At 42.5% G+C, this 138,530-nt stretch overlaps 1 protein-coding gene across 1 annotated transcript; it reads right to left on the reverse strand.

Moving 5' to 3' along the window:
• Positions 1-11,788: 11,788 nt before the first annotated feature.
• On the reverse strand, positions 11,789-115,179 carry Tbx15 (T-box transcription factor 15). The gene is made up of 8 exons (XM_027393781.2): positions 114,424-115,179; positions 56,731-56,944; positions 52,896-52,997; positions 51,009-51,180; positions 49,823-49,990; positions 40,250-40,314; positions 25,762-25,859; positions 11,789-14,216 (listed from the first exon to the last, which is right to left on the reverse strand). The coding sequence occupies exons 1-8, from the start codon at positions 114,626-114,628 to the stop codon at positions 13,432-13,434; spliced, it is 1,809 nt and encodes a 602-aa protein (XP_027249582.1). The 5' UTR covers positions 114,629-115,179; the 3' UTR covers positions 11,789-13,431.
• Between the last annotated feature and the right edge of the window lie 23,351 nt (positions 115,180-138,530).

The following is a 138,530-nucleotide window of genomic DNA, read 5'->3' on the forward strand; positions in this document are numbered from 1 at the left end:
TCAGACCCACACAGATAATCAAGAAGAGGCAAATACCAAACAGGTCTTCCTAACCCTAAAATGTAGATTCTTCTCTCTGAGTCACACCTACCACACGGTCACCCCTCCTGGATTTTTATTTTGTCTTAAATTATGTCTGTGCTACAATTTTCGGTATTAAGATAACTCCTTGGTGAAGAAAAGGAATAAGTCAAACACTAAGGTGCTTACTCCACCTCCATGCCTGTCAGAATTTATGAATATTCCCTGAGAGAGTCAGGATGTTCCAGCAAAAGTTTTCTTATTTCTCACTAGCTACAAGGTCTCCTATGTCTTCACTGAAACTTTACCCCCATCCACATTATTTAGCCTACAACTCCACTGGTCACACTGTGGGCCTCAGTTCTATTGGATGCTCAGGACCACACCTTGTACTTGATCTGAAGGGCATCTTTCTTCTGTCCATGTTGTTCTTTGAATTTATTTTTAATATGTAGGAATACTTTCACTTTTTGAAATTATAATTTAATGACAGAATTTCACCTTCCCTTCCTCTCTCCAACCAGATATTGTGAGATACAGTGATTTCAGACACAACTTCTGAGGAAAGAGCACCTAGAGCTCTACTACTACTTCTGTAGTTTGCTAAGGTTTGCCTCTCTGAGCCCGAGTTTATTAATCCGTATGGTGACAGTTCCAACTCTGCTAGGAAAAAAGCTGGTATTGGAATTTTTGTTGTTTTCTAGATGAAGAAGAAATGCTTGAGGGCTAAGAACTCTGAAGGTTGCCACAAAACACACACTCTGTTTGTGGTTGACTCTTCTGCTCAGCAACAAGCAGAGACAAGGTTTCTGAGTTGTCAGTTATCACATCTAAACCAGGAGTTATAAACTCACACATCAGTGACACAGACCAGATGAAGCCTGTCCAACTGGAAAGCCCACAACCTTCCTAAGGAGAGAAGACCCACTCAGCTTCTTATATAGTTGTGACTATGCCAAATCTGCTTTTGCAACAAGAGACACTAGAAATTCAAACTCTTTGGGAAGAAGAAACTATTTTTAACCAGTTATTTCCAAGTGTATCATATTGTATGTGTCTGCTACCATTGTACCATCAGTCTGCCTCTTCTGGCTAGAAGCTTGAAGGCTGAAGCTCTGCTCTCTAGTCATAGGACAGACTTGCACCCTGAGCATGGAGTGGCCAAGGCTACAGCTAATCTGAGATAGGTCAGGAAACTTTATCTTATTTATGGAGCAACTCTAGGCTGGGGAAACTGTGTGCCTACTCAGCTATGTGCTATGGTCACCACTTTTTGCCACATATATTGATTTACCACAAGACTACACTTGTCAGATCCCCTAGAATCTACAGGTCAAATTCCTGGCCCATCCCAAGATTCCAGCCACTCACCGGTGTTCTTAGATACGGTGTCAGTTACTAATGGTTCTGAGATTAAGAACTCAGTGGAACAGATGGCAGGAAAGCCACTGCTAAAATTGTCTATGTGTGTTAAGAGAAGGGGAGAAGCCTTCCCCTGCCCTGTGTGTCTGTAGAAGATAAAGGGAGGTTATTGGTGGCAGCATCCATCCAATCTGTTCATGGTCAAAAGTCTGCTGAAGTTTACATGATTACCCCTTTGGGGAAGGTGGAGCTGGTAGCAGCTGTTGGGTAAGCCTTGGTCATTTTAAGATTATGAGAGGGCTGGAGAAGCCTTGATAACTTGCTAAGAGCCATGTCTATCTATGGAATCCAAATAATTTTCCAGCAGCTTTCATCTATAAAGAGCCATAGCTGTAATGTCTACAAAGTAGTTACATATATATTTAAAAGTTTTAGCTTGGGAAATGTGGCACATGCCTATAATCCCAGAACTTTGAAGGTAGAGGCAGGATGATCATGAGGTTGACCTAGGCTATAGAATAAGACTCTGTCTCAAAGGATTCCCCCCAAAATTATGGTATATCTTTATTATAAAAAATATGCAATCATCTGTGGAATAAATAAAATTAATTTTAAAGGCTACTCATAGAATAATGAGTAGTGGTAGTGGCGTTTGCCTTTAATCCCAATACTCAGGAGACAGAGGCTCTTAGATCTCTGAATTAGAAGCCAGTATGGTCTGCAGAGGTCTGGGACAGCCAGGGACATAGAGAAACTCTATTTCAATAAATAAATAAATAAATAAATAAATAAATAAATAAATAAATAAAACCACAGGCATGCACTATTTCTTTTTCAAGTAAAGAACGGGTGAAAAGAAATGAAACCCTTACAGATGTATGATATCAGGCCTCCACACTTGTATGGCAGTCACTTCAGCTGCTGATCACACTCCCTAGCCTTCATGCCTCTTTTGAATCAATGCCTGCTGTCATGCTGTTACCTGCAACATGGAGATGGACAAAGGATGGGAGAAAGATGGACAAACTCAAGTTAGAAGCCCAACCTATCAAGTGTCTGTTGTGTCACCTAGCAGAGATGAGGACTTTTGTTGCATGTGAACATTACCCTTAGCAATTTGGGAGGCAGGTTATGACCCCCCCCCCCACACTATATTGTTGATAAAGGATTAAACCAAACACTCAAGCTCAGACCTTTTAAAAATAGTTGCAGGGCTTTTTCCCTTTGTACTCCTTTCCCTGATGTGTAAGAAAAAGCACTGGATTTTGTCCAAAGACTGCAGCTTCTTTGGAAAGGAAACATGCTAATAAAACCTCGGCTTCCATGGAGAAGTTGATGGAAATCAAACAAGAGTTCATTTCATTCTGTCATCTCCTGATGTGTAAAACTGAGACTACTAAAATCCTGGAGAGTCACTGCCCCGGGCCTGACAGGAGTCTGTTCATTTCTCATTGTTCCAAGTCTCTTTAAATCTGATCTTTGGGCCTGCTTCCTTGCTTCCAGTCACAGCAGCACTCCACCCCATGTTTAGACCGCCTACAGAAACAGCAGTCCTCTTTTGGAGTAAATGGAAAACCTCAGGCTTAAAATTTCTGCAAGCTTTGTGCTTTGGATTTCTTGCAGAGGGTATTTAGGAGAACTGAAGCAAATGATAGATGTTCATTTCTGGCTGAAGAAATGGCTGAGCAGTTAAGAAAATGCACTACTCTTCCTGGGGACCCAAGTTCAGCTCATAGCATCTACATGGTATAGTTCACACCCTTTGTAAATCTATCTCCAGTGGATGTGATGCCTCTGGCCTCAAAAGGCACCTATACTGATGTGTACGCATACATACATATAATTTTTAAAATAGTAAATAAACCATTAGATGCTCATTTAAGCCTAGGGGTTATTCTGCTAACTTCCTCTTAATTTTTAATTAACTTCTTTTAATTTTTACGTTTTTGCATAGTTGGGATTAACTGTTGAGCATGCTACAGTAGCCCACTATAACCATGCTGCAGCCACAGACCTCTTTTGAGGACTAGAGGAAGACGTGATCTGTTAAGTTGTCCAAGCTGGATTTGGCATCCCTCTGTAATCCAGATAGGCTTTGAACTTGTAGATCTCCTGCCTCAGTTTCTGTAGTAGCTGGGATGATAGGAATTTCATCACCAGACCTTGCCCCCATCTCCTTCTTAATATCACCCACTTCAGAACAGAGTCTTCATGTGGTGAAAGAAAAGGTATAGTGTTGCATTAGGAAGCCCTTTTCAAACTGCACACCTGTTGTATACACACCATTGGCCAAGAGATAACAGCTTTGATGCATTCATCCCCTAATATTGTGTCTTCTTTAGTTATTACTCTAAACAGAAAAGATTATGTCATTGGAAGCATAAAATTCACCTTAAAAATATTCTACAGCAAAGCTAATAGAATCAAGGTGTGACATCCCCAAGAACAGCCAAGTCACAAAAGAGCTAGTCATACTGAAAGCCAAGTTAAATAACTCATAATTTTGGATTGCTGGGTCCCACTAACAGCCTCAAGAGCAGGCCTATGAAATGCCTGACAGCCCCTATTGAATATTGTTTTACTTAGCCCTCACAGGAGTAGCTAGCTCTTCTGTGATTTGCCTTTCTCTGTGGATCTCACACCTTCACACAAGTGACCTTTGCACTCTGCTTGGATTGTTGTATCAAAGGTTAAGTGTCCACACACATTCACATTATCAGGATCCCTGTGTGAAGATGACCTGGTCATACATGAAATTGGTCTTCAGATAAAAAAAAAACCGAGATACAATTTCTCCTCAGGAGCCTGATATAATTATGCCTCTGAGAATACGACCAGAAGTTGATGGTACTACTTGCAGCCTATTGAGTTGCACATCATTGCTTATTGAGCTAACCCTGCACCTATCTTACAGTGCCCAGTTGCTCAGACTACTAACCTTAGACCATTGTTGTCATTCCCTAAACTTTAGGAGCTACTTTGTTAGATGTGGAACTCCCCAGTTCTGAAACAAGCAGCATGGTGCAACAGCAGACTGCAACACCTCTTTGGAGCATGACTAAAGATTACCCTACGTATAGCCATTGGCTTCCAGTTTATTCTGTGTCACTATGAAGCAGTCTTGTTTCAACTACTCACTATCATTTCCAGGTAGCCTTACCTAAACTGTGAATTGACCCACTTGCATCCATTGCTTACCAATATAGTTGATGTTTCCTGTGGCTACCCTATGTGATCTTCAGACTTTTATGGACTAGCTCCCACTTATCTATATTACCATCATTCAGCAGTTAATTCCTGTGTAAAATAGATGTTCAGTACATGTTAATGTACTATTATTGAAGGTTTTGGTTAATGGGTAAAAGTAAAAACTGTTTCCAGACCTGTGAATCAATTCTATTGCAGAAACTCTCAGTTGTCAGTATTCCTTGTCATGAAATAGTAGTATGGCTAGTGTTGACACTTAGATAAGACATACTTCCACACAGAATTGTCACTGTAGGAAGTCTGATTTATTTGTTCCTCAAAGGACAACTTTATGTAGCATTTTATGGGGAAAGAGAAACTGATACAAATACGCACATGTTTACCTTGTTGTAAGTAAAAATTTAGCATATGAGAGTGAGAAGGGAAGAAAAGGAAGGATGCAGAGGTCATGAGGAAGCAGAAATTTTAAGTCAGGTGTAGATTAGAAGAAAGGACATATGATAGGTAGGATTTTAGTTGGGGGTGGTAGAAGAGGAAGGGAGGGAGAAGGGAACTGGGATCGTCATGTAATTCAATCTTGTTTTTAATTCAAATAAATAAAAAAAATCTAAAAAAATTAGCATACACTAGATTGACCTTTAGTTTGGTCTGTAGCTCTGTATGCTCTAAAACATCTTCCTTAGACCCACACAGATGACTGTGTTGGGCTTCATGGACATTATAAAAAAAACCAACTTCCTGGTGTGAGAGATGGACCACTCAACCCTGAACCCCCAATTTCTAGTCACACTTCCTGTGGTGGTTTGAGTAAGATTATCTATCATATTCAGACATTTGAGTGCTTGGTTTCCAGTTTGTAGAACTCTTTGGGAAGGATTAGGAGGTGTGGGCTTATTGGAGAAGGTGTATCACTAGAGATGAACTTTGAGTTTCCAAAAGCTCACACCATTCTCTGTTCTCTCTCTAACTTGTGTTTATAGAGCAGATTGCACTCTCAGCTATTTCTCCAGTATCATACCTGTCTTCCTGCTGCCATGCTCCCTACCATGATGGTCATAAACTCTAACTCTTTGGAAGGAACTGTGAGCTCCATATTAAACACTTTTTTTCTAAGTTGCCTTGGTCATAGTGTGTGATTGTGGCAATATAAAAGTAACTAAGAGACTCCCTGACCTCCAAGAATGAGCCTGTCTTAGATGTAGGCAGACACTGAGACATCATCTTTGCTAGTCGTGGGAAAGGACAGCTCTGCTCAGTCAGTCACACAACCCAAGAAGTCTCTGAGAAGGGTTCCAGGAGAATACTGAATCCTTGTAGCTTCAGAAACTAGACCCTCTGTCCTTTCCCACGACCATTTTACCAAAACCTTAGTCTTCTGCAGAACCAAATGGTGAAGGAAGCCCTTCTCTCATCATGATTAAGGAGAATGAGTCCTTCGCTGGTGAGGTTAGGGGAACTTTCATTGGAAGACTTATGTAAGGCAACACCACCAAGATGAAAAAACAGAATTTAAGAAAGGGAACAACTGATGAGAAATGAAACTCTCCTCAGACAGCTCTCTATGGACATGGAAAATGAACTGTGGATTAGTTTACTTACCTGCTTCTGGGGTCAGTTCTGAAGGAAAAATGACACATTTTCCCCTGGAAGACTAATTGACTAATTTGTGAGACAATCTGAAACAATAGTTAGGTTTCTGACTCTTTGTGTTTCCTCTCTGAGGAACACCTGGGGCCAAAGGCTAGAACAATATCACAGAATTTGAGAAAACCCAATTCCAGCAACTCATTTCAGAAACCATTTAAGAATGTGACTGCCAAACAGATTGGATTGGGGGGCAATGGGGAGTACACTATATGGCCATCTTTCTACACTATTGCTTTGGGATATCAAGTGTCATCTAAAGACCTGCCAAAATGACACCCTATGTAGAGGGTGATCCTGACACTCCAGAGTTGATATCCACATGAATTTCATGATGAGGCTGTTTCTGAATGAAGTTGAATGAGAGGTGATTCCTGTTACACTCAAACTCAGGTAAAATTGACTGGGTGTCTCCTAAAGCCTCCCCAGTGTCTAACAGATATGTTTCTTTTCATCTAGACACTCATCTAAGCTATATTTCTTCCTTCCCTTTCAACTAAGAGTAGTCATTAGAGTCCCAACTATTGGAAGAGAGAACAGGTCATCTACCCAATTCTGGATCTGGCTTATAAATATAGCCCAGGCATGAACTTTCATTCATTCTCCATCTGTTAGATGAAATGGTGAGTTGCCATAGTGTGGAAGATACTGGAGCTATAAAATGCAAGGTGCCTGGTTTCCAGAATTAGTCTTCTATCCAGGAACCATGATCGAGTGTCAGAATGAGAAATCAGCACTGATAGGGCAAAACTTGAAGGTTCATCCATTTCAGCCAGTTCAAGACAGTTGTGGAAGGGTGCACAATGTGATTTCACAAGGTGAAATAATACAAAAAGGATTCAGCTGCCTTTGGTTTTCTGTGCCTGGGCGGAGCTTTCAGGCAAGTCTAATAAAAGGGAATGTGTGAGAAGGAACCATCTGAAGTGGGAAATGCCGCTAGGCTCCCCCATAAAAGATGAGTGCTGTGGGCAGTAAAGTGAGCTCAGAAGGAAAACATGATGAATGTTTTCTTGGCTTGAAGAAGCAAAGTCCCCTTTCACCATCCCACGTGGCTGGAGAGAGCAAGAGGCCCTGTGGAGAGCCTGACTCAGGGAATGTGGAGGCTGACCTCTCCCTGGAGCCCTGGCAAGGGGCATGGGTGGAGGTGTTAGAGACATAGCTTGACTTCTCCATCACCTCCCAGACACCACGAGTCTTTTTGAGGTTGAGGTTTCCACTCAGACATGGGATGAAATCCTGGACTTCCCAAGTTTCACAGCCAAGATACCTCCCATAGGAAAATGGAATCTAAAGTCGTGAAGCAGCAGGGAGGGCATGATAAAATTTGATCTGTGAAGGTGGACATCTTCTTCTCTCTCACCCAGAGCTCATCCACCTCAGAAGTATGTGTCTTCTCTGTGTTGCCTACCACCAGAAAAATTTCTTTTCTCTTCAATTTTAACATTCCCATTAATGTTTTCAAAGTAAAATTCAAGGTACCTTACCCATAAACCTATCTCTCTTTATTTTATTTTTTATAACACTTAGTTTGGGCCTCAGTTGGAATCCTGTCTTTGTTACTTGCCAATTCTGTCATTTTGTGTGAGTTTCAGTTTCCACAACTATAAAATAGAGACTGCAATACAAGTCCTACAGGGTGGTTACAAGGGTTATAGGATATTGCCTTGCATAAGGTATAACATGCAATAAACACTCAATAAAAATTAGCTTCCTCCTAAAAGTCAGCAGCATATATGCTCTTTACCACCAGTTTAACACATGTCTTGTTTGCCCTTTCATATGACATCTTAACTCCTCAGACAAACTGAACTCTTCTAAGGTAAAAGTTTTCTGCATCTGAAGACTACATTGAATAGTTCTGAGCATTGTTAACTGTCAAACCGTCTTCCTATAACTGTTTGTATTAATCTGAACAAACAAAAATGATGACTCTCATTCTCTACCACTGAAGTCATGAAACTACAGCTTTATCGAGGCCTTGCAGGTTATAGATCCAGATTTGAAAATTCCTGAAGATTTTTTCAAGTAAGAACACTAGAAAAGAAGTATAGGAACAAAAATGTCTGGCCTCTACTAAGCACACCTTCTAGTGAAGATGTCACTGCCCCCAGAAGGAATACAAGCAAACATATACATGATACCTGCATTTGTGTTACTGTCACATGCTTAGAGAGTCCTCCTGACAATTTCTGTGTTCACGAGCATCATCCTCATTATTCAGTCACTCCCTAACTTCCTGAAACCTTTACATCTACAAAAACTCTGACCATTCTCCTAAGTTCAATTAAGTCCAATTTTTTTAATGAAAGAACCCTGACCTGACCTTCTTATCCTATGCATTTTCCATGTTGTTTTTTATGTCATTTGCCACATATGAATGATTGACTAAAAAGGGAGCCCTTTCAAGAGAGAAATCATGGGGTCTAGAGAGGTGGCTCAGCTATACCATATTCCAGCACTTATATAACAAGCCAGTTGTGGTCCCTTGCTGACTTCCAGCCCAGTCAAAAACAAGAGGTCTATATTCAATCTTCACTATCCCTGAAGAAACAAATTTGGTTGACAAATTTGTCAATGAAAATGTTTATGTACTGAGCATCTATGATAGCCCAGAATCTGTCCTACCAGTTAAGAATTTACAAACAAACAAAATGGACTTTCTCTATGGAAAAATAACTGAGAGTGAACCATCTCAACCTATAAAAGAATAATCCTTTTAAGAAACACCCTTTTATAAAACCAGAGTACAGAATATAATATTGCATTATGATTTTATTAAAAACTGTAAGAATATTCTTTTTATTTTTTAGATAATTTTGCTATAACATTTATCCCTTTCCTCCCTCCAAATCCTTCCATATGCCCCTCCTTTGTCTCCTTCAAATTCATTGCCTCTTTAGTCACTCTTAATACATGTATATGTATACATACTTACATATATAGTCCTAAGTATAGCCTGCTAAGCTTGTCTAATGTTATTTGTATGTTTCCAGGTTTGACCATTTGACTCTGGACAACCAATTGGTATGCTCTTCCCCAGAGAAGACCACCTCTCCAGCTCCCAGATTTCTTCATTTGCCTATAGCTTTTTGTGTAGGGTTGAGGCCTCATGGACTTTTCTCTAACTAGCTTGGCATTAGAAAATAATCTTGACAAATTCTTTTTAATTATATTTTTATTCATTTTATGCATGCTTTGCCAATGTTTAAGTATGTGTATCACATTCATGTACAGTTCTGACAGACATCAGAAGAGGGTATCAGATCCCCTTCAACTATAGTTTCCAAATGATTGTGGTATATATAACATGTGGGTACTGCGAATCAAACCTGGACCTGTAGTGGCATCTTTTTCCACCAATAGACTTGAGGTGATAGCTGTAGGGTTCGGCTTCAGTGTTTGAACATGACCCTTTATAAGGAAGAGGAGGAGGGTCTCACTCAGGCTCTCTCGGGTTATGGTAATCTCAGCATCCTAGATTGCAGACCCTGTGCTTGCAGGGGCAGAAGACCACGGCAGTTATTTGCCATCATTGTGTGAGTGCTCCTTAAATAAATGTCTGTCACTCTTTATTCCGGTGTTCAGGGACTTCCTTTAATCCGCCTTCACTTTCCACACAACGTGGGGTAAGAACCCATGACCCTGAGATTAGGAGTTTTATGCTCTACCAACTGAGCTAGCAGGGCCATGGTGGTGAAAGCATTGCCTCATAGCCAGTAGACCACCAAGGATACACACAGATTCTGACTCAAAAATGTAAGAATTCTACCCTTAGTTGTAACCTCAGGAAATTCTAAGGGAAATAATATGCCATGAAATATGCAAAACAGAATTTCATGAACTATCTTCATGAAAAAGATCAATCATGGTAAAATAAATAGTGAACCCTGAACTTAACCATATGCAATGTATCTCAGAAAGGTAACACATAGGGACCCTCTGCAAGAGCAACAAGTGCTCTTATCTGCTGAGCCACCTCTCCAGCCCCATCTTAAAAAATTCTCTTCCAGATATGTGTTGCCCTTTCTCATCCTCACGTGCACATGGAACCCATGCCATAGTGTGAGCTTAAGTGGTTTAGGTTATCCAATAGAGCCAAAGTTATCGAAATTGTCTTATTTGGTGCTCTAAAATTTAGAGTAGAAACGATTGTTCAGATTATTCTTTCTAAATAAAAGCATGGAAATGTCTGTGCCCAAGCTTGTTGCGTGCTATATTACAGTTATTACCTAGGACTTCAGAGGGCACTAAACCAGTGAACAGTGCTTAGTCTACTAATACTCAGAAAGAAAGAACCAAGTGCTTCACATGTAACTACTTTTGTTCCATCATTCTGCAGAGAAGTAACTTAAGGTTTCCTAATAAGAGTGTCTTTCCTGTTTTGAGACAGATCGTGCCCACACAGCCTAAAATTTGTGGAGATCTTGAGTTGGCCGTTGTTTCAACTAGTTTTGGGAACAGCGTGAGATGGCTAATGGGATTAACTGACATGCACTTTTTGAGTTATTTATATGATCAAAGCAATGATTAAGATTTTGTTTCCTTGAACCCAGCTTCAATTCCAATGAAGGAGTGCAATGACCAGCATTCCAAGCTACCCACAAATAATACCAGTAAAATGTTTCCATGGGTAATCAGACTGTCCAATAGAACACAGTGCAGTGTGGAGATAAGAGTAGATTTTTTTTTATGTTTCTGTTATGCTGTTTTCTAATCCCATAAGCAGGCAGGAGATTCATAGTCCCATTTCTCATTTACAAAAAAAAAAAAAAACTTTCTCCCCTATTCACCCTTTATGGATATTGAGGACCTGCCTGATACAGTATGTGAAAGTACTTGGAAGTGGCATGGCCCTCAACACTTCATTAGTTTTTATAAGTTGCATTTATGCATGACAGATCAAAACCACTCCTCCCACGCTTCAGTGATGCATTCAAAAGGGAGTGTAAATTTATTATCAAACACATGAAGCAAAATCCAGTCTCAGAGGTGTTCTTGCCTCAATCTCTAAAAATATACCTTTATTTCTGATTCTCGAAATGGCACAGTGCTCTGGCATAGTGACATAGTGTTAATCACACAGACACTAGATTAGCTTTGCAGTTCTTTCACTTGCTAGCTAAGGACCTTGGCCAGGTATCTGACCATCTATAAAACTGCTTTCAAATCTACAAATATTATTATTATAATCACACCCATCCCACAGAACCATGGGAGGATGAGTCATTATAAAAGAAATAGTAGGGTACCTGGCACTCAGCAACCTCAAAGGTTGCTGTGAAACCGTATTTGTGAAGCTAATATGCAAGCGGACATCCCGCTAAATGGGAAAATCCAGTTCCAGGTATTAGCTCCCTCTCTGATGGCTTGTGTAATCCTGAATAATTCACCCAACTTTTGAGTAGCTCAGCTACAAGCCATAAAATAAGGATAATATTAACTTTATGATGTCTACATAAAACTCAAAGACAGCACGTGAAAGTATTTGATTGTAAGACAGAACATAAATGCACATGGCTGTTATTTAATTTTTCTATATGAACAAGCACACGGAAAACAATTGCAAAGATTTTATTTAGCGGCTTTCTGTGCTTGGCACTCAGAAACAGTTCCGTGCTTAAGGGCAAACTTTTATACACCTTTTCTTCATACATATTTTACATACCCTTTTATTGCCCCCTTTTTAATATTCATAATATTGAATACCCCACTAGGCATATAAATACATTTATCTACAACACCTCAAAACCAAAAAAAAAAAAATTCTTAATAATATCTGTATTCTCTTACTTGGTATCATTTGCGTTTCCACATCATTTAAAAATTTTAGCTTGCAGCAAGCTTCACTTGTTTTCTTATCATTAAAGGATTTGAAAGGAAGAGGAAAGAAAACATAATCCCCAAACTTCAGAATGCAATGAACTATTTGATCAAAATGGAGAGCTACAGGCAGGTAGAAAGGGGGTAAGAAGACCCATCCACAATTCTCTCTGGTGTGTTAGGGTTTCTCTTGCATAGGACCAGGGACATATTGTCCAGGTCAGTGCTTTGGATTTGAGGCCAAGCCTGTCTTCCACGACTGTTTTTGGTATCACGTGGGAGATAAAATCATTCTTCATTCTCCAGATCCGTTTCCCTCATCATGCTGGGGTGCATGCCATGGAGCAGCACTACTCTCTCCTGGGCCGTTACCGTCAGAGCTGTGGAATCAAGCATTTCTTGTCCTAGCCCTTTTCATTGGTACCCTTGACTATAAGCTGGGTCCCAAAGAGGCTTAATCTCCAATAACACATTCTTTCTATAACTTTAGGGGCTAAACAAACCCAAACAATTCTCCTTGGTGAATTAATTCTCCTCATTTGTTCACATCTTCTCAGTCTTGCTGTCCACTCTCTCCTGCTCTCAATTCTCTTTCTCTCTCCCAGCTTTTCTCACCCTGTCCTTCCACAGACACCATTAGAACATCAGTGATGGCATGCCGTATGAAGAGAGGCAAAAGTTTAACAGCAATCTTTCTCAGGAAGCCAAGTCCAGTTGTACCACTGATGTCTTTCCACCAGTGATGTGGAGAGGTTGTAGGGTACACTAGAACGGTTCATTCCAGAAACATGGTAAGCTGCAAGGGAGAAAGGCTAATGGCTAATGATGACCCAATCCATCTAGGGCAGACAAATTTTTGGTGAAAGCACCCACTCTGGGCCTCCTTTCATAGAGTTCACCCAGTTAAGAGTCAGTGTGTAGAATGTTTGTATTTGTATTACTTTGTGTAAGCATGTGTGATGTGTGTGCATGAATAAATTCATGTATGTATGTATGTATGTATGTATGTTTGTATGTCTGTTATGTATGTATGTGTAATTTTCTTGGCTGCTACATGTTAGCATCTCCTTCAACATTATTATAAAATGATTGTTCAGTCTCTTCAAGGCCACTCTGTCATACACAATGCTTTTATAAAACTAAGAGTTTTTGGAAGGCAGAAGAATGACCACTGAGTTATGGATGATGCACTCCAAGGATCCTTCAGTGGTATTTATGGGTGTTCTCTGTTTTCCTTATCCAGAAAAAACAAAAACAAAAACAAAAACAAATGCACAATTCCTATATTCCCAAGGCACAGGGTTCCCAGAGGAAGACCCACCCACAGAGATTCTGGAGTCTTGACTGCCATCACCTCCATGGAGTTTGGACTGCTCTTTAAACCATGTGTACTGACATCTGGGAGGAGGAGCCAGGGACTGCCCCATACTGCCGGCCATCACAGGTGTTGGTAGCCTGCTGATTATTAGCTGAAGGGCTGAGCATGTGCATGCCATGCTCCATTCCCGTGGGCAGGTACTGCCTCTCTCCAAAGGCCCCATTGGAGGGAGAAGAACAGAGTAAAGTGCTTTGAGATGCGCTCAGTTTTTCTGGGCTTGCAGCTAGCCTGGGGGAGGTGGGGAAATTGTATCCATACAGATTGTAGGGATTGTGAAGGGAGAAGGCATTGTAGGAGCTCTGCTGCATGTGGCTACCACCAAACATGTGTGGTGATGAGGAACTGGAGGCTGCATTGCCTGCCTGCATGACATACTGAAATTGGGAAGTGGGGAAGGACCCCAACTGGCCACCATAGGCTTCCATCTTGCTGTTGCTAGGCAACGAGGGAGGCGTTGGTATTCCTGAGATCAGAGATGGAGTCCTCTGAGGCATGAAGGTTTCGGAGGGCTGAGTGGCTGAAGCCGTGCCACTCTGGAGCCGGTTGTAGCCACTGTCACTCAGCCCTGGATAGCTCTGTAAGGCAGCCATGTTGCTTCGGGCACATGGTGGATAATCAGAGAGGTTTAGATTACACAGCTGGCTTTCTCGACAGCCCACGTTGAAAGTATTGGGGGCCAAATGAAAAGTTGGAGGAGAACAGGATGGAGATAAGAGATGAGAAGAAGCCGAAGGGGACGGTGTCCCAGTGCTGGAGGTGGTTGGGGAAGTACCTGTACTGCCCCCTGAAAAACAAAACATAAATTCCATTGATTAAGATTAGTCTGTCTAGGCAAAAAATCCTACATTTGAACAGATCAATTGCTTCTTTTTATATCAGAAGATGATGTCACATATTTGAGCACATATTACAAGAAGAGGACAAAGGATGACACAAGACTACTAGTCTTTGCATTTCTCCCTGTAATGGTCTTAGTCACACTTCAAATATTTAGAACAAGCCTCTGGTGTTCTTTTTTTTTATGTTCTCACCATCAAAGTCACTTCCGAATAAGACTTTCAGTGATCAGCAGTAGGAGCTACTAGTTCAGCTCTTCCCATGCTCAGAACAAAAGTGTAAGCTGTATACTTTCTACAGCAACTCTTTCCTATCTTGCAATCTTCAGTAGAATACCAAAGGAGTAGAACACCAACAGACTCCATCTGGTTTCTGGATCTGGGTATATGGGGCAGAGCTTGGGGAGGTACATTTCAGGTCCACAGGCTGCACTTTGCTATGGAAGACCTCCAAAATCCTATTTCCAAATGACCCTGAATCTGTCTTGCAAAGAGTTGATCATCAGCCATGTAGATGGCAGGGTGTATGAATGGTTGAGGCTCCAATGAACTAAGAACCAGTTCACGTCAACCTTCATCAAAGATGTTCTCTAAATGAGAAACCCAAAGAAGGCCTGTGCAAGACCCATCTTGCTCAAGGGCAGGAAGCATCTACTCTCTACCTCTTTCAATGGACTTCAAAGGCAGTAAGCACTTGGGGTAGCTGAACCTTCACTTAATCCTAGAAGATTCAGCTGCTTTGTCCTCTCTAGAATCCTTCTTGATGAATTACCTTCCATGCACTAATATGGTACTTCTCCTAATTGTTGAGAAGCATGGTCCTTCGTGGGACAACATGTCTTAAGTTACCGATAATTCTTGTTGAGGCTCCAAGAAACTAACCATCATTAGGAGGTAAGGAATTTTTTTCAGGTGAAAAGGAACAGGAATGAGTTTTGTTTCATTTCAGTCAATGAAGAAAACTAGGAGCGTTCCAGATGTAATGGGAAAATATCTAAAGTATTCTAGGAAGGGAAAAAGTGGGTAGAGGGAACAAATGCTTTTACCTAGATCCACAGGCAAAGTGGGAATATTGGTAATAGAAGTAAAGATTTGGCTTTGTTAGTATTTTTTCAGAGTTAAATTTTTGGTTTTTGCTCTTGTTTTTTCGAGACAGGGTTTCTCTGTATTGTTTTGGAGCCTGTCCTGGAACTCACTCTGTAGACCAGGCTGGCCTCGAACTCACAGAGATCCACCTGCCTCTGCCACCAGAGTGCTGGGATTAAAGGTGTGTGCCACCAACGCCTGGCTCAGAGTTAAATTTTTATAGCTCAGTTAACATCATCTCTTCCATAGTCAAAGGAATTTCCCTCAGTGAACTTTCAGATCCAATTGGAATTTGAAGACAACCCAATCAGCTCTAATTTTAGAGTCCTATCAGAAAAATCTCCTTTCATAACAAATTCCTATAAAAAGAACTGCAATAAGTCTGTAATAAGGCTAGCATTGTCAAAAACTGCAACATCTGGTCATGGTGGGAGGAGCTTCTCTTCAGTTTACAGCCACACACTATGAAGTCTACCTCGAGTTCTCCACAGATGTGGAACAAAGGGCTTGAACCAGTGAGCCTCACTTTCCATCCTTGTTATACTGTAGCTGCATCTAAGGATTAAAGGAAGTATGGACAGTCAACTCCAAGTGCTTTCCAAGGAATCACTTTAATATAATGAGGGAGTCCAAGAAGGGGAAGATTCTGGAAGCAGAAGCAGACCATCTCATGCTTCCTGCTTCAAGTAGCTGGATGGCCTCCTTTCCCTCAGTTGTCTAAGGACAGCTCAGAAGTTTATTTATTCCTCTTTGTGGCATCCTATACACATTTTCTGCTTCTCCAACCTAAATGCCATGAACGTTATTGCAGTAAGTGGCTGTGGCACAAATGGAGAAACTTGACTCCAGCTGTAAAGAGATTTGTGTTTTACGAGATATGAATATAGTCTCCTGTCTTTGAAAACTAGTCCTGCTCTCCCTGGTCTGGTGTTTACGTGGCCCCCGAGGAGACCACCTGTACAGCACGCTGTCCTATCCTGTTGTAGGTGAGCTCCATCAGGTCCTGGCCTCAGCCCTGCAGCCGGAAGTGCACGATGGAGCAGATGACGTTCTACAACTCTAAATGGCTTTCTCAGATGGCCCAAGATGGAATGAATGTTACTGATTTAAGGCCTCAATTGGTTTCACTACAAAAAAAAAAAAAAAAAAAAAAAAAAAGAAGAAGAAGGGAACTATTAACAAGTTACAGGGGTTTCTGCTGAGCAGATGAGAGGCACATGTTAAAAAGTTTGTAGTCAGCTTGCTTTGGCTTTTAAATGACATTCACTGGAAATGAGACTTGGTGGCCTGCTGAGCTTCAGGGGGGTGGCAGCCTCCATATGAGCTAGCGTTTGAAGGAAAGAGTAAGCCTGTCCAAAAGAGGGTCACGTTGCTTCCATCCACTTTGAAGAAACATCGTTATGCACTTAAAGTACTCAATACAGATAATAACTAGTTCTCAAAGTCCACATAGAGAGAAGGAACTGTGGTATTCATTTTGGAGAAAAGCAAACTGAGATACTGAGAAGTCTTTATTCTCTTATGATCTAATGGCTTGTCAAATGTTAAACAAGATTGGGAGTGCCAGACAAGTGCTAAATAAGCTTAAGGAGACAGCCCACCCTCCCGGTGCATTTCAACACTTGGCTAAGCAGGGATCTCTCATCACAAAAGAGCCAGGGCAATGTGGGAAGCCAGGCTGGGCTGATCAAGGCTGCCTCTCAGAGTAATGCTTGTCTCCCTGACCACTGTAGTGTTCCCTTCTTTCACCCAGTCTCTCCTCTGTCCCTGCCAGGACATGGGTTCTCTGAGCATCTTGATATAAATTTGCTTAATAGACAAATGTAGACTGTGGATGTGAATGAAGCCGATTCCGATCCCTGCTATCTTACAATGGGGCCTTGGTTAATCAGCCTCTCGGAGCTTTGGGCTCCATAGTTACTATATAAGTGGGTTTTCAAATAACTACCTTTCTGGGGATGTTTTGAGAAATTACAAAGTGACCATATTCTGGCATATAGACATTAAACGTGTGCTTTCACATGAGAAGGAGTAAAGGATGTAAAAAGAAACCTTGAAGAAAGTGCACTGCAATAGAGATGGCTCACAAGTATTGGCCTCTGTCCAGGGAGAACAGGGCATCTTGGTCTCTATACCCACTAATGAACATGATGTCACAAGATGTATGTGCCATATTATTTCAGGCTAAAAGAACCTCTATGGTGTGGATGATGCAAGACATCCAATTGACAGCTCTGGGCCCGTGAAGGAAATGAGCTGTTCCCTGGCTCTATTTCTTCTCAGATCAAGCAAAGCAGAACTCATTGGATACAAGGAAGTATAGTGGTGCCTTTCTCCATTGTCCTCAGAGATCCTAGCCCACGTCTGAGAGGGGATTGAAACATAATGCCTTTAATAACTTCATATTCTTAGATAATCCAAAATTAGTCTCCACCATTTCAACTCCCTACCTCCTGTTTTACTCAGGGACCAAAGTGAGGAGGCACATGTTAAAATGCATAACCAACATTAATTTGTGCCAATATTCAAGGCTAAGAGCCAAAGCAACCAAGAATGCATATTTAGTGGTGAGCCCATATGAGGACAATAACCTAGAATACACTTGTGTACCATGAAGACAAGTTAAATGTGTCCGTGAAAATCCTGAATACCAAACCTGCTGACTTTTGCATCTTTAAATTGATCACTTCCAGATTGTAACATGGGGGTTTTCACATGCAGCTTCCTTTGGAGTTTATTTTGTTGTGATACACACACACACACATACACACTCACACACACACACACACACACACACACACACACACACACACACACACACACACACACAAATCAGATAAAACCCCATCTGAAGAATAAATTTCCATGTAACTATTTGTTCTAGGGCTAGACACTTCCCTCCTTATAACTTGATAGTGTCTGTCCCTGCAGAGTGCTGGTTCCCAATGTATTCAGATATGTAAGAGGTAAAACAGCAGCAGCCCATGACCTTATCCCAGTGAAGAAACCCATAGGCCATAAAGTTTAATGAGCATGGGCAACTGAGAAATTATCCTCAGCTAAAATGAGAATTTTTCTCATGATACAAATGTGAACATTGTGGTCCTAATGGGAATTGTCTGGTTTCATAGAAAGATGAAAACCTCCTTCATCCTTTTCTATCAAATGTAAAGCTCTACATAGCTCCAAGTTTATTCTTGTTCAAACATCCTCATCCAATCATTCTGCTCTGTACCTGGCCCTATTTGGCCACATTCCCTAGATATAGCACCCTATTTCTTAGGCTCCTTCAGTTGCTTTCCTTGCTGGGCTTTCCTTATTGTCACATGCATCTGTTGTCATGTCATTTAATCTGCTTCTCTCAGGGGAACAATCCTTCCTTCCTTCCTTCCTTCCTTCCTTCCTTCCTTCCTTTCTTTCTTTCTTTCTTTCTTTCTTTCTTTCTTTCTTGGGGCCCAGATTTCCTCTACTTTCACACTTTACCTGCAAAAAATGCTTATGTATCTGGCCTAGAAAGCAAAGCATCATATTTCTCACACCATTACAGTAATTGATTCTGAGGGGACCCAATCAGAATCACAGAGATTTGGTGGGATTTTTCGGAAAGCCCTTGATCAGAGACACATGCCCTTTCTTCTTAGAGATAAAGCAAAAATACCTAGGGCAGAGGATACTTTCTAAGCTATCAAAGGGGACAACTAAGAATAAAGCCACCATGGAGGAAAGTAGAAGGTAAAGAAATGGGGCACATTCTAGCCAGAGTGATCTTGCTTAGGCCCCTAACTTAGGCTTTGCCCAAAGAAGTGACTTGAACCTTTCCTGTTTTACAAGCCTGTGAATTGCTTTTTTAATTTGCTATTTTGTTTTTTCTATTTACATAAAAGTTCTAATTGATATATGTCTCTGATTCTATGAGTTGTTTTACTATGAATCTGAAGGTCTAAGAATATTAGGGTAAACATGGATAAGAGAAGGACCTGGAAATGAGAGTGGAGGAATGGTCAATAGACCCTTTGTCAGGTGGAAAGTATGGATGGAGCCCTTGAACAGCAGTAACAAGGGATTTGAACTGTTTGGGTGCCTGACAGATACCTGACTCTGCTAAAAGAAGGTATAGTAAGCTACCAGACTTGGTTTCAAAACACACAATCTCTTACAAGGTGACACAAATCAGAGTTTCTGCTCTTCCCTAGTTCTCCTTAGTAAGATCAAATTAAACAACTGGGAAACAGGTGGTTTTCAAAGAGAAGACTTTTCATATGTGCACGCATACATCAAATAAGGAATGCAATGTAGAGAATAGAGAAACCGCCACTGTTTAAATAAAAAATGTCTGAGTTGGCAAGATGGCTCAACAGAGGAAGGGACTTGCCACTAAGCCTGATGACCTTGACCTGAGTTGGTTTACCAGGGTTCAAATGATGGTAAGAGAGGAGAATTCCAAAAGTTGTCTTCTGACCTTTATGTGCATGATGTGGCATTTGGACACACTCACAAGGTAAACATAAAAAAGGAATTTTGAAAATATTTCTAAGTCCATGGGGAAGATATATGTAAATGCATCAATAAAACAATGACAACAAGAAAGTGATTCTGAAAACCAAATGCTGACTCACAAATGATATGAAGTTAAAAGAGGACCAAATGCATGTCCAAATAGTTAAAAAAAATGTAAGGAAAGTTATACTTCAAAAGATAGAAATAAACAATGGCAGGGTCTTGACAGGGTGACATTGGAAGCCCAGGATAAAGTGAGGTTTGCAGATTCCCAAGATGGTGGTGACCATCTTCTCCTTTTGAGCCAATCTCCTGTAGACAAGTATGATCACTTCACTTTCCTATTCTTCATGTTCACCAATACGAACATTATGTTATGATTCATGTCTATATTACATAATCTTTAAATCATGATTATGACATATATTTCCTCAAACATTCATTTTGTTTGGTAGAGGTTTTTTGTCTTGTTAGTTTTTGTTTGTTTGTCTTGATTTTCCTTTGTCTTTTGAGGCTTTGTGGGAGGTTTGGTTTTTTTGTTTTTTTGGGTTTTTTTGAGAGAGAAAGAGAGAGCATGAACTTGGGTAGGAAATTAGATGGGAAGAATTGGGAGGATTAGGGGAGGGGAAAGGATACAATTAAAATATATAAATTTTTAAAATAACTAATTTTTTAAAAATTAATAATCCTATTTAGTGTTTGGTAATAATAGTACGTTAGCATCATCTGTAGTCTCCCTACACCAACTAATTGTTACTTGTTATTTCTGTTTTTCACTAATCACCCTTCCCTCCAAATCTGAGCATAAAGTTGTTGAATCCTTGGCAAGCACATTAACAATCTCCCCCTACTATAGCACCTAAGAGAGTTTGTGAACTCATTCTAGCCCTATGTGAGTTTCAAATGTGAATTAGATATCATGCCTGGTCCCAGGAATTTAATCATAAGGGGGAAAGTACTGAGAAAAACATCAGTGAAAGATATTAAACGAAGAATGAAACAAGTAGGGGGTGACCCTATAAGGCTTTAGCCTACTGCAAATGGCAGAGTAAATTCCCCAAGGAAATGCTACTTGAGCTAAGATTTCAAACAGGGATAGCACTAAGAAAGCAAGTGAGTAAAAATGAGCCTTCTAGTCAGGGAAACAGCATGTGACAGGAAAGAGCACAGCATGTCTGAAAAATGAAAGCAGAAACAATGACTCAGGAGTAGAGGGGAGGTGGGATAGGCTAAAGGATATAGGGAACATCCTTGAGTGCTTAGTAAAGCCTGGGTGCATTTGCAAATAGTTTGTCTTAAGGTACCAATTTATCTAATACTCATTGTTACTATCTCTAGTGATCTATGTTCAGGGAACAAAAATAAATTGTGGCTGCTGACGAATTTTAAGCAAGTTAGGGTATAGAGTTGCTATGAGCAGATGTCTGTTTTGAAACACTGAGGAGATCATGATGTGCAGATTATAGATGACATCATAATCAGCCAGATAAGAGATGATGATACATCAAAGGCAGGTAGTGGCAAGGGAAGTCAGAGATGTGAACAGATTCAAGGGAATTAACAATAGGCTACAAGGATGGCGCAGGGAGAAACACCCTTGATGACAAGTCAATGTGGGATCCTTCTCTCAAGAGAGGGTCTTAGGTCAGTTTTGAACACATTAACTTAAGTGAGTTTAGGGCAGTGGTTCTCAACCTATGGATTGCAACCCCTTTGGGGGCCAAATGACCTGTACACATGGGTTGCATATCAGATATTTATGTTATGATTCATTACAGTAGCAAAATTACACTTTTGAAGAAACAATGATAACTTTATTGTTGGGGTTCACCACAACATGAGGAACTGTTTCAAAGGGTTGCAAAATTAGGAAGGTTGAGAACCACTGCTTTAGGGAGTAAAAGTACAATATGTTATCAATTACAGGTTGAGTATCTTTGATCTGAATTTCTGGGGACCAGAATTATTCTGAATTTGAAGATTTTTCAAATTTTCAGAATATTTATATATATATATCCTCTGAGACATTCCAGGAATAAAACCCTAACCTCAAAACACAAAATCCATGTTTTGTTTCACATGTATCTATACACATTACCTAAAAGTAAATATATACCGTATGTTTTAATAATTTTGTGCAAAAGGATCTGCATTATTCCTCCTGCTCAGAGGTATCTGTATAAATTAGCCATCTTTGCATCATTGCAATGACTTCACAATTCAAAAACCAATGTCCACTGAGCTATTTTCTCAATATTTTAAAAGTATTTTATCTTTAACTATGTGTAGATGTAGGGTGAGGTATGTTCATGTGAGAGCAAGTGTTCTTGTAATCAGAGGCAGATTTCACAGAGCTGGAGTTATAGACAGTTGTGGGTAACAGAACATGGTGCTGGGAACCCAACTTGGGTCCTCTGCAAGAACAAGACATGTTCTTAGCTGATGAGCCTTCTCTCCAGCCCCTCAATATTTAACTAATATGATTTGTCAAGTATATAATCTCTTCCACTAGCCAGCTTCTAACTACTTCCAAACAAATAAATGAAAATCCAATCACCTCCATAATTTAATTATTCAACTAACACCAAAACATCCAGTGGTGTTGAAATCTACAGTAAAGTCTGCTAGCCCCTGAACAGAAGGGAGGCTTCTGAAATGGTAGGTAGGTCTCTGTGTTTCCACAGAGGGCGATAAAGCACTAACTGTGGTGCAACCAGAATCATTCCTTTCAGCACAACTGTCAAATCATTTGGATCACCACTCATAAAAGTTCTGTTTTAATCATACAAATATCTCTACTGCATAAATGGAGAAACCAAGGCACATATTGTATCTAAAATATCCATCAGACAATGGCAGGGTCACATTATATTTGGCTATAACAAACCTGGATTCTTAGTTTTCTGTCTATTTTGCCTTGGTCAACTTCTCCAAGTGTTATGGTCAGTTTTGGCTGTCAAATTGACTAGACTGAAACACACCCAGTGGTACACATTTCCAGTATCTGTGAGGTTGTTTTCAGGAACAATTAGGTCATGCTTTTCTTGACCAAGTCAGTTATTTAATCTGTGGATGGATTCAAAATCTGAATGGACAATTAGGACTTGGTAGAACCATGGAAGAATGAAAAGGAAATGCTGGTTTGCTTGCTCTAACTGAGCCCTGTCAATTCATAACCTAATCATGTTTCAAAATACTTAATCATCTGTAAAACAAGTTTCCACCCAGGTCATGTCAGACACCCTTGTACAAAGGGAGTGAAAATAAAGATGACAATGATGCGGACCATACAGGCATCATGACAACTGTTTACCATATAACTGAGAGTTAACTAGGATTTTAAATACATTGTCTCATTTAATATTTACAAGAATATATTACGTTCTTCAGTAGCATGCAGAAAGAAAAACTGAATGGCAAAAAGGCTGAGAAACCCAAAGAAAGTCCCAACACTAGGAAGAAATAATGGTAAGAAGTTATTCAAATTGTCTAACTTAAGTCATGTTTGTTGTTAGGCAGGATTATGGATTGAAGCTAAATCCTCAAGCACCCTATACAAATGCTCCACAACTTAATTGAGGCCCAAGTCCCCTTGTGTGTGTGAGGGGGTGCTGATTAATTTTTTGCCAACTTGACACAAACTCAAGTCACCTGGGAAGAGGGAAACCTCATCTGAGGAATTGACTTCATTAGATTAGCCTGTGGGCATCTTTGGGGGCATTTTCTTAATTAATGATTGATGTGGGCAGTGCCAGCCCTGGGCAGGTGGTCCTGAGTTATATAAAAAGGAGAACTAAGGATAAGCTTCTGTGTGAGCCAGTAAGTCATGTTGCTGTACTCTATCTTAGTTCCTGCCTCCAGGTTTATGCCTTGAGTTCTGCCGTGACTTTCCTCCCTGATGGACTATAACTTGTCAGCAAATATGCCCATAGTCAGCAAATATGCCCTTCCCTCCCCATGGTCTTGTTAGTTGGTGTTTTATCACAGCAACAAAAGCAAAATGGGACAGACAGGGTCTCACTAAGTTGTACAAGCTGGCCTTGAACTTGCTCGGTTACCCAGACAGGCTTTATGTTTGTGATCCTCCAGCCCCAGCGTTGCAAGCAATTGTACCAGGAGGCACCCTGTATGAGTCTATGCTTTAATTATATTCATCTTTAAAACTAAAAGTATTTCAGCAATGCTGGTCACAAACCAACACCAGTGTGCAAAGTATTAGCTGCTCTCTTGAGAAGGCCATGTGGTATCAGATGTTATAGAGTCCTGGAATGGCCTCCCAAGAAACTAGAAATTCAAAAATTAGGCTTCTGTCAATGATAAGTTTCCTGGAACAGAATGAACTCAATCTGAACATTATTCCCAGTGGAAGGGGAAGACTAGAGAAGGAAACATAAACCATCCTATGCTTTGGGAGATTTTGACTTAAGAACCCCAGTGGATGGGTATTCACAATTACAAAGTGGAGTCAGAGATAGGTTGATAAATGGTAGTTTATTGGGGCAAAGTACTCACACAAGGGAGCCAGTGACCAGGTTTGCAGCTGAGCAGGACAGACCCAGAATTGCTTCCTAGTCAACTCAGCCAGGCGAGAGACCCACATGCCTGCCTCTCTCCTTCTTAAACCCTTGTTATGCAACTCTGACCACGCCCAAGAGGGTGTGGTCATCAATACCTGTAATCAGGGTTTCTCCCTACAGATGGGCCTCAATATGGCTGGACTGACTAAAGGAATTGAAATCCTGTGAGCCTTCTATATACCTCACCAAAGTTTTCCAATCTCAGCTACAAGAGAAGGGAGATTAAGAATTTTATTTAAAAAAAAAATCACAAACAAGTGGAGCAAAGTCCACATACACACCAATGTGGCAGGGCTGTTGTTTCAGACAAAAAGGATAGCTTACACGTAGCAAAGTTCTGATGGGCTCTGAACAGCCCCTTCCCATGTGAGACCTCATTTCATTCAGTTGAGAACTAAAGCTTTTGTCAGAAAAAAAAAAAAAAAACTAGACTAAGGAAACTGATAAGGTTTCCATGTGGAGTAAATGAAGACATTATGATGGTTTCTTCAAATGGCAAGTCCTATGTGAGTGTTTAGCAGTAGTCACAATGATTCAATTGCAATCATTATCATAAATAACCATTGGGCAGCAGATGTATTTACAGCAGAGCACTTGCTTAGCATGCACAAGACCCTAGGTTATATTTCTAGTACCACAGCGAAGGAAGGGAGGGAGGGAGGGAGGGCGGGAGGAAGGGAGGAAATTAGGGAAGGAGGGATGGAGGGGAGAGGATTGAAGGATGGAAGGAAGGAAGGATGTGTGGTGGTTTAAATGAGAAATATTTCCTATAGCCTCATGTGTTTGAACAGATGCTTGCCAGTTTGTGACATTCTTTGGAGAGATTGTGGAACCTTCAAGAGGTACAGCTTTGGTAGAAGACATACATCACTGGAAGCAGGCTTTGAGGTTTATAGCCTTGTCTCTGCCTGCTCTGTACTTCTGCTTCCTGTGTGTGGTTGAGACCTGATCTCTCACTTCTTGATCTCACCCACATGCCAGGCCTTCTCTGCTATTAAGGACTATAGCCCCTGAAACCATAAGCCAAAAACAAACTCTATTCTTCCTGAAGTTGCTTTTGATCATGGTATGTATTATCAACAGCAAAAGAAGGGAAATATGGCAGAAATCTATGGTTTTAAGAAAAAATTATGAATACAAATGATATTCTGACTTTATCCATCTCATTTGCAGTACTGGTGTTGTCTTTGTTATTCATGGAGCTGTAAGTTTTCTTTATTTCCAGAGAGTCCATGTAACCCCTGTGTTGGCTTAGGGCCAGCTGTGCCATGCTCAGTTCAGCTCCCCCCATACCCTGTCATCTGCAGAGCAGAGGCCCTACCGGAAGCTTTACCTTGTTGCTTTTGCATGGTGGTGAAGTCCTCAAAAGTCAGTGTGCGTACAGGAGGTCTCCAGAATGCATATGTCTCCATGATGGCTTCAAGTCCAGTTCTAGAATGAGAATAGCCAGAAAATCAACTTGTAAGTAATCCCAAACATGCACTGACATTTGAAGATGCAAAATAAGTTGTCTGACAAGCGGCATAATACAGGCACTGAGAGACACATCACTAGGCTAAATCAGTCTGGGAATTACAAGATCCAGATGCTGCTACATTGCTGGAGGAAGAACAAAAGAAACTAATTCAGGTCATTCACAAGAAAGTCCTTAACCACAATGAAATTTAGCTCCAATTTTCCTTCCAAAGACGCTCAATGGCCATGATAATAAAGTGTATTTGAGGTCAAGGCTATCATGAGTACAGCTGAGCAAAGAGTAGCACTGACTGCTTCTCATGCCGCCACCATTACCTCATCATGGCTGACACATCCTGCCCCAGAGCCAACTCCACATCCAGAGTGTGTGAAGGCTCAATGAAGCTGTCAAGCTGATGTGACTTCAAAGGTCTCCTAAGTCAACAGAGAAGAGTAGGGCAACAGAAATAGGAGGAGAATAAACAAGTACACTCAAGTTTTTATTGCAGTGAGAAATATCCACCCAAAGGAAAAGAGAAAATATACAACAGGCAAAAGAAACGGTCCATGTCTCCAAATGTTTATCTTCATTTGTAAACTAGTAATCAAATGTCCATTGAGAGTCATAAACTGTCAGATTTTAGAAAATATCTAATATTTTTAAATTGAATTTATTTACATCTTCTGGTTTCCTCCTACCATACAGTCTGTAAGTTGGACTGTGTGCATATCTCTTTACCATTCAGCTATGTCCCTATTTGAAGTACTGAAATAGCCACCCAGGGAACTTCCAGTATGTTGCTGATGATATGCAGCATCCTCAAAACAGAATGTTGTTTGGAGCTCTGCTAAAAGCTTTGAGTAGAACTTCTGAGTAGTTACTACTTTAAAACTGTTTCCTTTGTGTCAGGAAATGGAGGCTTGGGGACTGTGGGGAGAAAGTAGAAGAATGGGGACTCACAACGGCATATGTCTCTCCATTGTCAAGTCATCATAACGGGCATGGAGTTCCTCTCAGCAAACAGCTCTTCCCTATTGAAGAAAGCATGCTCTCTGACCTTCTACCTAAGCAATTTACTTGGTCCGCTCTGTTACATGCTAAGAATAAAGTGAGGTTTTATTTTAAGTGAGAACAAATACCTTCTTGCTTTAACTGATGCTAATCCCCCTGGCGTTCTTCTCGGATGAGACACTGATATACTGATGGTCTCCTTGTGTTGGAAAATTTGCTTTGTGAATAGGCTTTCCTTGTACATTTCTCTTTCTAAAGGCTTCCCTGGATCATGGAGGCTTTAAATACACTAATGCTGGCAAACCAAACTCTGTATTTTAAGAAGAAGTTCACAGGAGAGAGCAGTGCATGGTGTTTATTAGCTGTTAATCTGTGAGAAGCAGGAATAGACGAGATCTCTACCATCAGTCTACATTGGTCCTGAATACAGTTCATGAAACTATTTGTGGATAGAAAGAGCTCAGGCAATTAAGGGAGTTCAGAATAATAAGGGGATAGGCAGATAAAGCCATGTTGAGCCTGGGTGGATAGAAGAAATAGATAGGCCCAGCTTAGATCTGACTGCTTTGTCCTGGAATGTTGGCAGCCCACCAGAACAGCCTAGGATTCCCTTTAATGGCACAGAAGGCTCACTGCAGATGGCAAGGGTTCATTATTCCACCTTCCAGTCCCTCTTTTCCAGGGACAAGTGTACAGCACGAGGACAAAAGCTAGCACAAGGACAAAAAGAACAAGCCCTTCTCATTTCATAATAAAGTGCTAGGAAACTGAAGTTTCTATAGTACTGTAGTATAATGCCAATATTGTATCTTTTTGGAAGTAGAAATGGATTTGGTTTCTTTTTCATAGTACTGTTTCAAAACACTATGGCACAGGATGAATTGTTTTAGTTCAACAGTCAATTTTATGCTATAATATAATGACTATGTGTCAGCAATCTAATTTCACTTAAAAAACAGTGATGGAATTAAAGATTTAAAACATAGGAAGATTCATTGATGTTGTGTATTCTGTCTCTTCCGGCATTTTCTTCAATGGTTATTCAGCCTCTGTTGATGTATTTCCTTGGGAAGATATTTTGAGATTTTGTTAGATCTGTTATTAAGCTGCTTCTGACATTTCTGATGTAAATTTCATCCTCTGGTGAAGTGATGAAAGTCTCCTATATCGCCCACAAACTTCTGTCTTCCACATCCTACTCAAGGATACCTTCCTTAGCCTAAGAATACAGCATGCCATACACACCCTCAGCAATATATAGATGCACTCTTGGCCATCCAGGAGTTCAGATAGCAAGGATTAGTCTCATGACAGTGAAGTAGAGATAGTATTTGTAACTCTCCCAAATTAGTGACAAAGGATATAACATTATTAGTCACACCTTACTATTGAACTATATCTTCCATGGATTTTTACTTTGAGGAAAAATGTAAATTAGTCTTTAATATATATTATCCTGTGTAGCATGACAGAAATTTCATGCATTTATAATACTTAGTCTGTTTTTGGATTCTGAATGTTTCCCTTTTTAGAAAAATTAATCCTGCTTATTTGCTATATAACTTATATTCTATTTGTCTCAAACTATATCAAGCTTCACTGATCTCTAATACATACTAGATCTATGTATTAGAAATCCCCAGTAATGTATCTCAGAATTTAGTATGGGGCCATGGCACAATTTAGTAATCCATCTCTCTTTACAGATAGCTAGTATGTACTTCAAGGGATTCAGATCCAATATTTTTCTTTACTCACGTGCCCAGCATAATGCTTGCTGTACAGTATGTCTCAATTTATAGGCATCCAATTAGTAAACAGGTATCATTATTTTATAATTTTAACAAGACCATGTTATCAACTGACACCTGTTGAATTAACTAAGTTGAGGAACTATTTCATAATTTTAACTAGTATTCATTCTTTTTTCTAAGCTTCGATTTTTAAAAACCAACTTGGTATAAAAATAATCTTTGAGAATAGAAAGAGTGTTCTAGTGCCAGAGATTGGGGCCTTTTACTCTCTGTCTGACTGGACTGTGCCTGTCTTGAACTAGATCTCAGGAAGGTTTCCATTTCCCTCTGGTTTCTTTTGTCCTAGACTTAGAATGTTTGACCTTCCATAGAATCTGAGTGCCCTAGCAGAGTTAAAGCACTTCTACCCTTCATCTTCTATAAGAATGTTTGTCAACTACTCATTAAGGTTTTCAGCTACCAGATGGCTACTCAGGGTGTATCTTGTACTATTGTTTATTTGTTCATTGTTATCTTGTCCTAATTTTGTGAATTCTTATCACCAAGATTTACAAAATGGATTTATTATTTCACAAATGTGAAAAAGCTGCTTTAGGTGTTGTCTTGCTAACACGTTCCAAATGATGGGCCTCTGTGGGCTGTGGCACAGCAGAGACCTGGCATCATCTCTGGAGCTACCAATCAGAAACAGTCAAATTGGCAATTGTTCCCTCTTGCTGACTTTTCCTCGTTAGTTCAGTGACAACGGAGGCCACATCTAAACCCCCTTTGTTCAGTCTTTTGGCTATAACCTACTCTCTGGTTTCCAAGCTGATTCTCTTTTGACCTGGCCAAGCCAAAACTATGCTGAGAGGAAAGAAGAAAAAGGAGGCCGAGCTAGCCAAAGCGCTCCTTCATAAACTAATGATGCCTCAAGATCAACTGATCTGGAATCCTAACCAGATTGGAAAGAAATACCGTTCCTATCCCATTTGGTGGGGGAGAGGGAGAAACAGAAGAGGAAGAGAGAGAGAGAGAGAGAGAGAGAGAGAGAGAGAGAGACAGAGACAGAGACAGAGACAGAGACAGAGACAGAGACAGAGAGACTTGTTTTGAAATCCAGCAAATACCAGACAATTATAATAATTATTGTAATATCTGTGATTCTATTTAGGTATCACTATGCAGTTTTCACGTTATCCTTGTTTTGAGACAGGAAACTGTATCATCATCATCGTCTGTTTATTTTCTCCTTATCTCTAACTTTTTTCTTACTTAAGTTTAACTTCTTCCTATACTCTGTGCTGAGAGTATTGTGAACAAAGAGAACATATGCAATAGGTTGATATGGCCACTGGCCTTCTCTCCACAGAAAGGAAGTCTGTAACTAAAAGTACCAGGGATTTTGAAAACATAGAGGAGTATTTAGACTATAAAAAGTCTTAAGTGATACAAAAGCAAAACAGACACATAGTTATTGCCCTTAAGTAATGTTTTGTTCAATATATATATATATATATATATATATATAGAGAGAGAGAGAGAGAGAGAGAGAGAACAATATGAAAAGGACTATTTTACAAAGTGTCTGATACACTGGAGATATGAAAACAGTGGTATGAAGATTTGAGCAAGATGTATTTAATACACCTGAGAAACTAAAGGGGGATTCCACAAAAGGTCATCTATTTAACCTAAATATTAAATGACACTCTCAGCAATCTTCCACTCAGAAGAAGAGGTAGATGTTGCAGCAGAGTCAACAGTATGTCAACAGAGGAAGGGAAGGTTGTTCTAGGGCACTTAACAGTAACCCCTTCCATAGAGTTACTGATGCTCTGTGTGTCCAGTGAAAGTGTATACAGTGAACATCCAGTCCAGGTCTAATTACCTTATCTCAACCTCCTTAATCTATCCTTTCTCCCTTGAGGAAAGGCCAAACCTTCCACATTGCCCTCTCTTTCACTGCTTTGTTGAATCAACTCTAACCTCCAGTTATTTCATACATTTCCTGTTTAGATGCTCTAAAGGACCTCAAATCATAAGCCCTCAATTTGTTTAAGGACAAACCCGTCATGTGAAATTCAGCTTCTCGGGGTAAAACAATTATATCTACACAATGAAGAAGCTGTCACCAATAAGCCTCCTTCACAGGTTTTAGAAGAATGAGTAATCAATGGAAATGTGTTTGGAATTGAATTAAAATTGCTCGTCACCTGGTGGTCCCCAAGTGTTCCTTTCCCACTATCCTTCTTAGAGTTTGGATAAGTTGTAATTTTGATTCCTGGGCATTTTTAGTGTCTCAGTAGTAATAAAAAAAAATTGTAACAATACTAAACAGAGTAACTAAAACATTAAGCTCCTTTGCATTTGACTGGACTAGTCTAGCTCTGGTATTATGAATGACACCTAAGGAACAGTTGAACATTCTAGTCAAGAGCATAGATTCTAAATATAGATTGCCAAGCTTCTAATTAAGGCACCTTTGGCCCAAGTATGTAACTTCTTCATGCTTAAGTCTCTCTAGTTTTAAGATAGGGAAATCTGTTTTATCATATAATAATTGTGACTTAATGAACAGAGCTTGATTGAAAACAAATTTATCAAGGCGAGTGCTCCAGTTCAAGCAAAAGGAAGCCAGTCATTCTGCTCAAGTTGCAGCTTGTTCTAGTAGACACAGTCCTACTTCCCCGGAAATCACAGCTCTGTCAGTCCTCTGGCTCCAGATAAAATGTAGAAGGAGCTTCATGTTACTAATTCCTAATTCCATTTCACATTTTCTCATCAGAAAACCAAAAGCATGTCTCTCAAGCCCCTGTAGGCCTCATTATCTTGCCGATATTTCAGACTCCAACATACTAGCCATTAAAAAGACGTCACTGTGTTCAATGACACCATCCTTGAGCAGGAGCCATAGATAATAAAACAATTGCCAACATTCCCTGGCAAATCCATATGGCCAAGAGGACAATGGTGGAAACAGTTCATGAAAACGGAGGAGAACAAATAATAAGACAGAGAAAAGTATCAAGTCCAGGCTAATAGGCTACGTCATGGGACATGACAAACAGCTAAGGCTGGGGTGAATAGGAGAAATACAACTGCCAATAGGAGGATGCTGCTGCCAAAATCTAATACAGGGCCAGCTACCTTGAATGACAAATGCAACAGTCCCTGAGAAGTCCAACACTGATTGCTTGCATAGACCTGCTGAATGGCAGAAGTCACCCATGCCAGGGATAACAAGAAAGTATGCAGAAATCTACAGGGGCTTGTAAGCCTGCCAGGAAAGAGCAGGATGAGGTTGGCGGGGAAACTGCAGCCAATGGCCCTTGAGGGGACAAATGAAAACACAGCAATTGAGCATGAGGGGGACACTTGGGATATACTGACAGTTGAGAAAAGGCAAGTGGTCAGCTCATTGGCTCTAAGCTTGCTACTTGAGACTCAGGAACAACAGGGAGCCAGAAGTGGTTGGAGGCATGGTTTCTGCTGCCCGGCCAGCTGTGCCTGCAGAGGACAGTGAAATCATTCTCTGCATGCTGTGACAGGCTGGATCTGCAAATTCTGAAGCCAGTAGTTCAAAATTCAGCTCGCCATCAGTGTAAAGGGAAGCACAGGGAAAGTACCTCAGCTCTGAGGTAAAAAATGGACAGTGTGGGTCTCAGTTAATATATGAAATAATCATTACTATTATTTGAGACTTATAATTTGATTAGCTAGAAATAACTACAAGATTGAATTATATGAAGTCACTATTAGTTTGTCTTTTTAACCTATAAACAGCCACTTCTTTTGTTCAGCTAAACAGATGGATAAAGTTGCAGGCAGGATTTATTAGTTGTCTCCGACAGAGCACTCTATTACCAGATGTCAGCTGGAGCATGTCTACTGGTCCCTTCCTCCTAACTCTCCAGGGAAAGTCATTTTAGTTCAGGGAAGATGAACCAGGCTGGGGTTAATGGAGAGCTGACTTCTCTGTGTCTCTCCATCCAGTTAACTCGGGAGTTCCTCACTTCGCACTCCTCTTCCTACTGAGCATTATGGACCTGTAACAGGGGAGGGGTCCTGTGGGAAACTGGGGAAAGTCATTCTTCACTCCATAGGCTTGGCCTTGGGACAGCAGATGCTGAGAGTGAGTTTTAGGAAAGTCTTTACTCTTGAATTTTTTTCTCTACCACCACTCAAGAATAATTTCTTAGGTGAAGTAATGATTGCACTGAACATCCTTTTCAACATGCAAGCTGCAATGCCTATAATCCCCTGAAATATCTATGTAGGAACACAACTACAAAAGGTGTCCACCAGCCACACTCACAGCAAACATATTGCTGACTCCAAACATTCAGAGAGCAGACACAGACCCAGAATTCCTCTTGCACCTCATGTCTTTCTAGAAGTCGTATAAGGGACAATCTGCTAAAGAAATTAATTTCATGTGTAAATCAGCCTCCACAACACATGACCCCTCTTCCACTACTCCTGAGTTTGGAATTAATGTGCCCTGACCCAAGCTTCCAATGGTGGACTCCACAGAGAAGAACATGTCCTCCTAAGATACTGCACACCTCCGAGGGCTAAGGAAGGGTCAGTCTACCTGGTACCTGACATGGGATCATCAGCAGTAGCTTCTAAAGTACATGTCAGCTAGACATGGATGCAAGAAATCATGGGGCTTGCAGTTGCCATAGATACAATGGACCTGGTAGTAAAGATCAAATCCAACCTCAAAGGCCTAATGAAGGGTTCGATGGGGAGAACTCAGTCTATCACTGTGTACTACTTCTAAGAAAACTTCATAGAAGAACCTCTCACTCCCCAGGCAGATCCTAATTGGAATCCTCTCTTTTTATGAATGTGTTTGTTTCTGAGGAAGTCTCTGGGAATTCCATAGAATTCCTCAAGCAGACTTTTGTCTTTTGCAAAGTCTTGGCAGCCACCTCTAAGAGGCAAGGATTTCGAATCAGATGGGGCTCGAGAGACCCAGAGTTCTCTTTTCCTCCATTTCCTTGGCTCCTCCTAACAGGCAGCGTCTGCACAATTGTCTTTCCCTCTAGCTGGGCAATGAGGGCTCTTGAGGGCACATGTGTCTCCCAAGACTACTTCTGGATAGTGAGACTCTGCCAATGTGCCTCTTCTCTTCAGCTTCACGGCCCTTTTCTTGCCTTTGGTTCATGCTACCCAGTATAGCATAATTCCCCAAGGCATAATTCCACTTCTCAGTTCACTACTAGGTGGCCTTGTTCAACCAAACTTCATTCTGCCTTAACTCTGTCTCTGGGAACTCCTCCTTGCCTAATACAGACACTGAAATTTTGTGATGCCCTTCTCCAGGGATCTAGGAAACACAGAATGCCTGAGTTCTGAAGCAGATCATATGGTCTGTGGATGTGTGTGTCTAAGCAACAATTTGGTCAAATCAGAGTCAAACAGAAGTAAATAGACTCAGAGATGCATTTGAATTACTCTTTAGTTTTTCTAACTAGTCACATACTCTTTAGTACCGCTCCTTGTGAATCAGAACCTAGCCTATGGCTTCTGGTCTCCTTGATTTATCACTGGTTGGGGTGAGGCTTTCTTAAGTTCCCCTTTTAACTTATCTCTCACTCATCAATACTGCTTGGTAGCCGGGTGTTGGTGTCGCACACCTTTAATCCCAGCACTCAGGAGGCAGAGGCAGGCAGATCTCTGTGAGTTCGAGACTAGCCTAGTCTACAAGAGCTAGTTCCAGGCCACAGAGAAACCCTGTCTCGAAAAACCAAAAAAAAAAAAAAAATACTGCTTGGTAACTGGTGAACAATTTTCATTTCATTCTGTATACTTGGAGGGAAGGGATACCTAAGAGAATAAGCTTGAAAAAGTATAGTTCTTGACTCAATTAAGAGAAAGACATAGGAATCTAACACAGTCAAAACCAAAATACCAATTTCATGGCTGATAAAACTGTCTGGGGATTGAGACACACACATGTAGGGCTGACTGAGAAGGTCAGGACTCCCCTGAAAGGTGGTGATTCCCAACTACAGCCCTCCCCTGCAAGGTTTACCACCCAACAGGAAGCCTGAGATATACACCATGTGTGCAAACAAGTCCCAGGGGTTAGGTGTCCTCCTTCCAGACCTGGCCATTAGATCAGGCACTGATTCCCACGACAAGCAGAAGAAAGGGACAGTTCTAGGAGCTAAGAGCTCTCCTTACTAGAGATCTCTTATTTTTTTAAGGCAAAGAACGGCAGCTAGAGTGTTCACCCGTTGCTCCATACTCATTTGTGTATTTCAGAAGAAGCCTGTCACCTGGGCCACACTCTGATGGGACTCAGTGTGAAAGCCTCACAGGCTGACAGACACTGCTGGAAGCATCAGTGGAGAGTGCAGAGGGTGGTTGCATTCTCCCCATCTTCCTCTCCTCCCATCCCAGCCTCTGGACTATGCTGGGATGGATTGAGATCGACAAACCTGAACATGTTTTGGTTTGAGGTTTGGCAAACTCTGTAACTCCAAAGTATTCCACAAATGTTTTGTGTTCTGCGAAACCAAAAAACATTGGCCAAGCACTTTCCCCTCTAATTTTTAAGCCCATGTGTTTTTAAAGGAAATGTAATCCGTATGCTTTAGTAACATTTATATGCAACTCATCAAGCCATGCTCCTCCGCATGAGTCATTTGATGTCTAGAATGCATGGCGAGAAGCAGGGGTTGAGAGGAACTGTGTTAGCACGAGAAAGGCCACAGTGAAATACTGGACAGAAGATGGGACATTGGTCCTGATGTTAGTTCAGAACCACTGGGTCCCAGATTTGCAAATGATACTCCATATTCTTACCCATGCATCTTTTCCATTTACATGACATTAAAAGTCCTTGCCTACATGAGATCCTGCAACCAGCTAGTGAGAATTAGATCACTAGACAGCTAATGATATAACTAGGTAATTTTGAATTTTTGAAAGGGGAAAAAAAACATTCAAAACTTTTATAATTGCCTTAAACAAGTCCACTGTAATGCAGTTTCGCAGAGTGCTGGAGGAAGAAGCCGAACATTCTTGCACCATGGTAAGACACCGAGAGGGCATCCATACTTCACCTAATAGAATGGTTCAGCTGGATTTTCCGTCCCCAGATAGGAGATCCTTGTTTAGGGGGTACAAAGTAGATGGGGAAGCTCTGATCAGTAGTCTACAAACACAGGCTGAGCGCACAGGAGGCTTTACTTGAGACCGAAACAGTTGTGGGTGGTTAGATAGTGTTTTCAGAGGGAGGATCCTGTTCTCAGTATCTGTTGAAAGTGGGTCACACCGAGGATAAGGTGCCAGTGTGACAGCATGGGAGATTCAGCTCTGGAGTCAGGCAGACACGGTTATCCAGCAGCACTTCAGCTTTGCTCTGGGATGGTGGGAAAGCTGCTTAACTCTAGCACGGCTCAAACTCTTTCAAGATGCAGGTTTTTCAAATTAGAGAAAAATGAAGAATAAGCACCCCCAAATGCTAAATGTTCATTTGCAGTTAACAGAAGCAGTTACGAATGGGCCTTAAAGTAACCTCGGGGGGGAGGGGGGGCAGCTAAGTTTTTTAATTGACCTGTAGTATAGAACTGTTTATGTGCTGCAGTAAGATAACTCAGCATGTGTGCACAATATGTAATAGTCAAATCAGGGTAACATTTCCTCCACCTTACACACTTCATTTCATCGGGTCAGGAAGTTTTGAACTCTGCTAAATCTTTATAAAATACATGATAGATAAACTGTGAGCTTCAGCTATCCTAAATTGCGGTGGCATATTAGAACTTACTCTCTTGAGTAACTACATTTTGATATTTGCCATCCTGCTCTCTCCTGTCCCTCCTTACTCTCTCCCTCTAACTTCCAACAGCAACTGTTCTACTTGTTAGCTCTACTTAAAATCAACTACTTAAGTTCTGTATATGTCATGTGCCACTTGGCTCTTTGTGGTAGTTTGTTTCACTTACTGTCCTTCAGTCCTGTTGATTCACACATGACAGGACTCCATTCTTTTTTTTAATCTGCTTTGCAGGCTTTGTATGACATTAAAAAAGAAGAAGAAGAAGAATTTTCACACTCCAAGAAATAAATGAAGCACTGGAATGAGCTAATGCCTGACTTCGGAGATGCATTGCACTGTTGTGCTAGTCGTCTGTCCTATTTACCCATAGTTCCACTTTCAAGGAGTCTTACAGATCAGGAACCCATCAAGCAGGACAGAAAAATAAGCATGTTCCTTAAGCAGCACAACATTTGCAGCCTCCCAGGGGATCTCCCCTCAGGACTTCAGCTAAGAGGTACTCAAAACATTCTGGCCAGTCTCAAGGAGAAAGTGGGCTTCAGCTCCTGGAGCATAGGGTCAATGTTTGTCAACACAAGCTATTTCATCATACCTAGGTACCTCCCATACCATGCTGCTGAGACATGGTTACAAACAGAGCCTCACTCCGTAGCCACAGGGCCTCCTCGATATTCAAACATAGCAAACATATTTATCTTTACATCCACTTTCTTCAACCCTCCCTTACACACACACCTGATTCATAACATTTATCATCAACACTAACCTCAATCACCCTATAGAAACAGTTTCGACTCCCACTCAACCTCCTGACTGGATTTTTTCTTGCCAAAAATTAACATACTTTTTCTTGCTTTCTATGTAAAATGGGTGTGAACATTCTGTATGGTAATTTCCAAGGGTGTATACCTTCTACTGTAGCTTCCAAGAGTAAGGAGCCTATGAACAGGAAGCTCTAGCTAAGGAATTAAAAGACTTTAGAGAAGTAATTTAAAAAAAACAAAAACAAAAAAGTAATTTAGCCAAATACTCCAGATTGCAAGGGCTCCAACGGAAGACAAGAGACGGAAAAGGAGAGCATTACACTAGGCATCTATAAGAAAATAAACAATTACTAAATACTACTAGAGACAATCCCCCCAAAAGAAAGTGTAGCTGAATAAATAACATGGACGAGTTTGGCCTGGGAGACATATATTTGGGTATAGAAGAGAAAGTCTTACTTTGGGATATAAGACCTTTCTAAAATTATAAAGAACACTACAGGCTTATTTTTTAAAAAACTGTACAGCTGCTCATGTATATAGTCACACTTACATATAGGAGCCCACAGAACCCTGAAAAGCCATCCATTGGCTCCAAGCTACAGGTTTTGCATACCCTTACCATACATGGCCTACCTATCATGAGTGTCCCAGGACTTTTTAACACATTATCACTAAGTAGGTCTTCAAGAAGCTCAGAGTGCAGAGTCTTCGAAATGAAGAAAGAAAGACGCTTTTGTGACCTGGACTATAAGTTAATGGTAGGGGACATCTGAGATAGAATGGATGTGTGTTTGTTTTTTATTGAGTAGGCTTTGAAGACAAAGGCTTTTGTGGAATAGAAAAACGTTTGTCCAAGAGTCATTCACTCACTGAGTTCTAGAGTGCTTTCCCATTAAACTGTCACCTAGAACACTTACTTAATGGTGCTATCTAAAAACTGCATGATTGACTGAATTTTCTATTACTCAATTGATATAACCTTATGGACTTTAAATAAATTTAGGAACATAAATGTATGCTGAACATAAAGCAAGAGTTTAGTGTTTTTAAAAGTGCTTTTATAAAGCATTTTGTGAAAGAAATGATCACCATAAGTGGTTTGAAACATATGTCTATGATATAATGAGGTATTTCTTGGTGAAGGCACAGTCTAAGGAATGTCATTTTGCAATTTATTCATTGTGTACACCTTATAGAAGGTCCCTACACATCTAGAGATAGGTCCACTAAACACCTTTACTCTAAGGTAGACACCATCACACATGGAGTCTGTTCATGCTAAAACACTGTTCTGTGGTGCTTGATTAGATAATGCATCACATATTTCATGGAATATTTCTAAATATAAATTGTTGGTTTATCCAAAAACTGCTGCAGAGAGAATACCAAAGATAATTCCTGGCAATCTGCTGTCCAGATGTAAAACCGTCCTTACAGATTATTAAAGAAGTCAACGGCATTGCAACGCCTGTGCTACACCAGACAGATGCATCACAGTCACTCAGGCTGTAGTGTCTGTATCTGATGAATTTGCCTAATTGGAGACTGTGGATATGTCTGGTCCCACTAGCCATCTCAGGTGTCTCCTAACTTGCCATAGACAACAGATTTTCATTTTTTGCAGGAAATCATTTAGGGAGAAGAAAATATTCTCAGCCTGAGAACCAGTACAGTTTCTAAGGCTTTTGACAACGGGACAAAATGATTCTGTGAACATCTGCAACACCTGGAACTGATGGCACAGGTCATAAAGAAAGGTGGCGTTCCCCTTCATCACTGAAACTTCCCTTTGCTGTAACAGATGGAGACTATTGCAGAAAACCACAACTGACCCAAAGCCAGAGTTGTGAAGCCAAGTCCCAGCTGCACATCTATAACCCAACTCCCACACCCAAGGCTCAGGGATCAGTTTGAAAAGGGTTTGGAAAGATTGTAAGAGCTAGAAGAACAGGCAGTTTGCTGTAAGATTGTGTCTCCTAGAGATATCAGAGAAGCTACACACATGAAGCCTCACCAACATAGCTCCCTAAACATGACACGGACAAGGATAATGCAAATAGGCACACTAATGTGGAAGAAGGAAAGCTCACAGCCCTAAATCAAGAACCACAGCCACTAAGGAGTGCTGAGAGCGGGAGATACAGTCTGCCTGCAGAGGAGAGCACACCAACTGGTTATCCAATAGCAAATGGTCAGCCATGAAAACATCCATACACATAGCATTATACAGACTGAGAAGGTTATATTTGTATGTTTAGGAATACAAAACACACACACACACACAAGCACCCACACGCGTGCTTGTGTGTGTGTGTGCGCGCGCGTGCGTGCACGAGAGAGAGAGAGAGAGAGAGAGAGAGAGAGAGAGAGAGAGAGAGCATACACACAACAATTAAAGAAAAGCGGCTATGAATTGTAAAGAGAGCAAGGGTAGAGTACATGAGAGGGTTTGGAGGATGGAAAAGAATGGGGGCAAAATGATGTAATTATATTATAATCTCAAAAACTAGAAAAAGTTATTTTTACAAAAGGAAAAAAGAAAGGTGACATTCTAGAAACACTCCCTTTCATAAAGTCAGAAGTGTATGTCTTGAGGGACTATTTCCTAGGAATAGAATGGTTACATTTGTTTTTGCCAAGATCAACTCATAAAGGTAGTAGTTTTCTGAAATCTTATCTTTCAGAAATGTAAAGTATATGAGACAGCACTGCAGCCAATACAGACACCTTCAGATAACAGAAAAATACACCAATGAATCATTAACAATAAGTGATCATGTGTCTTGCTTTACGTGGACTGAATCACACAGCATAAAGTAGGGGGTAAAAAAAAAAAGCATGAAGGATTTGTTACGGTAATTTAAGTTGTGTGAGAAAGAAGATGTGTCTTTTGTGGGAGGGAACTTGGGGATTCTTGAATAAGTCAGTTTCTCTTTCCCTGAGTCTATGTGGTTGCCGAGTATGCAAATATTCTCTAGGAATTGGGAGCCAAGGGCCACCAATAACTTCCAAAAGAAAAGAAGCCGGTGAGTCTGTTGCCCCAGGGTCCTTACCTGTTTCTTCCAGAATCTCTGAATCCTTTAGCAAAGGGGTTTCGGTCAATTTTCAATCTGGTGATCTGGAAATAAACAAATAAATATCAATTGTTTTCATATTAGCCAATTTCCTTTTGTGTTACTCTAGAAAATTAACAAAAACTCACTCTATTAATAACATCTGTTGTTTTTATTTCGTTTCCTTTTAGTTGGAGATTTAAATTTCAGCTTGACATAGGGCTTGGGCCTGGCACCCAGATGTGTGACTCATTTTTTTCTGACGACCAAAGTTTGCCCTGTGTGTGACTGTGATCTCACTTCTCCTCCCTGTCCTTGCCCCAAACTAGTGATAAATTTGGTGTGTAGATGGATACCGAAAAGGGAAATTGAATGACGGTGATGTCCATTGTTGATGCCATAGAGGAGGCACTTTCAGGACTGCTTGTTGAAAGAACACTGCGTGGGTGAATGGAGTGATGGATAGACGGTTACATTCATTGATTCCGTCCAGTAAACTACCAACAGACAATCAACTTCAGCCTGAGGGAAGCAAATAACTGGCTGCATTTCCCATGTAACATAATATGTGCCTTTCCTGCCACCAGAAATCTTTCATTTAATGGCCTGAAATGTTTGTAGAAATGGCACAAAAAGCAGCTCGGTTTTTACCCGAAGCGGGGAGCTTCCTCAAATATGAAACCGAATGGGACCACATGAAATGCATCTCATTCAGTCTCCCAGAGTCATCAGCAAATGAGAAGGAGCAACAGGAGGCCGTGCAGGCTGGGCAAAGCCAACACATACATTTGTGCCAACCACCCTCTTGGTCAGGTCCTCAGAGGCCATCCATTTTTTACATCCTCTCGGTACATCAGACCTCTCCACTTCCTCCTGTCTTAGTCCTAGTAAACCCTGACACGGTTGGATAGATCACCCTAATGCTTCTAGACTAGAAAAAGCCTGAACAACATATTCCATACGAGCCCTGGTGTTTCTGCTTCCAGGCTTGGTCACGGGAGGCATTTTGATACCTTTGTGTCTGAACCAGATGTAAATGGCATACTCTATGCAAGACACAGACACTCAGGCTTCCAGAAGCCAGAAAGCCTTGTGGCCCATTTAAAAGAATGAAACTATACACATCCTTCAAGATCTGACTCTCCTACTATCTCTAAGGTAAAGGCACAGATTCCTCTGAGTTTTCGGGCTAATTTGAAATTTTGAAATTTCAGGCTGATTTGAAAATGCTTCATGAAATTACTTTTTCCCATATCTCATTGGAACTCCTTGGTTCCTGACTCCCAGAGAGTGCTCGCCCCCATATTCTGAACCCATACTCTGCAATCATGTTGATTCATAGAAAAAGAAATGGGTAATTTAGTCAAGAGTCCCCAAGTCCTCCTGCCACAAAAGGGGCACCTTCCAAATTCTTTATTATACAACTTGAAGGCTGGGGAGTTCAAAAGAATGAAAGGGACTCTGAAAAGCCAATGTAGAAATATGGAAATCGTGCTGCTTAAGGGCAGACTGAGATCGCTGCTAACTGCAAAACATATTCCCACTAAGACAATGAAAGTTGGCTCCTCTGCTGCTGCTCTTCCCCAGTCCTCCTTCCTTCTCACCTCGTCAGAGTGGGATTTCCCAAAGCCACAGACTTTAAAATGTCTTTAAAGTGCAATGTGAGATTCTCACAAACAGACTCTGGTTTGAAAGCGCCATGCTGGCTTCAAGGTTATTTTGCTCCCTAAACATTCCTTGCCTCTAGAATGGCGCACTAATAATGTAGCAAAGGCAATTTTACATCTATTTTATAGACCAGAGCAGGAGCCTAAAGGTTTGGCCTTCTAAAGTCCAGTGTCTGCCATGTGAATACTGTATTGAATTTAAAGAGTGCCACTGCTTCTCTGTGTTTGACTTAAAATCGGCTCTTTCTTCCCCCATAACCCACCTCAATAAACCACACGCCATATTTTCTTTTCAAGTTGGGGTTATAATATTTTATTTTCTCTTTCAAGTTGGCTTATCCTGTCCAACTCATTTATGATAGTGGTTTCTGATATACAATTGCACTGCCGTGTTTGGGGTACCTCCACAGACCCCTGTAAATATAACGACATTCTAGTTCATGGCCTGGGAGAAATAGTTGAAAATCTGATTCCCACAGTTGAGTGTAGCCCAAGCCAAGGGATCTGTATGGAAATTTAATAGAAAGCGGCCAAAGATGTTGGGAAAATAGCACTCCTGTACTTGCTCCAACAATTTTAATGAGAGGTTTAGAGAGATTTATGAAGAGTGTGGTTTTGACGGTCGTTATTTATCAAATATCTTTTGTGTGCAAAAGGTGACAGGTGACACCGGTGACAGTTTGGTGAGTAGTCACCATATGGCTGTGTTGCCTCTTTGCTCTTGAGAAGCTTATAATCTAGAAGAACAAAGGGCAGACATGCACAGTAGTAACACATGAAACAGATCAGAATTAGACCCACAACAAAAGCAAATTAGCCTGAAAATTCTGAGGAATCAGCAAGTTGAAAGACTCCACGTCTTCACCTTACAGGTAGTAGAAGAGCCAAGGCCTTGAAGAACATGTACAATTTCATTTTTAAAACTGGCCATGAGGATTGCTGTCCTCTGGAGGACAAGGATGAGTAGAGGAAGAATGCTCTTCAAGTAGAAGTTGAGAACCCTTTCTCCTTCCCCGATAAAGGCAAAGGGTAAGTAAACAGTTGGATTGTCTGTGTCTGTTTTCCCATTCAGATTGAAACCTGGGGGAGGGGCAGTATGGTGGGGAGACTCAGAGAGGCTGACAAGGTGACACTACATGTATATATGTGGAGGTGGCTAACAATGACACAGACTTGCTACAGATGCTAAACAGAGGACTTGAATGAGTCCTGGTGGAAAGCTGGACAAGAAGGAGACCAAGAGGCAAGAAAATAGTGTCTCACTTCAGCATTTTTCTCATAATATATCAGCCAGGGACCCAGCAACAGACCCAGGGGCCAAGCAGCTGCTTCACAGCACTTTAATGAGCCCAGAGACAATATAGGAACCCACAAGCAGTCATGAGGACTTGTAAACCTCTCACTTTCACCCTGTTTGTGCACCATGCAACCGGAGGCCAGAAGTCTACTGCAGGAAGAGGAAACTTACATGGGCATCCAAATCAAATCAAGTTATACTAAGAGATATAAACTTAAAACAGAAATGTAGAAATGTAAAAGTTTGCATTCCCCTACCCTACTCCATTACAGGCAAGGACCTTTTAGGGAATACACATGTGTGTGTGTGTGTGTGTGTGTGTGTGTGTGTGTGTGTGTGTGTGTGTGTTATGCAGAGGGGGATGAGAGAATATTTCAATGATTTCCAACTCAGTGTCATATTATGTTTTACCAGTGAGATTCAAATACGTCTTCTTCTCACCTCCCTGCCACAGGCCAGCTATATTCTTAACTAAACTACTCTAAATGGTCTCAGACTGACCTCCTTCCTTCTACTTCCTATCCAGTCAAAACAGCAGCCTGACTGATCTGCATTTGCACATTCCTACAGCGTGCTGGTTTTCCCAATGACTACACCTGTACAGGATTCAGCCTCCTATCCAGACCCCTGAACATGGATGTCAATGAGGAGGCCTCTACACTCTAGGGGGCCCCTGGTAGTGGATTAGTATTTTTCCCTGGTGTAAGAAGGGGCTTTAAGAGCCCAACCCACGTGAAGGGATGCACTCTTGGCCTGGACACATGGGGGAGGGCCTAGGCCCAGCCCAGGATCATGTAGTGGACTTTGGGGAGCCACCATCAAGGGCCCTACCCTGCCTGGGGAGTGGAGGGTGGATGGGGTGGGGGCAGGTGGGGGTTGTGGGGGGAGGGTTGGGAGGAGGGGAGGGAAATGGAGAAGGGACTGACATGTGAAGCAAGCTTGTTCCTAATTTGAACTAATAAAAATTAAGAAAAAAAAAAAAGAATTCATCCTCCTTGACCAGCCTTGCATAGCCAGCAGGCTCTGGCTCCAGCCTATGCTCCAACACTAGCACATTCCTCTACCCTTGTCTACTGGCTCCAGCCAAACTGAACTGCAGTCCATGCTGCAATGTTCCAAGCCCTTCCCCTGAGAGGCCTTACACAGTGCTCTACTCCTTTACTCTACCTTACACAGAGCTGAATTTATGCTAAATATAACACTCTGGGCTCAGAAGACAACTCCGATGACCACCTCTGCTGGTCTCTTCAACTGTACAGTCTTCAATGCATCTTTCCACTTAATCCAACTGTTTGGATTAACCATATGTTTGCTGCTTATTTACATATTTACTGTCTCTTCCCCTGTGTGACAAATAAGGTCCATGCCCATTTTAACTACTGTCCTATTAAGTAGAGCCTAGAATGGCATGCATTTGGCACCCAATGGATTTTTGTTACTGAAGGATGAATGCATGGGTGGCTATGTAGGATGGTTCATCAAACCCAAAGCAATGTCAAAATTAAGTGATTCTTCACCAAGCCCTCCCTCAACTCCCAGTTCTGTGTTCACTTCCGCATCACAGACAAAGATCATAAGTATCTTTCCAGCTAGGATAAGGTCTATAGGTAGCTTCCCATGAAGTTGTGTTCAAAGTAAAACAACAAAAAAAAATCTGCATTAGTCTAATTGCAAAGTAGAGGGAAACTGGCTGGGCAGTGTAGGACATAAGAAGTGGCTTGGAATACTGCTGGATTTGCTCCCACAAATCTGGCAGTGGTTTCTGACATCCTCTCTGCTTCAAATAGCCAATTCTTACCCAGAATAAGACTGTTACCTAGGGAGAGCATGGCCATGTCTTTTTGGAATCTAGTTTCCTGCTTGGAAAAAAAAGATAAAAGTCCAGCAGTCTTTTTCCTCAGAGAAGACAAAGACCACAGTGTAAATTTCTTGCTAATTCCATAAGGACATGCTGACATGAATATATTCCCAGAAAATGGATAGAATATTGTATCACCTTTATTCCCAGTCTACCAACCTACTCTCCATGATGAGATTCTGGGCATAGTGTACCAATCTCTTTCACAAACCTGCCAAATTGGCATTCTGAGAGGAAATATTAGCAATAACTTCAGTGTGTTAGGAACTCTGAGGGTCTGATAGGCTGGGAAGACAAATGTGAGGAAGAAATGGAAAGGGGAGTGAAATGAATAAAATATTCCATGAAAATAAAAATATTAAATTCACATTTCACAGCCAAAGAAGCAAGCCTATGGATATATAAGGAAACCAATATCAAAGTCATGATGGCTAATTCTGTCAGGGATGTGGTCACTTGTAAAACACATGCCAAATGCCATGCCACCAAACAGATGTAAATATTTTAAAATTATGGAAGCATGCTTCATCTTAACTCATGGCTTCTAGACTTTAGAATTTTACAAGCTTGTCTAATCCCTTCTCCAACATTTGAGGAATCAACATTTATGTCCCAATTTTTATTCTATCAACTGAGAAAATTAGCACCTATCTAGTCTACATGTATCATTATTTCATAAAATAAATAACATTTTGTATCAAAAAGTAGACAGGCCAAAATAAAAGAACGTGGGTATTTGTAGTTGTATTTCTCAGTGTACTACAAAATGCTTCTCCACAAACACTGACCCAGATTCAGACTCAGCTATCAATTTGCAAAGTAGATCACTGCAGAACAGTGATTTCCAAAGCAGTGTGGTCCACTAGTGGCAGAGTCCAGAACTCATGCTTCTGAACTTCCAATAGGCATTTTCTACCATATCATAGGACAATGTTTAATTGTTCCCAAAAGAAAGCACCCTCAAGTTGGAGAAAGGTTAGATAGATAGACTATGGTTCTAATTTGATGAGTGTCGTGAAAGAGGTACAGTGGCCCAGGAAGACTATGAAGGAAGAGCTCATTTGCAACCAGGAAAGAAGGCTATAGGTAGATGTTAGTATTTTCACCTAACTTCAAAGGTAGAAGGAACACAGACAGAAAAGAAAGAAGGAGAGGGACAATGTTGGAAAACTACCTGTAATAGAAAGGCAGTACCAGTTCGTCAATAAAACTTCAGCTAGATCCCTGCACTCTTACAAGTATGTCATGGGAATCACAGGAAATGAGCCTAAAAATGAAGCCAGCGATTAAGACAGAAAGGGTTTTAATGGAGAGACTTGAGATCCTGAACGTTGTTGCTCAGGCCCTGAGGCATCAGTGGCAGACAAATGGTGAACATATAAATGTGTTTTGTCAAGATCCTTCTAGAGATGTTGTGAGACAATTGGGGAGATATTTGGATTGAGATCTAAGAAACGCAGTAACAAACTATCTTTCAGAGCCAAAGTGCAAGAAGGGCAGGGCAGAACAAGGGCAAAGCAATGAGATTAGAAAGAAGAAAATACATCCATAGACGAAATAGAGTCAAAAGGAAGATTTGCAAGGAGATTCTGATGTTGAGCTTGAGAGACTAAAATAAGTCACGAAGGACTTTGGTGAACTGAAGAACATAAAGGATTTTTGTTTTGTTTTTTGTCAACAGCAAAATGCAAAGTTCCTACTTCTCAAGAGTGGACCTGCTAAAAACATGATGTAGAATATTACAGGAATCTTTTAAAATGTTGTAAACATGGGAATGTTAGGTTGCCTTAGGTTGATGACAGGGCATTGCTCTCAATACTCATTGGTGTGGGGGGAATTATAATTACCCATCTATCAACCATCTTTGGAAAGCATAAGGCAACCCATTTTCTAGAAGAAACTGAAGTCCAGAGAGAGAAAGTTACTTTCTTGGAGTGATGCTCATGGAGATATAGGACTCTGACCCAGCCCACCAAATGTCTGGTCTGTTGCTGTCTGTGTGACAGGACAGAGCTCTTCACTAGAAAGACCTGCTGATACTTAAGCTGGGCTCCACTCCTTCTGCTGGGCTTCCTTTACTGTGTTGCTCCAGACATCTTCTTAAGAACACTGTAGACCTACCACTGGCTCACCCTACACAGGCCTCCTAACCATTTCCTTTAGAAGATAGACAATGAACAACTTCATCAGAAAATATTGATTGTTCTCATTCTGGAACATAGAGGCTAATAACAGCACAGTAATGAGAAAATGTATCTTACAAAAAACAATTTCTTCTCTCCAGAATCTTCAGAAGTCTGAAAATCACTGTTATGTTGCAAGTCCTGGGCTGTAGGATACAAACTTCATGATGCCCAATGGGAAAGACCTGAGGTTGCTGTGTTTTATTAGAAGGCACTGTATTATATTAAATCACATCTACACAGCCAAAGGGAGTATTAAACATTCATGCTGGTTGATTTATGCAGTGACTAGGGACTTGTTAAATAGGCAAAAGCTGTTGCCTTGATCTCAAAACAAGCAGAACCGAGTATGACCCATCTATTTTGTACATCATCACATCATGAATTCATCAACTTTTCATGAAGACAGAGATCAAGGTAGTAACTTATTTACCATAATCCCTTCATGAGCCAATGCACCTTGTTCAATTCCCAACCATCTACTTTTCCCTAATGAATAATTTATTCTTAAAACTTGCCTCTATCCCCTGCTTTTCTCTGTGTCTTTCTATCCCAGACATATGGCAGTATTGGCTGATTCATATATACCCTTTATCTACCCCACATAATTCCAGGATGTAGGCATATTTGTGGACATAGGAGGCACAAGTTGAAAGGAGTCAAGAAACCTATTCAAGGTCACACAATTTGTCAATGTTTCAGTCAGACTCAAACTTGCTATGGAATCTCACACTCTTAACCATGGCACTTGTCCCACCCCAACCAACCTACAAACAAAATATATATCTGAATGAAATGTACTCTGACAGTGGACACTTCTATGAGAGGAAATGAAGTAATGGAAAGAGACATCAGGTACCTGTGTTGAATCCCCCTTCATTATCAAAGTAAACTGAAGCTCTGGCTTCCAGGTGGGTTACAATAATGGCTCTTGTAGCCTGTAAAATCAACCTGGATGAAATAGTACTATGTTCATTTTGTGTTTTTCTACCATGCATGTCTTGAAGTTCAATGCTAATTACCACAGCACTGCCTTAAAAGAAAACTACTAATTAAAACAGTAGCTGGCCTCCTACTCCCTCTCTTCTCAAACAGTGAACCTCAGGTTCCAGTTGTTCAAAGGCCAGTTGTTCAAAGTGCTTATTGTTGCTATATCTTGTATCAAAATTTGAAAACTTTACTGAAGATTTCTGTACTGTCCCACTCAAACCTCTGCAACCTTACTATGAAGAAGCTTGGGAGGACTTAGTAACTTAAATATCACCCAAAATATATTCATGTTTTCTTCTACCTTAGATAAAACATGGCATCCATAAAGAAAATCTGAACTTAGAAGCACTTTATACATGCTGAAAGGCCTGACAATCATATGCTTAAATCTCCTCAGGAAATAAAGAACTTCTAAGGAATGTTACCCAAATAGACAGAGAGAGAGAGAGAGAGAGAGAGAGAGAGAGAGAGATTCTTTTCATGTGATATATAGATTATAAAAACCCACTACCATCACCTAGCTAGTAGAGAGAAAGTACTTGATGAGTGTCAAATGTTTCCTTCAATTGCTTTCAGCACAGAATAGAGCATCTGGTTCAAAATGCATCAAATGTAATAATATTATAAGTTCATTTTGCTTCCAGTCGATCCAAATGAAAGGGTGCTAATGTATGGGCTTAATGAACTGAAATCTCCTTGTTTTGACAAAGGAATCATTCACTGCAAGTATTCTACTAATTAGACAATATGACAAATAGAAGATAGAACATAAAATGGGTTTGATTACGTATTTTTAGGGAACCTCATAAAGTAAGATTACTTATAAATCCATCTAGCTACCCTCTTCAAAAAACCTGTAATGTTTAGACTATGACAGTAATGCCCTGCACTACCTTTCTCCTATTCACACAACTTCTAGGTTGAGTCTGGCTGGTTTCAATGCATGTGACTATCTCAGAAAATGAATCAGCACTTGCAGGAAAACATCCTTATTCAGCAAATCAAGAAATTCTCTAGCTCCATGTTTGTTGTTGAATTACATCACTGTGTTACCAGTATGCATTTACATGTTTTTCACTTAACTAAAGCTCTCAGTAAGGAGAACAGTCATTCTAATTACTCCACTAACCAGATCTATTTCTCTACAAAGACTAGAACCTAGTAACTTCTCAATACTCACTTAATAATGAACATGTATGCCAGAAACAAAATGCTACAGATCCCCTAATGGCTTTGGGGTCACACGGAAAAGAGATGCACACAGAAATCTTCAGAGACTCAATCCTGAACAGTGAGGTCTGCCAGGATGTGGCAAAGACCCTGAACACAGACATGAAGACAAATAGGAACATGGTGCTCATGATGAAGGAGCTGTTTCTGAGCTAAATGTAGACAATGCCAGATGTCACTGGGCATCACCACACTGGCATCATCAGTGTTTCAGGTATGTTGCAAGACTGCTGTCTCTTGTTTGAACTTTTCTGTGTCATTGAAAAGAACGAAGCATCCCTCACCAATAGCAAGACAAAGGTTCTTTGAAAGCTGAGAGGCAGCAGGCTCTCCACAGTGGCCTCTTACCTGCTGGTTCTGATAGGCTGTGACTGTGGTGAACACAGTCTCAGGAAAGTTGAATGTTTTCACCCCATCCCCTATGGGCACAGGTTTGGTGGGTGAAAGATCGCTGCTGAAGTCTTTGCGGATCACATGGACTCGAGGCTGGTATTTATGCATAGAGTGCAGAATGATCTGAAACAGGGAGAGAAAACTTTATGCTAGGTGTGACTTTGAGGTTCCTGAATCTTTTCAAACTCACATGCAAAATAAGTCACAAAATGGACGAATTGTGGGAGAAGGGCAGAATAAGGGATGCCCATGGTCCTAGAAATCAGTGCATTCACTCATGCTGAGAACTGAGCCTCTGGATAGCATTACCTGGACACATATAATGGGGTCTACTCTTCATGGATGGTAGATATGGTTGATTTGTTTAGCTGGAAAAAGGCTGGCCACCCATTCTTGTGTTAAGACAACACTCCACTAACACTTCTCAACCTGTGCTGTGTGTCACAGTTTTCCCTCCACCTTCATCTTTCAGCAAGTGTTCATGTTGCCTTTAAATTCTACACATAGTTATTTGCACTCACTGAATTTGTTCATGCTTTACTTGATGTCACAGAAGTTTAAGCCGCATATCTGTGACCTTACCACCTCAGAAAACTGCTGTTTCCTTGAAGAAAATAGCCATAGCAATCAGGAATGATATTGTCACTGACTGAAAATTCAGCACATCTTTTATTGCCAGAGATAAATTACTAACATCAGTTGTTCTGATTATACCAGCAAAGCTAAAAAATTCTTTTGTAAATTCACTACTTTCTCTACCAATTAGCCAAAATGCTCATTCATTTGTTTCTCTTAGGTACTTACTGTCTTGTGAGTTATTCTATTGAACATTATGGGTTCTTTTGTCAGTGTTTAATCTGCCCTGTGTTTCTGTCTTGCCTCTTTGAGTAGATTGTGAGTCCCTGGAGCAAAAAGGACTTTGTCTGATAAATACAAGCTGATGCGTAGCAGATGTTTGCTAAATGTTAGATTTGTGAAAAAATAAATAAATAAATAAATAAATAAATTTTAAGCAGAGAAAAAAGTTCATTCTTGGTTACTTAAAATTCTTGTTTTACCTCTTGAAAGGGCCTGGGGCCAATCAACTCTAAAGCAAAAGGGGAAAGAGGGAGGAGGGAGTAAATGGAGTTCTTTAACTCACATGTCCTTGATCATCCAGTTCGTTGTTGGTCAGCTTGAGTTTGTCGAAACTAACCACCTGCCTCATCCAGGTGTCTCCAGAAGCTAGGGAATCCGGGTGTATATAAACCCTTGGAGGCACAGGGGAGTCAGCATTGCCAGCCACCATCCACTTGGAGCTATGATACACATATCTGAGACACAGAAGGAGAGAGGAGAATTTAGAGACAGACGCAGGGAAGAATGGAGGCCCGAGAAACAAATAAAAGAACAAGAAAAGATGAAGCGATAACAAGAATGGAAAAATAATGGGAACGGCATGATATTCATAAATGAGACGACATGATATTCATTTGTGACTATCAATGGGATATTCATAAATGAGAAAAGCAGAAATGTGGATAATCAGGAAAAATGAAAATGAGATGGCAATGGACAATAAGATGGGATAGGGGATGACAGGGAACTGTTGTGGTTAATGATCAAAGCCACAGCTCTCAGGAGGAAAACATTCTCAGCATCCCTTTTCTTTCTCCTCCCTCTCTGCGCCATGCACCCCTGTGTGCACACAGACATCCTGAATCCATGTGTCTAGCTAAAGAGAAGGTATTTTACTGCAACCTTTCACCTTTCAAATGCAAACCATATAATCTTTAGCCACTTGTTCAGGATTTTGTTCCTTATTAAAAACATCTTCCATATTGTCGTATAAAAAGCAACCATGTGCAGAGACCCTCCAAGCTTCTGCTTATTAACCATTTACTTGCTAGCTGTCTGAATTCTGTGAGGTATTTCTGCCAGAATGGGGGGCTTCTTGCATTAGTGTAACCACTCCCAGAATCACCAGCAAATATCCCTAGTGTTTGCTTTCATGAACTTTGTTTGGAAATTTTTCATTGTTCACATCATTTTTCCATAATGCCTCTGTGCCTGAGATATTGATGGTAAGAAAGAAAGTCTATTTTCCTGAGCTCACCAATTTTCCTGTGATCCTCAAAACCCATCCCATATATATGGCACCTCCTTCTGTTTTGGTTCTAAAGGACTACATGGGCCCAGAACTCTGGCAAACAGAAGCACTCTGCCTGAATTATAGCTTGCAAGATTCTCTTTAACTTACTGGAAGCATTTTTCTCCTAACCCCTGCACTAAAGGCCATGCCTCTCTTGGCCATCTCTCTCTTCATGTTATTAGGGTCCTGGCTTCCTCATCCATATCTGACCTCCAAATTCAGAGGCTTAGAACCAAGTTCTAATACATTGGACATTTTAAAAATGCACCACTGATATTACTGTGATCTCAAAACACTAAGGAAGCCATGATTACCTTTATAGTAACTATATATATATATATATATATATATCATCAAAGAGATGTGGAGAATACATTGAGATAAGTCTAAGATAAAGTTATTTATCAAACAAACTCACATCCATATTAAGGATAGTTGTCTCCCTAATAAGACTCTCTCTTTGTCCATTCTTTCCAATTCTTCAATTTGTTCTTCTCCATACTTTCAAGTGTTGCATGTTAGATGTGCAATTGAATATATTTCACTTGTCTACTTCCTTCTCAAAAAAAAACCCCTAAATTCCAACTCATTTTGCATTCTCACAATATGTTCATCATTTTAACATTACCTCAGTTAATTTCAGATTCAAGAAAGAGCCACTTAATATTTGCTCCTGTAGGGAATGTTACAAAATCCTATTCTATCCAGAGACGTGGGGAGTATTTGAAAACATGCTTAGTAAGCTCTGGTTTCCTATCTTTAGTTATTGTTTCCTGACTGGCACTCCACCGCACAGACTGCTGGTATATCCTCTGTCCTTATCCACCTACCAAGTTTAAAGAACTGCCTTGGGATACTGAAGATGTCTACAACTCCAGATTCTACCAGAATCCTTACCTGTATCTTTTATTGTCCACTGGCACAATGTCCATTGCTATGTAGTATTGCTGGTGTGGATCTAGGCCAGTGATTTTCACTCTCATGGCAGGAAACATCCTCCTGTGAAGATGAACAGGAAGTTGTAAACTCAGAAAAGGAGGGAGATAAACTGGAATACAAGCTTAGAGTGTCTTCTCATTGGGTATTTTAGGCACATGAAAATCCAATATCCACTAATTCCCTGAGTTGGCTAATTACTATTTCACTGTAAATGATTACTACAAATGAAAATGAAGGTTAATATTTTTAAAACTGCATCTGTATTTAGCTTAAATTAAAATACCTCATGATTCCTACACTCAAACAGTCATACCTGACTCTGCCTTATATTTTAATTTATCTTTTAGTAGTATATATATATATATATATATATATATATATATATATATAAAATATTTTATGGAGTTTTTTGAAAATTAATTTCCCAAGAAAATAACAAAACAAAATGAATTGCTGCTAGTCTCCAAACAAAGAGCCACTAAAGTTTTTTTTCAGTGCATAAAACTGAACAAAAATTTCTGCAATTTCTCAGGCTGTCAACGTGTGTGTCAGAGGAAAGACCCTGTGGAATAAAGAGCAAATACCAAATGAGGTCTAGTGGCCTCTGGGCAATACCTTGCTTCCACCACAATGGCTTGTTAAATTTGCCAAAACAAGTGAGGTCGGGATGTGGCACTTTACAGCTTCTCTCATAACTGAAGGGAGGAGAGGGCACAGCTCAAAAGACATATTGGATTTCAACAAGTCTAGAATAAAGTTTGCCATTCTCCTCAAAAACTCCAAGAAGAAAGGAAAGACACCAAGCTAATTTGCATCAAACCAGACATTAAAAAGTGCTCAGCTCAAATATTTAGATTGCCCTGAGTGTGCTCTAGGGTACTTGTACACAAAATACTACATTAAGCTTAGCCATCTGGGGCTAGTTAATCGAGCTGAGCCGACCACAGTGCTAATGAGGTCAAGGTCACAAGCTTGATCCACATATGGCCTAATTGGCTTTGCTCCATTTCACGGCCATAGACCATGCCCTGACCTCAGACAGCCATATTGCAAATGTGTCCAAGGCTTTATATACAAGTCTCACATTCAATCCTCATCCAGGAAAAGTAACCCATAAAGCAAATGTCTTTCTGGCAGCAAGTCTGTGCCATGAGATTCGCATTTGGGAGGAATGAGATCTTTGATAAGGATGGTGGTGAATTCTGAAATACTTGTACCAAATGCATAGCCGTTCCTCCCTCACACCTGATTATCCTCCAGTCATTTCATATTTTTTCTTCCCATCCTCACCACTTTAATGAGGAGGCCTTGAATTTTAGTCTTACCAATAAAATGTGATGAGTGATTACACTCAATAACATTCACTATGAGCTACACACTTTGATCTACACTAGTTCTTTCAAACACCTGAGCATCTTGGTCTATACCTTTAAACACAGACCAGTAATTGCCTTCTTAACAGCAAGAATTATTATTCTTCTCTATGTTTTAATTACTAGGAGGCATCTGGTGAGAGACAGAAAGAAAGCTTACTAATGAAGGCTAGAAGATGTGCCTCTCCTTGGCCACCTACAAAGGCCGTGCTACACTGAAAGAAATAGATTTATTTTTGCCTTATGAACTTCAAAGAAAGAGCACTAGATATTTTTAATTTGATATTTTCTTTGAGACAGTTATATAATCCTAAGCATTCAAATTCTAGAATTGCTTTGGGTAAATCATCTCATTGCTATCATCTATCTATAAGACAAAGCAAAAGCAGTAGATTAGCACTGGACTGCCTACCTGCTTTAAAATTCTGCCTGAATTTTCTGAACTCTGCAGATACTACCTGTTCTCTGTGTTAGTATCTTAATACTTTATACCAAGATCAGTCATAACATAATTTTAAAAAGGAATTGTCTCTCATATCTCATAAAGTGAGTTGCGTTTGGTTTTAATGTTATGGTTAAATTTGGATCAATTCTCTGTCTTCTAAATCCATTAATCCCAACAAGCAACTCTGTCCATGGTGCTGATTGCACTGATTGGTTGGTGTTCCCCAAATTGAGGGCTCTGTACAAGAAATTATTACAAATCAACAGGAGGACAGTTTGTTCTGTAGGAAAATATGAATGGAGAGTAATATTTCCCTAGTTGTAATAAGACGTATAATCCTACCTACCTACCTACCTAAGAAAAACAGAACTTCAATATGACTAAGGAGGAAACTGCTAGGGAGTATGTTGGTATTGCCAAGAATCATGAGGTCTACATGAAAGCCTATGTGCAGAAGCCTGAAATTAAACACTGAGTGGCTGGAGGTTCCCCAATGAACTGAGCTCCAAAGTGGGTAGAGTGAGGGTGGCATCAGAAACAAGACTGCATGGCAAACATAGACCCAACAACAACAAATGTGAAAACACAAGCCAAATAAATATTCTAGACAAAAAGGAATTTTAATATTTTGCTCTTTATGTTCAACCTCCCTATCAAAGGAAAATTTCTTTGTTTTCCTCCCATTTTCAACACCATAAAAAGTAGAGGAGAACACTAAAATCCAAGTAATGAGGTGAGACTGAAGATAATTCTCCTTCAAAGTTGATCAATACAATAAGCCTTTCATCACTATTAAAGGTTACTGTGCAATAAGAGTACCAGGAGAAAAACAAAACAAGCAGGAATTCAGGTTCATTTAATTCATGGTTTTTAGATTTCTTATTGAATTTTTGGTTTCCCTACATCCATGGAGATAAACCAAACATGCGTATTTCCATGAAAAATAGTGTGCAAACAATGAGGTGGGTGGAGACTTTTCATTATCATTATGCACATATCTATGTAATATATAGATACAGACATGCTTTGAGAAAACCAAATAGTATACTCATGATTAATTTCAGTAGCTATTCCTATATACTTAAAGGCTTAATCTAAATTCAGTTTTATCTAAATCATTTTCATTTTGAGCCAGACAAGAACTACAACTATTAACGGGAATAATTAATAAATAATTATGATTATTATTTTAGAGCCACCCAGATGCATGAATTTTGAAGCTACTACTCAATAGCCCTTGCCTTCATCCAGCTGACTAGCCTTTTTCAGTCTTCCTTCCTTTGTGTCCACATGGAACAGTCATATCTTCCTTTGTAGAATTCTTGTGAAGTTCAAGTGTTATGTATTTGTTCAGTGTTCAGTACAAAATAGATACGTAGCTATGGAAAACTTCAGGGTACTAGTAAAGTCATAGTTTAACAAAAGGTGACGTTTTTAAGAAAAACTGTGGTTTGCCAAACTTTTATTATCTTGGGTAGCTACTTTCACAAAAGACTCTCCTAATCATCCTGAAGTTTATATAATAATTTCAAGCCAACAACAAAACACTATGAATCAATAAGCTTGGCTCAACAGGTACACCAAACCTCATTCTTACAAAGGCACATGATTACTTTAGTCTTCAAAGATGTAAACTGTTTTTAGGAAAGGTTTCTTGAAAATATTGCATGGGGGAGTAAGTACTTACTTTGGACCTAATTTTTTCTCTATTATGTATCAAAATTAGATGAAGAAGCATTTTGAAGATGGGAAATGTTGTTTGTGAGAGTAGAGGTGATGCTAGATTTGAATGCTTAAAGGAAAAGAGCAAAATAATAGCAGACACAGCAAGACCATATTAGCAAATCCAAGTGCAGAAAAGAAAGTGCAAGATGTTTGAGCTTTGCTGATTCTGCCATGGTTACGTGGGGATGGGAATAACGGGGCTCATTTCTGCAGTGCCTTTGAATTTGGTCACTCATTGAAACATCCTTACCTGCCTGCTTTGGTGATGATCATCTCCGTTCCAATATCATGGAACCTCTTCCAGAGATCAGCACATTGTAACTCTACCTGAATCTCCTCCATGGTAGACATGGCAGCAGGCACTGGGCCTGCACCACCAGAAGCCAGGTCAGTGTGAGTGCTGAAGGAGCAGGAGGTCCGCTCAGTGAGCACCTCGGAGTCCGACCCAGTGCTCTGCTCAGAATCTGAAAAGTGAAAAGTCAAGGCCTAAGTGAGAAGCTGCCCAGTTGCTGCCATGCCTAGCTGTAAAAGAAGGGGGTTGGGAAACATGTTGGGTTTGGGAGAGGAGTGAACAAAAGGAGACTTGAAGCTGGGAAGCTCCAGAGCACAGCACTCGGGGAATTTTATTATTTATTTTATGGTTTGTTTTTGTGATTTACGACCTTCTTTCAGGTTTCAGGTTTCCAATGTGACATCTGGCATTTTAGTAAGTTTTAGAAACAGCTGAAGAAAATTGGTCTGCAACAGGCAAAATAAAGAGTACCAATGTCACCATGTTGAAGGGAATGAGGCCAAATTAGAGTGACAAAATAAATGCACATTAAATAAAAATCACAAACACAGAATCCACCTCTAGGTCTTGACTGGACTTTTGTCACTGCCAGCATTGTGTCCTCTCAGTCCCTGGCACTCAGCATCACTGCCCATCACTCAGTTAGTTTTAAACATAGAAATATTCCCTCCACCCCCTCTATTCCCAGATCACCAACATAATGGAAAGAAGGGGTTTGGCATCTTTAGAAGCAGTATGTCACACATTTAAGTAAACAAGTTTTCCTAAGACCCGAATTGGGCCATCTTTGATAGATGAAAAACAAAACAAAACAAAAAACCTCTTTCGTGAGACAAAAATATAACCATATGGAAAAAGTTACTAGAGGAAGCAGTTGAAACAAAGAGAATAAATGTGGTCAGGAGACACTTTGATTGGTTTCTGAAGTATGGGTGAGGGGAGGAGTGATCAAAACAGGAAGGTGGGATTCAGAGCAACCAAATAAAAGCTGAATCTAATGACCTGGGCCACACAGGGTATTCTTGTGCCTTCTGTCCTCAGGAAGAGGAGGTGAGCAAAAGGACCGAGAGGTACTAAGGGGGGAGGGGAAGTCTGAAATTAGATTTTCTGAGATGTCTAAGCTTTTCTTCCAGTCACCTGATATCAAAGCTTCTAAATCCTTTGTCCACATTCAAGTCATCTTAATATACTCTTCTTAGGTCAAATGAAATCAAGGCTCAGGGACCTATTTATCTAACCCACCCCATAATACCAAAGATTCTGATTATTTCCCCTAGAAATAAATACATAAGTAGAGGTTATAGCAACAACATGATGCCTCAATAAATGACAGTTTAACTTTTCTTCCAAGAAGACCATTTATTTATTTAGGTCTTTCAACGCAGGATTTCTCTGTATAACAGCCCTAGCTGTCCTGGAACTCATGTTGTAGACCAGGCTGGCCTTGAACTCACAGAGATCCATTTGCCTCTGCCTTCGGAATGTCAGGACTAAAGGTGTGCATCACCACCATATGCATATATGCAACACGAAATGGACTTCAATGGCAATATTTATATATTTATTTGCACATATGTATCAATATGTATCAACAATAGAAAAACAGAGGTCGTGAATTTGAGAGGGAGTTGGAGGCATGGAATGCATGGGAGACAAGTAGAAGGGGAGAAATGATGTAACTACATTTTAATTAAGTAAGAAAAGAAAAATGAGAACACATTCTGGTAAGGAAGTGGGAGAAAAACAGCATTTATATACTACTGTTGGGAATGGGAATTTGCCTGCTCACTTTGGAAATCAGTATGAAGGTTCCTCCAAAAATCCAAAAATGGATATATACCATATGACCAAGCTGTATCCCTTCTGGGGATATACCCAAAGGGTTGTAAGCAAAAACACCACACAGACACTTGCAAATCCATGCCTATTGGAGCACCGTTTATCAACAAATGAATAAACAATGTGGCCTATATACACAATGGGATTTAATCAGTCACAATGAAGAGTGAAATCATCTTGTCTGCTGGAAAATGGATGCAATTGAAGGTAATCATCATATTAAGTAAAATAAACCAGGCTCAGAAAGACAAGCCTTGTGTATTTCTCCCATTTGTGGATCCTATATATGGATATTTATATGTATGTGCATATACATACATACATGCATACACACACACACACACACACACACACACACACACACACACACGGACAAGAAAGGGAGAAGCAAAGAAAAGAGAAGGTATGAGGGAATTCATATGGTCAAAATATGTGGTCTATAGCTGGGCAGTGGTGGTGCACACCTTTAATCCTGACACTCTGAAGGCAGAGGCAAATGGATCTCTGTGAGTTCAAGGCCAACCTGGTCTACAACATGAGTTCTAGGACAGCTAACTACCCATAGCTCTTCATCTAGGTGAAGGACTCTTTGCCTCTAATAGTTTCAGACTTTTGTGTCTTTGATACAGTTTAAATTGGTTTTGTACAAATTGAAAGGTATCAATCTAGTTTAATTGCTCTACATGTGTATATCTACTTTCTCTTCTGGCCTCTGAGGAAACTGCACACATGTGATACACATTCATCCAAACACACACACACACACACACACACACACACACACACAAAGAGAGAGAGAGAGAGAGAGAGAGAGAGAGAGAGAGAAATAATAAGAATGATTTTTAAATCTAGAACACCATAACTTATTGTTCCTATCTGAGTGTCGTAGCCATTGGTGGATTTTCCCATCCCTCCTTACCTCTGCTCTTAGGAGCTTAGGAAACCCACCATTCTACATTCAGTTTCTAAGACCCCCTATTTTCTTTAGATTCCACATATAAGTGCAATTATGCAGCACTTCTCTTTCTCTATCTGGATTCTTTTAGTGAAGCTAATGATCTCCAGATCTATTTGTGTTGCTGCAAATGGCAGGACTTCATTCTTCATAAAGTGATATAGTATTTTATTGTGTAAATGAACCACATTCTCTGTACTCATTTGTCAGTCAATGGGCAGTTAGGTTGTTTCCAATTCTTGGCTATTGTGACTAAGTGTAGATGTCTCTTTGACATGTTAACTTAACTTCTTTGGATCTATACCTAACAAGTTACTAGATCATATAGTAATTCCCCTATAAAAATTTTAAGATCTTCCATACCATTCTTCAAGGCTATACTAATTTACATTCTCACTATATGTATGCAAAAGTTTCCTTATCTCTGTGTCTTGGCTAAAACTTATTATCTCTTGTCTTTTTTAGAATAATCATTCTTGCTGGAATAGATATGTCACTACAGTTTTGATCTCTGATTACTAACGATGTTGAGCCTTTTTCACAAACTTTTTGGTCACCTTTGCCTCCTTTTGAGGATGTCTGTTTACATCTATTGACAAATAACTTTTCAATGCTGTCATGGGTCAGATCTTGGCACTAGTAAAATGGGAAAAGGATGAGACAGAAATCCCAACCATCTTGTTGCCATCCACAGTTGCCTATAACTGATTTCTAGACATGTGAACAATTCACCCTATTCTCTACACCCCAGATTTGGCCTCTTGCAAATCCAGACATCATCTCTAGCAACAGCCATGGCTTTGTCATAGGGTAAAAAATGCCCACAAGAATCAAATATATCCAACCTCCTCCCCAAGTCCTCATCCATCACTTTCAAACAGAACCAAGTGCTGAAGGATCAACCTACGTCTTACATAAAAGTTGTTTCTGACCAAAAATGTTCATTTGCCCATAATCTTTAGTCCAGTAACTATCCTCACTAAAAATCATTGAAAAATTTTATAGACTCCACATGTCTGAATATAGTTTTATGCCTTGGGCTAATCAGAGCTGTGTTTTATCTCCTTCCAGCACAGGTCCAAGATGAGAGCAGCTGCTGAGTGACAAATGTCCATTCTGACTTGATTGAGATGTCATTCACAAACAGAGCCATTGTAACACCACACACTCAATCACAGTCAGAGGTGTGTTTCCAAAGCCTATTTGTCTCTGTGATACTAAAAGCTCCTTATTTATCATGACTAGTGCAACATGTTCAAAAACTTCTCAAAACAAGATTTTTCAAATAGCTTTAACTTACATATGATCAAAGTGTTAAAATGTCTTCACCACTTAATGATATAATTATAAAATAAAATTGGGAGTAGACACTGAAAGTGGGGTCCAGCAGAAGTTTTAGACATGTGATTTCTTTCTTTCTTTCTTTCTTTTGTTTTTTTTTCTCTGTGTAGCTTTGGGGCCTATCCTGGCACTTGCTCTGGAGACCAGGCTGGCCTCGAACTCACAAAGATCCGCCTGCCTCTGCCTCCTGAGTGCTGGGATTAAAGGCGTGCGCCACCAATGCCCATCTTGAATATGTGATTTCATCACTGCATGTTCAGTAAAGGGAACAGGAGAAGGGGAGAAGCACCACTGTACTAAATTGGAACAATAGTCCAAGGTAATGGATTGAAATGAGGGCCATGGCTGGGAACTAGTAAATAGGAGACTCTGCCCTTAACACACTGTCAGGAACAAGACAAGGCCTTAAAATGTGATACTAAATGGATTAACACATATCAATAGCCAAGTCACTTGAGCACAAAGGATCTGTTTTTCCATTGTTCCCCAGAAAGGGCAAAACTGGAAACGTTCAGAATCTCTTCTGAATCTGATGACATTGAGAATGTAAGAGTCCTCTACAGTCCTTCCTGGATACCCAGGAAGGTTCTATTGGAAGCAAGTATGAAAGTGACTTGAACAAGCCAGGTTAAATGAAGAAAAAAAATGAAGGCCCAGATTTGCATTACAGAAATTAAAAGATTGACTAGGGATTTAGTGAGTAGCTACAGTTTCAACCAGGCTACTCAATTAGCACCTATGAGCATGTGGTTCCAGATTATACACCATGTAGATAATTAGAAACAGAATACGGACCACGAGACTTTTCCAGTTAGTGTTGATGTACTATGGGTTCATGGAGTGGTTACTGTATGCCTAACACTGTGCTAGATTTTGAAAAGTACCAAGGAGAAAAAAAGACTCTCTCCAATGTATTACAAAGCAGTTAGACATTGGAAGAATTAAGAAATATTCAGAGACCAGCACAGTAACTGCAACATTGTTTTCCATCCTATTACATAGAGTCTCTATGTCTGGTGAAAATTGAGAAGGTTTGAAAGGTTTGAGAGGGTTGAGAGAGAATGTGAGAACCCATTGCTACAAAAAAAGTTCAAGTTTATGGTAGGATAAGCAGTGTTTACCTATGAAGAGAATTTTCAGAAACAGCTATTTGTTTTACTAGAAATATTCTAAGCTCCCAGAGTCCCATGTTCATACAAAAAAAGAGCCCATGAGCTTTCTACAGATTGTAGGCTCCAGTCTATGAGTGAAATTATTTGTATGCACTCTTTAATGTTCAGTTCTCAGTTGTTTTGTAGCTATAATAATTTGAAAATAAAATTGATCTAGTATGTTCAACAGTTTAAAAACAATTATAGAGTAAAAGCCACCTGTGAGATCAGCTACCATACAAGAACCTTACAATAGTAATCTCGAAGTCAAGATCAAGATCAGCAGTCTGCAGAAAAGTGAAATTTAACCCTTTGTAAAAATATATTTCTAGATGCAGAGGGCCTAGGTCAGTCTCATGTCAGCTCCTGAGCTGTCAGTCCAGAGTCCATGAGCTTCCACAAGCTCAGGTCAGCTGCTTTGTGGGTTTCCCTGTAATGATCTTTACACCCCTTGTTCTTATGATCCCTCCTTCCTCTCTTCAACTGGACTCCCCAAGGCCCTCGGCTTCTGGGTGACAGTTGTGTGACTTGGTCTGTTTGTGGGGCCCCTAGCAGTGGGACCAGGACCTGTCCCTGATACATGAGTTGGCTCTTTGGAACCTACTCCCGTGGGGGCAAAACAATCAAGCACATAAAAATAAAGGAAAAAATTTAATGATTAATCCCTTAAAAATTAAAAATGCCTCTGGTTGTTTTATTTTGGTAGCTTTTGGCTTTCTTTCTTCAATAAATACATAAACAAACATTAAAAACTAATTTAAATGATCCAGAAAAAAATTCTTCTTGTGAATAATATTTCAACAAATGGTATTTCAGTAAACCATGAACATGAATGGTAAATTTACACTCAGGGATGGTAAAGAAGAAAACTTGGGAAACCTATATTGTGTTGGTTATATTGTATGGCTCATAGGGCAAAACCAAAATACATATGTAAATAACTGTTCCTTTCCAAAAGGCTACTTCAAAAAACTGTTCCTAGCAACACCTTACTCACTCTCTTTCTACATCTAACCAATTTTGCTTTAGTAACATGAATACCATAACACTAAATTCCCACAGAAAATTCAGTTAATTTATGAATCATAGCAATAAACATGTAGTTTTTGTTTCTAGTATATATATAGTGTTGGGGGGGTTAGAACACATACATAGTCTCCATTTTGTGGATCAGCAAATTAAAACCAAGAGAAATTTAAATCCAACAAAGCAGAACACAGATCTTCTGCCTCCTGATTCAGTGACCTGCTCTTCCAAGATCATACTAAGTTTGTCCCTGACCAAAGCAGCTGACATCTGTGTAATGTTTCTTAACTATCTTAACTATGCGTGACTGAAATGACTTCAACCAGTTGATCTTGGCTAAGACACATAGCCACTCTGGTGGTCAGTTTCCTTAATCTCCATAGCACAGCACATGCACATTCATTAGAGGGGCTACAAAGTCTTTTCTAACACTAATGTCTAATGCAAGAATTTGGAGTGCAGCTAAGAGAGCACTAAGACTAAGGACAGAAAAATTCCACAATAAGTTGAATTGGTTACACTAGATACAAAATGCCTCGACTGTTATACAGTTAGCCTTTAATGGCACTCAATATCAAAATTAAGCATTACTGAAATATTTTATAGTGAGTTGATTTTCTTCTACTCTAAACTTACAAAAGAAGCACACACACACACACACACACACACACACACACACACACACACACACTTACTTTTTGAGGCAAGTCCTGCCTTACCCTCCCAAGTACTGAGATTATAGACCTGAGCCTCTGCACCCAACATTAGTCAGAATTTTCTTCACTCATTCATTATACAGTGAACAAAGCATATTTACTCCTGTGGCTCCCCCATTCCCCTGTTGTGGGACTTTCAGAAATCTCTTTTGGCTAACTGGGTCTCAGTTACCTTAGCTTTATGATTAGGAGCTAAGGTTTTAAACCATGGTGCTACATTAAAATCATATTTATGTCTTGATAATAAAACTATATATTGATTCTGCTGATAACAATTCAGTCTTTAATTTGGGGCACTGAGGAGACCATGGGGTCATGAGAACTGTTCCAAAGCATTCAGACCTCCCCCTATGTGTCAGGCATTCTGCTAAGTCTTTATATATAAAGCACATCATTTGATACCAAAAGCTAAGACCAACCATCTCCATATACTATTAATTCTAAGTTCACGTGTCAGTTCTCTTACCAAGGATTTCAGGTACATGAGACTTTATTTAATTTCTTTTTATTTTTTCCAAATACTCTGCTTCATATAGACCAGATTATATGTTGATGGACAAAGACACATAAGCCACGATTCTGATCTTAAGCCACCAAGAATCTGGTAGGACAGACATACAAAATGTTAAAGACTGACTGTGCTAGGTGTTCCAACAAATGTAGGAAGAAAGTTTTAAGAGCATTGAACCAAAGATAAAACAAATGAATAGCAAAAGACTTCAGGAAATGACATTTGACTAGGATGAACTTAAAACATAGCTTCAATAGCATCAAACACATGATGCTATTTTTAGGTAGTAAAAAAAGCAAGAATAAAGATTTGGGTGTTATCAGAACACATACAACGGCCAGACTTTAGAGTATGCAAGGGCAGAGGGTGAGGAAAATAAAAGATGGAGGTCAAGTTCAACTAAACTAAACAGCTGTTTACTGAGCATTTACTATGTGCTGGCCATACATCTAAACTCTTGAAATGAGATAAGCAAACATGTGGCCATGTAGAGCTTAGAACTTGTAAAGACCATGGATAACAGAATGTAGACTACAGCCTTCATTAGCTACAAACTAAAACTTGATTTTATGTGAGCATGGAGGTTTTCTTTCACTTCCAGACTAAACCAAGTTGAATTCTTTGTCCTGTGTAAATGAAGGCTATATGATAATCTAGTTTCAGCTTGGAAGACTGGTGATAGAAGATAGCCACAGAAGTAGAATTTTCAGAGATTGGGTGCAAAAATATCACTTCCACAGGACTTCAGATGAGCTGTCATATCTCCCCTAAAGAAAACCAGTTTGGAGTGACTACAAGAGAAAGATGCAACCCAGACATTAATAAGCACTTACTGACCTTTTTCCTACAAATTACTAATCCATGACCACATTGAGTGCATTTCCCACCTAGTATTGATAAGGCAGCCACTCCTTATTTTTTTTCCTAAGTTCCAAACCTTCTAAAATCAAGAGCCCTTTGCTGTCTCAGAAGTCTCATTCCTACCAGAACAGATACCAGAATCTTATAACCCAGGTGGTGTCCTTTACATCAGGCACAAGAAAACTGTCCCAGAGTCCCTCTAGAGTGGAGGCTGGTCCTGGGCTGCCAAATTTCAACGTAGCTTAGAGAGAAAGCTGGTGATGAAATTTTTCATAGAGTAATTCTAAATATGGAAAAACCACAGTATTTGGCACTAACCTGAGTACGGACTGAGCCCAAATTTGATACTCCATCCTGAGCTTCAAGAGACTGACCTGCAACCCAGGTTGGATTAGACTAAAATCATGATGATAGCAAACACTCAAATGAGCCTGTTAGATGGCTTTGGTAATGGAATGGAGTCCCAGAGCTCTTCATGCCCTCCAAGTTCTATTTGGGAGAGAGGAAAAGGTAACCTGAAGCCTGTAATTCCTGTGCCAATAAGCCAATTAAGGAGACTAAGAGCTCTTATCTCTAACTGCCCAAAGCACTCTCCACCTAATAAGCAGCAGCTCTCCCCGTGACACATAGAACCACATTAAGGTGCAGTTTCCCCTAGGGTGCAAGACTTGTAAAGGAGCTTCTCACAGCAGCCACAGCAGTCACTATTTTTGATCTATTTCTTGTTGAGCAGGCAAAGACTCAATGCCATGGGAGGGTCAGCATTTCAGTCCTCTGGGTGCTTCAAAGGCAGAAATGCATCCGACACCATACTAGATGTGAACCTAAGTTGTTTCATTAATTTTCACAGGAACTCTATGAAGTAGGTTTTGGGGTTTTTGTTTTTTGTTTTGTTTTTGGTTTGGGTTTTTTTGTTTGTTTGTTTGTTTGTTTTGGGAGTTTTTGGCTAAGATGTTTTACAAGCAGAGATTGACACTTGTTTGTGAATAAAGGGCTTTCTTATATAGTATGACTGGTGTTAGAATGGGACATGGGTTAGTTTGTCATTTGACTTGGTGTTCTTTCCACCCCACACTGTTGCCTGTGTGAAGATCTGGAACCTTCTAAGCTATTCAGTCACAAGACATTTCCCCAGAAATAAAATTGTTGGCCAGTTCTTCCAGGAGAGGAGAAAAGTCAACCAAAGGCACATGGGAATTTTCCTCTTCCACCACCAACATAGCCATAATCAACAATATTTAACATCTCTCCATCTATCTAAATACTATTTTATCAGGAAGGATAAGTGTGAACAGCCTCTTGTTGTATTTCACTTCCTATCTCCAGTCCTACTGGTTGAAATATCAAAATAAGACAGTGAAGATCGCTGTCATTATCAGATGTCCTTTTTCTGATAAGAAAAGTAACAGAAGGCATGGTGGTTGGAAGGTGTTCGGATTTGGGGGGAAAAAAATCAATGACAACATTGAAAGACATGACAAGGAAGTGGAAACAGTGCTTACTTTGCAAATTCAGGTTTATTTAGATTTAATTCAGGACACATTTCAGGACCTGGAAGTTTCTCAGAGTCCTAAACTGTGCTTAAAAAGAATTTAGGTGGTGATAACAACTGCGAAAGTACTTCATAAAAAGATGTTTCAAGAGAGTATCCAAGAGTTCACCCATGCCAGGAAAACTGAAAAAAGACAAGAGATACAAATGGGTCTTGGATTTGTGTTTGTTTGTTTGTTTTGTTTGTTTGTTTGTTTGTTTTTCAAGACAGGGTTTCTCTCTGTAACCTGGCTACTCAGCTCTGTAGACCAGGCTGGCCTCAAACTCACAGACATCCACCTGCCTCTGCCTCCTGAGTGCTGGTATTAAAGGCATGGTCCACTATGCCCATCTTGGTCTTGAATTTTCTAAAACAATCTTAATTTTAGATTTGTTTTACTCACCCTATAAAAATAAGTTTTGGGAGATTTATTTTTAGTCCAGATAATATTCATGAAATATGATGCACAAATGAAATCATCAAAAAGAACCACAAGCCACGTGACAACATCTATGCTAAATACCTTATACCAAAAGTCCTTCACAAGTTGATTCTAACCAACTGGGTCATCTTCAAAACTTACCAGGGAATTTTAGGGTAGCTGCTGTCAACACGGGCCTCTTTCTGGGGCTCTTGGCATTTGTCCTGGCTAAAGTGATACATCAGTTCATACCCAAGCCAGTGCATCTTTGCTTTTTGCAACCATGACTTCCATCTATTCACCAATACCCTCAATGGCAGTCATTGCTATTGCATCACTTGCATCAGTCATCATGATGCTTTACTTCCTGTAAACTGAAAAAACGGGCTTTCCTCAAAAAGCCCCAGAAGCACCTGCCTTACAATTTCTTAGAATGTTCCCACTAGGCACAAATCAGCACACAAATATACTAATGTGCTAAAGGGGAAGAACTAAACACCCAATTTCCAAGCGGTAAGTGTAACTTAACTGTGACTTCTGAGGACAGTGTCCTTAGTGGTGCCAATTTCCAACACATAAGAGGATGGACATTTGAGCACACCTAGGGATATACAGAGTACCTCAAGTGACACCCAGGGGACCTCCAACTACACATTTATAACCCAACAACCTCACCATGTAAACACAATAACCTCTTCAGTACTCTAAGTCCATCCATTCATTCAATCAATCACATATTTGTCTATCAAATAATTATTGATTATATAGTCTGTACTAATGATATGTGGAAGGCACTGAGTTGGATTTTACAAAGTCATCCAGAGAGGGAGGGTAGATCCATAGATAATCTTTAAAAAGTAGAGTACTCCAAACCCAGCATGGCTATTAGGGCTTGGGATTCAAAGAACAACATTCTAGAATTCATCTCCTCTCCTTCCAACTGTCACCCTTAAGGAAGGACTTCATCTCAATTATTTTCATCATCTATAGAATGCTATATCATTAGTGACTACTTTGTTAAACTTTTTTCAACTGCTGGCAATATGTGTGTACATGTGCATTTCCATAATTACATTGTCAGTGTTTTTTAAAGGTCTGGATACAATACTACGTTTCACATGCTCTCAACTGAAAAACAAAAAGTACCAAAATTCCACGGGAATTTAGAGGCAAGAGCAACCTCTTAATCCAAGACATGTTTTCTAAGCAAAGACACAGTGACAAAAGAGAAGGAAGAAGTTCCAGAGTACAGGATTTAAAAGCAAAGATGTGACAGTAAACAGCCTGTGTCATCCAGAACCAGGCAAACCTTTGCTGTGTTAGTCCCTGGACCATTGTCTGGCACCACTATATTCTCAGCAAAATATTACTTGTTATTGAATGGATGGATAGATGACGTGCTATGTTTTAGCAGAACAAGATGAGGAACATAGGTAGAATAAAGGGTCAAAAGTGGTCTGGTACCAAATTAAAAGCCTTAATGTTATTTTTCTGATCTTCTTCCAGAAGACAAATATATCCCTAATGGTAAGGTGCCTTAATTGCATACTCCCAGGAAAGTCTCCATTAAATCCTAAGGTTGCCTGCCTCCTGACTTCACAGCCTGAACATTGCCGGTGAGCTGTGTTAAACATATTGGCAAGGTCTAACTTGAAACATTTCAGGGGCTTCAAATGAAGGCAGTGAGTCCAGCTGCTTCTGTGAAGTAGCAACCGTTGCCGTGCACCTAGAGAGCACTCAGATACTGACTCTCTTCCCCAAGAACCGGACAAGAAAACATCCCTTCAGTCATGCAGATAAAATGGATAGAGAATCAAGACCTACAAATATTAGACATAGTGGGGCTGACAGTGAAATATTCAAAGGCAGAGACAGCACCCTCCCTCGCTCGGGAAAGGAATGGCTCCTCCACAGCAGCTGAGCCCCTGGCTCTGCTGTGCAGCACTATGCCTGCTGTCTACAGCAAGATGGGTTTGTAGCAGTGCTGGGAGGTAAAGGAAAGAGCACCAGTCATGACTAGAGTCACACAGATTCAAATATATGACTGTGCAAGATACGGGTCTTCTCTGAGCAACGTTTCCTTAAGTAGAGATAATCTAGAGATATTGGTGACTCTCAGTACAGCCTCTGTCACAGAATAGGACCATGTCTTATTCTTTCCATCATTTGGACAGTTCTATGAGCTCTTTGAGTCATTTCCCTGTCCATCTCTGTAGGAGAGAAAGCCTGTGTTCTTACAAATGAAGAAAGACATATGCCAACAAAATGTATAAAATACAGAACAGAAAAGGATCACTGGTGAAGAAAATATTTCAGGAACATAAAAAAAAGATGGTGTTAGGATACATGGTAAATAGGCATGACCAAAGTAAAGATGCAACGCAACTGTTGACTGAAAAAAAGATCCTTTCAATAGGATGAGCTTAAGGTCTACTGCCCCAGCCACAGCTGGATCTGAAAGAAGAGAGAAGGAAGACTTCGGATAACTGACTCCCACTGGCTGGTCATAAAGAATGGGCCAGGAAAACTAACACTAGCTTTGAGCAGCAAAGAAAGAAACCTTTGCTGAAAAGGCAGATAAGGCTTCATCCGAAGAAACATGGAGAGAAATAAAAAAAGATGTGGGAGAACGAATGGAGCCCTGACTCCAGCTCAACAGCCACAGCAAGAGTACTCACACTCATCCCCTGACCCAAGATGAGGGACACACACACTGTGGGGGAAAGGAAGATCAGTGTGTAAGAGAGACTCCAATTGGAAGAAGTGGGAGGCCAGGAGTGGACATTTTATATCTTTAAAAGATGGACAAAGTAACATGCCTGGGCCCCCAACTCAGAAGTATTAAAAAGAAAAGAGTCTACGAAGTTCTTAATAAAAATATTAACTCATCTACCATCCCACGTGTAAACACCAGGAAGCCAGACAGACAGAGTAGTAGTGTGTACCTGTGACTCCAACACTGAGGAGTTGAGGCAGGAGGTTACAAGTTCTAGACAAACCTGAGATGAGATACATAGCAAGACACAGACAAAAGAGACAGAAAGAGAAAGATATAAAGAAAAGAGAGGGAGGAAGGAAAACAGGAGTGAGGGAAGGGGAAGAGGGAATAAAGAATAAAAGGAGAGGGAGAGAAGGAAAAAGGAGAGAGGGAGCTAAGATCAAATGTTCTGATACCAGAAAAAAGTTCCCTTTGTGGACACACAGCAAACTCTGGAGGCAAAAGTAGTGCCCTGGATTCATGCACAGTTTGTCTTTGTTTTTATAGCTTGATGACCGAGCTTAAGACACTTGCAAATCTTAAATTCTACCCTCAGACCTCATGTTCTTGAGCCTCCAGGGCAAGCTCAGCCCAGTGAGTCTTCCCTACCTTTCATTTCCCTCTTCCCAAAAGGGAATGTATCATCAAAGATCCCTAACACAAGGGTGGACGTTAGGTGATGGCCAAGAAGCAGCGGGTGGAGTGAGTTAGGAGCAGCTGATCTGTCCTCTGTGTAAAAGACTGCTGCGGGTCAATATCAGAGTCAATGTGCTGTTCCTAACCCTATCCCTGACTCCTTGAGTGATCTACACAAGGTCACTTGACTCCACCTGCTCCTCACCCAACATCTTGGCTGCAGCCCCCTCAGTCTTTCCCCAGACCTACCTACCTTGAAGGGTCAGAGTGACCTTTGAAGAGACAGTGTCCTCCAAGTATGTCAGCAATTCAGGAGCTGACAGCTTCTAAAATAGCTGGTGTGTTTGTGGGTGTCTGTTGCTCTCTGAAGGAGTGGCAGGGTGGCCGGCTGCTGTAGGGTTTCCATGCCAAAGTCACTCCTTCCCTTCTCCCCATAAGGCTCCACACTGCCTCTCACCTCCTGGCCTAGGAAGACTTGGAGCCCAGAGGCCATGGCATTTAAGCACTGTCAGAGTTCCCACTTCAATTCCCGTAATGGTGCCAATTCAACAACTGTCATGATGACCCAGCCTGAACTGTATTTAGAAGCTTCAGACATGGCACCATGTTCCAACCCATCTCAGAATGACAAGAGATTTCCTGAGCACCTGGGCTTGTGATTCAAGTGCCCCTCCTCCAGGGGAGTGGGGGTCAAAATGACTTTCTGCTGATGATATGTTTTCTCCTCAGGAAGGGAACCCCCTGTTAGAGTCTTGTCTCAGAGTTACTTTCTGTGGATGTTATTATATAATACTATTTTGAAAGTCAATGCTTTCTAAAGTTTGTAATCAATGTCAAAAGAAAGAGAGAATAGTGAGAAAATCACTCAGAAAATGAGTTTAGTGCTATACTCATGAACAATTAATGTAAAGATAAATTCCCTGAAACTAGAGTACTCAGGATCCAGATAAGGATACTAGCTGTGTTTGGACTTCATGGGGCCGTGGTAATAACTCACTTCATCTTTTTAGAAGCTTCTAAGACCTTCTAAAAGTATCCTAGTAGAGTCCCATAATAATTATAAGAAAATTCCTTTAGTGATAAAAGAAAGTCCTACACACTTATACTTTAATGTAGTGTCTTACATATTTACACTTTAATGTAGTCTTACACAGTTACACTTAATCTTACACACTTATACTTTAATATAGTGTCTTACATATTTGTGCTTTAATGTAGTGTCTTATACACTTGCACCTTAATATAGAGTCTTAGACACTTATACTTTAATGTAGAGTCTTACACACTTACACTTTAATGCAGTCTTACACATTTATACTTAGTCTTATACACTTACACTTTAATGTAGAGTCTTACACACTTACACTTCAACATAGAGTCTTACACATTTATACTTAGTCTTATACACTTACACTTTAATGTAGAGTCTTACAATGTATACTTTAATACAGTATATACCCAAAGAAGCAGGCTGATTACTCATACCTCTAACTGGGTGGGCTGTCAATTTGGGGGATTGCTGCACACAGAGTGGCTCTAGGCTCTCACTGCTGATAGATCACAAGAGAAAGGAAGATTGACCCCCAACTCTCCACCCACTGTCTCTGATCAGAGTCCCTTAGAGATACCCTGTCATTTAAAAGGCAATAGTGTTTGGCCTTTCCCCATTTCTGGGCAAGGAACCAATGCTCAGAGAATGCGGTTTTAGGATCCTGGCATCTAATCCATTAGAGGATTATCCCCCCAGTACCGTTCAGATGGGTGTTAGTCATCACCTCCCTTTGTTCTATAATAAATTCAACCCTGGATAATTCCAAGCCTCTATGCATCACTGGAGTTTAAAGATGGCATTTTGACAGGTCAGCTATTTAGAACCAATGGACCACCAACCACTCAAAAATTTTAAGACGTTTTAGGAACACGTGGAAATAATTTTCCCCAAGAATTCACAAGTCTGAAGGATGAGATCTTATTGATGGCATATGAGCAGTTGTGTATGTTAAAATTTTATTGTATGTACTATATTCTATATATAATCTAAGTTGACTTAACAATGAAGGTAGGTTTTCCTTATTACACGAAGTATTATCTAAGTGTTATCAAGTACAAATGCAGTGTAATGTAAAGCATGTTTATAAAAGAAATAAAGGACTAAAATAAGACTATAAATAAATGTACAATGATTACCTATTTAAAAATTCAAATGTCATGGGTAAGGTTATTTCACAGAGATCAGATATCCAACTACTTTTTTTATGACAGTATCTCATGTAGCCCACACTGACCTTGAATTCTTTATCTTCCTGACTCAATCTCCCAAAGAAATACCTGCTTCTCTACCTGTTTCTTCTTTCCCCCTTTATCTTCCTGATAATCACACATGCAAGTTGCATACACGTCAGGTCCTTCAGGGGAGACAGTGAGATGCACTCTGTATATGGGGGCTTTTTCCTCCAGACAATGTGACTACTCACACTTTCTTGTTCTCTTTCCCCGAGTCTCAGAAAAACATTAATGACACTGGAGCCCCAAGCTCACTAGGTTTTTTGTTGTTCTTGTTGTTGTTGTACTTATCTCCCAAAACCACATCAAGTTTGCTGTTGTGAGGTGAGCATTCCAGTGCTCTGGCCAGGGATATGTTCTATGTCATTGGCCTTAAGACCTTAGAAGAAGCCCCTTCCCTGTATTCCTTGATTCCTTGATGTTGGTTGTGTGTGTGTGTGTGTGTGTGTGTGTGAGAGAGAGAGAGAGAGAGAGAGAGAGAGAGAGACTCTGTGTGTGAGAGACTCAGTGTGTGTGAGAGTGAGTGTGTGCATGTGTGTGAGTGTGTGTGTGTGAGTGTGAGTGTGTGTGAGTATGTATGTGTGTGAGTGAGTGTGTGTGTGTGTGTGTGTGTGTGTGTGTGTGTGTGTGTGTGTGTCACTGGCACTAAGGAGCTGCAGCTCCCTGGGAAAAGCTGGGCACAGCAGGTGGTGAGGCTGCCCATGCCAAGGCTTTCCTAAAGGCTGTGGTGGCTGCGTCTGCCAGAGGAAAGAACACTGTGGTGAGCTCAGTTTGTTTGCTGCCGAGAACCTCCTTGCCCTGACAGATCAAGGTCTATTTTTACCACCCAGTGACACTGAAGACACTTTGCTGTCATCAAAGTGAATAATAAGTAGAGTCAACTCTGAATTATTCATCATGTTATTGTGAAAAGGGACCTTGGATTTTGAATCTGAAAGCAAAAATGTGAGTCTTCATTCTTTCTCTTCAGAAAGATGTCATCTGAAAGAAGTCACCTCCCATTGCCAGTGCTCTACTGACCCATCTGTGAGATGTAGACAAGGAATCCTACCACTTGTCTTCTGTGAGAAGTCATCAGAAGAGTACAATAATGCACACAAAAGCACTTCATAAACTATAAAGGACTTACAAATATACGTCATCAGCATCGCAACTAATCTTTTCACACACAGCAGTCTCTTGATGTACTTCAAACACTGCTAAATCTAAGTGCCATGCCCATTAGAGATGAGAAAAACTGAGACTTAGAAGCAATGTGGTTTAAGGAGAAGCCAGTTCTCTGGATCCTGTCTCCTCATTCATCCTCATGTCACTCATTCTCCCTCCTGTTCACACCTCCCTCGTGTGAGGCAGTTCATTTTCTATTGCTAGATAACGATTGCCAGGGTATTTGTAATGGGAATGAGAACTATTGCTTCTGTGAGGCAAATACCTAAACAAAATGATCTCCCCAGTGTCTTATTCCACAGCCTGTGATTTCTTAAGGTGTAAACCTGTCACAGGTTATCTTGGGGTAGACTGGAGACAAGAGTCCAGGTCTGTGGAGCAATGGACTTAGTTACATTTGTTTCATTGGCCTCTGAACCATCTCCCCAGTGGTGATCTGATAAGGGATGTCCTTCTGTGTATGTGTCTCTCTTATTGGTTGATGAATAAAACAGTTTGACCAATAGAGGCAGGAAGATAGGCAGACCCAGGAGATGAGGAGAATTCTCATCTGGAAAAGGTAGGCAGAGAGGCACGGAAAAAGAGACACCATGTAGCCACCAAAGGAGTAACAGGTCCGGGCATTTTCCGGTAAGGCAAGACCACATGGAAATACATAAATTAATAGAAATGGGTTAATAATTAAGACAGAGTTAGACAGTAAAAAGCCCTAGCCATCAGCCAACAGTTTTATAACTAATATAGTGTCTGTGTGTTTATTTGGGGCTGAAGCAGCTGTGGGACCAGATGGGAAAGAAAAACTCCAGCAACAGTGACCCAATGAAAAAACCATGGTGCAAAAAGGCTCTATTCTATCTCAAGTGCACGTTACTTTAATCTGACTTTCTATTTGTCCACATGCAAAGCAACCATTCACTGATAAGACAAGTAACCCATTACTCAATGGGAACAACCTGGTATCTCCTCTAAATGGGGGGGGGGCAATGTCTTCCAACACACAAGCCATCTGATCATTGATGGTGGCAGTTGGGAGCTCAGAATTGAGATCCAGAAAGCCAAATTAAATATCAGAGGGAGAGTACCAGATTGAACAGTCATGTCTGTCAAGAACAGAGAAGGACAGAACAGCAGCATTTGTGCCAGGGGTTCCCTATGGCAGTCTTCCTACGGTTCTACTGAAGGCCTGCCTAAGTAGTCACAATGTCCCCTTTACCTCATTTCAGAGAATAAAGTATAGGATGTCACTGTCCATATTGTACTCTGCTCTTTCCAAGTGGTCCAAGTTTCCCAGGGACCTCAGAGAGGCCACTAATCTTTCTCCTCTGATGATAAGGTCATCATGTTAACAAACTTCTGCTCTGACACAGCTGTGGTTTTAACGGAGAACTAATGTCTTCATCAGTATCTATGCTATTTCACACTTCATTTCCTCCCCAACTCTTGGATGAAAACCATCCGGTCCTGATGATTTACTTTGTGGGAGCTTCTTTCAAGTGAGTTTCCTTCTCTCGGGATGCCACGCAAGCACTCTCAGGGCTCCAGCTGGGGAGCACCCAGCCTTGAAACATCAGTTTGTGTTCGAGTCATTCAAGAAAGTCAAAGACCTTGGCAGTCAACTGGCTTTGAATCCCTTAGTGCAGGCCTTCAAAGTGTGAGCCTAACAGAAGCAACTGTCATGCCTTCTGCCCCTCTGTCAGTGCTGCATTGGTAGCTCAAGGTGATACAAAATGTCAGGCCTAAAAATGTAGGAGGAGATGGGGAGAAAATAGATGTTCTGAACTTGTGATCCATAATGCAGTCTCTACATCTCTCCATGAGTTTCAAAGTCTCAAAAATCTCATTGAGGCAAGCAAGAATGGTCTTCCAGTTCTTTCACTTGACACACAGCCCATCTATGATCCAGCCCAGATTCCCCAAGAACATTTTGATATCTATTTATCTGTGTTCAGGATACATCTGCACTCCATATATCTGTTAACAACTGGCTTGAAATGCCAGCCCTTATAATAAGTGCACAAGAAATACTTTGTTTTAGAAGGTCCCTAAGAGAGACATACATGGTTCCCCAGAGAAGGGTAAAAGGACAAGATCTCCTAAGCTAATGGGGAGCATGGGGGAGTGGAGGGGAAGTTAGAAGAAAAAGAAGGGGAAAAGAGGAAGGGAGAGGAGGACATGAGGGAACAGGAATATCTAGTCGGGGGAAGAATAGAGGAGAGCAAGAAAAGAGATACCATCATAGAGGGAGACATTATAGGTTTAAAGAGAATTCTGACACTAGGGAAATGTCCAGAGATCTACAAGGTTGACACCCAACTAACAATATAAGCAATAGTCAGGAGGCTCCCTTAAACTCCCTTCTCAGATAACGAGATTGATGACTACCTTCTTTGTCATCCTAGTGTCTTCATCCAGTAGCTAATGGAAGCAGACGCAGACACCCCAGCTAAACACTGAGCTGAACTCTGGAATCTAGTTGTAGAGAGGGAGGAGTAATGAGCAAAGGGGTCAAGACCAGATTGGAGAAACCCACAGAAACAGCTGACCTGAACAAGGGTGAGCTCATGAACCCCAGACTGATAGCTGGGGAACCAGCATAGGACTGTTCCAGACCCCCTGAAGCACAAAGTCAGTTTGGAGGTCTGGACAATCTATGGAGTCACTGGTAGTGGATCAGTATTTACCCCTAGTACACAAATGAACTTTGGGAGTCCTCTCCACATAGAGGGGTACTCTCTCAGCCTAGACACACTGGGGAGGGTTTAGGCCCTGCTCCAAATGATATGACAGACTTTGAAGATCTCCCATGGAAGGGATCACCATCCCTTGGGAGCAGAAAGGATTTGGGTAGGGGGTCGGTGGGAGGCAGGGGTGGAGGGGAGGGAGAGGGAACTGAGATAGACATGAAAAAGAAGCTTGTTTCTAATTTAAATTTAAAAATAAATACTTTGATTTTTACTTAATAAAATTCTAAATGCTAACACTTAGAGGATTGGGTTGGGAGGGATGAACAGAAAGTACTACAACACAGTTAGCACTAGGATGCTTTTTGAGGACCAAAGATACAGGGTCTAGGTATGCTGGTTTGTGAAAGGAAGATTCTTCTGATTACTTGAGACCTATGACTTTCTCAGTGAAAGCTCTCTACCGTGAAGGGGCAGAGTAAAGATTAGGAGGAAGGACTCAAGATGACACCAGCTAATGCACAATCAAGTCCCATAGGTATGAAGATGACCCATTCTTCAGGCAGCATGAAAGCAGAAGTTCTAACAATATGGTCTCAATTCGGTCTTCAACAAAGTGAAATGAGGACAAGAGATATGTTGGACCATTGAAGTATTTACCAAGAGCATCCAAACATGATTTATAAGAACCTTGTCACAGAGCAAGCTATAGATGCAAGCCCAAGGGGCAGTTTTCCCACAGAAGCCTCTGTGAAGGTGCTGGCTTGAGTACCCTGTGAGGTCATTTGGTTGTTGTTGTTGTCATTTTAAATGAGTATCTGAAATCCATTTCTTCATAAGAATGGGCCTGTCTTCATTCCTCAGAACACCAGATATAATTCAAAGACTTCTGAAGAAAAACAAGAGCCAAGCAGAATGGTGCCTATTACCCCAGTTCAGGAGGCTGGGACAAAAAGACTGAGTAAGTTCCAGGCCATCCTGGACTTTATAATGAGACTCTGTCTCAAAAAAAAAAAAAAGAAAGAAAGAAAGAAGCTGGGGATGTATCTCAATTGTATAGAGTGACACTTAGTGACACACCAGCTTACCATGCACAAAGCCCTGGGCTCAATGGCCAGCACCACATAAAATGGAAATGACAATGCACCCCTATAATCCTAGCACTGAAGAAGTAGAGACTGGAAGATAAGAAGTTCAAAGTCATCCTCAGCTATAAAGAGAGTCAGAGGACAATCTTCAATACATGAGATAGTCTCAAGAGAGGAAAAAATACAAGGTTGGCATATAGCTCAAGTAGCACAGCACTTGCCTGGCATGCATAAGACACTGAGTTTGAACCACAGCATTGCAAGAATGAAGAAATGAAACAAGTGGGAGAGAGGGAGAGAGAAAGAGAGAGAGAGAGAGAGAGAGAGAGAGAGAGAGAGAGAATGCTTTATTTTCTCCAAACTTGCTGGTACCCCAGCACCATACCTCAATATGTTTCCTATTTCTCACAAGAAGAGCAGCTGGGTCAGTCAATGTGTGATCTTGGTTCCTTGCCAATGAGACAGTGAGAATAGAAAATCCCAGCAGATCATGATGGCACCCTGAAAAGCACTGGCACCAGTTACCGACCCCCAATGCCACATGTGGCAACTTTCAGAGTGCAATAAATTTAAACTTGTTAGAACAGATAGAAACATGACTTAATTCAGGGGCCAAGTGGTTGCAAGCAAAAACAATAGCATACTCCCGAAAACAAATAACCAGAAATTACAAACTGGTTGCATCTGTAATGCCATAAGACACCTGGTTTGAAATAAATTTTCTCAGCAGGAAAAAAAAAAGATAGTTGCATGACCCAGTAATTTGAAATCAAACCCCAACTGTCAGGATAGCAAAATATTAAGAAAGACATTTATCTCTCCAACAATGTGAGATTCCTCCTCCAGTTGGCTAAATTCTTGAACTAGTCCTACATTCATTTCTGTAGAGTTCCATGCAAACACCAACTACTTGTGGATCCCCTCAACAGGAAGCAGGGACAAACAACCCTCTGCTGAGGAGTAAGAGCGACTTGTATGTACAACTTTCTCCCAGCTGGAGAAAGGCCACTGAGGCATTTGGGTAACAATAATAACAGCTGTTGGCTCCCTGCCCAGGGTAGATCTGTGGAATTCTGGGCCTTCGCCCTCCCCCTCCTGCTGGCACAGTCTCCTTACTCCCTTTGGCAGCCATTAAAGTTCACCTGCTCCAGCCACAGGTGCTATTTTCTGCTTTGCCTCATGGCCTGGTTTGTGCCACACTATGGTTCCTAAGGACAGGTAGGAAAACACACAAAGGTTATCATGACCCTGGGCTGAAACTGTGTTCTCACCCTTGACAAATCACACTGTCCAGCGAGCAAGGTTGCCCACTCTGTAGGTCAGTGGCCTCATCCCTAGAAGGTCCTCCATACCCATAGCCTTGACTAGGTTATGACTATTCCTTCATCCTTCCATACTGTGCTGCAGCATGAGAGCGCCCAGCGTCCCTACCAGTGTTACATATCTGAGTGAAGGACTTCAGTGGGAAGTGATGCAAGTATACTACTAGTCGACAATTTAAAAAAAAAAAATACTAATTTTCTGTTCTTAAAACCAAGCATGTCTTTAAGCTGAAATCAAGACTCAATTCTCAAATCTTTGGGTTGCAAGTTTTCATATTACCAAGAGCAACCACCTCCACCTACTCTTTTTATAGTGTCTTTTACATTCCTTAGCAGCAGGTGCCTCTGCCCTCTTTCTCCTGAGCCATCCCCCCGCGCCCCCCCCCGCCCACCATACTCCTGAGCACAGACACCACACCCTCATGCAGGATGGCTGACATAGGAACTCAACAGCACCTCTCTTTCACTCAGGAAGATAGGAAGCCAAGAACTGTTTCCTGGTACTAGGACCCTCAAAAGATAGAAATCAGGTGGTTGGTTGTTGTAGTTGCTGTTTTACTTGAAATTCTGCCCTCTGAGAGAAGGAGGTGAATAAAACCACAAGGAAAAGCTGTGGTGAACCAGAGGCCTCCAGCGCTTGAAAAGCCTGCACGTTTCCATATTTAGATCCTCCTTCAGCTCAGGACTCTTACTCAAGTGTATAAATAGGAAAAGCAGCACAGACATGAGCTAGAAGAAAGGGAGCCATTTCATTATTTGTTTCTAATAAATAACTCAGTGCTGGCATTTTTCCATCGTGCCAGGGACTGGTTTCTAGGGAAAACCTATGGCTGTAGCTAAGGGGCTTTCCATTGAAATCTGATTCCATCACTAAGGTCATCTTGGACATTGATATCTTTGCAGATCAGCAAATGTTAGCCTTACTCTCATAAGAGAATTGCTGGTCTAACGCCTTCTAAACGTTCCCCTTTGTCTTAACCCCCTGGTTCAGTCACCCAGCCAGATAGAAAATGATATAAATGTGCAACAGAGAATAGCAGCGAGGAGATATAGAACTGTGGCTGTAGCCTTGCTAGTAAGAGTGCTTGCCTAGTGTGTGAGAGGCCCTGTTCTGTCCACTGGACCACAGATAAACAAACAAAACAGAAAAGAGATACAAAGCAGAGCATGAGTAAATGCTAACTCCTACACAGCTCCGACTGAAATACGAAGTCTTCCCTCTTCTCATTTCTTCCCGAAGCCCCCACTCAGAGACATGGGACCCTCGGCACCTCGTTCCTACTAGAAAGAAAGGTAAAGATGGGAAGCTCAAAATTCTAATTAATATGTTTTTAAATAAAGTCTTACTATTTTATAGTCCACACAGCAAGACTTCAAATGAGACTGGAAGACATTGGAGAAAAGGCCATGTGCTGGGGCGAGTGAGATCACTCAGTGGTTAAGAGCATTTCTTTGTTGTTCTCCATTCCCAGTACCCACACAGTGACTCACAACTATCTGTAACTCCAATCCCGAGGGATTCAACCCCTTCTTATGAGCTCTGTGAACACAAGGCGTGCAAATGTGCATCTTCATACATGCAGGTAAAACACTTACACACATAAAATAATCATTTTTAAAAATTTTTATTATCATGTGTATGAATGGGTGTTTCCCCAACATGTTTATCTGTGCATCACATGCATGCATTGCCCATGGAGGCCAGTAGAGGGCATCAGATCCCCTGGGACTGGAGTTAGAGATGGTTGTGAGCCACCATGTTGGTATTGAACCTAATCACTGATTCATTTCTCCACCCCCCAAAATAAACAAATCTTTTTTTTAAATGAAGGCCATGTGCATATAATAAGTGTAATGTCACACATAGGGGAGCTATCTAAAACCCATCTCTTCCTAACCTAGAGCTCAGACTTTATACACAGGATTTGTTTCTAAATTGTTTGAGGTTAATTGACATTACTGGCATGATCACTGCAAGTTATCTACAGAAGACTTTGCCCACCCTTTAAAGTTCTTATAATCTGAAAGACCAGACAAGATCTAGATCCTAACTCTCAAAAACTGTCACTGGCCAAGTGGTGGCTGAGGTCACTATTATGTATATGGACACCTGGAAAAGCTTCAGCCTAATCAGACACCTTGCAGAGGTTTTTCTAAGCCCAAACCTGATATCAAGTCAAATGGTAGTGAGAAGACTAAATATCACAAAATAGCAAAGCCAGATGAACTCTGGAGACCAAGAAACACTAAAAGAGTTCCCCTACTTGGCTTGCCAAAGCAAGGATCAAAGGAAGCCTGAAGTAGGTGCAATATCACAGTCCTGGAACAGAGGTCAGGTATTTGGCCTTTTCCTGGCTTCCAATGATATTGAATACAACAGATTAAGACCAAGGCACAAGGCAGTTCTAAAAGCACTAGCTTGTCCCCAGGAGATCCCAGGGGTGGAGTTATCATGCACCATGAGCCACACTGTATCCTCATCTGAAAGAATGCCTGTTAACATGGTCACATAGGGTACAGTACATACAGCAGTGTCTATTCAAAAGCCCCAGAGTATGATCACAAAAGGGAACAAACTCTTTAAGAGCATCCACTTGGCCTAGCAAGACACTCTAATGCAGGCAGGACAACGTCAATGGAATTTGCTATGCCCTAGTTCTTGATTAAGCATATGTGTGCAGAGACAGTGATTACCTAAAATAGCAAGAGAGCTCATGTGCTTAAAGAAAAGTCTAACCCTTTCACTTAAGGCAAGCATGCCTACAAGCAAATCTCAAAGACAGAAAACATTCTGAGATTAATAACTCAAGCTGATATTCATTTCACCTTGGGGGAATGCCCTCATCCAACTGTTGGTTTCCACAGTTGAGTGACAGGAGAACCTCAGCTGGGTATTTCTGCATCATTTGATAGCTCTTTGCACTGCACAGTCCTCAAGTTGTTTCAGAACTTGCCCTCACCACAGTGAGGGAGATCCCAGCATCTCAAGATTTTGTTCTATAGACTTCATGAGGCCCAAGAGTAGGAACCAATGAAAGAAACAGGACATGTAAGGCATCTTTCCAGAGTGTGTTTTCACAAGACATAGACACCACTGAAGTCACTTGTGCATTCTTTCAGGACTAGGAGGAGGAGCTTCCTTGCCCTATGTTTGCCCAGCAGTCCACCAATGCAGATTATCTGGACCACAGCTTTATTTGCACCTGATATGAATTTTTGATGTTGTTGTTTTGTTTTGTTTTTATTTGTTTTGTTTTGTTTTGTTTTTTTGAGATAAGGTTTCACTCTGTAGGCCTGGCTGTCATGGAATTCAGTAAACCAGGCTGGCCTCAACCTCAGAGATATGTCTACCAAGTACTGAGATTAATGGTGTGTGCCACCACCACCCAGCTTGAACTTCTTACTATACAGAGCCTCTTCCTTTTAGATGGAATTTTTGCCTTTAAATAGAAGTTGTTTTTAAAGAGAGAGAGGGGTATTGATGAAAAGTGAACTTTGGAATTGCTTTAGTGATGTTTGACTCTCAAAGGTAAGTTCAGACCAATCCCAAAGAGTGTAAGTTAACACAACAAAGACTATATTTCCAGGTGTCAACAAATCTCATACATTCCAAAGCAACTGGAGCTGTTTCAGAGAAGTAATCAATGAATAATTACTGAATATATCAAATAGGGAATGCTAATAAATGTAATTCAGGTCTTTGTCCCCAAGGCAATTACAATATAGTGTAGACAGTGTGAAAATAAAAGACTATTAGGCCAAGAAAAAAACCTGATGTATCTTCTGCTGTCAGGGAAGAATAAGAGCCCCTGATCTACAGCCATCAAGAAAAAAAATAGAGAATTATGTAAGCCTAGTCTTTTCTGGCTTAAGTGTGTGTGTGACCCTACCTTAAAGAAATTTTGAGGCAATTTAGTGAACCCAGTTCTTATTCATAGCAACCCATACTTCTCACTAAGTGTGCCATGTAGAGATCTACAGTATAGATATAAAAACATCATTTGTAAAATAGTCTATCTTTCTAGGCAAAGTAAATGTGCTCAGATTTCCATTTAAAAAAATCAAAGAGGGGATGGAGAGATGGCTCAGAGGTTAAGAGCACTGACTGCTCTTCCAGAGAACCTGAGTTCAATTCCCAGCAACCACATGGTGGCTCACAACCATCTGTAATGAGATCTGATGCCCTCTTCTGGCATGCAGGCAGAAAATACACTGTACACAAAATAAATTTAAAAAAAAATCAAAGATCACCAACAAACTGACGGACCAACAGAAGTGTGTTGAGTGAACAGGAAGCTCTACTTCAATTCTTAACAAACATACCCAAATACATCAATTAAGTCAAAATGATAACCTAGTGCAGCCAGGAAAATCCCATCTAGACTTGCTATGCAAAACAGAAGGTCCCAAAAGGGCTTTCTAGGGCAAATATGGATACCATCTCGTAGCAAATGTGCATGGTGCAGTGAGCATGCCAAGTGGCCTTAAAACTTATCAGTTCCCCACATGGAATTCAAGCTCCATCTCCAATTAGAGTCAAAAGAAAGAAACTAATAAATAAAAGTAAAATCCTACTGCTCTTGGAACAGCCTGATGCACCCCAAGGGACAAAATTGATCAAAGAATGGATGGCATCACAAATGAGAACACAGTAGAAACTTTGGAAAGATTTCCCCAGACCAAATCAACACAATGTGTGACTCTGTATGTGTGTGTGTGTGTGTGTGTGTGTGTGTGTGTGTGTGTGTGTGTAGAGGGGGGAATGAAATGAAATAGGTGGCATTCATCCCACAGTAACTAAATAAATAAAGGAAAACTGTTCCTTGTAATGCTAGTTAAATTTGAAGTGGAGACAAAAATGACCAATGAATACTAAAAGAGGTAAGTGAAAATGTGATTAGGAACAATGAAAATGTCTCCCCAGATTTGCTTACCAGTTTCAGGGTGTAGTAAACTACTTTTGCACAGAGGAGAGACCCGGCTGATACCAGTTAGTCAAGTGATCAGAGTTAACATCACCAAAACTGGGATAAACCAACATCACCAGCTTCTTATAGAGGACACTTCACACTTATGATATTCCTTCACACAAGCCCTAGCCGACGAGCGGTCTGAAAAGCAGCTCATTCGTGCACTTCATAAGTTAACAAGGTCAATAAAGAAGGCAGTGTAAAGGTGACAGACTAAAGGAACTTTCTGCTGCAGGACCCTGCTAGGACACAGATGATAATGGGAGAGCAGGCCCGCATCTGATCCTGAGTCCATCGCTGCCTTGAAAAGAGACTTCCCAGCCTTCAGAACCATGAGAAAGACATCTCTGTCCATAAGACACTCTCTCCACAGCATTTTAGTTGGAGACTGAAGTAAATAAGGCAGTGATCCTGGATTAGGGTTTGGATGAGGAAAAATAATATCAGTAAGGAATGTTTGGACCAAGAGTGAATTTATAGAGGGTGGTGAGGTAAGCTGTGGCAATGCATGACGTCTGCATTTTACTAGCCATCTGCAGAATGCTTGAGGGTGAATATGTGCACAGAGTAACAAATGGAGGAGTCTGCAACTGACTCAGCAAAGTACAGGAGGAGGGAGTTCAGAGACAGTTTCCAAACTTCTGGAAATTTGAAATCACATCAAAATAATCACTGAAAAAAATAACTATTTCAGAGAACTCAGGGGCATTTGTGCTCTCTAAATATGCTGACAGTCCAAAATTTCAGGACTCACACTAAAAATTCATCTAACAAAGCTAAAGATTTGGAATGGGTTCTCCAGTTCCAAGATTATCCCATTCACAGGAGAAATCTGCGGAAGTAGACTTGGTTACGGATTGCTATTTTTAACTAATTATGTCGGTGTGAAGTAAAACTCAAACTACTTACAGAAAAACAAACGTGTGCTGAAAACACAATCATGCTCAAAGATAACAAAGGAAGAAAAATGATTGAAATATATGATCAGTATTGGGCCAATCCAGACCGCATACCTCCAACTCAGAGTAATGTCTTAGCTGCCACATCCCAAGCTTAGATCTTCCCTAGAAGGAAGTCTAGCATGTGGTGAGTAAGATCCTTGATAGAATGTAACATTCAATAGTTGAGATAAATAGTATTTCAATGCAACATTCCAAAAGAGTCAAAACTAATAAAGACTTATAAGCAAAGTTATCAAAGTATCAGATAAGATAAAAAATCTATATTAAGATAGTCTTCTCCCCCAGAAGACTCAATACCAATGGAGTAGGGTTAGATGAAATTACAAGGATGGAGCCCTAGTCTGATTGAATTAGTACCCTTACATAGACAGATACCAGAAAGTTTGTGTTCTCTCTTCTTACCAAAGGAGGACACAGGAAGAAGGTAATATTTAAGTATCAGGAAGAGAGGAAATCTCCATGATTACACTTTAATGGGTTAAGCAAGAGGAATTTGTGTTCTCAGTTTGGGATGCTAAGTCCCAGGTCAATGTGTGGTAGGGTTGGTGTCTGGTGAGAGCTCTCTGGCTTTACATATCCACTTTCTTGCTGTGTCTTCACAGAGCGTAAAGAGGGAACACAACCTCTCTGGTGTATTTTTGTATAAGGGCATTAATCCCACCAAGCTAATGCCCCATGATTTCCTAATGTTTTGACTTGTTAGGACTTATTGAGGTGCTAAACAACTCTACCTGGCTTTCCCTTCCTGGGAAAAGAAAACCTGGCAGTTGGAATAGTAATCAAAAGGAAAGATTGTCAAAGCCTTGGTGGAACACCATTTTTAGTGTCCCAATGTTATAAATACTAGTAGAAACTATAATTTCAAGAGTCAATATCTGAGCATTTATCAAATGGTTTAACAACTTCCATTAGATAGGTAATAGGTAAATCGTAGGTAGGTGAGTAATAGAGAAATTAAATACATCTTCTGGTCAATTTCCTTGTAGGAGAGGGAGAGAAGTATTTCATAAGAGAAAGGAAGGTAAAGAGCTTAGGACTCCTCTATGCCAGGATCTGTGCTAGCTGCTTCCTATACTACCATATCATCCCACTCCACAAGCTGGACTGTGCAGGATGTCTGCTCATATGCCAGAAAGCTTTCAGACAAATAAGGTCTGTATTTAGACATCTGCAGGAGACCATGCACGCTCCCTCAGAAGGCAGAAAGCTGATTCTGCAGGTGTCCAGGGCTTCTGCAGCTAAATGTGAAATGTACAAGCTGTCTTGGGCTGGTGCTGAAGAGATGATGTTCCTTGATGTTTCTAGTCCCTGCCCTCTGTCAACACTGTTGGGGCTCCAGCCCTTGGATATGGAAAAAAACACACCATCCTTGCCAATCTGGGCTGAACCCTCCCTGGGTTTACTGGTGGGCAGCACCTGTTTCATTACAATTGCCCTTACCCGTCTCCTAAAATCACCTTAGCACTGAATACCAGCAAAGCACATAGCTTTGTTTTCCGGAACAATGTCAGTTCCACTCCAGCCCCATAATTCATCATTATCAAATAGTGAATGGATTCAGCATTCAGCATAGTGAGAGCTCCGTACAGACTGAATAAGAAATTGATGGAATCTGAAGGAAAGGCCAGAAGAAGCACACATATCTGTAATAGAGTCAACACATCTAAAAAACACTCTGATTGAAGCTGGAGACAGGAGCCAGTTTCTCCTGCTTGTGCAGACACCTGAAAGATGTTGCTTCAGAGTGCAATAAAGAGGCATGTTTCCTGTAACTTTCCCAGAGTAGCCCTCAGTGGAGGCCAGCTTCTCTCACTCTCTCCTGTACTCCCGGAAAAGGTCCAGCAGCTTAAGGATTGGTAGGACAATTATAACCCTGTATGGTGGCTGAAGTGTCCCCTGAGTGAAAGAAACAAAGAGAAAGAGGAAAGGCCAAGAAAGGGAGAGTCTGGCAGGAGCAGTGAACTGGGAGAGGCAGGACAGGGGACCCCCAGCTATTTCTGCCTCTGCATTTGGCAGCCTCTCCATCTCGCCGTGTTTATGGCCCCAACGTGACTTTCTGCCCAAGTACACCCACTAGGCTTGCGCTGAGAAAACAACTTGCCACCTTCCACTCAGTTCAAGTTTCATCCGATTTGCACCCATCAAGCTCTGATTTCAAGAGCTCTGTGCATTTTTGCAGCTGAATGGAAACAACAGGATGCAAAGCACATGTAAAGAACACCTGCAGTACTTCATCCTTGACACCAGTTTCAGAGTGTGTGTGTGTGTGTGTGTGTGTGTGTGTGTGTGTGTGTGTGTGTGTGTGTGTGTGTTATGGGTATGTACATGTGGAGTGGCAGAGTGCATCTGTGCACGCACAAAGGTAGAGGCCACAGGTCAGTACTGGATGTCTCCTCTTCCTCTCCACACCTTCTCTTTGAATGGTCAGACTGGCTGGCCAGCAACCCCCACGGAGCCTCCCCTCTCCACATCCCAGCAGTGGAATTATACAGAGCTGCTTCTGGGGTGCTCAGGGTATGCAGGCAGGTCATTATGCTTTCACAGAAAACAATTCGCTCACTGAGCTACCTCCCCAAACTCCCCATCTCCTTTCTTTTGAAGTGACTGATTTGGGTGGCCAGACTTGGTGACCTACTTTCTCCAGGCTTTGAGGTTCACAACTGCCAGCTTCCTAGGACGCTAGAAAGGGAAACTAATCCCAGAAAGTTCAAAGTTTTCCCACCGTGCTATGGTGAGCAGGGGCCACTGTGGATAAAGAAGGGGAGGGCTTCTGAGAAGGCATGCCAAGTATAGAGCGCAGGTTGTAATTTATAGGAGATGACACAGCCTCCAGAGCAGGCTATTGAGTGAGCTGCATACTCTGAAGCTGAGAGGGTGTGAGGGAACAAGGACAAGTGGCCACTGGTTCAATCATCCCAAATGCTACTTGCTGCTTTGGAGGGAGAAGGGAGGGCAGAATCTGAGGTCTGGTCAGCATAGCAATGACCCGACGTGCAATTTAATCATCCTGGACTTCACCCAACCCATCCTGTTGGTGTGAGAGAGGAGCAATTTGTTACTTCTGCTGTCATCAGCGCTGAGAGGCCACAGCCGGAGATCTGCAAGCAGTCGTAGAAGAAATGGTTGGAGAGAAGAAAAGTGGGGATGTCCATTCCTCTGGGATGAAGGGACAGTAGGAGAGTAGTGACCTCTTGGGTCCCCCTTCATCACAAGCCAGACTGTAGGGAACCAAGTAGGAATTAGGAGATGAAAAAATACTTTCTGTCTTGCCTTTCCCAAACCAGGCCCATTTTAGCTTCTGTCCACAACCTGCCAGGATATTCATCAGCCTATATTTCATTTATCAGATTATGTTATGTCCTTAAGACAGGGACTGCACTTTTTCTCAACCTTATCCCTCCCAGCATCTAGTACTCTATCTGTTGAATGAGCAACAGAAACACTGCTATGATGAAACTCTGATTTGCTTTCTCTACTGAAACTGAAAGACATGCCAGGGCTACAGATCAGTCTCCCTGTCTACACAGCACTTGTTAGTTAGGATAAGATGTCTGTCTTCTTTAGGGCAAAAGATCTCTGTTTCAAGTGAATGGGGAAAGGCAAGGTATCAGAATAAACCCCTATTCCATCTTTAAAAACCAGGCTCTTAGTGCTTCTAATGGCTGATCTCTGAGAGAAGCATGCAAGGACAGGGAAGGCTCCATCCCTCTCCTCTATGAGTGTCTAGTCAAAGTGGCCAGAAGCAAGCACCAGTCTTCCTATGTATTCAAACAGCAATGGCTCTTTGTTACAAGGGCCTTGAAGTCTATATGGGCCGGAGAACTGTTGAGATTCCATGTCAGATATGAGAGTCAGGGACTCTCATGAAGAATAATGCCAAGTGCTAAACTAGACTTCATAGTCCTAGAAAATATGCCTTCTGAGCTTGTAAATCCCTTCCCTCTGTTTCTCTGCATGGTGGAGGCACAGTACCCATTGTTACATCAAAGAAAATCCGTGAGAGTGGTGCCAGAGATGATCTTCAGGGAGCCATAAACATGTGTGTGTGTTATCTTTGCAGATTTGGGAATGGTCATTACACAGTTAGGAGAAAAGTCCTCAGAAGCAGAGCTAGTTTTCATCAGTCCTTTGGTTCCATTAGTATGAAAACTTTCCAGAAAAGATGAGCCTAGTTAGCATTCAATTAAGGAAGTCTGAGCTAGCAACACAGAGAAACCACGTAGAGAACAGCAGGCATCACCCAACATTGAGATGAAAGACATATATCTGCTGCCACTCTGTCTCAGCCATGCTTTAGAGGCGCCCAGAGGAAGCTTGTGATACCTTGGAGCACAGGGAAAGCATCCTGCCACATCCTGGAAGCCTGGTCTACAGAATCATGAGCAGACAGAGTGGGTATTTTGAGTTGCTGGATGTTTTGATTCAGTAAGCACTAGAATTGGTAACTAGAACAATGAGCAGTAAATAAGGAGTCATATTTTGTCAGTGCTAAGAGGCCTAACTGTGACCTCCCCATCTCTTATCTGCCCCCAGCTTCATTCTATGCTTTGGCATCTTACTCACTAGTGTTGCATGAAGTTTTCTTAAGGAACCATGACCTCATGGTAAGAGTGATTTTAGATCACTGGCTTTGCTGACTTAATGTCTTTTTTTTTTTTTCTTTTGAGACACGGTCTCTCTACATAGCCCTGGCTGTCTTGGGACTCACTCTGTAGACCAATCTGACCTCCAACTCACAGCAATGTGCATCCTCCTGCCCCTGCCTCCCAGGTTCTGGAGTTAAAAGGTGTGTGTCACCACACCTAGTGACTTCCCAGAATTTATTGTTAGACTAAATAAGGACATTGAACTTAGGAGAAGTAAAAAACCTTCCCAGGTTTTGAGAACCTGTAAGGGACAGAGTCGCAGTTCAAGTCTTATGTTCTTAACACTATCTATGTTCTTAACACTATCATCAAAAACTTTTAGGAACTTCAAACAACTACTGAATTAACTTGACATCCAAACTTTTCAGTCTTTAAAGGAGACTGCTGCTTACTCAGTTACATGCAGTAAATGTCCAGAAAACACTTGTTGACTTTAAGTGAATGGACTGCTTGTCTCAGGCCTCTTATAAAATGAGTGGATGCATGTGTGCAGGGGTCAAAGGCAGCCTAAGCACTGGCTCAAACCCAGCATGGCTCATAACTTCTCACAGCCATTCTTTAGAGTGAGGTGGCCAGAGTCAGTTGCAGCCATTGTCTGGGTCCCCCTCCAGGCTTTCCAGCGGTTCCAATTCTTTCCTACTACAGGAAGGGATAAACACCCTTCATGTATTTCCTCTCACCCCCAACTGCAAGGAAAACAGTAACACTAATTAGTTGTAACAGGGTGTTCATTTCACACAGTTCTCAGCAGGTCGCCCTGCCGTTCTTTGAAATGGTCTGGAAACAGCCTTGATTTTAAACATCTGAAGATAATTGAACCAAAGTTGCACTCACTCAGAAACTCTGAGTGACATGCCTTTTATTCTCTCCATTGCTAATAAGAAATGGTTGGTGCCATTTCTTATTTACTCAACACCTTGACAGCCTCTGGCAATGAAGACTTGAACCCCAGGATCCTAAAAGAATATGTTAAAGTCATGATCGGTAATAAATAGAGGAGCAGGGAAGCCTGATTAACATTAAACAGTTTAAAGGGAAGATGGAATTGCCCTGGACATCTATAAACTTAAGCTCCATATCTAGAAAAACATAGGAAACTGGTGGGAGAATTGAAGGTTTGTTACCAAGAAAATTAATTTGCAAGCACTTTTGAAAGGCAAGAACATTACATAGCAAATATGTGACATTTTTAATACAATGTTGGCAGAGTAGGAAGATAGATGGCCATACACAATGGACAGAAGTATCAATTGACAGACCACGTGGAAAGTTATCTGGAATATCTATCAAAATGTTAAATGTTATCATTTCAACCACACAATTCATCTTCTAGAATGTATTCTACGAATGTTAACACAAGAGTATACAAAGGTAACCATGGAGCTTATCTTAAATACCCTAAAGGCTCATTAAAAAATAAGTTTGAAATGAGATATGGTAGATCCATAGGGCATAATGCCTTTGTGATTCAAATTACAGGGAAGAAGGGATCTGCAGGTGTGGTTCTTAACAATCTTCAATACAAGAGCACAAAAGTGGACCCATGAAACCCAAAGCAGCACCACCTATCTCATAGCACAATCTTGTTGTGTGAGGCTTGTGAATACATAGGTATGGGTATGTACATGGTCACTCACATGAGTCATTAATGTGATGACATGCAAATACTCCTGAAATGAAGAAAATGAAACTGGTAGTACTTATTCTGAGACAATAAGCTGAGACTTCGGGATGGGAGTTGGGTCTGTTGGAGTGTGTGTGTGTGTGTGTGTGTGTGTGTGTGTGTGTGTGTGTGTGTGTGTGCATGGGTGCGTAAAGTCTTGGATGTCAATCCTCACTTTCCACATTGGTTGAAGACAGGTCCTTCATTGTTCATCATTGTGTATGCCCCATATCCAGCCCTTGAGCTTCCAGGTATTTCTATCTCCACTTACAATCCTGCCCCAGGAGCACTTGGGATTATAGCTATGTGCTACTCTGCTCTGGTTTATGCGGGCTTTGAGTATCTGACCTCAGTCTTTGCATATTTATGAAGCGCTTTACCACCTTTCCTATCTCCTCGGACATAGTTTTTTAATATGTGTACAAATGATCTGAATTGTTAAATTTCTAATTAAAGCAGAGATAAGCAGCAATTATTAACATCACAGCCTGGTAGAAAGCAGAAACTTGGAGGCTATCTTGATGATCTGAGACACACAGTAGATCATTCAGAGGAACGGAAGAGAGGTCATCGTGTGATTTGAGGCTTTGACTCTATCTTTCAGTGACATTCCGTGAGTACTTTGCTACTCAGAAATTGGTTCAACAGATGTGGAGGTCAGCAGAGGCCCATCCCCAGGAGATATCTAACGACCATTGTCACCTCTCATGGATTTGGTAAAAGGTAAAATGCAGAACAGATGCTCCTCCAACCATTGGCAGCAGCAAGAGAAACACACAGGTAAATACCCCAGGCTCAGACACACTGGCTCCTTGAAAAGACTGGGGGTGAAGGCGCTCCCCTACAACAGTACCACACACAGCAGACCTGACCTTGGATCAGAGTCCGTATAACTAAGAGAAACTCACTGCACATTTAGATGGCCTCAGAGTAGAAAACAGTATTCTATCTGCTGGAGCACATCCATTAACCTCCCTCCCCCAGTGTCCAGAGTAAGAAAGCAAGATTGACAGCCTTAGCAGGAAAGCAATGTGTATGTGTCAGCCCATCCACCTGACAGTGACCTTGAACAAATTGTCCTCAGATGTTTTCACACATCTAAGATAAGATGACTTCATTTTTATGGCTTTAAATGTAATTTTAATGTGATTTTTCCATTCTGGGACAGACAGTACTTTGAGAAAACAAACTGCTACACAAACATGAAATATTAGCAGTATTACACAAGTGATCTCTTTGGTAGAAAACCAACAATTTGTCTTAATCTTCCAGGCAGTTGGATCAATCAGAGTAGTTGCTATGATAACCCAGCACAAACAAAACTCAAAGTATGATGGATCTATTTATTACCACACATATTTATTGAGCACTTCTTACAAGCCAAGTGTGATACGAAGACTAGAGATACACTGACCAAAAGGGAAAAAAAACAGACTACTGATATGTAGGAAAGACAAGGCTTAGAGAATGGGCTAGACATAAATCTTCATGTTCTAATACTGTCAGTGTGGTAGTCTATTAATAGTATAGACAAAGAGTCACTACAGAAAGGAGAGTTGACCATGTGATGCTTGCAGTTCTAACTTCACATCCAAACACACCAAATATCAAGGTGCAAGGGCTCACCATGCTGCACACTTAATTGTTGAGGAATCTGCAAGCTATTAGTACTAATTTTTTATAACTGGATACTAATCAACATGTTTGTTGGCATTGTTTTGAGTTAGTCAAGCGTCTAATTGAATAATTGCAAAACTGGAAGACTAAAATAACTCAATTAATTGGTGGTTATTTCAGATTTCACAGTGGTAGAAACACTGTGCAAAAAATTATAAATGTGACTTGCAAGTAGCAACATTATTAGACAATATTTCTGTGGAGATGTTTTTAAAAATGTGTTCCTCATCACTCACCTAAGATTCTGTTATCTGTGTGCCTAGTCAATGGAACTCTAGTCCATCAAAACAATTAGCTGGTCTATCGACTCAGTGAATCAAACCCATCAGTCAAAAGCCATGTCACAACAGTGAATGTCATGGAGACAAAAGAAAAGATGAATCAAGTGTTGCTCTTTTACGGAGTGTTCCACTTGGTGCCTCATTCAGACCTAAACAGCCTGAAAGTTATAGATACTGGGCAGAGCTTCCCAAGCTAACCTGCATAAAATTGAATTTAATTCTAATTGAATTTCACTTCCAGCATGGTATTCTGTTGTCAGTGTTAAAACCCTAAAGGAGTTTCTTTTTCTGTGACCGCTGTAAAATAGCAAGATGCATTTGCCACCAGCAGAAAAGCAATGTGCGCTTCATTTGCCAAGGGATCCCGTAATCAGATAGTGCTAACTATCCTATGTTAGTTCAATAACCACAAATCATTCCTATTAAAACAAAAAGTAATTTCCTGACCTTCCACAAGAATGCCTGTTCTCAGCTATGACATTTGTTTGGGTTGCTGGGAGAACTTCTGCCATGGCCCTAGAATTTCGGATTCCAGAATACTCTGACCAGGTGTGCACTTTCCAGCCTGTTCTCTCACAGGCATTCCTAAGAACTAGTTAGTGACTTTCAAGGCCAGCATCCAGCAAATTGAGATTCCCAACAAATTACCTAAGGACTGTCCAAAAATGCAGACTGCAGCCATTGCACTCCATTTAAACACCCTGAAAAGAGTATTCATGGGCGGGGTAGCACACCCTTCAGGCACATTAAGTATTGAACCTCACACAGATCCTTGTTTAGTGTAGTGAAGTGCTTCAAAAAAACAAAACAAAACAAAAAACAAAAAAAACTGTGTATGTAGACTGATCAGAGGAGAACTGTTGGGGTCGTAGAGAGTTTTGAAGTTTCTGAATAAATCAGTGTTATCTGACTATGAACTAACTAAAATGATATCAAGAAATTAGTCTAAATTGATTGTATGTGACGATGGTATTGTGTTTTGGTCAGAAAAGTACTTTTTAAAGGACTACTTGAGTGAAGTTTTAGTAGTGAAATGGCATGATACCTCAGGTTTATTTTCCAATGCTCCAAGAAATAAAAAGGAAGACAGTAAATATAAGTGGCATTAAAGGCAAATGATGAGTTCTGAAGAGTCTGTGGTAATTGCATGGTTAAAGCTTCATGGCAGCTTTTTTTAACTATCTAAAAGATGGCACTAAAAACTACAGCCTACTGATGCCATGTAAGGCCATTTGTTTTGTTGTTATATGTTTTGCCTTTTTGTTTGGTTGCTTTTGGTTGAGACAAGGTTTCCCTGTAAAGTACTAGCTGTCCTGGAACTCACTGTGTAGTACAGGATGGCCTTGGACTCAGAGATCCACCTAAGTCTATGCTATCCCCCCCCCACCTTGAGTGATGGGATTAAAGGCATGTGCCATCACTGCCCAGCCAAGTCATTCATTTTCTACTCCTCTGAAAGATAACTCATCATCATGCTGCATTCTCTCCATTAACAGGGACAAATGATGACTCAGATAAGGGAAGTGATTCATTTATATTGGCAGCTTTCTGCTCCCAGTAGATACCTAACACTTTTCTTCATGAAGTCCCTTTAATATTCTCTGAAAACAGAGTTGGAGTTTTTCCTTAATCGTGATTTATAGACTGCTGTAGAAGATGACTTCAATAAACTATTTTAATGTTTTAAAAGAAATCTCCTGACTTTAATCCCAGAACTTGGGAGGCAGAGGCAGAGGCAGAGGCAGAGGCAGAGGCAGAGGCAGAGGCAGAGGCAGAGGCAGAGGCAGAGGCAGAGGCAGATGGATCTCTGTGTTCAAGACTAACCTGATCTACTGAGCAAGTTCCAGGACAGCCAAGAATACACAGTTCTGTCTCAAAAGAAAAGAAAGGAAGGAAGGAAGGAAGGAAGGAAGGAAGGAAGGAAGGAAGGAAGGAAGGAAGGAAAGAAGGAAGGAAAGTCTCCTGAAATGAGGTATTTTAAATTTCAAGAAGAAATACACAGAATCTGAGGGCTAAGCGAATGGGGAGGTAAAAGTGAAATCAAGTGTACATGGCTTTCCAACCTGTCCTAAAACTCATTGTAGGAAGATGTAACTTGTAACAAATTTGACATGTGAGAATCCAGGTATGTATTTGTCCTCCCTTTGTCACTGAAAATGTCTGTCATCGTGTCTCTCTAGAACACTACACCTAAAAGCAACAAATGTTCCTTTTGCAATGAAAATTAATTTGTCACCCCCAAAATTTATTAATACACATTTGATGAAAAGTCACATACTTCCCAAACTGAGCTCTGATAATATGCAACTATAAATCCTATCACTGAAAATTAAATACATGGAGACTGCTCAGAATAGCTGAAGAATGGTGTAAATACGTTTTGCACTTATAATTGAAAACAGATGAATTGCTGAATGAAGTACAGACTTGGGAGCTCTCTACACCAGAACTAGTCTGAAGTCTGATTTGGGTTTTCAAAACCTGTTGTTAATGCCACGTTCACATGGTATGGATGTAGGATTCTGGCGCATGCTGACCACAACCCCAGATCCAGGCAGAGGAAGTTTGTCTCTTTACTCAGACTCCTTTGAGACATCAAACTCTACTTTGGTCATCAAGCACTTTAAGCTTTGCTTGAAAATCATAAATGCTACTGGGACCAAGGAGTCAGTCCTTGGGTTTCCTAGGATAGAATGGTTATGATGGATTGTCAGTACATGACATCTAGCATAAGTTAAAGAGATGCCCTCCTGAAAGCTACAAAAGGCAACTGGCATAGCAGGCAGAGACTTTCTCCTGAATATGTATTCCAAGATCCTTAGCAACCTGGACAAATTACTCATTTCCTATATTTCCCTAAGTCCTATGGCTGCAAGTTGTCCCATCTTCCTTACCCAACAGACAGCACAGTCTGTGTGCTGACCTCAAAACATGGGGCTTCTGGAGTTACACTCTGTGGATATTTATCCTCACCTTCTGGCCTCTGAATACCTGAAGGAAAGCCCATAATATAACTGTGAATCGGGCTGCTACACAACGAGTGGGAACTTCCAAATCTTTATGGATAATGTGTACTCCTCACAATGAACCTTGATACCTACAGGGCTTCACATCTAGATTCTCACAAATGGAATTTTTGATGATTTAAAAGTAGATATTAGCGAGCTATCATGTGCCTCCCTCCTAAGGGGGCCACAGTCACTCTCTAAAGAGGATAATGAAAAGCACCGTGTTCAAGTTGTATGCTCCCCCAAGCTACTAAGACATATTACTGTACGTGGAGTCTGCAGGGCATTACTCATGAGTGGCCCACATATGCATCTTGAAGAAGTATCATCATGATTCAGGATTAAATATCTCTAGTCAGCTAGAGAAAGACTCAAAAAAAAAAGAAAAGAAAAAAGGAAAGAGAAAAGACAAAAGCAAGGACTTGGCCATCCTGTTGTTGTAGGAACCGTGCACAGAACTCCTGAGCTCAAGACAAGAGCTGCCCCCAGCTCTGTGGGGGTGCCTTGGAAGTTTCACACTCAGGTTCCTACCTGCTGTTTCCACTCTTCACTGTTTCAAATATATGGCAATGGCCAAAAGTCACCATTTCCACTGAATCTGTAGTGCTAGTGGGTGAGCCATAGCAATGCACCATCTATGTGGGCATAGTGGCAGAGTACAAACAGAACACATGTGGAAGTCTTTTTATCCTCCAGCAAGCCCCAGTGACAAACAATAGGAAGGAAGGTTTTGTCCAGACACATTGGACAAAAGCAAAGTGATGCTGTTTGCCTCCTTGTTATCTAAGTCAGGCCCAGGTTAGCCCTAAGGGGTGTGTGTGTGTGTGTGTGTGTGTGTGTGTGTGTGTGTGTGTGTGTGTGTGTGTGTATGCATATATGGGCCAAATATCACCTGGCACATGTGTACCTTCATCCCTGACTGTTTATGACAGATGACTGAACTATGTTTGGAAACCAGTGCCTTGTATTGCTCAGCTCTCCAGCTTGCTCAGAGACTTATGTTTCTGGACAGTTCCCCTCTCCTCTGCTAACCACCTGCCTTCTGCCCCATCATGAGGCTAGGACCTCCTGTCAGATCACTTGCATATTCCTCACAATTCATGGGAAGTAAAAACCAGAAAAATTACTATTGCTCTGCTTGAGCTCAACCCATTCCCATTTTCTCAAGCATACATCATCTGTCTTTCATTGGCAGATAAATTTTTTGCACTTCTGCTAAATGCTGGGGCGTTTTGCTTCCTTTTATTCCATTTCTTTATCTCCTTTGGTGGACAGAAACACAGACTGCTGTAGACACAAAGCCTGAAACCTATAAAGAATAGTAGGTCAAAGAGACTCCATCAAACTAATTATGCCTCTAAATATTAGCATCTCTTCAGGTAAAACAAAATCCATAGCAAATTTCTCCAGGCAGAAGGCACACAGCAGTTTGGGGCTACAGAAATGCCTTGTTGATAGTACAAAAATGCTTTTTCCTCCTTACTGAAGCCCAGTGTTCTCATCCCCATTAGAGATGGAGACTCCAGAGTACAGAAAGGTTCGTTGACTTGTCTAAAGTCAAACCTAGAAGTGACTGGCAGATACCTCATGCTATGGCATCTTGAAGCCAAGCCATGCTTACAATGGCTGTATTGGTTACAAAACACATCACCAAAGTGGGACAAGTGCCAATTCTGTTTTGGAAATTTTGTTCATAAGAATCCAAAATTGAATAAGACAGTGTTCTCCAGTTAAAGTGGGCTCACAAAATACTAATTTTGATATTTTGGGGGGAGTGTTTGATTGATTCATTGATTTTTTTGGGGGGGGAGGTCACTATATAGCCCAGACTGACTTTGAACTCATAATCCTCCTGCTTCAGTCTCCTACTTTACTTGTTCTCCTGTCTGACCAGTTCCACATTGTGAGTTAAAGAACAAGGAAAAGTGCTATATAGGTGTGCATATGTGTTTATATATGTTCCAAAATGTCCATAGGGCAGAGAGACTACGAAAACCATCTCCTCGGGTCCATGCATCAATTGCTCAAGGGTCTGAGGTTAATACAATTTAAGAGGGTAAAAGAATACTCTGTGTGTGTGGTGTGTGTGTGTGTGTGTGTGTGTGTGTGTGTGTGTGTGTGTGTGTGTGTGTGTGTGGTGTGTGTGTATGTGTGTCTGTGTGTCTGTGTGTGTCTGTGTCTGTGTGCATGTGGGGGGTGGGGTGGGCGTGGGTATGTGTATGTGTGTGTGTGTCTGTGTGGGCGTGTGTGTGTGCGTGTGGGTGTGGTTGGCAGTGTGCAGCCTGAAATAATCTGTGAAGACAAATGTAGGGTAGGAGCTTGCTCAGGAATGGTTTCCTCAGATTACTGGATGAAGATCTCCCGGGAAGAGCAGCTTTCTAACAGAGATAGCCAAAAGCAGGCATCCACCTTCATATGGTCTTAGTTACCCCTGGGAGACCTACAGATATTTTTCTGGGGTCTCTTGTCACCACTTAGTCACAGACTGGCATCAGGCTGGGAGGAAATCATGCAAGTGCCCCTAAAAGAGATACTGTCTATAGCAGACACCAAGTAAAGATGAGTTGGTGGCATCCATCCAAGTACTCCTCCCTCTTTGGTAAGGCCCACAAGTGTGAGCTCTGCACTGGCTTATGTAATTGCTTTGAATCTGTCACAGGTCTGAGTTGGGTGGACATCATGTCCACTAACGTCTATCGTCAGTTTCCCTTTTCCAACTTGAGATATCCCTGCATCTTGGGAGTTTAAGATGAGACTCGAGAGTAGGATGAACTTCCTTCCGGAAGAACTCAGAAGAGAAATGCACTCTAGACAGAAACTAGAGCAGGAGCACTACCACAAAGAGAGAGAAACAGCCTATGAAGGAGGAAGGCCTGTGGGGGGTGCAAAGGGGATGGGAAGGTGGGGAGTTGGGAGCCTCCGGTGCCCAACACTCTCTAAACACTTTCTCAAAAACGGCTGAAGACTTTCCAAGTTTGCTCCTTCACCAAAAGTAAAATTTGGAGCGACACATGATTTTTTTTGAACACTTCCTATGGTACTAGGCACTATACCAAGCTCTTGAAAGCTATCTCATTTAACTATCAAACCAGACTTACATCAGGTATTACTGTTCTCATTTTACATGCATGTAACTGAGACACAAAGTAACAAGTCACCTGCTCAGGGCTACAGAGACAGAACTGGGTTCAAGTCAGAACCTTCTCATGCCCAAACCCCCAATTCTAAGTTGTGTGGTGCTATCTGCTTACCTTCTGTGTGGGTCAGCTTTCTGTCACTATGACAAAAGGTTTGAGAAAATTAACTTGAAGGACAAAAAGTTATTTTGACTCAGCTTCAGAAGTCTCAGTGCTGTGTCATTGTTTCTGAGTCCATGATGAAGAAGAACATCACCCAAGGGAGGGCAGGGTGTGACATACGAAAGATGTTTACCTCATGACAAGGAGGAAGCAGGGAGACAGGAAGGAATCAAGGCCCTTTAAGACCGTGTCTCCAAGGACCCAACTTCCTCCAGTTAGGTCTCACCTACTGTGTTCTACCTCTCAAGCAGCATAAGCTAGCACCCAAGCCTTTACCACATGGTCTCTAGACCCAATCTGTAGCAGACTTCATGTTATGTATTGGTTTCCCACGCCATCCAGTGTCTTCTGCTTGTAGAGTATGAAATCTTGTTTGCTTTCCAGAATATTCCATACCCATCTCCCAGATGAGGCTCCAAAGTACTACAGAGTTAACAGGATATACAAAAAAGTCCTCAAAATCCAGAAAAGAATCCAGGTGAAAAGTCAAACTTCTTTAACTATGCACATCCCCCAAACTTACCTTTGTGATAAAATATAACTTTCTTTCTCAATACTCACTAGCAGGGTTGGAGATTTGGTTCGATGGTAGAGAGCCTGCCTAAGCAAGCACAAGGCCATGGGTTTGGGCCTCACCCAATGCCATGGAAAAAAATCTCAATATTCACTAGCAATGAGCCACACAGCTGTAGAGGCCCAACAATGTGGGCAGGAAAACAGACAGGCAAAGAAAAAGAAGAATGTAGTCAAGCTCCAAGGAAAAAATGTTAACATCCGGAACCAATTCACCCACACAGGCTAAGGAGCATTACACCCAGATCTCCATAACACCCCTCATCACTCCAGTCCTACACACACACACACACACACACACACACACACACACACACACACACACACACACACACACGCATGGACCAAAGCTTCATGTACTATCTGCTCAGATTGGCCTTGCATAAAAGAAACTGCTTCAGCAGTACCTACCACCCAGTCAGAATATCACAGAGCCTTAAATCTCTGTGATGTCACAGTCTAATCTGGGTAATAGAAAGATGTACCAGATGGCATTTAATGTTCCTTGGATTTAAACCATTTCTGCACCTAGTGCTCTGAATGCTGGAGAAGAGATGAAAAGTTGAAATGGCCAAGGTCAGACTAGCAACACATTTTGCAGAATCTCTATTTCTGCTTAGACAGATTTCAAGAATGAGATCCAGAAAAGCAGCAAGACTGAAATATTCATCTCATCATCCGAACCTCGGGAATGTATGCATTCCTTGGGAAAGGAAATAGACCCGGAACTTTGTATGCCAAACTAACAATCAAATCCCATAAGTTGCCTGCATGGAGTAGGGCTGGCAGTGGGAGAAAGTAAAGCTGTAAAACAAAGACGGACTTCACATAGTACCCATTTCAGCTTGAAACATCCATTTTTCTGTCCTCAGGCACAGCAGGCAGGAAGATAGCAGACAGTACAATTAAACAGCCAAGAAATGCATTAATGGTAAAAATCTATACATGGAAACCAGGGAGGTAAGTGGGTGTAGATTTTCTTCAAATCCCTGTTGGAGACAACTGACTCTTTAAGAGAGGAAAGTTACATAGAGTGGGAGGGAAACTGATGGGGAGACAGTGAACAGGTGGACCGAAAAAAAAAGGGGGGGGAGGAAGAAAGGAAAGAAACTCCCCAATAAGTTCTTTGCTGGCACCCCATCCAGTTACAGCAGGAAAGAAGAAACAGAGTGTGAATGTAAGTGTTTATCAGGATGGCAGGAGTAACAGACCTCATAGCAAACAAGGCTGCTCCAAATAGAGCTGTTACAAACAAATGAATCAGAGCAGTCACTGAGAGGTTAAAGTTAAAGCCATGACTGGAAGAGTGAGTGTACTTGCAGTGGGTCCTCAAGGCAGTTTCCTAATCCTCAGGCTTTAAAAAGAAGCCACTGTGGAAATCAGAATCTCTTCCTTTGTAAATTCAATCCATGGCAAAGGGATTTCAGCTGTGATTGCTGAGTTTGAGAAAATCAACAGTACTTAGGATCTCGGGAATTGCCTGTCGCTGCAACTGATACCTTCCTAAGCTGTTCCATTTTGAATCAATTACCAATAAGACTCCATCCACCCTGTTGTGAGTGGAGAAGGGGAATGGGTAAAACAGAGCAGTTAGTTGTCCCTGAATCACTGCAGGAGGGGATTTAGGACCAAGAGGCTTTAGGTCGGATTCAATGGGTAGCCGCTACCCTTCAGACTTAAGATTTCAGTCCCTTACAGTCAAAATAGATAGATAGATAGATAGATAGATAGATAGATAGATAGATAGATAGTTAGATAGATAGATAGAACACAGTGGGAAGGCTGTCACTGGAGCCCTCTACAGTGGGTACGATTATAGCCACCTGAAGACAGGAAGGACTAACACAAAACAAAAGGGTAGAGATCTAAAAATGTAAAAAAAAAAAAAAAAGTTCTTACTCTGATTAATGATCTGTTTGCAGCATTGCAGGCAGCCAGCTCAGGATACTCTCCCTAAGGCAGTTAAGAATCATCTCCAGATCGTGGGTAAGAATGCTGGCAGCAGGCACAGCTAGGTTCAGAGTCTAGCCAGACGGGTTACAGTAAACTGGAGTTGTATGGTTGTAGGTATGAAGTTTAATCTTTTGAGCCTTGATGCCCTGGTCTCCACAATGGAGAAACAATTTTTTCTCTGAGGACTAGCTGGGAAGTGCAATAAGAGAGTGATTAAGGCATGGACGGGTGGCTGAGTGGTTAGGAGTACTTGCTGCTCTTGCAGAGGACCTGAGTTCCATTCACAGCACACATGTGGGGCTACTCCCAACCCCTTGTAACTCTAGCTCAAGGGAATTTGATACTGTCTTCTGGCCTCTGAGGGCACCTGCACACACACACACACACACACACACACACACACACACACACACACACACACCACATAATTTTTAAAAATCTAAAGAGGCAGCAGGGAAGGGGGAAAATGAACAAAATACCTGACTTGAAAAGGCTTTCAAAGACCTGACTTGTTACAGGAAGAGAGACTGAGAGCTTGTCATGAAAGGTCCTGGACTGCCTGGAAGAAGCTCAGAAAGGCTTCACGTCTCTGTCCCTCTTCCTCAGAGGAGCTACCTTCTACCACTGCTGCTGGGGAACGACAGGAAAAAGGTTTAGAATCAGCACCATTAAAAAACAAAAAGAACAAACAATGAGCTTCTAAAATCTGGAAACAAGAAGAATGGGCAAATGGAGCAGTCAGATGTGGGTTCAAGTCCAGTCTGGACCCCCACTGCTTCTCTTATGAAAGATTCCCAAGGTCTTTTCCCCTCACCTACAGGTTTTCCTCTAAGCTAATCTCTTGGTACTGAAGAAGTGGCTCAGCATTTAAAAGCACTGGCTGCCCTCCCAGAGGCCTAGAGTTCATATCCCAGTGCCCACAAATTGGTTCACAACTGTCTGTATGTCCAGTTCTAGGTGATCCAGTGATCTCTTCTGGCCTCCATTGGCATTGCACATATGTGGTGCACAGATATACAGGCATGCAAAACACACATAGACATAAATTACAAGTAAATAAATCTTTAAGTTATCCCTTAAAATTACCCCTAACTCCTTCCCCACCACCTGTTCCCTTTTTTGCCTTCTCTCTCTCTCTCTCTCTCTCTCTCTCTCTCTCTCTCTCTCTCTCTCTCTTAGGTTTTCAAGACAAGGTTTCTCTGTGTAATAGCATTGGCTGTTCTGGAACTTGCTCTGTAAAGCAGGCTGGCCTCGAACTGACAGAGATCCACTTGCCTCTGCCTGAGTACTGGGATCAAAGGCATGTGTGCCACCACCACCCCACTGCACTCTCTCTTTATCTCTTTCTTTCTTTCTTTCTTTCTTTCTTTCTTTCTTTCTTTCTTTCTTTCTTTCTTTTTTCTTTCGTTCTTTCTTTCTCTCCGATTCCCTGTCTCTTGTCTCTTCTTTCTTCTTTTCTCCCCCCACTTTTTCTAGCTCTAATTTCTTTACTTGATCAAATAGCACAGTAATCTGAAATTACTGTACTCTCAACTAATTATTGCAACCCTGGGGTTCCATCAGAATCTGTTTTCACAAGAAAACAGTCAATCTTCCTATTTCCTATCAGGCAAGAGCTAACCTTCCAACGACTCTGGGCTGCAGGTAGACACCACCCAAAGAACCCTGGTGTTGATCTACCTCCCTGCTTTTAGACACCCTGCTTTGTCCCCTGGAGCTGAGTTCTTAGGGGAGTTGATGAATTTGAGTGGTGCAGCCATAACTTCCACCTTCCCACCATTCCCTCCTACTGCATGGCAGCCATGGATCTCTGTCCTTGAATACCTCCTCTTTCTCCCTTTGAACTCATCAGGTTCTGGCTTTTTGTCTCAGTGGAATACTGAGTAGTTCGGTTCTAGATAAGTTTATTTACCATATGTACTCAGACTCTGTACTACTTCGAAACATAGACAATAAATAGGGTGGAGAACCAATTCTTACAGAAAAATGGAGAAATTTACAGTGTCTGCTTATAGATTACAACTTTCAGTCGTTGCTTATTCATGCTAATCACTAAGGTCCAATCATGTTGACTCCTGCAGAAAGAATGACAGACATTGAGCTACATCTTTTCTTCCTGTATGTATACTCCTTCAGCAGATCCTAGCAACAGCCATTGGATGAACACATTTATTGCTGCTATTCCACAGATGCGACACTTATGTTAAAGGACATTAAGGTGTCCAAGGTCAAACATTTGGGAAGCATTAGGACCAGAGCTCGAAAACAAGCAATGTGACCCCAAGAATCTGAGCTTAGAACCTGTGTAACTGATACATTCATTGCACCAAACAGAAATAATAACACAGGGCTGGAGAGATGGCTCAGTGGTTAAGAGCACTGGCTGCTCTTCCAGAGGTCCTGAGTTCAACTCCCAGCAACCACATGGTGGCTCACAACCATTTGTAGTGAGACCTGATACCTTCTCTGGCATGCAGGGATACAAGCAGAGTACTCATATACATAAGTAAATACATCTCTTAAAGAAAAAGAAATAATAGCACAATAAGAGTAACTCTCTGTTTTCATATACGTACTTTCTGCATGTGAATAATTAGAAAGTGTGTCTGCAAATGTGCATATATATGTATACTTTAAATATCAACACGATGGCTGGCACAGTTACACATCCAAAACATGTTGCTATTTGTTATCATTTGTATTGGGCTATGATTATTTTTTGTTTTCATTTTTTATTTATTCAATGCTAAGCTCCCAGGAAACAAAGGCAATGAATTCCATCAGCAATTTCTATAGTAGTAATGGGTCAAGGAGAAGTAATAAAATGTACATTTCCCAAGATTTTAAGAGTCCAAATAGGGTCTATTGAAAATGAAGTCATAGATGAGGGTGGGAAGGCAGCCTGGGGTGCAGACATCTGTAAAGAAGCAGGATCTCACAAGACAGAAACACTGTTAGGTGTGTACCGGGCCCAGTTCTTGCCTCTGACCCTGCCCTCAAGTTCAGCGGCTATGAATAGAGGTCTTGAATGCTAAGCTGTCTTCTGATCTATCTTGTTGACAAGCATTTTGCCTGTTACTAAGTCATCCTTTTAGCATTCTCACATCCCTGCCAGATCAAGAGCTCAGCTTAGCAGGCTAGACATGGAAAATAGTTCCTAGGGCTTTCCATCAGGCCCAAGCAGGGATAGAGGGCAAGCAGTTTTTGCCCCAATTAAATTCACCAGTGGTACATTACTTTTCTCAATCTTTGTTTTTCAGATACTTAGTTTTTCTGATTATTTCTGGGAAGTGAATGGAACACGGTCAAAGTATGACTAGTTTACATTTCCTTTCAATTCAAAAGTGCCCTAAAGCCCTTGTTGGCCTTTTTCATTTAGGCATCAAACATGCACAACTGGAAATCACCGATCTCTGATTTCTAAACATGTGATATTAATATAATATAATTTCAAGAGCTCCATGAAAGTACCTAATTTTAGCTCTAATTTTTTTTTTTGACCTTAGGTTGGTACTATTGCAACGTTCCACAAGTGCAGTAAAATTTTGCTCATTCCGATGGTGTAAAGGGTGGGTCAAGTATTGGCCAAGGTGCATTAGGGGGAAGTGTTAATATTTTCAAAACAAAAGCTAAGGGGCAGTGGAATCTTGTAGCTAAATGGGCTTCATGTTTCATTTGAAACTGGCTCTCTCATCTCACAAGGCAGAAATCAAGGCCTCACTAGCCACTATGAAACAATTTTAAAACTTTCTTTCAACATTAATATGTCTGCTTTTATATCCCTATTTCAACATTAATACCAAAGCCAGTGCTGAAATTTAAGCCTCCTGCTTTAAGTGAGTCTCACTCTCTTCCCACCATAATATCGGGGCATCGAATAGAATATGGAGACGTGTGTAAGGCCTTTGAGAAGAATCACAGACAACTCCTTACTTTGGTTTATGAACCCTCTGGCGCTTTTGTCTTGGAGCCGTATTACTCTGCCATTTTCTCTATACCCCTAAATTTCAAACTAAACTCTCTCTCTCTCTCTCTCTCTCTCTCTCTCTCTCTTCTCTCCTCCTCCCTCCTCTCCTCCCTCCCTCCCTCCCTCCCTCCCTCTCTCTCTCTCTCTCTCTCTCTCTCTCTCTCTCTCTCTCTGTTCTATAGATACAGCCCTTCTGAGCTGTACTATTAAGAACAGCATTAACAACCAATCAAACTACTGACGAAGCTTCTGAGTTGAAAACTGTGAATTCGGGGAAAGCATTGCTGTGTACACAGTCATCAGCCAAAAATGCTTTGCCCCTTCCCGCTGAGAAGACCAGTTATGTTTTAGGACACACCCAAGCTACCTAACTCCAGGGTTAGGTCCAAGGTCCAGGCCATGCGGGTCTGACTTCCCTTTACCCACTAAGGCTGGCCTCACCAGAGAGAGAGTCCTCCCTGCTGATTTGATTTCTAGTGGTCTCTTCCCAGCCTGCTTTGTAAAGTTGAGTAGATTCCCTTTTATGAAAGTCACTACTTCTGTGTGCAGTCTTCCCAGGAACAGCTGAAGGACAGTCAATTTCGGCCCCTCTGTCCGCAGGGGGCGATGCTAGGGTTCTAAAGGACTCTACCGTAGTCAACATAACCAACAGTATGATTTTCTTCCTTTTTAACAGACTGGCTACAATATTTACTGACCTTAGAATCACCCATTTGGAAATGGTTAAGGATTAAAAGTTCTTCAGGCCGAGGGACTTTTGGTTTCTAATTGCTAATGTTTGAAGTCAGTTTGATTCCTCGGAAATTTGTTCAGCTTGATGAAAGCAAAATTCAAATTCCCCTCAGGGCGCGAGGTGTAAGATCTTTGGGTTCCGTTGTTTTTCTTTCGTTGTTTGGGGGGAGTCTGATTGTTTTGAGGGATGGCTTCTCCCAAGCCTTCCCGGGTTACTCAAGAGTCCTTTCATTTCTCCCGTATGTAATTAGAGAGACAACACCTAAGGTCCATCATTCAGAATTCTGGACTCCACAGTTTCAGGGACTCAGAGCTGTCCCCACCCTTACTCCACCCTCCACCCCCATCCCTGGCGCCTGCAGCCCCGGCCAGCAGGCCAGGATCGGAGCTCAACTGAGGTGGGCTCACTGCTGCAGAGTGCACCCGGCCCAGAGCTGTACAGGACACACAAGGATCTCCAACTCTTCTGCACTGCTGTATGATCACTGGCCCAGTGTGACCTACGCGCCATTGCACTTGTGAAGGTCACCCAAACTGCCTTAGATATGGGTTCACAGGGAAGGATCTGGATTAGATCCTGGTGAAATGCCAGCTGAAATGTCCTGAGAGGCTGGAAAAACTGCGGTTTCCCCTGTGATGGGGAGACTGGAGAAGCAGAGATCAAGGTTAACTGTCCCCATCCTCTAGGTGAGGCTTTTTCCTCATGCCAGAGGGACAGGGAACAGCAGAGAAAGCCGAAATAGCTACAGGATTCAGGAAATCTGTCGTCTAGTTAGAAGTACGCAGACACTCCCAGGCTCCCACTAGTATAAGGACCTCTGAGGATAAGGACCTCTGGGGACCAGTTTATTTTCAGGTTTTTGTTTCTTTGTTTTGTTTTGTTGAGACAATGTCTCACTAGGCAGCCCTGGATGGCCGGGAACTCACATAGGTCAGACTGTCTCTGCCTCCTGATTACTGGGGTGAAAGGCGAACATCCCGGTACTGATATATCCAGGAGTTTGTTCGCTTGCTTGTTTTCTTAAGGTCTCATCCTATAAAGTGTATGGCAGTTTTCTGCACCCATCTCATCTAAGCCTTAAAAACTATGTGGGAATAAAAAAAGAAAGGAATGAAGAGGAGGAGGGAGAGAGGGAGAGAAAGAGAGAAGAAAAAGAAAGAAAAGACAGAACACAACTAGGGGGTACATTTCTACGTGTGTTTCATTTGTTCCTAAAGTAATTTCCCCAATCTGCAATGCCTATCTAAACTCTATAAAGTATAATTATTATCCAGACTTCTCCTATTCCACTTACTTCCTACTTGGGTAGGGAGGTGGAATTACTCTTTAGAATTGAAAGTAACATTCTGTCAATTCAAACTAAAAATGGCATTACTCACAAAATTAAGTGACTGAGAGAGAAAACTTCCTGCCAGTGCCTGGTGTTGTTTTTAATCACATTTAAACAATTTCATTTTCTGATATTTCTCTTCGAAGTTGTTCAAAATCACTGGATGGGGTCTAAGAAATGAATAAAAAAACGGTATCTAGAAATTTCAAACCTCAAATTCTCTAGAACTTAAAGTATAGACAAAATTGATAGACCTTTACTTGCCCAATCTGTTAAACTGGCAATAGCCTACACACACACACACACACACACACACACACACACACACACACACACACACAGGGTGGGAGGAGAAGCTTCTTTCCCTGACATATTATCCATATCCCACCCTTCAGGGATTATTCTGAGGTTTGCTGTGGTCTTCACATGCATAAACTTGTACTTTTTAAAACACCTTTATAAAGGTGAAACTGGATAGTAGTTTGTTTGTTTGTTTTAAATGCAGAATCCATGTAGAGATTGCCTGTTTTCACTTCTGATATCAAAAGCACCTTAGCAGTTTGTACTCAACAAAACACCCAGCCTCTAAGAGAGGCCATTAATGGTGCTGAATAAATGTTGATTAGTCCTCTCCAGTTGCTTAAATTCCCCACCTCTTCCATTTCACAGCAGGTCCTCCCCACTAAGTCTCATTTTCCACCCGGATGCTTGGAGCAAGGGCCTCACTTAAATTAACTAATGATTATCTTTCCCCCAAAGAAGTGTAAACAGACCTAATTTACAAATTTGCTAATTGCTGTTCCCAGTGCAGACCCAGGGAGTATCTAAATTGTGTGCATATAAAATGCCAGGCTTACTACGAACCAGAAAACACGGAGTCAAAATAAAGCCTGTGCATGAGAGAGGCCAATGAGATTCCACGGTCAACAGTTTTCTGTTTTGCCCTTCTTTTGCAAAAAGTCAAAATTTAAGCATTAGATGGGTGAGTGATCCAATAATATCCATTGAACTGGTTTGGCTTGTGAAAGTAAGAAAGAACCAGCTATACTTCCAGGCTACTCTCTGCAAAGATGGAGAAAGGAAAGTAACACACTTAGAGACACATTTTTAAAGTAACTCCATTTGTTCTAAGTACAAGAACAGAATTCTACCGGGGTCTGTGATTAAAATCACCAAAGAATTGTCTCTCATATTAGTATGGTAATCTTTTTGCTAATAGTCTTGCTGTGATGGGTCTGGAATAGTCTGCATTTTAATGAAAACAATGAATGCCATAGGGTAGGACTGAACAAACAGCAGTTTGGGCTGCACTTGTTTTGTCTTTCTCTCTGCATTTGTCTAGTTTGATAGGTGTGATTAAAGATGAGGGATACATGTTGGGTTTGTGGCCACATGCAAAGAAACTGTGCAGAGGAACAGGGAACACATCTCTCTAATGTTCTGAGTTTTGTTAAGTTGACCCTCAGATTGGGCACTTCAGAGCATTCTTCACTCGCCCCACGCAGGCTGTATTTATTAAAGATAGTTTACGTCAACAATTTTCTTTCATATTTAAAATTTACAGCTTTTGGGATTGGTGATTTAAGGATGCATGAGGTGTAAGAAAAATGTCGTGGGGTCTATATCAGTTTAATTTCTGCCTGAATTCCATTCCCAGAAATTTAATTCCTCCTCCTTGCATAAACGTCACCCTATTGAATATTTTTTCTGGGAATTTCATCTACAAAATCAGTGAACCCAAAGTGGCTAGCTGTTAGCTCCGAAGCATTGTTCAACGAGAAATGTAAGAAACCTGGCATGGAGAATCCAGGGGAACCTGAATTCAGAATTTCAAGGCCCCTAGGTTGTGCGCGGATTTGCATAGGGAAGGAAGCCTTTGTCTGACCTTAGGTTTGCGCTGGGCGGGGGAGAGGTGGAGGTTTGAGATGCCCGGTGGACTGAGGATGAGAGATGTTTGAGTGGCTCCTCCGAACCCCACGGCGGCCTAGTGAATATGTGTGCAGACCAGCTGGTCAGCCCCGAGCCCAGTGGACTAGTTTCTAGTTTCTAGTTTCGGAAGCTTGAGAATGGGGAAAACGACTAAGGAATCAACCACAGCAAGGTCTTCTTGGCTGCCAGTGACAGGAAACTCTGGCCATCTAAGTTTCCCCATTCCGTGGCCTAGCAGCTGCCTAGCAGTTAACTATTGTTATTTCTTTGAGATGGACTAACTTCTTCCCGGTGGCTTCTCCCACCACTGGGATTTTACAGAGCGTCTCCATAACCAATTCCTATAGCATAGGATCGAATAGTTGGGGGCGCTCTCCCAGCCCCGCGCGTCCAGAGACGCTGGCCTTAGTCACTGTCTGACCCGCGTTGGAAAAACACTCTTGGCCCTCATTCTCCAGTGAACAACCATCCTCTCCAACCAATGACAAAATCGGTCCTTACCTCCTCCTTTTCTTCTTCACAAAAGATCACTTACCAGAGGGGTAGCCTCCGAGGAAGGCCGTTTTGACAGCAAACTTCCCAAGACCCACTCAGTTCCTTGTATGGTGCTGGCGGCACCCTGCATGCCCGCTTGTGTGTCCGGGCAGCGAACGCAGCACAGCGCCCAAGAGTTAGAGTCCCATGCGCAGGCCTCTACCCCAGACAGACCCTCAGCAGCTGCTTGGGGTTCAGCACACCATCTAAACCCGACTTGGGTCTTGGCTGGTTCTTGGCATTAATATTCTCTCCGCTGACATCCAACTCATCCCACTGTATCCGTTTCTTAAACGTCAGCGCAGAGTCACTTCCTCCCTTTCACCCCATATGGTAACGTCGGGATTGAAATCTCAGTTTTGCTCTGAGCAAACAAATAATACACCTGGAGATAAATTAATATGACCCGATGGTGTCGGTGGGATCTCGGAGGTATCTCGGAACAAAGTGCTCTAGGGCAGTGGAGGTTTCGCTTGGGCTTGCCCCCTGTCTCGTTTCACGAGTATTTGTGCGCGTGGAAGCAAATGAAAATGTTAAGAAATTCTATTTATCCATCCACGTGTGCGCCGAGTGTCTATCCGCCCCAGTGTGCTTGAGTGGGCCTGCCTGTACCTGCCCACCCGCGAGGCATGCCACCTCCCTAAGCTGGTAGAACCCGGGCTGGCCGCAAGGCCTTCGGCCGGCAGGCTGCAAAGGGAGAAATTCCTTCCCAGAAGGTTTAAATTATTTCGCTCCACAGGAGACCGGGCCTTGTCCGCACTCCGTTGAAGATTCGGGCGGGAAATGTCCAAGCCAGACATAGGGGGAAGGAAAGCCAGTGGAGCGTCTGACGAGTCCCAGCGCAAAGGGCGCCGCCGCGTGCCCGAAATACATTTTCAAGGCCGCAGCCATAGCAGCTGTTCAGCCGACCCTGGGTGAAAAGTTTCTTCAGTTGAGATCAGCCAGAGGCCAGGGCCTTGGGACCCCTCCTGTTGGTGGCTCTAAGCCCTAACTGCGTCTCCCCGAAAGACAGGGAGAGCGGGAGCGAGTGCCAACAGGAAACTAAGACCGGAGTCTGTACCGAAACCCCGCAGGCCTAAGGATTTGGGAGGCTACAAGGCTTTGGTGGAAGTTTTTGAAATAAATGTCTGTGTCCTCTGACCAGTGAGTTCTCTGCAGAGAGGAGGCCTTAGCTGACTGTTTCCCCCACGGCTACAGGTTGGCGCCCCAAGTTTCGGGTGCTCAGGCGCCAACTAAAGCCAACTTGTCCAGACGCGGAAAGAAAATCGGGTAGTGAAAAAGCAAACGGCCGGCGAGTCTCTGAATTAAAGTTTGCTTTACAGTTCAACATTACCAGTTCAACTTGAGCCCTGGGTTGTCTGGGGGTCCTGTTGATTTCAGGATAGGGTAGGGTTGCCCGAAAATAGTTGAATTTGTCAAAGAGAAAATGGTGAGAGCCACAAACACAGTTACTTTGACATCTAAACACGCCCCAGGCCGGAGGCAGTTTTGGTTTTATTTTGTATTTATTTTCTCCCTTTGCCTAAGACTAGCGACCAACACACTAGCCTCTCCCACCCTAATAGAGAAAAGATATTGTGAAACCCATTAGGAGAAAGATACCGCTCTGGACAGAGTAGGCCGCCTAAATGATTTCTCTATATGTGTCTCTAAACATGACCTTTGTGGGGGTCAGGATGCTATCTATACTAGAGGAGGAAAACCAGGGGCTAGAAGGCCCCGGATTTCTGCCCACAGTTTCTACAGTTGGATTCAGAGTGGGCAGATATGACATGGGAGCTCAGCATGTTGCCAAGGGTCCCTTTTCCAGAAGGACGATTTCTCATCCAAGCCCAGAGCAGAAGAAAGCCTTTAACCCATTCCCAGAGGTCCGAGCTGAGTTGAGGGTCCTGTCTGCCCAAAGCCATGCTGGGTTACCTAGGGCTCTCAGTTTTTGATTCCTGCTCCTGGAATCTTGCCCATAGATACATTATTCCATTGTTTTCCAACCCCAATGTAACATTTGCCTTTTTAAAGACAAGTGATAAAATAATGAGACAGACAAGATAAACTGTGTTACAGAGGTTAGCTCTATATCACATCTTCCATGGCATCAGGCAGGGACTACTAAACAAAATTCTAGAGACTGACCCTCCATGTTCGTGTGTCTATGTCTGGAATATTCTCCTTTCTGACCCCCTCCCTTTGCTCCCCTCAAGTCTGGCTGAGAAGGATGGCAGAAGAGGAAAGCTGTGAACTATGTCGACGTTTTTGACCCCACATGTTGGCCCTTTTGAACATAAGACCCTAGACACACTGCCAGCAACCTAGATTCTCCCCAGAGAAAAGCTCCCTTAACAAGACATCAGTCGTGCTAAGTGGAATTTCTCCGTTCTCCACTGTGAGGGAAATGATATAAAAGTGACTCCCAAATCGAAAGTTGTCTTGGCCTGCAAGACATTCTACTAACTGTACGGATGCCTTAACAAAATTCTCAAGACAGATCAATTCCGAGAGGAAACAGGCTCTGGAGGGAGGGGAGCACATTAGCCATTCGTCCCATCCTGTATTGCCCACGCAGCAGTCCGAGTGGACCTGCCCTCTCTCCCAAATAGAGAAAGTCGTGGATGAACGAAATAAATCTCCTTTTAATTTTCTTTTCATCGACTAATAAAAATAATTCCCCAGCACTAAACCGAAATTCCATAACGGGCCGCAAGAACACGGAGAATTCATAAAACTCTGTCTCCGCGGGTCTCTGGCTAATCGCGTTATTATTAGCCTCGGAGCGTGGAAACTGAACTGTCAGTGCCGAAACAGAAAATGTAAGCGACAGCTGTCCCTCTTCGGGCTTTGGCCAGCTTTGAGGCCAGGATCACCATGCTCTTGAGCCTACTGGCTGCCCCCATCCCTGTGTGGGAGGCTGCCCAACTCTACCCCTAGCCCAAGCCTCAGGACCTAGGGTCCACTCCTGGATCATTGCTGTGACACTGGGCTATACCTCCTGCATGGTTTTAGAAGTCTGGACTGAAAATACAATTTGCTGAAACTACCCTCAAGCCGCTAAACCAAGTTGTGACTGTTGTGTTTGCGTGCGTGCCTACAGGATTTTGACAACAGCTGTTCCCCCGGGCTGTTTTTGCACTGTTGAAATCTTGGCACTTAATGCAAAATGTTTTCCCTCTCCTAGGGTTCTGTTAAAGTACACACATTGACATCTGCCTTGAATTGTAAGTGTTATGTGCATATTATACTGTATAGTGTGGATAGACCCAAGACAAATTAATTGAAACATCCACCCACCAAAATACAGAGATATGGGCACTGAATAAAGACCTAAGTCTCGGGATACAGTGTCCAATATGTCTTCAGAGAGGCAGAAATAGAGTTATATTCCACCACCTAAAACTTAGTTGGGAGAAAAACTAAATGAGAAAAACGGGGCATTTCCCATAACTGAAGTATAGGCTTCACCCTCCAACTCTCGGGAGCATTCATAAGCAAGTCTCAGATCCACTTGGTACTTTTTCCAGTGTCTTTGACTGGGCTCTCCCAAACCCAGGGATCCACAGCCCTTCAGAGTGGGCGCCTCAAAATGCTGCTTGCTCTCTGCTACAAGAGAAGGGGATGAACCCAAGTAGGCCTGCTTGAAATTGGCGATTAAAATGCAAGGCTCGGGCCAGCCCCCCAAATTGGTTCCGGAGAATTTAGGGAGGCTCAAGGCATTTATGCCAAAAAGAAAAAAAGAAACCCACGTCGAAGCGAGGCAGGGAGTCATGGGGCAGGGCCTCCCTCCACACGCCGGATACCATTTGGTTCATTCTCCACCCGCCTTCCGTTGTCCGATCCCACACACTCACCCGGGTGGGGCTCCAGGCCGTGAGTCGCCGGGTCGTCTGTGTCTCCGAGTGGGCCAGCGGGACTCAGCGCCTCCATGGACAGGTCCAGCCCTTTCTCCTCCCAGTCTCGCAGCTTCCGCTTTTTATTTGAGCCGATCAAGGCTTCAACGGAGAAAGCATGTGCTCGAGAGCTCAGGGCGACTGCAGATCTTCTCCTTTCACTCATTTTAGCCGCCCGCACCCGGGTCCCCTCTCACCCGCGCTACTGAGCTGGCAGCCCCGCGGCCGCACGCTCGGAGCGCCTGCCGGGCCCGGCCCTGGAGAGGCGGCGGCGCCGCGGCCGAAGCAGGGGCGGCGGCTCCGCGGGTGATCTGAGCCCTCCCTCCGTGTCCTCCCCCGCCCTGGACCGCCGGATCAGACTGGTGCCCCCAGCTGCCCCAGCCTCTAGGAACAAGCGCCCGGAACGCCGCCTGCTCGCTGCATGAGCGCTGTGTCCAGTTTCCCACCCACCCGGGCAGGCGCTCACAAGCCTTGCAGACAGGACTTCATCTTTCTTTTTCCCTTTTCTTTCTTTCTCTCTTTTCTTTCTTTTTTTAAAAAAATTATCTCCCCCTCTCTCCTCCCTCTTCCTTTTTTTCCCTCCTCCCTCTCCCCCCTTCCCCTCTCGGTTTTCCCGTCCTTCCCCGATCCAAACTTCTGGGAAACTTTTTCCCCCCTTAATTCCTCCCTTCCCGAGGAACAGGGGGTAGGCAGTGAGCTCCTGTCCGAGGGGTGAGGGAGAAGGGAGGGGGGAGGAAGAAAAAAGACAGAGGGGAGGGAAAGCCAGCCCCCAACCAATGGCAAGAAGGGAACAAGAGAAACCTCGAGAGTTCTGGCCAATGAGGAGAAGGGAGAGACTGAGGCTCGGGCCAAGACTGAGCGCTGGCCATCCCCGGGTTGCTTCCCTGCCAACTTTAACCCCTGGCTTCCCGGTGCCCGACTGGTTTCTCTGGGGGAGGAGGGCAGTCGGAACAGCGGAAAGTCAAGCCCTGATCTTTGCCTTTATAGACTTGACCAAACTACAAATCCAGATTACAAATCCATACTATTACCTTTCAAATTCTCTGCGTCTGGTTGACCTGGCTACTCAGTCAATTTAGATGCTAATCCGGAAAGTTGGTGCTGTGGCAACATGCTAACCCCACCCCCAACACAAAGGCAGAGTAGGTTTCTGATCGTATCACACTTGCCCCCCAGGGGTCTTGAGATCTGCCCAAATTTCTCCCCTCAGGTTTCTGCTCTGTTTCACATTAATGATTTCTAAGCGGGTCTGGTGAAGGCAAAACGAAACAATCAAGTCTAAGTCTTATAAGTGAACGTTTCAAGACTTTATTTACCCTCCTTCCTGCTCTACCTGATGAAGGGAGAAGGGCCGCTGAGACCTGAGAGACCAGCTTGGGGCGCTGAGTTTACCGCGGGTCCTGCAAGCTTACCCTGCTGGACCCGCCCGCACTACACAAATAGGAACGTTCATTGCGCAGCACACTCTGAGCTGCGCTTCGCCTATTCCGGGCTCTTATCCCAGAGAACCCACAGCGGGTGCTGGAAGAGAGCAGCTAAGAATTTTGATGGATGAGAAGAAGCCTTCCAAATTCTTTCAAATCCCCTCACCTACAGAACTTGGCTCCCATCTCTTACTATCTCCCTTCGCGCACAGCCCCACCCCAAATCTTTCAAGACAGTTCATTCACCACAGATAGCCAAGAAACTTAAAATCCAAATTCCCCACCATCCTTACTGTCCACTGGTCCACAGGTAATATATTTACCCTGACTATGAATGGCATAAGGCCCCGAGCAAGCACCAAGTCCGCCAGCCAAATAAATAAATAAATACATAAATACATAAATACATAAATAAACGAATAAAAAGAGTCTCCTATTTCAGAGGCAGAGGCCTTAAAGCCTCATTTCCCCATTGCAAAGTTCTGGTCAAAATAATTCTATCCTGCGGTTATGAAGCTGGAAAAGGCTGAAAGTTTAGCACCGAGCGGGAGGCCCAGCAAAGAATCTAGCCAGGCACTGAGCAAGGTCTGAATAATCAAGCTTAGATGAAGGGCTGCAGGGCATGTTAGTAGCTCCAAGAACAGTTGGTAAAAAGTAAAGGAAGGCTGGGCCACCTTTGAAAGGCCACACTCCTGCCTGCCCCTAGGTCCAAGGAAATGTAACTCCTGCCTTTATCATTGAAAGCCTTTGCTACAGGAAGCAACCACCATGTGATGAATGTGAATTGGCCTTTTGGGAGGTAAGCTTAAAGATCATTTTTTAAAATTTCTTTCCAATTGTGCTCCAGCCTGGATAAGAGCAAGCTGGTGGCACAGCAAATAGAGAGGCCCTGATGGGTGTGTTTCCATTGGTCCTGGGCCCCAGGACCTTCCTGGAGTCTTGTATGGCTTCGAAGTCCCCAGGCAGCAAGGAGAAGAATTTGCCTTGTCTGGAAAGCACTCCTGTGATTGCCCCTGCAGATTCTGAGAAGCAAGTGTCAAGGTGCCCTTACCAACCAGCATTTCTACAGGCACTGTGGCTGAAAGTGACCACAGAGAAGGTAAGCCAGGAGCCCTGCAAATCCCTTCCCCAGCAGCTTATATCTTACTCTGGGCTTCTGCTCTCATGGGGCCTCTCAGCACCCCTCATGGGACCTCTCCCAACCCTATAGCTAGGAGCCAGCCTATATGAGGCTTAGTGAGAAAGCTATGTGTCACCTTCTAGACTTTCCCAGATCTTTCCTCCACTCCATTGTCTCCCATCTCTCCTTAAAAGCCTCTTTCTATTTTTTGAAAGGTCTGGTTTGGACAGAGAAATGAATATGCCATATAGGGCAGATACCCTCTGTGAACCGCCATTAGTCCTGTCCTGGCCCCCTCCCACTACCTTGAGCCAAAAAGAGACCTTGGATTGGTGAGTAGGCTCAATCATTAGGGTGCTTACCACCATCAGCCCCAGCAACCTGTGTTTGTTCCCTGAGACCCACAGTGTGAAGGGAAAGTGCCAAATTCTGTTCAGTTGTCCTCTGACCTCCACATGTGCACCATGGCATGTGCATGTATGAGTACGTGTGCACGCACGTGTGTGTGCAAGCGTGCATGCACACACCCACACACACACAAAGCCCACATAAAAATTTTAATGAGGCATGAGCCCACCCATATGACAGACCACAGACAAAATGTCCCCAAAGCAAAGAAGTAGCAACAGTGCCTTCAAGGTATTCCTCTACATCCCAGTCCATAGCTTATATTCAGCAGAGTTCTCTCCGAGTTACTGTGCCTCTTCTTCAAGCTGCAACAACCCTATTCCATATTCATTCATATTCTAGTTGCAAATAAAATCACATCCCATGAAAGTGAAGACAAGCAGATTTGGAACCAATGAGAAAATTGAAGTTTCCCCAAAATAACTGGGAGGGGCTATAACATTCTGTGTTCCCATTGGAGTTAACCTAATCCACCCACCTGGGGACATGCACTCCTTAGTGTAAAACTCTATGTTGATAGGGGAAGTGTGGGAGGAGTTAAGAACGGTGGTTTAACACTGGTATACACTGAACAGTCAACTGGGGTGGAGAGGGAGTTGTGGGGGTTAACTAATTTGGATATGGGGTGGTGTTTTTCTTCTATTGATTGCGCAAAGGGCTTCAAAAAACCTTCTTCTGTTATCTTAGTTTCTTTTTTAACTTTTAGGGGAAAGAATGGGGCCCCCAGTTTTGAGGCTGACATCTAGGCATTCTCCAGGCATCCCAGCTACAGGCTCCACCTTGTGACCTGAGTAGATTCTACAGGCTGTAATTCCACCTCAGATCTATTTCAGGCCCACAACCAAGCTAGAGGGACTTAGCCTAGCTCCTGCTTGAGAGCAAGAAAAAGGGGGGGGGGCTGTTAAACCCTGAAAAATCAGAGGAGATTCCCCAGGAGTCACTGAACACCAGAAGGGACATGTGTGGAAATGAGGTCTAGGCCTAGCGTTGACAAAGGACAGATACCACAAAGAAAGTGCAGCACAACACAGAGACTGCTTTCTTCAAACTGGGCCGGCCAGGTCACCAAAATTTCAAAGGTAAAAACAGAGTTCAGCAGCAACAGGACAAGAATCATAAAGAAAAGCAGGCATTCAGAGAAAAGGAGCCCCCACCCACATTCTCCGAGCACGTTTCTCTTCCTCTGGTTATAGTACCCTAAATACCGCCTTAAATCGCTTTCTCCTAATGCTTCGGTGCTGAGGTGACCCACCAGCCGGCTTTGATTTCAGGGAATTTCGAGTGAGTAATTGAAAACAAAGTTAAGAACAACTGGTCAGCAGGACAAGTTAGGCTTCCCCTAAACACGTGGGAAGGACATTCAGTGCGGGATTGTAATGAACTTGGCCATCAGGGAGGTGTAAAATATTATGAGGCGACTATGGGGTGGGAAAAAATCATGGAGACTCTAAGGTGAGATACGCATGCTAATCAGGCCTACTTCAAGCCCAAACTGTGGGACCTTAGGCAAGTCGATTAACCGGCTAGGACCTCAGTTTCCCTTCTCCAGAGACAGAGATTAAAATGATTTGCGCTAAGAATAAGCAAGCTATTCATAAGGGGCAGAAGGTCGACAAACCTAAGGTTTTATTCCGGCTGAGATCAAATCTTCTGGGACTCTGGAGCCAATGTTCACCTCTTTTCACTTCAGCTTTCAAACGGGCACCCCAAAGCAATAGAAGAGTGCAGAATGGGACGGAGTAAGTGGCCTGGAGTCCTAGGGTGCAGGAGGAGGGAGGGAGAGAAGAGTAAAATTTGAGAAGTGCTGTCCAAGGCAGCGTGGGCTTTCTCCTGTAGCTCACCTCCAGTCGCCTGGGCTGGCTTTGGTCCACAGCTAAGACACTGCCTTGAGTTCTTGGCTATCCTGAGAACCCCCCTCCGCCCCCGCCCCACAACTACAACTCACAGAGTTTTTTAAAATAAAAGTCCATGGGGGCAAAGGGTCTTTAATGATGTTTTTTTGTTTGCGCGAAATAAAAATCGTCTATTTTTATTTTAACCCAGCAGCAGCGTGCCCACCTCTCGGTCCTTCCAGATGTTTGCAATAAAATCGCAGGTTTTGCCTTTGGGACTTGAAATAAAATTTAACGGCCTTCACCCCGTAATTATTCTCTTAGCTCGCCCTTCATAAATTTATCTGCTTTCTATCGGCGTTGGGGCAAGAGGCGAACGAAAGGGGGGAAAGCCCCGATTTTATATTTGTGACTATAAAAAAGCGCCACCCGGTTTCCTCGCCTTCGGCCGCCGCCGCAGTGTGGCCGGGCAAGCCGGGCAGTCGGGCCACAACATTGCACTATTGTTCCTCCGACTTGGGTCTGCTCAGGAGCTCGGCCCCTTCACAAAGGGGGCCTTGTGTGACCCTGCCCGCTGCGGCCGCGCCCAAGAGGCGAGGAAATCCTGTTCCCTCGGGCTCAGCTCCTCTTTCCCTCCTCGGTTTGAGCTACTCCGTCGTCCCGGTTTGCGCCTTCCTTGGGCTTCGCAGGAAGCGGAACTTCCATCTTGAGCAACACTCTAGTCTGAGAGGGAAGAACCTGCCTGAGGATTCCCAAGCAAGCTAGGTAGGGTTGCTTATCTACAGGAGAACACAGCCAAAGTCAAAATGGAGGGGAGCACTGAGGTCCCAAATTTGGGACAGTGGACGGTGTGCACAGCAGGAACTGCCATATGCTGGTATGTGAAGCTGGTGACTATCTCGCCACACAACCCTTGTTTACACCCTATACATCCGTGTCCACCCATGTGCCTTTCTAGAATAGGCACTGATGACATTTTGCAAGAATACTTAACACCAGCGCGCAGATGTACTGGGAAGACTCCCGACTTCACACTCCTCTGCTCTCTGAGTCTACCAAGGCCAATCTGCCCTTGGTATCTCTTTACCCAAGATCTCCCTCAACTAAAGCTTAATCCATGGGTTGTCTTTTAACCCCTTCCCCTTCACTTATGTGGAATACCTTCCTGTTCAAAGGTCAGAGACAGCTGACAAAAGGAAGAAATGAACCGAGCACCCTACCTCCTGGGCTCACTCCTTGTGGGAGTCCCCTGTTGCCTGGGGAAGACTCAAGCTTTTGGCAAAGTTCCAAAAACTCCACCAAGTGCTGGGAAGCAGAAGCAGGAGAAGCAGGAGTTGCAGTTGAGAGCAGCAAAGCTTTGCTTGCTTTCAATCACATGTTGTGGGATTCTGGCTTGAGCCAGCAGGCCTGAAGCCAGAAAAGCCAAATCCAGGAGCCACACACTGCGACAGAAAGTTCTTTGGGGGGGGTTTTCTGGTCCCAGGACTCCCAGCTCTTCTAGATTTGCCTCCTAAATGTAACTTCATCTCCTTTCTGGTAGTTTTGTAGGTGCTTCGTCTAACAGCTCCCTTTGGGGTTTCTTGTTGTTGTTGTTGTTGTTGTTGTTGTTGTTGTTTTTCTTGTTTGTTTATGTGAAGAGAGTGAACCGTCTAAAAGCTTATTGGATGAAGTGGAAAAGAAATACCAGGCTCTGCAGACTAACTCCACAGTGAATTTGAGACAGAAAGATGGTGCCCCAGGCTCCTTGGGTAAGGCTGAGATGGTCACAAATGAAGCAGCCAGAGACACAGCTACATCTAGTATTAAAACCTGTTGGAGCCCAAAGATTAGCAGCTAAATGCATACAAACATTTTGAGGTACTAACATGTTGATGGCTCCCCCACCCCCTGCCAAAAGTGGTTAGATTTCATTTGCCATCAATAAAATGGCCACCTAGGAGCAAAATGTCTTCAGTGGAACTGTGAGAGTCTACCCCCAGAGACCATCACCCACAGAGGCTGGCTAGTAGATTTTTGACATCCTTGAGCATTTTTTCCCCTTCCCCTGCCAGTGGAGAACCAGCTATCATTCAGGAGTGGACAAGAATTCTCCATAGTGGACAACTGTACAGCTGCTGAAGAGGGGCTGGGTGGTTAGATTGTCTTGCCTGTCAAGGTCAATGAGACCAGCACTACCAGACTTCCACTTGTGTTGCTTTTGGAATCAGGTGGAGCTGCAGGAGCTACTTAGGGTATAAACTAAGTCATGAGGTGCTTTGATTTTGTTTCAAATCCATGGGCTACTTTGTGGCCTCAAGACCAAATCAAAGAAGATGGGAAGGAACCCAACATCCTTGTATGAGAGGTAGAGATCCCTGATAATTCAGAAAGTGAATAGATTAACAGGGTCAGAAGTCTGGATGTCCACCCAGAAAAACGAGTCTTCAAAATGGTTCAGAGTTTCTTTTATAACCTGGCCAGCCTTTCAAAGTAGAGACACATATGTGGGTATCTGTGGAGAGGCATCATTGTCACGGTGGGCCTGCTCCTGGGATAAACTATTCTATCACTGAGGGCACCCCATGAGGCTTTGCTCTCTGGCCCACAGCCAAATACCCATGACATCAGGAGTGAGAAAGGTAGTCTGTCTCTAATCAGGTACTTTTCATGTAATTCACATTCTTCCCAAGGACTTCATAGAGACAACCAACTGATCCAGACAGATGAAGACCTTCTCCAAGTGGAACATGAATGAATTCATGTTTTCCGGCATCATATTCCTAATTCTCAATGGTGTCTGCCACACCAAGTGATAAGGGAGACTGATGACTCTTTGAAACAAAGATTAGTGGCACTGCTGTGGGTCAGAACCTTACTGCTATCTATCATTGGTACATTGACACAACCCAGATAAAAAGGCAATGATAGACCACCATTTCCAGGAAAGTCACCAAAAGAAAGGACAAAGAGTGCCAGGCTCCACAGCCTTCCTCTCTCACCACCTGCTCTCATCTCCACCTCTTCCTTCTGATCTGCATCACTGATAGAGAACTAACGCTTTAGCCTTTTGGGTCCTATGCTAAGTGCTTAGCATGGATGAACTCACTCCACCCACTTGGACTTCTATGAGCCAAGAACCGGTATTACCAGCCACATTTTACACACGGGGAAACTGTGAGGTGAAAAGGAGTTATGTAACTTGGCAAGGATCTCACAGCTTTTAGTGCTGGTAATGTCACTCCAGAGCCAGAGTTCTTAATCCCCTCCCCCATACCCCTAGCCTCTCTTCTTGCATGTGTACTTAAGCAGCTTGCACACCTAGGTTCTCCCTGGCTGTAAGAGACCCAAGCAAAGTTTCTGGAAATTGGGAGCACTGATGGAATTGTCTTATACTAGGATGAAGAATGTCCACCCAGTTATAAATACACATTGGAGCCCTTCCCAGGGCATCTATTTTAACATGGGGCGAAGAGGCAGGCACTCCCTTCACGTCTTTTCCCAGTGGGAGGTGCAACAAGGTGCTAGGCTACATGGATATCATTGTGCAAGTGTCCATGGCTTCTTAGAGAAAGGTAACCCAAGGCAGTCCTCTCAGGCTGGGCTCAGTCAAGTAAGATCATGCTGAAAAGCTTGCTTTTGGTTTCTTGGGCCCCAGGCAACTCAGTAATGAGGGCCTGAGCTTGAGCAAAGTGTCATTTCCATAGCAGTAACCCTTAGCGATCCAATCTCAGAAACATCTATTCTCTGCCTCCCACCCACCCTATGCCACTAATAAGCAACTTTGCAGCTGAGAAGCCTGATTTGAAAGCAACAAGAACTCTTCTGGGGGGATCTATCTCAGCTTGAAGAATCTGTCTATCTCAGAAAAGTGGAGGGCTGAACCCAACACCCAACAGACAGGCTATACTGCCCAAGGGGATTACTTCTTGAAGACAGACATGTTCATGCAGCTTGGGGGCTACTATCAAAACTCCATGGTCACCAGGGAGGTGCTTCCTCCTTTGGAGGGGCCTTCAGTACTGTCAGAGTTTTCCTCTTCCTCCCTGACCTTGATAAACACACATAGGATTGAACTGGAAAACCATGGTGTATTTTGTCTTTTCTACAACCTAAATCCACTTAAAATACAAATGAAGAGCAAGCCTGGTTACTCTTGTGAGTATCTAAAACCTCAGGAGTCAGATTTGGTATGGAAGGGAAGATCCAAAGATAAAAACCCTCTATTGTTGGTCCCAAGAATAAAGAAAAAACTTTATTTATGAAGGGAGAAGGTAGTTTAGCAAGAAGCAGGAGAAAGGCAGAGGTCTGATTGTCTGATTGCCAAAGGGGCTCTTGTAAAGCCAGATCAGCCTGGGTAACCCATTTGGGCAAGAGCATCCTCAAGGATGCTGCAGTCTCTTCCTACTCTCTGGATTGTGGTACTTCCCTAGTAGATTATTTGGTCATGTTGCAGCATTCAAGTGTTTCTGGCCTCTATCCCTTCCACAACTTAGTTCTCCCTCCATCTCTTCTACCCTCCAGCAAGGGTGGAAAAAACTGAGTGAAATGAAGCCAGTCCCTGGAACAGCCTGAACTCTGTGGCAACCAGCTTCTGCATGTGCTGTCCAGAGGAGAGAGAAGAGAGCAGAATGCAAGAAGAGAAACCCATTCTCCCCATCTCCCACCATGGGTTTCTCTATAGAATGTTGGCAGCCTCACTTGTTGGTGTGTGTGTGTGTGTGTGTGTGTGTGTGTGTGTGTGTGTGTGTGTTTCTCTCCTAGGTTGCAAATCCTGTTTCACTAGAGGGCCAGTTTTGTTTAAAGTCACCTCTTGTCAAGGCAAAGTAATGCTGCCCTGGGGTGAGCTAGGTGCTGACCCTTGACCATGTGGTATCCTTGTCTGCTCCCCAAGGAGATCTCCTCACCTCTGCAGATGTGGTGTTTCACTCACCCTACCTTTGCATCTGCTCTCTTACTGCCTGGAATTTCTGCTTGCCTCTTTTCATCAAATGTGATTGCATTTGAATGTGTCATGTATCATGATAAGCTCAGCTCCCACATATCTCCTGGGACAAGAAAAAGTGTGTCCTGAGAGAGTCTCCCCTGGGCTTCAGAGGACATTCAAACCCCCAACTTTGCTTTGCTGGCTTTCCGCAATGCCCTCCCCCCATGAATTCCATCCAAGCACACCACATGATTAAGCAGGGTCATTAGTAGCCTCCTGAAAGGTAACCTGAAGAAGGTGAGCTTGGGAAAATAAAAGCTAGGATAACAACGTTAAAGGGAAAGAAGAAAAAATAAAAAGGAAAAAGAAGAAAGGAAAAGTAACAAAGTAAAGAAAGAAAGATAAATGAATTTAGAATTATGACCCCAGCCCAGCATAAAATACATATTTTCAATCTCTACCTACTTTCTCCCTCCCCAAGAAGCTGGGCACATTAAAATTTAGGGTGACTCTATCAGTCCTGAGTGACTAGGAGTCCTGCAAGAGTCTTTGTGAAAAGCAACAAATGTCAAAATGTCAACTGTAGCAAAGCAGGGGCGACCCGAAGGAAGCCTGAAGTGCTCCACCTAGGGTTCTTGGCACTGTAAGACTCCTGCAGCAGCCTAGACTGCACCTGTGAGCCCACTGAAAGACTGATGAGGGGGACCTCTTGCTCCTCTTCTTCAAGCATTGATGTGCTGCATCCGTGAAAGAGAGACAGATACGGTGGGGAGGTGAGAAGCACAGAAAGTCAGAGGGGCTGAGGGTCCCTGGGAAATGGCAGCCATGAAGCCTGGTTTTGCCAGTTTGGCCTAGCAGAAAATGGAGAGCCCTTGAACTTCGCTTGAAAGGGGTGGTGGGTGGTGAGAAGTGTTGGAGGGAAGCCAGTGGTGTCTTGTTTTATATGTTTGTCCGCCCTTCCCAATCTTTAATCCAATTTGGGGTTATTAAGTAACATGTAGAGAAAAACAAGTTTCACGTTGGTCTAATTTTCAGTAAGCTCTTGGCAGCAATGGAATTGGATGAGAGCTCGCTGATAATGGCCCTCGGTAACCCTCCCTTTCAAGAAAAGAGGTGTTTTTATCTCTGACTGTCCCCCACTTCTCTTCCAATTCACCCCGAATCTGAAGCAGCAGCAGTAGCCATTCCTCAAGTTCCCCTACGCCTCCACACCTTCTCTCTCAATGTCACAGTCAAAGACAAAGAAAACTTTGCTTCCTGTCTGGGGATGGATCACCATCGAGAGTGTCTCCTCAAAAGGACAATCAAAAGCCCCTGGCAAGGAGGAAAGAGCGATCGGCAAACCGGCAAACGCGGGTGCACAGATGTGCCTGGTACCCTGGACCCTCACTACCGGGCCTGGGCCTGAAAACTCTTCTGGGCTCTGAATCAGCGGAATTACATTATTTCCCCCAGTCCAATCTTTTTTAACAGAAAAAAATTAAAGAAATATAAATTGCTGCTTTGAGGGATCAAAGTGTCTGTTTCTGATGCATGGCGTGAGGGGGGGGGGCGGTCACGGTTGCCCGACTTCAAAGTGTTCTGTTCAGCGAGTTTGGGCTATAGTATTTAAATTCCCTTCCCTTCTAACTTCTTGAGCTGCTCAGCAGAGAAATCATTCTCCGCGCTGGTTCTGGGCACTCGAAGAAAAGTAGCCCGAACTCACTGCGCTTTCACCTCTGTGCTCAGAGCCCGGAGGGCTCTGGCACTTCCAGAGACACGGAGGGCGCAAGGGGCGTGGTGAGGGAGAGGAAGAGGGCTGGCTGATTCCAGAAGGTCGAGTTAATCAAATACTCCAATAAATAGTCGAAAAGCCCCCAGGGCGCCAGGCTCAGGACGGTCTGGCTGTCAGGGATCCCGGTCTGCTTCCCAAGCTCGGCCAGCTGCTCAGCCCGAGGGACTGGGGAGAAATAGGTTGGGATTCACGCTGTTCGGACCACCCGGGTCAGTTCCCTGCTGCTGAGGGAAACAGGACTCTCGTTCGTGTTTGGTCAGTCTGGACGACTGACAACGCGGGACTGCTGCGTGAGGCCAGACTTCCCTGGGACCCCGGAGCACTATCTTCCATCCTCAACACGCAGGGCAGGCCACGCACAGGACAGGGCAGGATGGCCGGGTCACCCAGCTCGAAGCCGCCGCGCGGGAAGCGCAGGCACTTAGCAGGATTAGGAAGTTTGGGCGACCGAATAAACTGGCCGCAAAGCGTGCTGAGGACCTGGAAGAAGTTGGTCACCTCCCGATTTTGCTAGGGAAATTATCCGGGGACCGAGACAAATGGCTCAGAGGAGGGCTCTTTGTCGCGCAATTTCGGCAGACCTGCCTCCCAGGAGATCCAGTGCTCTAGGACCGCTATGTCCCCACCAAATTCCTTGCAACCTTGGGGACCCATCCGCAAAGGAGATGCGGGGATAAAGCAGGTTTCACTTAAAGCGCCGTGGATGCGACCTTTCCAAGAAAGACCATCTTGGACCCAGTAAGCTTGATCTGAATGGCTCCTGGGTGGTCGTTTCTCGTGTTTTAAATTTCAGAGATGGGTTTTTCCTCCTGCCACTAAAATAGGGTAGATTAAAACAATCGAAAGTGCTCTTTATCGTCCGTGTCCAGGATCTCACAACTCCTCAACCGCCCATTAGATCTTTCCTCAGACCAGAGAGACTTGTCAACCCTCTTGGAGAGAGGGGACAACATGTTATTATTCTCGTTTCTCAGTAAGGAAAACAAAGTCTCTACAACTTGGTTGACTGCTCCTAAGTTTCTGAGCTGCGCAGTTAGGACTTTTATAAGGGTCACCTAAATATTCTTGCTTTTCCCACTCTAGTGTTGCATCCACCCGCCGCCATAGTCCCTCCTCCCGCCCGTCACTGAAGGTCATCGACCCCTGGCAGCCCAGCAGCTGGGCACTGGCGGGTGAGCACCACCCTCACCATGCCGGGCATCTCACCTCAGCCAGGCAGGTGCAGGGATGGTGGCCAGGCAGCCACAGGTCCTCCGGCCGGCCGAGGGGCAGAAGTAGGCTGGGTGCCTGCCTCCTTCTGCTGCCCGGTGGCTGAGGGGCAGGGGAGGGGGGACGGGGCCGGAGAAACCGCCGTCAGCGGGTCGCAGCCCCGCCTCCTGAACACCACGTCCAGGAAAACTCGGGAACTTTCCATTGTCTTTGGAGCCTCACTAAACAAATTGTCCCCACAGCTATAGGGCTGCTGCGAGGAAATGACCAAGGCAAGCCTTTTGCTCAATACCCATCTTCTGAGGATTGTGATTGGAAGCCCTCTACTGTCCCTGTATACAGATTGAGCACAGAAGCACAGTCTCACTAACTACTGACACAAGGTCAGAGAGTTGGTTCCTGTCATCAAGGACTTTAGAGGAAGGAGGTGGATGTCTCGATTCTGGGAACCAAAAGGGGAGCCTGAGACTAACCTGTCAGCCAGGGAAGACCCCGGCTAGGCAACTAATCACAAACCCCAAGTTTCCCAGCTAGGTTTCAGTTGTCACAATACTGAAACTACCACCATCCTAGATCACTTCCTGGTCTGCTTAACACACACACACACACACACACACACACACACACACACACACACAGAGAGAGAGAGAGAGAGAGAGAGAAGAGAGAGAGAGAGAGAGAGAGAGAGAGAGAGAGAGAGAGATTCTTTCCTGTTTCACTTTTCTTAGGACAGGACTTCCCATGGTTTGCACCATCCTTAGCCCCAATCCTTCGGGACTCACTGAATCTGAAACTTTGTTCTTCTCACCCCCCTCGGATGAGAAACCGGCCACCTTCCGCTGAAGCTCATGGGAGTGCAGACCAAATTCTCTGTGGCAACCTAGTCAGAGCTGACTTTACACAAGTTTCTGAATGACTGAGAGAGAGTACATTCCTCATTTATGAATAGGGACCGGCACGGCAGCCCATGGGTTCCTAGGACCTGTCAACTGTAGGCCTGAGTGTCCTTTGAGCCTGTATTGACCTGTGTACTTATCTACCTTTGAGTCCTGCCACCTGCAGACACAAGACCTACACAACTCCTTTCCAGCTTTCTGTTTCTGCTTCGTGATTAACGACCCCAGATAGTGTAAGGAATTCGACTTCTCAAGCTCAGCATTTTCAATTTCTTAATTTGTCCCCAGGTAACCGTTAGCAATCGGGGCTGTAGATCACATCGGGCCGGCCAGGTAGAGTGAGCAGCTGATTCAACACAGTTGAGTTGGGATTTGGTTTCTTTTTTCTTTTTCTTTTTCTTTTCTTTCTTTCTGTCTTTTTTTAGGGGTATTAAGAAAAGTAGCCTCCGGAGTACTTCAAGAAGGCAACAGGCTGCAGCCCACAGAGGCTTCTGCTCCCGCTCGGCCTGCTAGGGCTTTGGGGTTGTCACCACTCTCCTTCATTATAAATAGCAAAGCAGGAGCAGGCCCTGATGTTCCTGGGGCCTTAGCCTCGGGTGTGAGTGGGGCAGGTGCTTGAAGAAGCCCAGCAGCTTCCCTTCTGGACTCATTAGCAGAGCTTCTCTGTATGGAGCCTATTTCCAGAGCGGGTTCTAGAATACATTGTCCTGGGGGCTAAGGCGGTAAAGGAAGTGGAAGTGAGTTGGCCCACTTGAGGGCCTAGCCAGTGCTTACCACAGCGTGGCATTCTGGAAAACCTTTGGGTTGGGCAGTGAGAGGCTGCCCCACCCTTCTACCTCCTCCCCACCCAGCTGGGTCCTGACCACTACCCCATGTCATTTGCTGAAGGGAAGGAGTCCTTCTTAAGCACAAAGGGCCACAGGGTCTGAAGTAATGCCAACATTTTGCTTGTGGAGTTTGAAGAACACCTCCCCTCTCTCCCTTTCCCCAGCACTCTGCTGATTAAGCAGGCAGATGATCTGGAGGCAAACCATTTAGAGAAGGAAGGTTCTCTTTAATGAGTCTTTGGATTTCCCAAATGCTAGCGAAGTGGGAGATTGGGGAAAGGAGAACAGAGAAGAAAGGGAAGGCCGGTGCCACTGTTTTTCTGGCTCTTCCTGGCTTCAGTAGATGGATTCTTCTCCAAAGAGCAGACATTTGCTTCCTTCTTCCTTCCTGTTGCATATTCCAGAAAAGCCTTGGAGGAATGGGAAGAACTGATCTGTATGCCAGTGAGGTGGCAGCAGGCCTGGCTGAGGACTTTCCTGAGAACTTCAACTGCTACATAAATGCTGCTGAGACAGGAGTTGAACTGCAAACAGAGTCAAGCTGCCTATCTGTCAGCTCTATGGGGCCCATGCAGTGTGCTGCCTACAGAACTGTGTGTATCAGAGTGTGGGTGGGTGAATGCAGGATGAAATCAGCTCAGAGCCTTTGTAGAAACGTGAGTGAGATCTGGAAGGGCCATGGGAATATGGCCTAAGTAAGTCGTTTGGTTTTTCTGACCAGTTGACAGGCTTTAGTAGGGGGTCTAATGGCTCCAAACTGGTTGCAGAGACCCAAGTTCCTTGCTGAGACATGGAAGAGAAAAATAGTTTTTTAAAAAAGACAAACAGTCCCTGTCTTGTGCATATCCCCCCCCCCAACATACAGAGGCTTAGTCACTTTAAAGGATTTTTAAATCGAGAATAGATATGCATAAAACTTCTCTGTTCAAAAATTAGTCAATTCCTACCATCAGAAGGGCACTTTGCTACACTCTCCCCTGTACATTTTTATGTGTAGAGCAGACTCAGTGAACAAATTGCAAACTGGCCTCTTGCAGATTCTTTCTTTCTTTCTTTCTTTCTTTCTTTCTTGCTTGCTTGCTTTCTTTCTTTCGAATCATAGCCCCCGAACTATCAGAGTTCTGGGGCTCAGATCTGAGGATATTCACACTGTGGGTCATTGTGAAACACAGTAAAAAGACTGACACCCTGGGAGTTCACACTTTTCATCCCTTGTTGTGGAAATAGAAAAGGGACAGCCTTGGGCTCCAACTTCAGGTCCCACCTTTGTGGGTAATGCTAAACAACCATTTAAATAAATCCTTTTACTTGAATGTGTTCCCTTCCTAAAGGCTGATCTTCTAGGGGTATGCTAAGGAGCCTGGGAGTAATTAACCTAGCAATCAATCAATTTTTTTCAATACATATGACACAGAGAAGGAAAGATTGAATTAGGGCTATTTCCACAATTACACATTTCATCAGCATGCATGCATACAGGAACATGGACAAACTAATACCCACACAACTCTGCAAATCCACTCACACAACCTAGAAAAGGATTGAACAAGAGTTTCTCAAATCCAGAAACTCCACAAATACACATAAAATATCACTTAACTTTCAAAAAGTTATCGGAAAAATTCTGGGTTTATGTACATAATATGAAATACTTAGGTGTCATGAAATGGCTTGGTTTATGTATCTTTGCCTTATATACTTATTTTGTGGTGAAAATTTCCTAACAATTTCCAGGACTAAAACTACAGCTGATACACTGCATTAGAGATTTCCTAAACTTAAATCTTCTAGTTAAAGTTTTGTATTACCTGGCCAAACATTAGGTTTTATTTCCCCTTCTTACAGGTCTTCCTTCATTCCTTCCTTTGTTTCATGTTTTATTTACTTTTGAGTCAAGGTCTTACTACATAGCTCAGGCTGAGCTTGAACTCTTTAACCTCCTACCTCAAACTCCACAATGCTGGAATACCATGTCTGTGGTCAAAACAAAAACCAGATAAACAAAAGCTAATTTTCACATGCCTCATTATAACTGTATAACCAGAGCAGCTGACACTAACCTGGAAAAGCAAATGAGCCAATTGTTTTGTGGCTCCATGGAAAACCCCAATGGATTCTCCCCAGCAAGGAATGCTTGCTTAGATTGTCTAGCCAAGCTAGAGAGGATAGAGCCTCAAAGGGTTTGGTGTAAGCATCTACTAGTTCAAACATATTCTTAGATTGTGACATTGAGTTCAACTATCCAGGCCAAGCAAAGAGACAGCCAGCCACAACTATAGAGGAAAACATTTCCACTGGAAGAGTGGGGTGTGGGTGGTGGCGGGGTGGGCAAAGGTGATAGTGGAGGTTGAATACCACTGGATTTTGTTCAGATGTCTGTTCGGTTCAAGCACAGCGAAAGCCAGCACCTTGCTAGAAACAGGTTTCCTATGGCGAGAGCAGTGAGCCATGCTAATGGGAGACTTTCCTTTCGAAGATTCAGTGGACCTTCTAAATCATACAGGACCCTCATGGTTCATTCAACCAAAGTGTGTCTAGGGAAATACATTCTGAAGGAAACCACCCAGCTCTGTTAGACTGAAAGCGATCTCTTTCGCCTTATATTGGTGAATCGAACAGGTTTGCCTTTGCCACTTACTTTAGGATCGTTTCTACCCGCAGAGGCGGGTGGAGCTCATACCCTCTGCGGTGGATGGTCGTTAAAGTTACTTAACCAGGCATCTACCACTTAGGGAGAGCTCTAACTGCGAGCTTTCTTTCTTGGCAGGACTTCATCAGCAGGGCCAAGAGATGCTGGCCAGTGAGGGAGGCTGGTAGTGAGCGTTGGACCTAGGTGGGGAGTGGAGTCTAGACCCTCACTGCCTGCAGGTAAGAATCAAGAATGCTCCCATACGACCAGAGGAGAATCCAGGATGCCTTGTGCACAGCCGGCAGCTCTGCTCTCGCTGCTGGTTTCGCAGAAGAGCATAAGCTTCGGTTTACATCCAGCGAAGCCTAGAACGCAGAGCGCTCAACTCGAGAGTCCTTGAGATTCAGACTCACACAGAAAGGAACTGCCTTTGTTCCAGGCGGGCTGCAGCTGCTCGGAGCTCCGGAGGGGAAAAATGTTGCAGGGCTGAGTTCTAGCCAGGCCCTGCCGAACCGATCACAAGCTTTAGTGTGAGGCTGAGTTCCCAGGCTCCTTGCGGTCCGAGACCGGCAGGGACCGAGTCCGGGAACCGGTTCCGCAGTGCGAAAGTGCTTGCCTCTGACCTTGCAATGCTTCTTCTCCGGACGGTGAGCACTAGAGCCATCGTCTTGTTTACAGACGAAGGAGGGCTGAGTCTCTTGGTTCGTCTGTCTTACTCGGGTATTTCATTCTTCTCCGTTTTCTGAAGGGGGAAAATATCACATTGAACGTTAACTATTCCCCTGTATTACATTTCCCTTAGACATTCGCTCTTTCCTTTCTAGAAGGGCCTAACCCTACAGCACAATTATCGGAGCTAAGGGTGAGTTCATGCAACGTCCTTGGACCTCTGAGCTCTGATGCTGTTGTCGCTGCATGGACCTCTCAGGGCAGTGGGCTGGAGGTGGCCTTGGTGACCAGCCCATGACCCCTATGTGCTGAAGGCTGAGGCCAGACTGGGTTCTCACTCTGGCCTTTCCCATCTTCCTGACTTTTGAGGGTATACCCTATTTTGCATGGTCGGTCTGTGGGAGAAGTCGCGAGGCGTTTCTTCGATCACACACCAGCGCTGGGATATATTCTGCACCACGGTTTCGGGAAGCGAGGGTCTGGCTGTTTGCTCTTCGAGCTCTCCGGTTTTACTTTGCGCTCTTATCTATTCTGAGATGCCCCAACGCCCAAGTACACAAACAGGCAAATTTTCTCTGGTATTGGGGCTCTGGACCAGCACTCCCACCTCATAGGTTAGGGAGAGGTTACATAGGCCACATGTTGCTTCTTTTCGGCGGATTTTAATCTCCGGGTACACAAAGGTCTAATCCGTTAACGTTAACTCCTTTGAATGTGAAACAAAATAGGAACGAAAGGTACAGATGCTGTATCTTGGACTGTTTTGAGCTGTGTGGTCTAAGAGCTGGAGCCAGCTTTGTCACACAGCGCTTCTCACACCACCCCTACTGGCCGCCTGGTTCTGCAAGGAGGCCAGCCAGACCTTGGGGCAGGCTGTTCAGCCTGCGACAGGTCAGGAATGCCCGGGGGCCAGGGCGCTCAGATTTAAGCTGGGAAACTACCTCCGTGGCGGCTGCTAGATTTCAGCGACTGAGTGAGCAGCCTCCTCGGATACAAACCCTGCTTTTCCTTGCGCCCAGGTTCTGTTAGGTCACGAGAGCCACAGATTTGGTCCTGCGGCGCCGGGCGGGGAGTCCCTGGCACGTGTGCACAGTAATGTAGCTACAACCGGGACCCCTTACCCACTGCGGTGTCCGTGCTCTGTGGTCCCCACTCTGCCGGCCTCCTCAGCTTTGGAAAATTTCCGTTTCCAAGATCCAAAGTAAAACTGTAAAAAAGAGCATTCTCGTGACTTTACCTGGCTGATGTAATAGCGTGTAAAGCTTATTTCCTAAGCCGCCTTTCCCTTTGCCCCCCACCCACCTGTCAACCACAGATAAACCGATTACAAGGAGGAGAAAGAGTAGTAAAATCTACCTTAGTAACACAGGAAACTTAACAGTCACAAGACTGCCCCCAAGTGATTGTTTCCTGAATGACACCCGGGCTACTTTGGATTGCTTTATCTTTGTAGCTAATGTCATCTGTGGCAGGACAATTACTGAATCCACTTGTTTTCGTTAATTCCACAATAAAGGAGGAATGGTTCCGAGAAACCCGCTGTCCGAAGACGCAGATAATTTGTCCAATTTGTCTTTCAGCTTTACCACCGTTGGCCTTTTTAACTGCACTTTCAAAATTAAACTCCTCCCCAAGAGGCAGCAGTGCTGGACCCATCCACTTTCTCCCCCATCTTCTTCCTAGTTTTCCTCCTTTTTGAAACAATAGCGCGGGTTTCTGGAGTCGGTCTGATGATATAATCCTGAAGGCATTCACAAGCAGACCGGGGGCCAAGTTATCAAAGGCCTGAGCTTTTTCTTCTGCTTTTTAAAAAGCTGTTTACTATTCAGGAAATTTGGTAATTATTTTTTTTTCTCTCTCCACGTAGTGGTATTGCCCTCTTTCTTTTGATATTAGATCCCCTATGGGCCCCTAGCTTCATGCTGTAGAAAGAGGAGAAAGATGAAGGGACTGAATTCATTTTCCTTTATGTCATCGTTGCTGCTAAAGACCAGCTGAGGGCTTCCGAGGCAGAGGAAGCCCGGAGCTTGAGAGCCCTCACGCTCCCAGGGCACTACAGACTTAAGGCTTTTGTACTTCACCCCACCAAGGTAATTCAGGACTTTTATAATAAAATTGAAAAGATACGTCATGAGGGGGAAAAGGGAAGTTGATTTAAAAAAAAATTCTTTTGTTTGGGATGTTCCACTTAGAAACATGTTTACCCCCAAAGAGAGTCTGAGGTGTGAAGGTTGCTGATCAGTTTCGTGTAGCTCATCATGTTTAGTGTGGGTTTCCCCATGACAGATACAATGCCCTACTCATCATAGGTGACACTCGGTAAGTATTTGTTTGAGGAATTTGAAGGAAGAGCAAAGCAAAGGAGGTCCCAAAGAACTGGATATTTGATTCATTCAATTTTTAAAAATCCTTCTGTGATACATTTCTTGAGCTAATGTATTTCTCAAAGCAAGATTACTTAGCGCTGGATAGTGGGAAACTGATTACATTTGATGAGTTAAAGTTTTGTCTTCCCCACTAAATGGCAATATAGAGATCAGAGACTCACTATTAATGCTTCCATTATAAATAACATTTTACATATTATTGGGCAATTGGTCTTGTTGTAGAATGGTACTGACTCACCTTAAAATGGAGCATATTAAGTGATATTTAACATGCAGGCATTCTCTTGGAATGGAAAATATCAGTTCAGACTCCTTCAATGTAATGACAGCTTTTGCTACCCAAATTATCTTCAGAACTACATTTTCCATCCTTCAGAATTACAATTCCTACAGAATTACATTTGCCCACCTTCCTACATTATTGTATAAAACCATAGAGAAGATGAGTTGAAACGACAACTTTCATGCTGTCTTTTGAACAACTACACTGTACACAGTAATGACTGGTTGGCTTAGGGAGGTTGGGTGGGTTATCAATCGGGTCACGACCAAGGTTCTATCACTTGAATATTAATTTGTTTGGACTTTGAATGCTATTTGACCAGAGAAATCTGAAGAACTCATATATTCACATAAGATGTCTTGCCAAAGGTATGCCAATCAGTGGATTTCCTCTTAGGACCACAGCATCACTTAGGTTGATAAGCCTGTGACAGGCTGAAATAAATATAACAGACTGTACTTTCGGGGAGTATTCTACACACCCCGCCCCCGTTTATTGTTCACTGAACTCCTCCCCCATAGTAAACAGACACTTAAGATCTAGCCATGGCTTTCCAAACAGAAAGACTTCTGCTTCCTGGAATTGCCATATCATTAGCTCCTCACACATAGATGTAAATAAAGTACAATATGCAAACATTTAAGCTGCCAGCTTGCTTTGTGATGAATAGCTCATTCTTTGATTCTTCACATCTGATTTAGCATGTAAAAGCAAGCCCAAGTAGTTGACATGAATGTTGGCTAAATTGGAAAGCAGAGAATGCTGGGTTTAACACTGAAAACAAACCAGACTTCTCGGTCTCAGTCACACACTTGAATATACACAATGGCGAAGGACAGCTCCCAGTAAGGCAGTATTATTTCCTTTGACCAGTTAGGGAAAAAAATATAATGATTAATTTTTTTATTTCACATGTATAGGTGCTTTGCCTGCATGCACAACTATGTAGCATGTGCATCTGCCAGGACCAGAAGAGGGCATTAAACCCCCTAGAACTAGAGTTAGCCACCATGTGGGTGCTAGAAATAGAATCCCCAGCTTCTGCAGCAGAAGCAAATGCTCTCAACTGCAAAGCCATTGAGGACCTGAAGGGAAGAAATTATTTTTTCACCATTTAAAAAATTTATTTTATATAACAACCAGTTTCTCCCTCTCCTCTCCTTCTGCTCCCTCCCCCTTGCCCGTATCCTCTCATACCTCCTCAGTTTCCACTTAGACAGGTTAAGGTCTCCCATGGGAATCATCAAAGCACGGCACATCAGGCTGAGGCAGGACCAAGGTCCTCCTCACTGCATCAAGGCTGGACAAGGCCTCCTACCATAGGAAACGGGTTCCAAAGAGCCAGCTCATGCATCAGGGACAGGTCCTGATCCCACTGCTAGGGATTCCACAAAAGACCAAGCTACACAACTGTCATCCAGATGCAGAGGGCCTAGGTGGGTTCCATGCCGGCTCTCTAGCTGTCCATCCAGAGTCTATGAGCTCCCACAAGTTTAGGTCAGCTGTCTCTGAGGGTTTCCTTATCATGGTCTTGACCCCTTCCCCTTTGCTCATACAATCCCTCCATCCTCTCTTCAACTGGACTCAGAGTAGAAATTTTAAGGGTTGAAATCTAACTGGAAAGTGGTGGGACACATGCGCACATACACATATTCTCATATTCATATGAGAACTACCCCTCAAAGGCATCAATCACCCTTGGATTCTTTACCTTATTCAGATAGCGGTTAAGGGCATCTCTGGAAAGCCTCCTTTGGAGGAAATGACTGCATGGACTGTCACCTATAGAAGAGAATCTTAATTCTCACTTACTCAGTAGTTTCCCCCTTTTCCTGTTAGTGTGAGTGTACTCCTGAAAACCAATGTTGCCCCTGCTTAGGAATGAGCTCTAGAAACCAGGAAAGTCAGCTGGAGATTAGCATCTTTGTTCAGGGAGAAATGGTGTCTTTGCAGTGGGATGGGATGCAAGCACATTAGTGAACTAGAAAAACTGTGCTAGGACCAGCCACTTGCAGGACTCTAGATCTCAGCAATGAAGCTCCTGAGACATCACCTAGATTCCTAGATGTGCATCTGACCACAGATCCTCCTATTTTCTGACTCTCTTTATTTGAGAAGGAGCTTGTTTGAGGATATCATCCCTATTTGAAGGTTTCCCAAACTCACTTCCTCTTTCCAATTTCCGCCCACAAACAAAAATAAATAGCAATAAAAAGAAAACCAAGACAAATATACTAAAATAGAAATCAGGCTAGTAGAGACATACAGTAAGTTTACCAAAGCTTGCTCATGAATTAATTGATGGCAGAACATCTATAGGCTAAGAATTAGTTTCCTGATAGCCAATTACAGATTTATGAGTGCCTTTACCACAATCTTCCAAAGTACAAACTAAGGAAAGACTCCACACTCATGACAGTCCAGGCTCACTACCTAAGCGGTGCCAGATATGGGGCAATCTTATGCTGTAGTCTATTCCAGTCATTGATAATTGCTTATAGAGAAGTGTCTCCTTTGTTATCTTTGAGTCTTCATTTCATTATCACCCTCTTTTTCCTAAAATCCCATGAATTGGGGACATACACTATGAGCTTATGATCTTCCAAGACCACTCTCCCTTACCTCCTGAAGACCTTTTTCCTGGCTCACACTCAGGGCCTTCAGAGATTCTCCTGGCATACATTTTGTGACTTCACATTAAAACAAACAATACCTTAGCCTTTGCCCCCCTTTTCTCTAAAAATAGTGTTTTCTTTACTATATCAATGATTATTTTTTAGCCACAACCGAATTTTGTCATGACCAATCATTTTTGCCTACAATCTTGATTTCAAGCTCTGAGTAACATCACTTATTGTGGTGGTTTGAACAAATGGCCCCATAGGCTCATATGTTTGAATATTTCCTCCCCAGTTGGTAGAAATTTGGTCTCACCATTTACTCAGACTGTTCTGACCAAGGTCTCCAGTGACCTCCACATCACTGAATCCACTGATCCTTCCTACATACTGGACATAGACTAGTTTTCTATCTGAAAACAGATTTCCCACTTGGCTTTTGAGGTGGCAGTGTCCCTACTCTCCTTTGGTCACAGTGGCTTTATTTTCCATGTGTATTTTTTTATTCTTTCTAATCTCTTACATTTCTAAGTGTACTTAGCCCTTTGGCTTCATTTTTCTCTGTCCACACATCCACTTAGAGATTTCATTAACATTCCTAGGCTTAAATGCTATTAATGACTTACAAATTACTTTCTCTAGCCTGGATCACTTCCTGATTTCTGGCTCCAAACACTCAATTGTCCACTTAACATCTCCAAATAGCTCAACTTGAACTCTCAATGTTTCTAGATACATCCCTCTTGTAACCTCCTCTCACCTCAATAATTGGAAATTCCATTTAATCTCAAGCCAAAACCCTTTAAATTATCATGAGTTCTAGCTGGCCTATGGCAGTGCATGCCTTTAGTCCTAGCACTCCAGAGGCAGAGGCAGGCGGATCTCTGTGAGTTTAAGGCCAGTCTGGTCTACAGAGTGAGTTCCAGGACAGGCTCCAAAGCTACACAGTGAAATCCTGTCTTGAAAAACAAAAACAAAACAAAACATATGAATTCTTTCTCTCTCTCCCTCATATCATAACCAAACCGTCAGCAAATCCTTTCTGTTAACCTTAATTTTGCAAATAATTTTGCAAATCTGATTATATCC

This window comes from Cricetulus griseus (assembly GCF_003668045.3).
Source record: "Cricetulus griseus strain 17A/GY chromosome 1 unlocalized genomic scaffold, alternate assembly CriGri-PICRH-1.0 chr1_0, whole genome shotgun sequence".
Classification (NCBI taxonomy): domain Eukaryota; kingdom Metazoa; phylum Chordata; class Mammalia; order Rodentia; family Cricetidae; genus Cricetulus; species Cricetulus griseus.

Bases quoted from the DNA above. Each gene is read 5' to 3' on its own strand.
- Tbx15 (XM_027393781.2), bottom strand. From the start codon at position 114,628: ATGAGTGAAAGGAGAAGATCTGCAGTCGCCCTGAGCTCTCGAGCACAT. The intron at 49,991-51,008 runs GTGAGTTAAAGA...TCCCTGTTTCAG, and splicing joins AACTGGATGATCAAGGACAT to ATCATTCTGCACTCTATGCA. The intron at 25,860-40,249 runs GTAAGGACCCTG...TTCTCATTCTAG, and splicing joins AGAGATTCTGGAAGAAACAG to AACTGGACTTGAAGCCATCA.